Source organism: Urocitellus parryii, chromosome 4 (assembly GCF_045843805.1).
Source record: "Urocitellus parryii isolate mUroPar1 chromosome 4, mUroPar1.hap1, whole genome shotgun sequence".
NCBI classification, from domain to species: Eukaryota; Metazoa; Chordata; class Mammalia; order Rodentia; family Sciuridae; genus Urocitellus; species Urocitellus parryii.
Genome location: NC_135534.1, coordinates 55282952 through 55427130, shown reverse-complemented (window position 1 = coordinate 55427130; position 144179 = coordinate 55282952). Strand labels below are relative to the sequence as shown.

Genomic DNA, 144179 nt, shown 5'->3' with positions numbered 1-144179 from the left:
AAGGAAGAGGAATTCTCATTGTTCCCTCCCATCTCTCACAGATGATTCATGAACTGAATCTTTAGACAGAGCCAACAAGAAAGAAGAGGGATGTGCATAGATCTTATAGAATTCTTCGGGTCTTCTCAGCTTACTTGGGTAGGTGATAAATACAAATCATCAAGGCTGTGGAAGGAGAGACTGCACCCTGCTCTCAAGCTGGCCAGTTGGTCCCCTCCACTATGGAACTAGAGGGCCTTGCCAGGGGGCTAATGCCTATGATGCCCAAACTTTTTCAAAGGGTCTGGAGGGCTTGTGATAAGTATAAATGGTTTTACCAGGAAAGTAGTTTGGGGTAACAGCTTTATAGGTGAGATTAAACCCAGTGGCATAATCTGTGGCATCAGAAATGAACTTCAGCTTTATAGAATTGGAACCAACAAGAACAGATGAAGGGAGGATTTCTCCACAGAGTTTTCCTGCAAGATGAGAAAGAAGATTCTTGGCTTAGAATCTAGAAAACATCACCCTTTAAATGACTTAAAGAGAACTGAATTTTCCATGATATTTCAGGATTGTCTAAAACAGGGTGTCTCAATCTCAGCACTATTGGGTGTCTTATGTCTTTTTTTTTTTTTTTTTGGTGTCTTATGTAGCACCCTGGCTTCCACCAGTAAAACACCCTCCAGTTGTGACAACCTAACATCTTTCTAGTAATACTCTCTACAGTTGTAACATCCAAAAAAGTCTCTAAGACATAGCCAAATATTTCCTGAGGGGCTAAATCGTGTCCAGTTCAGAACCACAGAGACACCACTCCATTCCTGTTTCTTATGTAACTGTTGTCTCCTTTTCATTGTTTTCTGTCATCATCTGTCTTCTTAGTTTGATGATGCAGGTAAAGATCCTTTTCATGCCTGGGAAAGCAGCTTTCTGCTTGGGAGACCCTGCAATATGCCTAGATTTTACTCCCACTTTAATAAGAGCAAGTGGAAATGATGCAGAAGTGAAATGCCCTGTGACCCTGCAGTCTCAGGTTCAGTTCCTCTGTACTCCTCCTGATCTGAGTCTCAAACTGGGAGACCAGAAGTGTGGCACTTACAGATGACTCCATGCCAAACTTATTGTAACCAGGCCTCTTTAAGCCACTTATTACTGATTTCCACTGGTCAGCGTGAAAATCCACTCACCAAAGAGTCTGTCTTCCAAAGAATACATTGCCAGGTGATTGTGGTGACAAGCCTCTGCATCCATGCGAGAAAAACTGAGCAACACATGCATTCCCTCTGGTGCCAACAGGGTCCATACACACTGTCTGCAGACAGACACATGGAGAGGATGTTATTTCTAGATAGAAAGTGACAATTGCTGTCCAGTTAATGGGTGTAGCCAGACTGGAGGTGGGAGTCTGGGGAAGGGTGACAGAAGGGGCTACTCACTGCTCACTGTCATAATACACGTGGAGACTTTCTGGGAAGTGCAGTTCCCCATCAGACCCGCTGACTAGACCATCCTTTTCACTGCATGATGCTGGGAGGGAAAGTCACGGAATCAGGGTCAATGATGTTGGCTGGCCATAATAGCCCCTCCTTCCAGAAGCGGAGAACACTGGAGCCTCCTGGTTATTCTTTATGTACTCTTTCACTCATTATGAAATATTTTCCTGTCCTGCCTTCTGAGATGCCATATTCATTTTTGTTCCTTTTCGATCCTGCTTAGCCTTGGGATTCTGGATTTGTTTTTCTCCTTAATTCTTTCCTCTGACCCCATTCTGTGGATACAGATATTTCCCAGGTTCTATCCCAGCATTCATCTTCTCTCTATATTTCAGACCTCTGACCAGTCTCAGTCATACCCTCAGTTTTGATGATTAGCTCTGCTTTTCTGAACTTCAGACAGATTTCGCAATGGTCTCCTAGCTATCACCCTGAAACTCAACGTGCTGCTGATGGAATCTCTCTGGGTCAGCAAATCTGCATCCACTTCTGACTTTATGACTTTCTGTATCCTTAGTCTCTTATGCTCAAAACTATCAAAGAATCAAGTTTGTTTCTTTCCTCTTCCTTGCTACTGCTCAACAAAATGACTATAAAGTCCATTCTTTTATCAGGAAAGTCTAGTTCTAATCTATTTATCTAATTAATCAAATTCTTATTGCTCAATAAAGTCCCAAATTTTTGGCTGATGTTTTAAGTTTTCATAACTCGCTATCAAGTTATCTTTCTATTCTTTTCTCTCATGAAACCCCATTACACATCCTTCATTTCAACTGTTTTGGATGACTTACTGGTCTCTTAACATCCTGCATTCTCTTACCTCCATCTCTCAATATCCATCCTTGGATAAGAATGATTCCTTCAACTAGATTTTCAGCTAGAAGCAGCCTCTGAGCTCTGAGGATGCTATTTTCCATATGGCATTTTGTAGGTAGTTTTAGGGGCTCAAAGAACAATTGAAGATCTGAGCTAAGGAGGCCTTAAAGACCATCTAGTCCAACCTCTATTCTTTATAGATGAAGTAACTGAGGTCCAGAGATAGGAAAGAGCTTTCCCCAAATCACAAGGTGAATTAATTGCAGAGCTACAATGTGATACAGGGATGAGTCCCCTATATAAGGAAGGACACTTTCAGGGAGGTGTGTGGAGCTTATTTACCACATCTGTACCACCTCTTTTCTTTCCCAAGTCTCTGATTCAAAACTAGAGTTTGTCAAATGTTTGCTGAATTAGATGGAGCACTGAATAGACAAGAAAAGAAACAGGAGGGAATCCGGGGCTCCTGTGGGCATGTGATTGTACAAACTGGCAGGGCTGAAGGTGTGCTTGGTAGTTTTATACCTAGCAAACATGAAAACTCTTGCTGAGGGGCTGGGGTTGTGGCTCAAGCGGTATCGCGCTCGCCTGGCATGCGTGCGGCCGGGTTCGATCCTCAGCACCACATACAAACAAAGATGTTGTGTCTGCCGAAAACTAAAGAATAAATATTAAAATTCTCTCTCTCTCTCTCTCTCTCTCTCTCTCTCTCTCTCTCTCTCTATCGCTTTAAAAAAAAAAGAAAACTCTTGCTGAGGGTAACTTTTGATTATAGAGGAAACTGATATTCAGAAATGCTAAATGTTAATTCATGCTCCTAGTGGAGCAGGCTACAGGAATACCCACCTCTGGAGCTCTTTCTTTGATGTCCTGGGAAAGAAAAAGAAAAATACAACTCAAAGCTTAGGTATCACAAACAATATTTTAAAAAGTTGGCTCAAAAGTGCAGAGAATTTTTAGTCAATATACTACTATGAAAATCTACTCTTGTGGAAAGAACAGAAAGGATAAATGACAAAGTATGAAAGGGGTCTTGATATAAAAAAAGGAGATGATTTTACTTGGTTTATTGAGTAGCCTAATTAAGAAACAGACAGTAATTAACCAGTGATTAACATGACATTTACACAGAACACAAAGAGGTGATTGTACATAAAAATGGAGGCTAGAGATGGAAATAACTTTCCTACAAGCACAAAAAAGTTTCTAGAATATCTACAACTTGAATTCAATGCTCAGGTACCTGATGCTCTGCCATATGCTCCACAGCAAGTCGTTTTCTACTGAACTAATTTGAATGAACTGTTTCAGGAAAGGATGGAAGGCCCTTTAAGGCTGTTAGAAACCAGGTAAAAAAAAAAAGACTAAGTTGAGTTTGGAGATATAAATGAGGCTACAATTCAGCCCTTGGGGTATGCATTCGCTGGCCTTTTCTGACTTACTGAACTTGGTTCTGTGCCAGGGCTTCTCAACCTTTGCACTACTAACATCTGGGATGAGATTATTCTTTGTGGGACGCCATACTGTGCACTGATAGTATACTTAACAGCATCCATGGCCCCTACCCAGTAGGTGCCACTGCCTCCTCTCTAGTTGTAACAACACAAATAACCCCCTAAATAGTTTCATGGGTGGCAAAATTACTACTGTTTTATGCTATAGCTAGCTGAATCTTGCTGGAACAACTGAGAAATAAGTGGAGAAAACATATCTTCAAGTTGAAACTGTTTCAATTAAAGGCAATCTTGACAAAATAAAAAATGTATGAATTCATATATCATTGAACATTTTCTACTGTATCACATACCATATTCAGCTCTTGTTTTTCACAACAAATTTCATAATCTTTATGCACCAATTGAGAACAGAAGTAGACCTCTTTACTCTGGTCCTGACGTGGCTAGACAGCTGATGATCTGCCCTAGCAGAAAACACCAACTTCTTAACCTCGCATAATGGCTTTATTACCAGTTTGGATGTGTTCACGGATCCAGGGAAGCACTTTACTAATATCTGTGAAGATCCCAGGGGACCCTTGCTCATCTTTCTGCCCATTGTTTCTCCAGCTTCGACCACAGCCCAAACCCCAGGAAGTCACGCCAGCCAGAGTCCAGGCTCCTTTCTTATTTCGGCACATGAGTGAGCCACCTGAATCTCCCTGAAGAAGAAAGAAGCTTCTTTTACCATCATTGTCAGTGTTGATGCCCTACAGCGCTCACTCTTCATCCACAGGATACTTAATAATTGACCTCAGCTCTTGATCAATGGGAGAACAGAAGACCAGTAAAATTCCAAACATCTACAAACTCCAAATAAGAAAGCTCCATCCATCCTGCAGGGATGAATCCTGAGCTTATTCTTGGCACTATTTCTATTATTTCGTCTTTTTGGAAAAATCAGATAACCTCCTCTGAACACCCCTGCTCAAAACAGATTGTTTAAACTTTCCCTTTATTTTGACTTTATCTTTCCTTTTTACTTCTGGCTCTTCTTTCCAGATTCCAGGTTTAGCTGGAACCAGCCTTCCTGAAGCCCCTCACCTGCTAAAAAAGCTGAGGAGAGACCTGCCTGGGCGGAGCCTGTCAGCCCGCCACTGCCACTCACCTTACATGCATCCCTCCCTCCATCGGGGGAGCCTGTGCAGAGAAAGGTCTTCCCATTAAATGGCTTCTTTAGGGTTAACAGAGCTGCCACACACTCCTTCTTGGATAAAATAGGCAGGTTCACCTCCTGCAGGACTTGTGAGAGGATGCCATCTGTAACACAGGACAGGAGCCTCAGCAAGGCACACTGACCCTTTCTGAGTTGAAGATGCCCTATTCACCTCATCAACTGGATTCAGGTTTGTGTCCTTTGGAAAAACCTAAATTTCTAAGTACAATGTTACATTTTTTTATCTTTCAAAATGTTGACATAACTGTTTTAAAAAAGTAGATTAAAATTCTATTTTCTGATTGCCCACCAGAAAGTTCTAACCTCTGATTAAGAAGAGTGGCACAGGTATTCTTACCTTCAGTCAAGCGGCCCCATCCTGCAGTTGTACAAATAAATCCAGCCTCAAATCTCTCCCCTGGTTCTGGAAGACACACAGGTCCCACCAACTGGCCTAAAAAAACATCAAAGCAGTGCTCATCTCATTCACAGAGGACAGGATACCATTAGCCATTCACCAATTTGCATCTAGGTGCAAAGACCTTGGTGAGAGTTGTAATATCTGCCTGGAACCTACTGGGGTTACTTATCAGATAGAGATCCTCTCCTCTCTTGACTCCACATAATTCTATATCCAGAACTACAAGCAGAGAGAGTTTCAGGTAGAGAACCTTCCAGCCTAAATCTCTATCTCAAAACACATGATTTAGAACAGCTGGGTACATGCTATATAATGTGAACTGCAGGGAATTATGAATCAAAGGTCATTGGAACAGGGGGCATGCAAATCAGGGTGAACCTCAAATGTTTACCAAATTGGAAGGTCCCAGCCATCCTCAAAATGGCAATATCATAGTCCATTGGTTTCTTGATGGTGAATCGTGGGTGTACAATGATGGTTTCAATGGTGAGGGTTTGCTCTCTTGGCTCTTCCTGGCTCAAGTCATGTTCTCCAGCAGTAACGTTCAAAGTTGATGCAAAGTTTCTATGAAGAGGGAGCAGTAAAATGGTAGATTTCAATGAAACTCACAGTACAGCTGCTGACAAATTTGTCTCTTTAAAATTATATAGATAATGTGGGTGGTGGGGTTGCTGAGAAAATGAGAATGATTCCAATGCTATTAGAAAGAACATGCAGAGATCCCCAGTTTCAGTGCAGAATTAGTAAAGAGTGGCTTCATATGGAGCAATGATATGATAAACTTAACATTTATTATCTCTAGATAATCAGTTCTGATTATCTAGAGATGCATATACATTGTAATTCAGGCTTCTGAAGTCTAGAGGACGATAGTCAGCTATCCTGGGATATTTTTCCAAACTTAATACCAATGAAATACTTTGAGAATGATTTGGGATTCCCACTAAGTATGCTGCTTCAACGTCAAAGATCTCATGCAGAGTGTATATTATGAAGAATAGCATAATAACTCTAATGTCACAGAGAGCACACACACTCAAGGATTTAGAACTAATTACAACAAGGGAAAATTGGGATCTTCTCCTTACCTTCCTTATATCTGTGATTTAAAGACTTTATACGACATGGAAAAGACCCCATCTTCCTGGATAATCAGAAAGGAGTTTGGTAGGATTGTTGAGATGGATGAAGAGCTTTGGCTTACCATTTTTTGGAATCCTTTATCTCTAAGATTGATACTTCTATACAAAATTAGAAAGGGCATCATTTTCTCTTGGTATATGCCTCTGAATTTTGACTATATTACGTACCTAATCTAACATACCACATCTCACTAGCCTACTGTCTGCCACATTGTGGAGAAATTATCAGTTGACTATTCTTTCAGTCTATTAGCTCTCTGGTGGTAGGGATTGTGTCTCAATTTTTGCATGTTGGCACTCCCTGGTGTCTAGCTGGGCATCCAAATAAATTTTGCAGACTTAAATGAAAGAGGACAAAAATGGAGACAGGATCTTGATTACAATTTAGTGAAGTATTTTACCTCTGTGAAGAATGTGTATTTTCAACCTAGTTGAGTAGCATCTGACAATGTCACCAAGCCCCATTTATGTTATAGCATTAGAGTTTCCCCCATATTTTAAGAGTCATCACTGAAGATTCCAAGGGAGAGGAGCGAGGTGATCTGATTTTCTTCCTTGAGTGAGTCCATCCCTACCTGTTTGCTACACAGTGAGCAGCTGTGATCACCCACTGTGGAGAGATGATGGTTCCTCCACAGATATGCTTCTGCCTTTGTTTCAGAGACACCTGAATAGTAAAGACCTTAAATGGGTACAAGTTCATGCTCAAGGATTCCCCAAATCTGACATAAATCTGACAACTGAGCATATTCTAAAATATAGACCCAGACACTCATAATTTCTTTTTTTTTAAGAGAGAGAGAGAGAGAGAGAGAGAGAGAGAGTGTGTGTGAGAGAGAGAGAGAGAGAGAGAGAATTTTTTAATATTTATTTTTTAGTTCTTGGCGGACACAACATCTTTGTTTGTATGTGGTGCTGAGGATCGAACCCGGGCTGCTCGCATGCCAGACGAGCGCACTATCGCTTGAGCCACATCCCCAGCCCTCACTCATAATTTCTTAATGGGTAAAATGCATACACTACAGCTCAGAAAGAAGGGTAGTGCTGGAACCAGAACATCCCCAGCCTTGGTCTAGATAAGATGTGGTTAATTTGAAATGATTGGCTGTAAGAGTTTTAGTAGAGATGGTAGTTAGAAATATTAGTATTTATTTCTTTATTTGGATAACACTGTTGACCCAGATCTGTGGCTCTGACAGTATGAACATTACCTATGAATGAAGAAAAAGAAGTAGAAAATATAGCTGAGTACAGCTGTTTTGGGAAAAAGGCAAGTTGTAGACTTGGGAGCCTTTCAACACATGCTCCAATTATCCAAGCCTCTTAGAGAAATAGTTTGGACCTATAATTTTCTCATACTTTTAATAAACTCTTTGACCCTTTTATCTTTTTCAAAGTCATTCTGATTCTACCTCTCGAGCATACTTTTTAATCTTTGGTTTATCCTATTCATAATATTTTATTTGATTCTAAAATGACTTTAATGTACAATTAAATACTTTTAATGACAATATTTACATTTTTGGAATTAGAACATAGCAATTTATTAGAATTGTCCACTTTTGACCAAAAATTATTTAATGAGAAATCAAAGGAAAAGTAATGCAGAGGGAGCAATGGTAGAGCTCAGGCATGCTTAGTATTTGTGAGGCCTTGGGTTTGATCCTCAGCATGAGAGAGAGGGAAAGAGGAAGAGGAAGAGGGAGAGAAGGAGGGAAGGAGGGAGGGAGAGAGAGGGACAGAGGAAAAGGGGGGAGAAAGAGAAAGAGAGAAACAGAGTGAAGAGGCCAAGAATAGAACAAAGAGCAAGTAAGTAAAAGTCAATGAATTACTGTTAATAGGAACTGAACATGGACTTCTAAACTGTCTAGAAAAATACCTGATCAAGTAACTAACTGATCAGTCTAACTATTCTATCAAGTATTTAACCAGCTAATCAAATGACAATTACTCAGCTAATCAGTCAACCTCCCGAACACAAACTTAGTCAACCAACCATTAACATTTGTTCATTGACTTAAAAGTTATGACTTATCCATGAGAAATAAAAATAAAGAAGGATTGCTTTAATGGAAATTTAAGAAGCAAGAAGATAATGTTCCCTCAAGGGTAAGGAAAATCTCAAGAGTTTCAAAGACAATAGATGCAAACCCTGGGGCTGGTGCAGAAGCACAAATCCATTTTCATGTCATAGAAGGATCAGGAAATTAAACTGAGGTAGAATTCCTAGGACATTAGATACTAAGGAGGCAGTATTCTTGACTACTCTGTGAGAGGTCCTATTATATACCTGAGAACCTTACACCCCAAACACAAAGTGGATTCTCTGGTCTTTAACTATAACAAGTCAAATATATTTTAAAATATACTCGTTCAATCAAGAATTGTTTTTTAAATAGTAAATTCATTTTTTTAGCTTCTTGAAGTGGTATTTTTGTCTTAAGGGTTGAAAGTTATGGATTGCATTACTGTTAATAGTTTGTGACTCAAGTCAACAGCGCATATAATTGTTCTGAACAAACTTTTTCTGGAACTCAATTGTACTTCATGAGGAACTTGGATTTTTGTATGCACTCATAAGATTGTTAGTGAAGGACTAGACAGGATGGAGCACTGAAGACTCAATTATTGAGGAGATCCAGCCCTGAGACATCTCACAACTCACATACCAGAGAATATTTCTTGAGACTCACCTGCCAGGGGTAAGAACCCTTTTTCACTTGGCTTCCCCCAACAATGCGACTGAAAATGTTAAAATAATTCTGAGGCCCTATCTTAGCCAGATTCTTCCCACATTCAGTACCTGGGGAAAAAAATAAGACAAACATTGAGTGACTAAATAGTTTCTAATACTGAGCAACATAGGAAAGCCTTCTGAGCATGAAAAATCAGCAAGACAGGGAGTAGAAAGATTACAAAGTGATTCTAAGTTAGTTGTTGGGATTTGCTTTAATTTTCAGTAAACTGCTCAGTTTGTGTCAATGTAGGATAAGTATATCATAAAGGGATATACTTTCCTGAAGTATGGGTTAAGGCCTCAGGAGGAGGTCTCCAGTGGGTTATTAGGAATGCAGACCTCTTTTGATTCTGAGCTCTCTAGCCCCTGAGAGCTTTCTCACAGCACTCTGTATTCTCTTCTATGATATCTATCATGCACCATTATGGCTATTTCTGTGTCTTTCAACACAAGTGTATGGTGGGATCCTCAAATATAGGAACATAAGTCTTAGAAATACTGACATCCACAACATCTACCACAATTCCTGAAGAATAGAGTTGCTCAACTAATTGTCAGTGATAACATCCTCTGCTTTCATTGAAGTTGTGTGCATATTTCTCTGTTCCACTCATGAGACTGAGTCTGAGACTGCAGTCTGTGGTGCCAGTCACACAGTCATATATTAACAAATGCTACTGGATTGATTTCTCTGCTGGGATGGAAAGGACTGTGGAGTGAAGACAGTGTCCTGATTCACATACCAGAGTTTAGATTAGAAGGTTGCCAGGTAATAAGACAAATCTTTCCTCTTTGTGGAAAAGACTTTATCCCTTAAAAATTTGCATTCATTTTCACTCCGTGGGCTTTTTTGACTTCTCAAATAAAAAATAGGTTAGATTAAAGATACTGATCTCTACCAGGTAATTTAGAGATGGCATGTATGCACATGTTCTTCCTGTAGGTCTTTCCACATGATTTTAGGAGGGTTTATAAAACCCTGTCTCATAATCTACCCACTCCTTTGCCTAAATAAATCCTCTCATTTACTTCTGAGCTTGGAAATCATCTCAAGTGAGGAGTCGTCCTTGATTTCTTAAAACTGGGTTAAGGGTCTCTCCCCTGGGTTGTTGTAGCAATCCTTCTCCCCCAGCCCATCACTTACTTAATCGCTTTTACCATGCTATACTTGTATAGTTCGCTCCATCATCAGACCATGAACTATTTGAGGAAAAGAACTACATCTTATTCATCTCTGTATTTCTTAGGTTTAGCACAATTCCCAGCATTATTTTCCCTGGAAATTAAGTGAGTCATCAAAATGTTTTTTTCTTTAGAACATATCTCTAATAACACAGATATTTAGACAAATATGCTAAAATATAAAAACCTCTTTCATAGAACTCCCTGTTTAATCTTCATTCCATGCCTAAGGATCAAGCATTGTTATCTACGCATTTCAGATGAAAAAAATAAAAGAATCAAAGAGATGCTCACCTAAATGATAGCAGTGCATGAATATAATGCTCAATTTTTTTTTTATTCTGAAGCCAGTGGGAGTACAATGTTGGATCAACAGCTTATTTTCTAACTGCTTCAGCTGAATGAGTCATAAATAATTTAGATACAAAATTTATTGTTTCCCTGAACTCGCTGAAGCAAAGACAGAAATTTATTATTTCCTGAACTCACTGAGGCAAAGACAGAAAACATGGTGGTTCTTTGGGCTGGCACAACTCTGACCACAAAGAAGCCTGCCAAGAACTATTTTCAGATTATGATAATCACAAGGAAAAGACTATTTCCAATTATCACAGTGAACATGCTTCATATTTCCTAGCAATATAATTTTCCAAAAGATTACAAATACTTCTAGACCTATGCTTATGTGCAGAGTTTGCTCCGTGAAAGATGGTACTATGAAACATGTCCAAATAAATAAATAAATAACCCCAGTTCACTTAGTACACCTAAGTGAAACAAACTTAGTTGCATTCCTTAAGCATTTCGCCCTATTTCACATGCCGATTGTAGGAGCAAAATCAAAAATTTATTGAAGAAATAATCAGAACTCTAAAACATATTTGCTTGTTCAATTTTTCCAAAATAATATGGAGTGCAGTTGTGATGCCCATTGTCAGTAAAGGTGGTTCCTTGAGACAAAGGTAGTTATAGAGCTTATTTGGAACTTACCTTTGGGAAGAGGAAGATTTGCAGATGTGCCTTGTTCCAAACAGACCATTCCTAGTAGCAAAATCATCTTGTTCCAGCTTACAGGCATTTTGAAACTCAAATGCCCCTGAAATTTTAAAGACACTAAGGAGAACAAAAGTAGAAATTCTTGGGAGACCAGAAATAAGCCAATTTAAAACAGGTTCATTCATTAACTAAGGCTTGAGGCATTCAACCATGCCCATATGATGTTTCTCAATGTGGTTTCTTGCAAAATGTAGAGAATCAACCACAAAAGCAGAGTCTTCATCTAGACTTATGTGTTCATTACACCTACATCAGTTAGTTGCTTCCCCTAGAAATGTTTCTGACTAACAAAGTGTCTGGCGTCTAAGGTCTTCATTTGCAAACAATACTTACTCCTTTGTATAGGTTACTGTTTTCCAAAAGAGGATTGAATACCAAAATTGTCCTTGTTTGCAAGAGTAGACTTCCGTACCTGTTTGCAAACAAGCATCAGAATTTACTAAAACATTTTATTTAAATTTTGTTTCCCAAATGTGGCTATGATTGCCATGTGTTAGAGAAGGAGAGGAGAGAAAAGAGACTTGGGTAGTATACTCAGGAATTCATGCTACTAGACAGTTGTTTTGGATACTGTCCATAAGGATATTTGTGAATCTATATTCTCCCACCATGTTTTTTGTATTTCTAGAAGATAAACACTAAATATTCACATTTACTACTAGTAGGTGTGTAGGCACAGGAAAGTAGCTATGATTACTTATAAGTCTTCCTCTTTCCTGGCTAAGACTTTGACACATCATTATTGTGTAAGAAACGAATAAGAATTGATCAATGCCAACAATAACCACATAAGGATATGAGATTTTTATGTCAACTTTTTAGAAATTGCCTTCTCAAAGTAGCAATTGTCAGACTAAAAGTCCATAACTTTCTTGTAGCAACATTTCCAACTTGAAAAAAACAAATCTAAATAAAGAAAATAATGTAAGTGCAAAATAAACATTTTAAACCCAAAATTTATGAGTGCTGCATATTTAGGAAAAACAGAAAGAAGGAAACCAAATCCCTCGTTGTGGCATCATCCTTAACTTATGCTTCTTAATTCTGAAATCAAAAATTTGCGACTGTTAATTTGGGGGTTATATCAATCCTAAGAGGTATGTAATCAATCAATGCCTAAGCCATAATCAAAATTCAATCTTTCTTTGACAAATGCTTTTAAAGATTCTATTAGATTTCATCAATCACTTTTCAGAGTAACTTCAAAAGGAATATGGCTCTTTGGACTCCAAAATTCACTATATCTTGTCTAAACTTTTTGTACTATGTCTCTCATTTCCAAATAATTTCTGCCCTTTTAGAATCTATTTTTTTTATCAGCAACCTCATTATTTTTGATTATCCATAAGGCACTTTCTTATTGCCCTTAATTATTTTATAATTCAATTTGTAATTTTTATCTTTCATTTGCCTTCAGTTTCAAGTGTATCATCTTTTGTTGCAGCAAGGAATAAACCAGGTGGACTCAGCAACTCCACTTAGGGATTGGATTAAATGACCTCTTGAGAACTATGATCTCCGGTTCCTGCTCCAGGTCTATGATAAGAAAGATGTGTTAAGTAAATGAACTCATAGCAATGCTGGAAAATCAGAAAGTGGAGGGAAAATTTTAGTATTCCCAAATTATGAATTATTTTAGAAAGATAAAAAACAGATGGAGTCCAATAGAAGGAAGAACCACAGGCTTACATGTCTGTTAAGAAAAAAATGCTGACAAAGTTTCAGAGTAATAGAACTTCAGAGGTAGCAGCAAAAGGAGCAGGAAAAAGGTTCAGAATATTACCCAGGTCAATGTTTGGGTGGCCCAGTAGATTTTAGACATATGAATTCTTCCCACTCCAACTCACTCCAAATAAGAATCACAGTGTTTTCCCTGGGAAGGATGTGTGAGGGAGTATGTGGACCTAAGAGGCAAGGCACATCTCCAGGTGGATGGCCACATCAAGAAAGAACGAGGACAGGTTCAGAAATCCAGCTCCTGAACTCCAGGATAATACATCCTGTCCCTTTCTCAGGAGCACTGGAAATGGCTGTGGCAAACGTTTATGGCATTCACATCAAAGCTTAAATAGATAATCAGAAGAAAATGGTTGAACAACGATCAAGAAACAACTAAAAAAGAAAGAAAAAAAGAAACATTTGATTGTTGAGAGTAAACAATATGATGGAGGAGATACACCAAATGTAATCATTAGAATATCCAATATCCATGGAAACAGAGTTTACCAAAAGCAATTAGAATAAAATCTTTAAAAAAGTATAGTTAATTTACTGAAAGGGATATGAGAAAATATTGCAAGCAAAAAAAATCCATTTCAGGTGAGAAGATGTTGCTCCTGGTGACTCCACTCTGGCACACCTCCATCCAGCATGCCACTTCAGGGGTGAGCTGGTGCTTGCTGAGGAAGCAGCAAGGCTGGTTGTGCTTTGTCTTGACCACTAGGGGCGCACAAGTTCCCTGAACACCAGCAGCTGGGACTGTGGCTGTGTTCCGGGTGTTAGGCTCATCTAACTGCTTATTTTAGGCACTAAAAAATAAAAATTTTATTGCTGAATTTCTTCTAAAAAAGCAAAACCCTCAACTGATGGGTTGAACATCAAAATGTATGCAGGGAATTCTCTATCATTGAGCCTGGAAGCAGCACTGAAAGTGCCTAACACAGTACAAAAGGTCAAAGAGAAGGAGAAAAAAATTTTTACTTTATATATTTTTTTATTTGTTCTAATTAGTTATATATGACAGTAGAATGCATTTAGACACTTTGACATATCATACATAAATGGGATATGATTTCTCATTTTTCTGATTTTACCTGTTGTAGAATCACACTGGTAATGCAGTCATATATGTATACAAAGTAATAATGTATGTTTCATTCTACTATACTTCCTATCCTCATACCTGCTCTCCCCCATTCACTCCCCTCTACCGAATCTAAAATAACTCTATTCTTCCTAAGCACTCCCACCCCCACTGCCTTAGTGAATTAGCATCCACATATCAGAGAAAATATTTGCCCTTTGGGTTTTGGGGATTGGCTTATTTCACTTAGCATGATATTCTCCAACTCCATCCATTTACCTGCAAATGTCATAATTTCATTCTTCTTTAAAGCTGAGTAATATTCCATTGACTATATATAACACATTTTCTTTATTCATTCATCTGTTGAAGGGCACCTAGGTTGGTTCCATAGTTCAGCTATTGTGAATTGTGCTGCTATATACATTAATGTGGCTGTGTCACTGTAGTGTGCTGATTTTAAGTCATTTGGGTATAAACGGAGGAGTGGGATAACTGGGTCAAATGGTGGTTCCATTCCAAGTTTTCTGAGGAATCTCCATACTGCTTTCCATAGTGTTTGTACCAATTTGCAGTCCCATCAGCAATATATGAATGTGCCTTTTTTTAAGAAGGGGAAAAAAATTAAAGGTGAGAGATGAGAATCATTGATTGAGAAGTCCAACATGTATGTAGTAAAAATCCCAAACAAAGGGACCAGTAAAGTGGGAGTGGAATTAACTTGCTAATAATATAATTAGAAAAAAACTTTAGTGCTGAAGAGAGTCAAGCATTCTCAGAAAGAAACGTCTCTTTAAATATCAAGCATGAAGAATGACAAGAAACAACTACTTCCAAAGTCATGTAATGAAATTTTAAAAACAAGGAATATAGAGACTATCCTAAATTTTCACAAATAACAACAATTATCTATAGAGGAAGCAAATACTAACACCAGACTTTTCATTAGCCACACTAGATACTAAAAGATAAAAAAGCAACTCTTCAAAAAGTTGTGTGGTGGGAAATAATCATGCATATGGAATGCTATATCCAAATAATATATGATTCAAGCAGGAGAAAAAAATCCATTTTCATATCATGGAAAGACTCAGAAATTTTAATACTCACCTTTCTGGATGAGGAGAGAGTAGATGGGCACATGTGAAACCTGAGGAACAGGAGTGAGTAAAGGAACAAATAAAAGTCATTTATTAGTTTAGATAATTGTTGGTCAAACACTTCATAGCTAAATTTCTCGATGATTTAACACGTGAGATGGGGAGTAGTAAAAGCTGGAAGAGAGAGAGGGACAGACAGGTCAGATTCTCGTCAAGTTCCAAGTTAGGGTTTAAGAGCAAGTTAATTCCAGACATTGACAGAATAAGTAAACAATGTATTAAACCATTAGGAGTTTGTAGGGTCAAGAATGTAGCTCATTGGTAGAAAGTTTACCCAAAGTGCAATACAGTCATAACTATAGGAAAAGTAGAAATGAGGTACATAAATTCTGTGTTATTAGGTTGAAAGCAATACAAAGAAAAATGAATTTCAGTCTAACTGATATAAATAATGATAGGAAAACAACAACCAAAGCAACAATAACAGAGGAAAAATAATAACAAGAAAACTCAAAATTAGATACCGTCACAATAATGGTGGTATTCATTGCAAAACTGAACAAGTTTGATCAATAAGGAAATATGTGCTCTCGAATATTGCAGATGGGAATGAGATTGACAAAAAAACAATTTTAAATGTTTTATAAAAATAAAAAGTGAAATTCACAGGAACTTATAGCAGTCACGATCATTTATATATCTAACAATGCAGTGTTGAAATATTTAAAACAAAACTAATAGGAATACGGTGAAATGGGGGGGAAAGTCCATAATTATAATGCACGACTTTGAGGAACTGGTAGGTCAAATAAATAACAAAAAGTGTGATCTGATAGCTTATTAACAAAACATCATTCCTTAAACAGTGCTAGTTGTCTTTAAGGGGCAGTTGGAAGTATCTACTAGAATTTAAATTGTGCAAATCTTTTGATCCACTATCTCCCTTCTTCGTGTACATCATAGAGAAATAGTGTTGCCATGAAACATGAGAAGGGCTATAATTAAATGAATAATAAATACATTGAAATCATATGAATCATTACAAAGAATGAAAAAGATTAATACATACATGGAATTGTCTAAAATATTTTTGAAAAAAATTATGACATTAGCATCCCTTATTAAAAACAACATGGAAATTTTAAAAAGGAAAAGATTTTTGGCTTACTACTGAAAGTATTGGGATAGAGATGATTATGGAGTAGGGAAAGGAATTACCTTCAATAACTAGATCACTATCTTCAGAGCCCAGGATTTTGAAGATATTACATATATATATATATATATATATATATATATATAACATATATATTATATATATAATATATAATATATATATTATATATAATATATAAAATACATGTATATAAAAATACATATATATATATATATGTATATATATGTCAAACCAATTGTAATGTGGGTCACTTTCACACAGAGGAAAGCATCACAGCTCTTCCTGTAGCTCCATAAGGTGAAACTAAATATAAACCTCATGAAAACGCTTGACAGCAGACACTTGGTTATGGCTGCTTCTCGGAAATGGCACTGATGATCACAGCATAGCTCATGCTAATTATGTTTATCCAAGTCAAGTTTCAAAACTAATTAGATCTTTGCACTTGTATTACCTGTATGCTAATAATAAAGAGAATAAATGAAGCCCCTGAGATCTTAATGAATATCTTAGCCAGCATAATGGTGTATGAATACATAAACACACCTAATTTTCTTAGTCTCATTGGATTTTCTCCCACTGGATTTTCAATAGAATATTTTAAAAAAACTGTGCATGTCTAATGCTAAGGTACTGATGATCTAGCGTTCCAAATAGTCCAAAGTCTTACATAAATAAGCCCTGCTATATAGAAATGACTCCAAGAATCTGTCCTCATCATAATATTTGACCAGCAGGTAACATCCACTTTGTTATTAATATATAAATGTCCTTTGCATTTACAGTGAAAGCTAATAATTGCATATTTAAAAGAGGTTTTGAATTACTAATTCATTGCTGCTAATTGCTAGGTGTTTTAGCACACATTATCTCCTTTAACACAAACATAGAAGACTAATGGTATTATTTTAAAAAGAAAGTTGAGGCTCAAAAGGGTTATATAATTTTTCCAAAATTACCTAGATGGTAAGCAGTAGACCTGGAATTTAGCCCCAGAAATTTGGGTTCTGAAATCTTATTTTAATTACAGCGTTGCATGTTATGCCTCTCACTTCATACTAACACTCATCACATTTCAAATTCCTTTGGGTGTTTCATGTATTTATTTTTCTAATAAAAATAGTATTTATTCCAGATTGTGTTTTTTAACCTGTGACACAATCCCGGAGCTATAGTTAGTGAAGCCAGAGATGTAGCATTCATATGTTATTATATTAAGCTTTGTTCATATGAAAAATGGATTAAGTCACATTAATTAATTCTTTCTGCATTGAGATAGGTAAGATTAGTAAGGTTGACTAAGAAGGGCACTGATAGCAATTTCTTCCCCACTCATCTTTTGATGCTGGGGTGGGAGAGGAGCTCCATTTTTCTACATTTGCCTGTGGAGTAGAATCAGTTATTAACAGTAGAACTGTCTTGCTAGGCTGCCCCCTTCCAGTATTTTGTCTAGAAAGAGCTGGATTTTGTTGGGCATCTTTCTTGGTCTTTTTGGGTTTGAATTTCAGGTTTCTCCAGATTTGGATAAACACAGTTTATTCATCCACTCAGTCAACTGAAAGACTTCTTGATTCCTTCCAAGTTTTGACAGGAATAAGCTTCTATAAACCTCTGGGTGTACATTTTTGTGTAGCATAAGCTTTCAGTTCATTTGGGTAAATACCAATGAGTACAATTAATGGGTTTCATGATAAGGGTATTTTTAATTTTATGAGGAACTGTCAAACCATCTTCTGAAGTGGCTGCACCAATTTGTGCCTTTTTCTGTGAGAAGAAGAGTTCCTGTTGTCAGTGACTTTAGTTCAGGCCTTTCTTTGGTGATCCACCTTTCAGATCTTTGTTCATTTCTTATTGTTAAGTGTTAAAAATTCCTTAATAAAAACTCCTTAATAAAAATAACTACACAAAACAGCACATCATTGAAAGAATCCCTAAATCAATAAAGGTAGAAGGAAAATGAACCAGAAAGAAGGTCTTCACACATAGGATGGAATAGTATACAAATATATATATGCAAGTGTGTGAATAAATATAAATAAACAAAATGCATAAATCAATGAAATCTGAAACAATGTTATAATTACTGAAGTTTTTTCTTTGTACTTTTTCTCTTTACACGACCTATAGCTATTGAATTCCAGATTGGAAAATGTTTCTAGGTTACTGTAGTTCTGCTTCAGCTTATCTTGCTGGTTATAATTAGGTCATAATGTTCTCTCAAGTCTTTGAACTTATTCAGTGTTTTCTGGTTCCTGTTATTACTGGTGGAGAGTCTTCTGTTAATTTAATTTCCATGACTTCATAAGAAATTTTCTAATATTTCTGGCTAACTTAAGAATTTTTCCTTATGTTTATTATTTTTCAGTTTTACTGTAAGAAGATTCTTATTTGTGCTTGCTATATGTAAATATTTATATTTTTCATCAATCTCAATATTTCTCAGCCATTGACTATATAAAAAATTATTTCTCTCTTATTCTTTCTAATATTTGCTTCTGGAACTTACTTTGAGTGTGAAAAATAGGCACTCTAATTTCATCTTCTACCTTAATGTCTCTTTCATTTATTCAATTATCTTGCCCCTCTGTTTTCTGATTTTTAAATTTTTTTAGTTGTATGTTGACAATACACTTATTTTATCTATTTATTCTTTAATGTAGTGCTGAGGATCAAACCCAGTGCCTCACACATGCTAGGAAAGAGCTACAACTCCAGCCCCAACAGTGTTTTCTTAAAAAAAACTTTATTCCAAGGTTACAGTTCTTTCAGATTAGTTGTGCCTAATGTTCTGTGTAAAGGAGCACCTGTGGAGGGATACCTGTAAGGAGGTGCACAAAGAACAGACAGACACGAAAGTACAAGCAGACATAAGGATGGAGTGGAGAGAGTGAAGTGAAGTGGTGAAGAAGAAATGAAGAAGTGAACTGACCACTCCTCCCTGCCTGGGAGTTTATTAACTCAAAGAACACATATCCCCATTACTATGACCGTATTCTGATTAGTATTTCTTTAACCTGAGTGCTAGCTAACTGAGGTTGACACAAAAACAGAGCCCCTTCTATCTAAGGAGATTTCTAAGGAAACCAGATAGTGCCTGCAGAGTTGTTACCTCAGAGGGAGGAGGCTGGGCATTCCAATCGTGAGAATAAGGGTGACAGTTGCTCCCCAGGAGTTTGCTCACTGGGGGGATACTCACCTGTCTATTTCCACAGTCAGAATACCTACGGTTCTGCTTAAACTATTTCTTGAATTTTAATCAAATGTCAATATTTTTCATTTCTAGTCATTTCTAGTAATTGTCATTGTCATTCTTTATAATATTTGCTTTTTAAAAATATAGTATCTTGATCCTTTCTCTGATTTTTAATATCATGTTTTATTACTTTAAATGTAAGTATTTTGTATCCTGTTTTAGATAATTCTACCACAGGGAATCTTAGATTGTAATTATTACTTTCTTATTTGTGCTCACTCATGATAGCCCATGTCTTCTTGTGGGACTGTGCACAAGAGATCCTTTGGGATTTGTGGTGATGGTATGTCATTCCAGATAGACTTGGCGTTTTCTCTTTTAGGAGATACTTACTTATCAATTACTGATAAACTATAACAAACCATGGTTTAAAAGAGCCATTTTATTTTCTTCTTCATAATTTTATGGATCAGGAAGTTGGGGAGGGCTCCTCTATATGGTTTGGCTATGATTTCATGTGGCATGCTGGCACTACTGTGGCTACAGGATCCACTACCCAAGTGGGTTCTTCACGAATGTGCCTGGCCTGGACTGCTTGTAGTTGATGCCATGGGCTGGGAGCTCAGCTGTAGCTGTCAACTGGTACAACTATACATTGTCTCTTCATGTGGCTAACACTTGGAGCTTAAGTGTGGCAGCTAGGTTCCCAGAGAGATGGTCAAAAGGATGAACATTCCAAGAGCTGTGACTACTTATGAACTAGTCTCAAAAATATCAGAACATCACCTCTGCATCTCAGGCAAGTCACGAAGTTTCCCTTAAACCCAAGTTCATAGGGAATTAGACTCTTCTCTCAATGGCAAAAGTAGAACAAAATTTGCAGTCACCTTTAATCATCCAAAATACATCTTTAGTATATCACATTTGTGATATATCATAGTAATCTAGCATATTATTGTCAGGGCATGACTACTTATTATAATTTCAAAACTTGGGATTTATGACTAAATGAGTATAAATTCAAACCCCAGGACTCCATTAGGATAGACCAATATAATAGATTCTTAGGAGATCCTTAGTTTTTTTTTTTTTTTCCCCTCTCTCCTAGGGACTCGGATGAAACAGAAAAATTTCCTTCTCATCTCTCTTAACTAGTATGAGGATGTTTTAAAAAACTGTCTGCTAAGGTTGAAAGTGTGGATTCTTGCATTTAGAGAAAATATGTCAGGAGAGAATGTAGGAGTCTCACTTTAAACTCTTCTCTTTGCACTGTCCCAAGCCCTTATCTTCCATGCCTTTGCAACTATTAGAGCACAAATCCTTAGTTACAGAGTTTAGCATATGTCTTTGGACAGTGGCAGTTCTGTTTCAGTGCAGGTTGCTCTTGTATTATTTTTGGTCAGTGAGGGTTTCTTTTATTACATGCAAGTTCACTTCTGCTTCTGAACTTTTAAAAATAATTCATTGATTGACAAATAATAATTGTATATATTCATGGGTACAACATGATGTTTTAAAGAGTGTATACATTATAAAATATTAAATCTACTTAATGTATTCATCATCTTGTTTATAATTTTTAATAAGAACATTTAAAATCCATTTTTGGGCAATTTTGAAATATATAATGCATTATTATTAATTATGGTCATCATGTACATTATATAGTACAATATAACTAAAATATATTTCTTCTGTCTAAAATTTGTGTCTTTTTAACCAACATTTCACCTTTTTCTATCTTCCTGTCTGTCCCCAGCCTCTGGTAAACACCATTCAACTCTGTTTCTATGAGATGGTCTTTTTTTTTAATGATCCATCTATAGCTGGGATACAGTGTATGTCTTTATGTGTCAGACTTATTTCACTTAGCATAAAATACTCTAGGTTTGTCCATGTTATTACAAATGGCAATCTGTACCTACTTCTTAAGGCAGCATAATATCTCATTCTGTATATATATCACACTTTCTTTATCCATTCATCCATTGATGGACGCTTAGGTTTCTTTCATATCTTGGCTATTGTGCATAATGCTTAAATGAACGTGGAAGTACAGTAATCATTCTGGCATACCAATTCAGTTCCTTTGGATATATATGCAGAAGTGCAATTACTAAATCTTATGGTAAGTCTACTTTTAGATTTTCAAGAAACCTCCATACTATTTAAATAGCTGAACTAATTGAACTTCCAACCAAGTGTACCAGGATTCTGTTTTCTCCACATTCTTGCCAGCATTTGTAATCTCTCATCTTTTGATAATAGTCATTCCAATAGGTGTGAGGGAATATTTCACTCTAGTTTTAATTTGCATTTCCCTAATGATTTAGAGATGTTGAGAATTTTTAATATTTTTAGTACCTAAGTAAGCAGTTTGTATAAGTATTTTGTTGAAATGTTTTTTAGATAGTTTATGTTAGCAATATTGCTTAACTAAAACTAGATTTATTCATTTTTTGCTTTCTCCTAGTTAAAACTATTCACTAGTTTTTTGTTAAATTAGTTCTTTCTATCCCTTTTGTTTATGTATTACCCTGTTTGCACTCACATGCACAATGTTTTGTTAACCTATTCTGCTGCATACCTTATTTATATAACATTATAAAATATATTTTTTTATTAGTTTGATACAATTCCTAAAGTACAATTATCCAAAGTGGGCTTTTTCTTATGTTTCTCTCAGGATCAAACTCTATGTGTAGCTTCTATTCACAACTAATCTGTAATTTTATTAAACAGATTAGAGGATGTTGTGCTGTTTTAAACTCGATTCATGCAGATAGATCTATTTTGTACTTCCAGTATAATTTCAGTATGTTTTTTGTCCATTGGATTTACTCAAAGCTCAGGCTGGTGGAAAGTACCACTATACTGTAGCTGTATTAGGTAAAATATGTCACTGTGGAAAAAGAAGAGAAATTACCTACCAATAACTTAATTTGATCCTGAACACACACACACTTCCTCTTGCAGCCCTTTGGTATGTACAGTTCACTCCCACTTAACTGCAAGATGACTGGGAAGAGTGGTCTCCAGTATGACTGAGAAATAGAAGCAAGCTGGATATTGCCAAACACTGACATTAAGGTCAATCACTTTAACCATTCAGGTTTTCAAACCATCATTCAACATTCAACACTTCAAAGCATTCATTCAACAGCCTGAATTGATTAAATGTTGTAGCAGTGAGTGTGAACTGTGTTCTGACCCCCCAAATCATTGGTCCCTTTGTATCTGTGGCCTTAAGATAAATAAAGATTAATATTTTCATCTCATATATAATGTAACATGTTTGAAACCATTTTGTGAAGTGTAAGCATTAGACAAAAGTGAGTCTACATTTTTATATTTTAATCTGCTAAATATTGAAGTAAATATATCAATTTTGAGATTATTTAAGTTATTCTCATATCCACTGGTTTTTATTTTAGAAGATACCATTCCAAAAAGGATGGAGACTGGAAATTATACAATGGTGACAGAGTTTATAATTTTGGGGTTAACAGAAGATCCTACACTTTGTTCCATCTTCTTTGTGGTCTTCCTAGGGATCTATGTTATTACTATATTGGGCAATACAAGCATAATCGTGTTAATTCAAAGAAGCCCTCAGCTTCACACCCCAATGTACCTCTTCCTCAGCCATTTGGCCTTTGTGGACATTGGGTACTCCACGTCAGTCACACCTGTCATGATTGTCAGTTTCCTGAGGGAGAGAACTACCATTCCTGTTGCTGGCTGCATAGCCCAGCTTGGCTCTGATGTCATTTTTGGGACAGCTGAGTGCTTCCTGTTGGCTGCCATGGCCTACGACCGCTATGTGGCCATCTGCTCACCCCTGCTCTACTCCACCCACATGTCTCCCACTGTCTGCATCATTTTACTGGTGGCTTCCTATCTGGGTGGAATCATGAATGCTTCATCATTTACCAGCTGTTTATTGAGCCTGACTTTCTGTGGGCCAAATACAATCAACCATTTCTTCTGTGACCTCCCACCACTAGTAAAGCTTTCTTGCACCCATATTTACATTGCTGAAATATCTCCCGCCATCTCAGCTGGGTCAATCATTGTAATCACACTGTTCACCATCAGTGTTTCATACCTGTATATTCTCCACTCCATCCTGAGGATGCACTCTACTGAGGGAAGGCACAAGGCCTTCTCTACGTGCACCTCTCATCTCACTGCAGTCACTTTGTTTTATGGGACAGTCACATTTGTTTATGTTATACCCAAGTCAAGTCATTCACCCGACCATATTAAAGTAGTGTCTGTGTTCTATACAGTTGTGATCCCCATGTTGAACCCCCTGATCTACAGTCTGAGGTTAAATAAGGAGGTAAAAGAGGCCATGAAGAAATTGATGGTAAAAACACATCCCTAATTTTGAAAGGAATTCAATGTGAATTGAGAAGCTGTAAAGTAATCATTTTGAGAACATCTGCAATTGGAATTTATGTTGCCAATTGGCCTTGTTTTATGTGAAGAAATATCTTAAAGTACCAGTATGTTGATTAATTCCAACTTTAATATATAAATTTCTAGAGTAACAAAATAAAGCATATCATTTTCACAGACATCTGCTGGGCTCATATTTAATGTGTATATTTTGGGGTTAGGATATCTGGAAAACATAGTTTCAATTTTTCTCTCCTCTGCCTATTATTTAGGGAAAATTTGACTAAAGAGTTTTCCCCAACCTTTTGCTTAAGTAATATGTATGTTTTAAATGGGATCATAAAAATTAACATCTTGGAGAGCATCAGGTGCTCAATGTCAAAGCAATTGATGGTAGTGTTGATAGCCCAGTCACTTATAAGGAAGATTTGGCCTCTCTTACACAGGAATATCATAATCTTTGAAAATAGTGAAGCTGTGTGTTATATATATATTTAAATAGGATCAATTTAAACTATAATTTTTCACAAATCTTCTATATCTTAGCTGAATTTTTAATTATTTTGACCAACCTCAGTGCTCTTCTACTAGGGGATATATCAATATTGCTGGAAGAGCTTTGTCAAAAAATCCATATCCACTCAGCACTCACCACAGTTGTTGAGAAGTCTCTCCCAGGAGAAATCTCAAAGATAGCAGGGTATCTTTTTTGCATAATCTTTATCAGTAATTTTGGAGGAGAACCTTTGATTTTTTTATGATACTTTTCTTGTCATATATGTTGATGGTATTTTCTGCTTTGCTCATGCTATTCAAAAGCAGCAGTGATAGGCAGTTTGTCAGTATGACTCTACTTCCATTCACCCCAATGACCCTAGCAGCCGCCAGAGAACAAGAAGGCTATAACATTGGGTCAATCCTTCTATTTGTTTCCCCCACCCCATACAATTTTCTTGGTTTTTGTCTCTGCCAATAATAAGGAACTGGCAATATTCTTCATTTCCAGCTTATCTGTGCTGTGCCCACAGTTTTTTCAGTGCCTTCTACCAAGTTATAAATACTCATAAGCACTTGATTATCAGAAGACAGACTAATGTTTATCATAAGGAGGAGGAAAAAAAATCCCTTTATTTCTACCTTGTAAAGAAGGAGGATCACTTTCCAGTCATTTAAGATCATGAGGTAACTATGCTGTAGGAAGATTTAGTCTCACACCTTAGAGGTTGCTTTCTGTGGCTCTTCCTTTGATTTCATATATTTTATACTAAATTTTAAGGTATTTCCCTTTTGAAGTTCGGTGATAAATCCTCTCTGAAATTTGAGAATCTTATAAAGGTAGTGTCTTCTTTATTTGTTAAGGTCTAATTTTGGACTGTGAAGATTTTAATGAGTGTCCTGCACTGGAGATGATTCTCTTGAGACTCCATTAGGAATTAGAAGTCTTGTGTCTGTGGATCTATCATCCCATGTCATGTCCATTAAAGTTCATGATAGGGACATTTTTTTTTTAAGAGAGAGAGAGAGAGAGAGAGAGAGAGAGAGAGAGAGAGAGAAAGAAAGAATTTTTTAATATTTATATTTTTTAGTTTTTGGCGGACACAACATCTTTATTTGTATGTGGTGCTGAGGATCGAACCCAGCGCCTCGAGTGTGCCTGGCGAGGGTGCTACCACTTAAGCTACATCCCCAGCCCCGTGATAGGGAATTTTTGATATGTTTGTTCTTATTTTTCTGAATGAAAGTGGAAATGATTGCCAATCAATTTGTTAAAAATAGATATTGGAACTGGATGTATGGTGCACACCTGTGAGTAGAGAGACTGAGGCAGAAGGATTACAAGTTCAAAGCCAGTCTCAGTAACTTAGTGAGGTCCTCAACAACTTAGGGAAAGCTTGTCTTAAAAAATAATAAAAATAAAATAAAATAAAATAGCTCAGTGGTAAAGTACCCCTAGTTTCAATCCCCAGTAACTATAAACAAACAAACAAACAAAATATTGGAATGCTAGTGATTTCATCAGGCATATTCACTTCTTATTATAATACCATTTATTATATAATTCTGAAAATTTGCTAAGTTTTTCAGATTTCTACCACTCTATTCACAGGTCAAAAGGAATGAGGTGTCAGGAGTCTATTCCCTAGGGAAGAAAAGAAGGTGGGTAGGAAGAATGAACACACAGTATAATCCTTGTTATTGCTCTCTCAGAGGGCAGCTCTGTTATAGAAGACATTGCTTAAAATGAATATACACCTTTATCCAAATCCCCAGTTATTTCGGTGACACCTGCAAATGGCTCCTAATTGCCTCTCTCATCATCTTGTCCCTCAAATTCTTTACCATCTGTTCTTTCACCCAATAGACTGCCAAGTATTATCGCCAATATTTGTTCTCATAAGCTCAGATCTTGAGGCAAACTAGTCAACACACTATCTTTTTAAAAAAATGTTTAAATTAAATTTATTTTTAAACTAACATATAAAACAGTATACATACTAATGAGGTATCATGTGATTTTTTTGATACATGTATTGTTATGGTTTGGATGTGAGGTATCCCCGAAAAGCTCATGTGTGAGACAATGCAAGAAGGCTTAGAGGTGAAATGATTGGGTTATTAGAGCCTTAACCCAATCAATCCTGATGGGGTTAAACTGAAGGCAACTGAAGGCAGGTAGAGTGTGGGGGACTGCCTGTGGGCATGTATTTTGTATCCAGTCGGTGGAGTCTCTACCTCTGCTTCCTGATGACATCCTGAGCTGCTCTCCACTGCCACACTTTTTCACTATTACATTCTGCCTTACCTTGAGCCCTGAGAAATTGACCTGGCTGTCTTAGGACTAAGACCTCTGAAGCCATAAGCCCCCAAATAAACTTTTCCTCCTCTAAGATTGTTCTTGTCAGGTCTTTTAGTCATAGCAGTGAAAAAGCTGTCCAAAACATATACACATTATATGCTGTTTAAATCACTTTAAACATATGCATCTTCTCAAACATTCATCATTTTATATGGGGAAAACACTCAAATCCTTTTTTCTAGCTTTTTGAAATATTCAGTACGTTATTATTATCTATAGCCCCATACTATGTAGTAGAATACCCAAATTACTTCCCTATTTGACTATAACTTAATAAACATTGACCAGCTACTCCCATCCTTTCCTCTCCCCTACTCTTTCCAGTCTCTGGTGACCACCACTCCGGTCTCAACTTTTATGGGATGACATTTTGATATTTTATAATTGAGCAAGATCACACAGTATTAATCTTTCTGTGATTGGCTTATTTCAGTTAATGATCTCCAGTCCCATGCATGTTATTGTTATTGAAAGCATTTCATCTTTTTGAGAGCAATTAATATTCCAGTGAACACACTATCTCTTGATTAAATTCTTCAATTCCTTGTTCTGTCTTATATTCCTTCTGTCTGCAAAGCTCTATTTTGGGCTTAACCCATCGAAAACCTTGCCCATTCTTCAAGGCTCAGCACAACTGCCATATCACCCAAGAAGCCCCTTACTTGCACAGTATTTAACAGCAGAAGTAAAAAGCACATTCATTAAGAAGGAAGTCTATGAGGAGGGGAACTTTTGTTGGCCTCCACTAGGTTCCAAAGCCTCAATGCTAATAGATGCAGTATAGCAGACTAGGTTGCTATACATAATGAATTAGAACTTTTAAGAGCCAGATTGATCTGTTTTTACCTCTCTTGGACCCTTCATACAAATGCAGAGAGCACATCCTCAATTTTCTTTGATAGCCAACTGCTACCATTCAGAGCCATACCCTTGAGAACTGCTCTTGATAGAAAGGAACTTAATAGACAAAATCTGGGAGAACATGCTGGTATACCCAGTGTGACCCATGGCCAATAACTAAATGATACACATATTTAAAACAATAATAACAAACTGCCCTTTTGCTGCAAAGTTGGACCAGTCTGAGGTGCCACTCATGATTCACTGTTACCTGTGGGCTAGGACTGAAGGTGCACTTCAGCCGACCCTGCATCTTCATCTAGAGTCTTCTCATGCTGCTAAGAGCCACAGCCAAGTAATGTGATGCATGGCATTTCTGGTTGAAAGGTGACGCCAGCAAGCCATTGAGATGATATGATTATGTTAAGATCTGCATTCATATGGATATTGGACTCCTGCTGTACACCTGGGCCTGCTGTGGGACTCCTGGAGAGTTCTCATTGGTTGGGGAAGTGCGGTAGGAGGGAATTCCGGAGGAGGGACTTCCTGTTGGGGTCCGGGAGAATGCCGTGTGGGTCGGTCAGCAATCTGCCTGGGAGTGTAGGGGGCATTGGCGGCAGTTTCAAAAATAAAGTTTGTTCCTGCTTGAGTGGCTCGTGATTTTGTGCCTAGCCAGACTTCGGCATCATGCCTTATTCTGCTTCTCTCTCATCCTTACAGGTTTCCCCTGAGACAGCCCCTTTACTAAATCACTTGTGTGACCATTACTAATGCTCTGGTTTGGAGAACTTGTCAAAGACAGAATGCCAATGAACACTGGAATAAGAACTTTATGTACTCAATTATGCACACTCAAAATTTTAAAAACAATGGAGTATAAACATCAAATTCAAATTACTGGACCTTATTCATTCTCTCTGAGCAAACAGCTGTAACAGCCATCACGGCCAGTCATATAGTCATACAGACTGAATTTCTGTCTGTGGATAAATGTGTTTGTTTCTTGTGGTGCTGGGGTTCTGCTTCTTGCTAACTGGCTCTCATTACTAAGTACTGGAATCCACCTCTATGTGGAGGACATTTCATAAAGTCTGAGCTCACACCCTTGATTTTCTTTAGTCTGTGAAATAATGTGCCAAAGACAGATAAGGGCTGCATGTTTCTGCAGTTCTGTGCCTACCCTGAATAGTCAGTCTATCTGTTTGCTCTATCTTCCTCCTCTACTCATCCAAATGCAATATCAGCCAGCTCCAGGAAGAGCAATAGCAATAGCAATAGCAGTATCATTTCCTGCTAGAAAGTGGAGCTAAGAACACTATCAACCCTCTTCTCAATTATATCAAAAAATGAGTAGGTTACATTTTAAAATTAAAATAACCCTTTTAACCATATTCCTGGAGATAATAATCTAAAACATTAATTGTCTAATCCATTATCTCATTCATAGATTTACACTGAGTGCATCAGTTGGAAATATGAGGGTCAAATAGCCTGAGGTGTATGCTGTGGTGGAATTTATCTTCTAGCATCTCCAAAACAGAAAAAGAGGGAACTATGTTTTGGCCTAAATTAAATATGCCAAAAATTAAGAAGAAAAAATAATTTAATTACCCTCTTAAGAAGATTAATCAACAGTAACTTCAAATAATTTAAATATTTTGACTAGCTTCTAACAAGGAACAGAGAAGATTTTTGAAAGGAGTTCTTGAATAGAAAAAGTGGAGGGAAGAAAGTGAGAGTCAAAAGTGGGAGTAAAAATTGTTTGGTTTTAAGGCCCTTCTTAAGTACAAAAGTAATTCAGTGTAATTGATGAAGCTGTTCTAGAAAGAAAAATAAAATCTTCTCTGACAGTAATACTCCTTGTCATTCATTTCAATAACTTTTAAAAGAATTTCCATTACCTTCTGAATATTCCTCATGTCTATTTGCAGTCTTTGCTTCCCTCTGCCCTGGCTCCAGGTACCTGCAGATATTCTTCTACACAACATAGGTTAATTTGCCTTTCCTACAGTTTTATAACTTAAAATCACATGCTTCATTGCATCTGACTCCTTTTACTAGCATAATTATTTTGAGATTCATTCATGTCATGTGCATCATTAATCTGATTCTTTTTTATTGCTCAGTAGGGTCTCATTAAATAGATATATCATGTTTTTAACATTTACCTGTTGCTGGCTTGTTTCCGGTTTGGGGCCTTTGTTACTAAATCTGGTACTATGAACTTTCAAATAGTGTGTGCATATCTTCCCTTGTCATAGGTAAATACAAAGGAGAAAGCATGCTGGCTCTTCAGGTGGTATATGTTTACATTTTTTAAGAAATTGCAGAGGCTAACTCATAGTGGGATAGGGAGGGGGAGCATGGGAGGAATAGATGAATTCTAGATAGGACAGAGGGATGGGAGGAGAAAAGGAGGGGTGGGGGATTAGCAAGGATGGTGGAATGTGATAGACATCATTATCAAAGTACATGTATAAAGACACGAATTTGTGTCAACATACTTTATATACAAAGATATGAAAATTTGTTCTATATGTGCAATAAGAATTGTAATGCATTCCGCTGTCATTTATTTTTTTAAAAAATCAATTAAAAAATTAAGAAACAGCAGAACAGTTTTCCAAAGTCGCTGCATAATTTTATATTTCTATGTGTCATGTTAAAGATTCAGTTGCTAAAAATCTCACTTTTGGTATTAATTTTAATCATTGATATATAGATACCTCTATAGATGTCTGTTTGTCACATCAATTTACATTAATCTGAGGACTTGTAATTTTAAGCAACTTCTCCTGTGTCATCGGTCTTGTGTGTATCTCCTTGTGAAGTTTCTGTTCACATATATCCTTAGAAAGTACCTATTTCCCCAATTTAAAAAAATTAGACTCTGTGTCATCTTAACACTCAGTTCTAGCTGTTCTTTACACATTCTATATACAAGCTAATTGTCATGTATTGAAAACATTTTTTATTTTTATTTTCCTGGTCTTTGTTTCTAAAAAGCAAACCTTTAAAGAAGATTACATGTCAATTTTATTTCTTTCCTTCCAAAAACATTTGCATGCTCCAAAGTTACAAATATTTTCTCATGTATTTACTTTTAGAAATTTTGTAATTTTGTCTCTCATACTCATGTCTGTTAAATATTTGGGGTTAAATTTTCTGTTTGGTATAAATTCAGAGTTGTTCATTTTTTTTTCCATATGGATATTAAGTTGTTCAAGTAATAGGCTGAAAACTTTTTTTTTTCCTATTCAATTGCCTTAGTGTTTGTCCAAAATCAATGGTTCAATATGTATATGTGGAATGGGTGTGTGGAAAATTTTTGGGCTACCTTTTCCTTTGATCTATATGTCTATAATTTTGTTATGGTTTGGATATAAGGTGTCCCCCAAAAGATTCTGTGTTGATGCAAGAATGTTCAGAGGTAAAATGTGGGTGGGGTGTGGCTGGAGGTATGGGGTCACTGGGAGCATGCTCTCAAAGGGTTCATCTCCCCTTCAGCCTCTTCTCCTTTCCCTTTCTGCTTTCTAACTGCCATGAGTGAGTGGAGCAGCGCTTCTCTACCATACCTTTCCACCATGACATCATGACTCATCTTAGGCCCAGAGCAATGGAGTCAGCAGATCATGGGCAAAGATCTCTGATATCATAAACCAAAATAAAATTTTCTTCATCTAAGTTTTCTTGTCAGGTATTTTTGTCACAATGATGAAAAGTTGACTAACAAAGTAATTTGTATGGAGAAGTAGGGTCATTGCCAAGACATTTGACCATGTGGTTTATTAGCCTTTGTAACTGGCTTGTGGAAGGAGTTTGGAGTTGCAGGATGGAGAAGGCTGAAAATGTTTTAAGAAGTGCATAATAGGCAATTCTGATGGATATTCAGAAGACCTGAATGCTAATAGAAATGCATATAGTAAAGACTGCTCATGAGGTTTCAGAGTGGAATGTGTATTTGATGGGGAATTGGACTGTAAGCCATTGGATTACATTCTGGCAAAAAAAAAAAAAAAAAATCTTGTCTACATTTTGCCCATTGCATGATACTTTGTATGAGGCTGAATTTAAAGATGATGGACTAAGTAATCTGCCAGAGAAAATTTCAAAACATTTAGGCTATGGCATGAAATTTGCTAGAATCCTTTAGCCAAGTTAACTGTGAGGTTTGGGAACAGAAAGCAGAGAAACAGGATTTTTAAAACTTGAAGTTTAGCCAGAAAAGTGGGACCAAAGAAGATGTGGTTGTTGAAGAGATTATTGCCACTAAAGAAAATTTAAGTACTTTGCACACAGACAATAGGAAAAATGTCTTAAAAGTCTTCTCATAAATTAACAAGAGCACACCCATGGCAAGCTCAAGAGTTTAAAACTTTCAAAACCTGTTTAAGAGAACTTGGGGGCACTGTTCTTGCATGAGTGCCTAGAAAGTTATTTCTCCAGGATTTATTTCACATTGGTTAGCCCATCCAAGCACTCAGAGGCTGCTGCAACCATGGTTACAGGGGGCCCAGCTAGTGCCCAAGCTGGCAGCAGACCTTGGCATTATCCATGTGGTGCTGGTTCAGCAGGAATACAGGATACTGGAATTAGGGGATCACAGAGGCTTCCACTGAGATTTCAAGGGAATACCTGTGAGTCCAGGCAGAGCATAGCAGAGTTGGAATTCCTGTGGGCAGTCCCTGAAAGATGATTCTTGAAGCTGTGAGAAGAAGTTGAAGTTGCAGTTGAGATTCCCGAGATTAGGAGATGCCAATAACATGAAACATCTGCTAGGGAATGTTGCTGACTGCAGAGAGAGCCTGGCCAAAAGGGAGGCAATGTGGGCTGCAACCTACAAAGTCACAGGGACAGGGCAGCCTGTAGCCCTTTGGATATCATATCTCATGTTCCCTGGATGCTATGCTTAAATTTACAGTACCAAATATTTGTCCAGCTGGATTTCAGTTTGTCCAATCCATTTTTGCCCCTATTCTTCCCTTTAGGAATTGGGAATGTTTAGTCTATGCCTGTATATATTACATATCTGTAATTTGCTTTTGCTTTTTACTGGGACTCACAGTCAAGAGTTTGCCTTGAGTTTCAGAGGAGACTTTTGACTTGGACTTTTGGGCAATGATGAAACTGTTAAGACTATGGAGACTCTTGCAGATGGACTAAATGAAATTTGCATTGTGGTATAGACATCAGCTTTTGGGGGTCTAGAGGTAGAATGTTTGGATATGAGGTATTCCCCCAAAAGCTCCTGTGTTAATGCAGAAATGTTCATAGGTAAATATGGTGGGGGAGGGCATGGATGGAGGAGGTGGTTTATAGGGGACAGGCCCTGGAAAGGTTCATCTTCCTTGCAGCCACTCTCTCTCTCTCTCTGCTTTTTGGCCACCATGAACAGACCAGTGGATCTTCTGCCATACCTTGGAACCATGATGATTTGCCTCACTTGGGCCCAGAACAATGAAATCAGCTCACCATGGACTGAACCTCTGAAACCATGAGCCAAAATAAACTTTTTCTTTTCTAAGTTGTTCTTGTCAGGTATTTTTGTCACAACAACAACAAAAAATCAAAAAAACTGACTAATACACATTTTATACTGTATTGATTATTATTGTTTGTGGTGTGTCTTGAAGTCATGCAATGCAAATTCCTTAAATGTATTCTTTGTCTTCATTGTAGAGGTCTTTCACCTCTTTTTTTGATTGAGTCCCAAGGCTTTTTGGAAGCTATTGTGAGTGAGGTGGTTTTCCTAATTTCTCTTCCAGTGAATTCATTGATTATGTATAGAAATGCATTTGGTTTATAGGTATTGATTTTATATCCTGCTACTTTGCTGAATTCATTTATTAGTTCTAGAAGTTTTCTGGTGGAATTTTTTGGATCTTCTAAATATGGAATCATGGCATTGGCAAACAGTGATAATTTGAATTCTTCTTGTCCTATTCATATTCCTTTAATTTCTTTCATCTCTCTGATTGCTCTAGCTAGAGTTTCAAGGGCTCTATTGAATAGAAGTGGTGAAAAAGGCATCCCTGTCTTTTTCTAGTTTTTAGAGGGAACACTTTCAATTTTTCTCCATTTAGAATGATGTTGGCCTTGGGCTTTGCACAAATAGCTTTTACAGTGTTGAGGTATATTCCTACTATCCCTAGTTTTTCTAGTGTTTTGAACGTGAAGTGGTGCTCTCTTATGTCAAATGCTTTCTCTGCAGCTATTGAGATAATTATATAATTCTTGTCTTTAAGTCTGTTGATGTGACATATTACATTTATTGATTTCTGTATGTTGAACCAATTTTGCATCCCTGGGATGAACCCATCTTGATTGTGGTGCACTATCTTTTTGATAAATTTTTGTATGTGATTTGCTAGAAATTTATTGAGAATTTTTGCAACTGTTCATCAGGGATATCGGTCTGAAGTTTCCTTGATGTGTTTTTGTCTGGTTTTGGTATCAGGGTGATACTAGCCTCATAGAATGAGTTTGGAAGTGTTCCCCCCTTTTGTCCTTCATGAAACAATTTGAGGAGTATTGGTATTAGTTCTTCTTTGAAGGTGTTGTAGAACTAGGCTGATAATTTGTCTGGTCCTAGGGTTTTTCTTGGGTTGGTAGAATTTTGATAGCATCTTCTGTTTCTTTGTTTGAAATTGATCTGTTTAAATTATTTATGTCCTCCTTATTTGGTTTGGGTAGAACTTATGTCTCTAGAAAGTTGTTGATGTCTTTGAAATTTTTCTATTTTATTGGAGTATAAATTTTCAAAATAGTTTCTAATTATCTTCTGTATTTCAATAGTGTCTCTTGTAATATTTTCTTTTTCATCATGAATTTTATTATTTGAGTTTTCTCTCTCCTTCTCTTCATTTAAAAGCACATAGTAGTATACTCTGGTTTCTCTTCAGATCGTATAAATCTTTCGCCTTTTACTAAAAGCACATAGTAAAAGTGACCTGGGAGGCTGGGACAGGACAATCACAAACTCAAGTCAAGCCTAAGCAACTTAATGAGAGCCTATGTCCTAAAAATGAAGAGAACTGAATATGTAACTCAATGGCAAAGCACCTTTGGGTTCAATCCCCAGTACAAAAAATATTTGCTTTTATTATACTGGTTAATGGTTTTGGCATAGTTTAAATATTATTATTTTTTTGTTTTAAAAGTGACTAAAATATAAAAATAAAATTGCTTGTGTATATATTATGAGGTTTTCTTACTATCTTACTGAATTCTAGGGTTCTTGAAATTTCCTGCATGAATGAATGGTTACATAGAAATGGGGAGTTTTACTTCTACCTGTTTTATATTTTAGCATTTGTTTGTTTGTTTGTTTGTTTGTTTTGCTTTGTATTTGGTGCTGGGATTGAATCCAGGATTATTCTCCCACAGATGTACATTCACAGGCCCTCCTTTCTTTTTTTGAAACTTGGTCTTGCTATGTTGCTGAAGCTGGCTGGTCTTGAGCTTGCAGTCTTCCTGCCTCATCCTCCTGAATAGCTGGGATTACAGATCTGTGCCACTGTGCCCAATTCTATCTTTATGGTTTTTGTTTGTTTGTTTGTTTCGTATTGGGAATTGAACTCAGGGGCACTCAACCACTGAGCACATTCCCAGCCCTATTTTGTATTTTATTTAGAGACAGGGTCTCACTGAATTGCTTAGTGCCTCACTTTTGCTGAAGTTGGCTTTAAACTCATGGTACTCCTGCCTCAGCCTCATGAGCAACTGGGATTATGGTAAAGCACCTTTGGGTTCTTTACCACTGTACCAGGTTCTTTACAGTTTTTTTTAATTGGTTCTTTTTGGTTATACATGATAGCAGAATTCATTTTAATATAATTATATGACCATGGAATAGCTCTTATTCTAATTGGAACCCCATTCTTGTGGATGTACATGATGATAGATCAATTCTGGAGCAACTGCAACTTGATTCTACTGGGACAAGTGAGAATTCCAAAGATGGATCTCCAGAATTGCCTATCTTAAAGTTAAGGGAATGATATGAACTGCATTTCAGCCTCCATTATTTGGAATTATACTCAGGGTCTTTAACTGCTTCTGCAACTAGAAAGTCTTGCATGTTGAGAAAGCAAACTGTTAGTGGCCTCCCTGAAAGTCTTAGGTTGCAGAGAACGAGTGAAACATTAAAGTGAACCCCTTATTATCCATAGAATTGGAAGTAGGAAATTGAGTGTAGTTGGAGTCTCTCAGCAAAATTTGTTTGAGTTTCTTAGACTTTGTTCTTTCATTTGAAAAATGAAGATGATAAAAGCTCCTACCTCATTAAGTTGATGTGAGGATTAAATATGTGTAAAATTTTCAGCATAGTTACTGACAAAATGTGAGCCCTAAGTGAATATTAGTTCTAATTATCTTAATGGTGGTAAACCTACTCCCTCAAATGAAGATTTTTGAGGTTTTAAATTGGAGATTCTCAACTTAGGATTAACAAGAGAACCAGGGTAAGAAATAGCCTTCTGGTTGAATATTCCTTTGTTCCAACATGAACCACCTACACCATAAGGCACTGTTCAAGAGGTAACACTATGGGACTGTCATCTGGAATTTATCCAAACTTCTTTTTTAATTTCTAATTCTTTATACTAATTTCAAGGCATTTGTTTTCTTACTTTTGCTTTAATAATTAACATACAAGTCTGAAATTTTGTTCTTTAAAATTCAGTGGAATGAATCTGACCTAACTTTCCCATATACATATATAAATATATACCACAGTGAATCTCAACATCACATACATCCACAAGACTGGGATTCTAATTGGAATAAGATTTTTTCCACGTTTGTATAAATATATCAAAGTAGCTTCTACTGTCATGTATAACTAAAAAGAACAAATTTTAAAAATTTACAGTGTAAAGTTTTACTCATATTCCTCCAAAGTTCTTACTTAATATTATATGTCTTATATTCATGTAGCATAAATATAAAATATTTATCAATAAAACACACATTAAATATTTAAAGCTGTGGTTAGCATTTTATAACTGAAGTTTAAAACTATTTCTTAATCAGAAATACCAAAATAAACATGGAATCAATATTTGTCTATAAGAAACTTTGCTATAACAAAGGTTATAGAACTATGCATGAACACCTAGATAGAAACAAAAGAATAAATTGACCACTTGAGAATTGAAAGAATCTTTAAAGACAGTTGTTTTTGTGTGTGAATTGAGCTTCTCAATATCCACTATAGAAAATAATGATGCTCCATGATGCTTTTGAATTCACACTTGAATCTGTACTGTCTTCAGAGATTTATCCTCCAAAGAGAATAAAAATAAAAAAAATAGTAATATAAACACTGTGACTTTGATTTGTTAATGAAAGATGAATGAATTCTCATTTCAGAAGGTAAGTCTTTGGCTTCTGTTAATGAATCTGACTTATTGGTTTTCATTTCCAGCAATCAGCTAGTAGGCAATATTGGCTGATTTGCTGCTTTCACCATTAGTTTCACATGAGTAAACATTCATAATCCCAGCTACCAGGATTCCTTGTTATCCACCCATTCATATGGTCTTTCAGTGCTATCCAAACTTGGTATTCTACCAAAATGCTGGCTTTAAGATGCCTTGGGCATTTATTGCTATTTAGAGACTTAAATTGAAGATTTTAAAATGTAAAGATTAAAAAAAAAGCTTTGTGGTAAAACTTACTTTATTAGGCATCTGAGTGCTTTAGATTAAAGGCAGGTTTTAAAAACCTTTGTATATACACTCAGAAAATTTGGAGATGATCAACCTGGTCCATAGCACAGTGATTCTTCTTCTTTAATCTATACATTTTTAGTTCTTCTTTAGTTTATAGTTATTAATCTATACATTATTCAGCTATATAATATTTTGAAAATAATATTATTTCATGCTACAAAATACCAATTAGAAATAATTATTGTAGTAAGAAGTGATTTGATTTATTCAAGTGGGTCTACTTTAATTATTTACTGAGTATCAATTATGTTTTGTCATAGTAATTACATTGATATTTCATTGATTTTTCTTGTTAAAAATAACATGTGAACATAAGTAATAAATTTATAGTAAATAACCTTACTCATCACACTAATTTAGAATTCCTGTTTATACTATGAAGAAAAATTTTGTTTCTTCTTGTATAAAAAAAGATAATATTTAACTGATAGATATTGTGAAGTACATAAAAACCTAGGTGACTTTTTTACAGATCTGCTGTCAGAACTTTTAAAGTTCTGATTCATTCATTGCTAGGTTCATTAGATTTCATGGGAGATATTATTTAACTTCATTATTACAGAACTACTAAATGAATGGGCAGTCAGACTTCCAAGGTTTTAGAGTATTTATACTAATGTTGTAAATTCCAGTTGTTATGTACAAGTTACAATCTGTTTTCAGATTTCGTTAATGCATCTGCAATAGTGAAAGTGATTAATGTTATTCTATGTAAAATATAATAAATTATACATCCTTGTGTTTACATATGTAATCCTTAGCTGTATTCTTATCATTTAGAAAGTATGTGGTAAATGTTAACTATTATTCCATTCCTTCTTGCAAAACCCTATGCATATCCTTTCTTTCTCATTATACTCTGTTTCATTTATCATTCACATATCTTACAATTTTATTATTTGGCTTTAGATCCACTTTAGATAGACACTGGGGAACAATATATTATATACAAAGTAAAAACATTAAATGGAAGAATTTTCCTGGAGTTTCTTTATTTAAATTTTTAAGTTGTACATAACACCTTTATTTTTATTTTTTTGCTTATGTGGTGCTGAGGATAGAACCCAGTGCCTCACACATTTAAGTCAAGCTCTCTACTGCTCAGCCACAACCCCAGTCCCTTTCTGGAGTTTCTGCTAAAAACAATTTTAACATTACAGACAGACTCATCATTGCATATAAAGAAATAATGGTACTTCAATATTCTTATTTATAATGACATTCTATCTGCCTTAATGAAAATGGAACCATGATATTTAAAAATGCTTTCATATCATGTTTCCCCCCAGGCCATTTTTCAGCAGCCACTGTCCCATGGATTCCCTGGTCACTGGGAACCACACTGCAGTGACAGAGTTTATTCTATTGGGCTTAACTGAGGATCCAGTCCTCCAAGTCTTCCTCTTTGTGATCATCCTGTGCATCTACCAGGTGACCATCTGTGGCAATCTCAGCACGATCATTCTCATCAGAGTCTCTTCTCAGCTCCATCATCCCATGTACTTTTTTCTGAGCCACTTAGCTTTTGCTGACATAGGCTTTTCATCTTCTGTCACACCCAATATGCTTGTAAACTTCCTGGTGGACAGAAATGCCATCTCCTACCTTGGGTGTGGCATCCAGCTTGGTTCAATTGTTTTCTTTGGGACAGTGGAGTGCTTCCTTCTGGCTGTCATGGCCTATGATCGCTTTGTGGCAATCTGCAACCCCCTGCTTTACTCCACCAAAATGCCCACACAAGTCTGTCTCCAGTTACTTGTAGTGGCTTATACAGGGGGTTTCCTCAATGCTTCCATCTTTTCCCTTTCCTTCTTTTCTTTACTCTTCTGTGGGCCAAATGGTGTCAATCATTTCTTCTGTGATTTTGCTCCTTTAATTGAGCTCTCCTGTTCTGATGTCAGCGTCATTGCATTTGTTTCCTCATTTTCTGCTGGCTCCATCATCATGGTCACAGCATTTTTCATTGCCGTCTCCTACATCTACATCCTCATCACCATCCTGAGGATGAGCTCCACTGAGGGGCGCCACAAGGCCTTCTCCACCTGCACCTCCCACCTCACTGCAGTCACTCTTTACTATGGAACAATTACCTTCATTTATGTGATGCCCAAGTCCAGCTACTCCACGGATCAGAACAAGGTGGTGTCTGTGTTCTACACGGTGGTGATCCCCATGCTGAATCCCCTCATCTATAGTCTCAGGAACCAGGAGATAAAGGGGACTCTAAAGAGAGTGCTTGGCAGGAAAATATTTTCTTGGTGACATCTGCTATTTTGTCAGACTTGATATAATAATAATATCCCATACATATAATAATAAGAGGAAGAAGAATGCCTGTGATTGAAATGTATCTGTCCATATGTCAAAAGTTAGTGCATGATCTAGTCTCTGTGTTTTCCTCTTCTTGATCATCCTATGCATCTACCTGGTGACCATCTCTGGCAATCTCAGCACAATCATTCTTTTTTTTTTATTGGTTGTTCACAACATTACAAAGCTCTTGACATATCATATTTCATACATTAGATTGAAATGGGTTATGAACTCCCAATTTTTACCCCAAATGCAGATTGCAGAATCACGTCGGTTACACATCCACAATTTTACATAATGCCCTATTAGTAATTGTTGTATTCTATCATTCTTATCAGAGTCTCTTTGCAGCTCTATACAGTAAACATAGGAGTTCAATTTTCAGATGACATAGTAAGTCTGAGGCTCATACTGAGTTAACTGAATAAAACTAAATCAAATCCATGATTAAGAACACAAGTTGGTTCACATAAAATAAAATCTGTTGAAAATCCCTTTAAAGGTGTATTTACATTTTTCCAAAAGTTGTTCTCTTTCATAAGTTAAGGTCATTATACTTTGACATTGTTTAAATATTAAGTGTCCCCTAAAGGTCCTTGTGGTAAAGTATTAGTCCCTATTAGTGTTCTTCTATATTTTTTCTCTTTACACATTGATTATCTGAGCTATTATTTATAATAATAGAAACCTAATTTGCCTCAATCCTTTTGGCTGTGTCCATTTAAAAAATCAGTTTATTCTGGATAGGGATGATAACTATATTGTGACTGAGAACACTGTAAGAGAAATGACAAAGTGCAGCCACACAGTAAAATCGCTGGAATTGATTTTGGAGAAAGGCTATCTGTGGGGGATGGACTTTGTGAGCCCATAAAAATCTGGTCTGTGTCCCTGGCCTTTCTCACCTAATTATGAAGTCCCCAGTTAAAAACAGGATGAGCGACCTCTGATTAATTTGTGAATTTCTCTGACATGTTCAAGCAGGTAAGTTCCTCTGCTGGAGTGAGATATGTTCTAAGCTCCTAAGGACTAAGTAAAACAAAAACAAACAATAAATTTCCAAGAAGAAAATTCAGCTTCTATGATGTCAATGATGCTATGAAGAGCAAACTTTTAGAGTGGAGTCATGGTCAGACCCACACTCTCCTCAAGATGCTCAAGCAGTCTTGGTTGTCCTTTCCTTGGAACTATGAGTATCATCTGAAGAGATCTCATTAATCTTCATATGCTAAGAACTGCCACATTTCTTTCCCTTTCTTCTCTCCAGTGTTCCCAACGGAAAGTTCATCTTTCTTTTTAATAGAAGCAAGGACATTAATCTTTTCATTGTTTTACTTATTCTTTTATACATTCAAAAATCATATTGAGTGATTATCAGGTACTGTCCTTGTCCATTGAGGATATGAGACAAACTTTGGAAGAAGTCGGCTTCCAGGGATTTATCCTCTAGTATAGGATTCAGACAGTGAAACTACAAAGTAAGTGATATAGATTATGAGAAGGGGATGAGACTATGCAGAAAGAAAAAAGCCAACCAGGGCAGGCTGATGCATCAGGAGTAATCAGTGCAGGTCCCACTGGGAACATAGCACCTGAGAAACAATCACAGATAAGGACAACTTATGGTGGATATAGTACCACCTACTCCCAGTTGTGAGAGCCAGATATCCCACTCACACAAGCAATCTACCTTAAGACTTCTATTCCAGCGGTAGCAGGGTCGGTCATTTTAGACAATAGTAGTGAACACAAATAAAACAAATGATGCAATGTTTAAATATCTCTTAAACAATTTTTTTTTCATAATGAGAGATTTTGACAAGTCAGAAGAAAATGTAACTAACTAGAACATTAGAGTACGTGTTTTTTTGGAATGAGAGTGGCATAAGTGAAGAGATTGATATGTCCCTCTGAGAAATCTGACTGGTACACTTACATAAATCTCCAGGATACAGGGAAACTTTATAATTAAAGTAATTAAACTTCATAATTAAAGTAATTAAACCTTGCATACATTTGCAGCCCACAAAGGTCTAAGGAATCTCAAACTTTGGATATAAGATGATCAGGAACAGGTAGTGTCTCAGATAAACTAAATAGCAAATAACATTCAAACAGAGAAAATTGATGGCCAGCACAAAAGGAAACAAGTTGCCAAATTGGAGCCAGTGAAACAACAGACAAAACAAACAAAGTCACTAAGATTTAAGATATGGGATGAATCAACATAGACCATAATATTACTTTGGTTACAAAGGTAAAGGCTACTTGAAATACATAAAATCACAGGAAACCAAAATTAATGACTAAATAGTATGCAGAATAATCATATAGAACTTCATAACTGAAATCTTCACCATGCCAGCAATTTATACCAGGTGTTTCCCTCTGGCAAACGGGTGTTTAGATAAGCACAGGCACAGAAGCAGTCTAGCTTAGAAGAAGCGCCATAATCCAACTGGAACCAATCTATTTTATAAAAATGTCAGATATATATATATTTTATAAAAATGTAGTTTTAGGATCTCTGCAAGGATTGTTTATAGTTATAAAAACCATCACACTCAGAGATGGCATAAAAAAGAACATATTTCATGTATTGTCCTCCCAAATCAGTATTGTTATGAGTAATGTTGTCTGCAACCAGCTGGTATTTCAGCTTCTTAGGATTTAGGGGAAATAGGAAATTCAGCCAAGGTCAAATTTGGTCTCAGATAAATCAAAATATTTTGTTAACCCTTTACCCTAAAGAGTACAGTGCATGTCATCAGGCATCCTAAATGCAGTACAATTTTGATGTACAATTCTTAACCAATGCATTGGTTAAGTTTCCATTATAGGTCACAGGAGTAACATAAGACCCTGAATGTTATCACTTGAGAAATGCCCCACCAGCTCTGTGGGCCAAGTACACAATTCTCAGAGAAATTATGAAACATCTTCAGATTTTATAAAAGGTACTACTTTAATCTTCATGGTTCTATAGTTTTTCTTTGGCAGAGTTTTAGAGTTTTCAAATCCTTTGCCAAAGCTATACACTTATTAATTAATGAGGCTATTCATAAAACATTGGTTTGCAAAATTATGGGGTTTTTTTGATTTTACAATAATTTTTCTCCTAACTACATCAATGTTATTGGCACATGTTAATCCTCTTGGTAGGAAAAAAATTAATAGTTAAAACAAAAACTAAAACTCACCTCTTAGGAAAATCAAATGAAAAAGGTCATGACCTGATTTTTCAGGACACCAATTTTTAAGTAGCATTAAGATGAAAAACATAAACCACAATAGACAACATTAGACATACGTAGAATATATTTAGAGCACAACAACCCACAGCAAAGCATAAATTAAAGCATATTTTTGAAAATTGACCTAGAATTGAGAAAGAGCATGCCTAAACTTGTTTTCATAGTTGCCAATTGCAAAATATCCTTTTAAATGTAGTACAGTAAAGTTAGATATCAACAAAATACAATGAGAAAACACATTTGCTGATAAACAGGTTAATATATATTAATTAGTTCATGGGTCAAAGAAGAAAATCACATGATATTAGGAATCAATTGTATAAGAAAAATTCTACATATAAAATAATTTGGTTGAGATATACAGTTTTTTAAGAGAATTCATAAACTTAAATTCACTTACTAGAAAAATTCTAAATATTAATGACTTCCATTTATTTCAGTAAGGTAGAGAAGATTATAAAGACCATGGTGTCAAAGGCAAATAATTCTAAAATTAACAGCTAAAATTAATCTAATTGAAAATCAATTTACCATGGAGAAAAACAGCAAAGCCAAATATATTTCTTTTCTTATATTGATTTTTGTCAGCCTTATCATATAAAAATAAAAGGGAAAGTAGAAATAATCAATATAAAAAAGTAAAAGAATATCATAAAGGATTTTGCAGATATTAGTAGTAATAAAAATTAATTATAAACAATTCTATGGTAATTTTTATAAATAATTTCAAGATCGGTAAGTCTAGCCCAAACTAACTCAAACCCAGGAATCATTTAACCATTAAATAAATGTAATTAGTATATAAAAGTCTGCCCACAAAGAAAAAGCATAGGCAGATATACCTTACTAATTATTTTACTAAGTAATAAAGACATTCAACAAGTAATAATTCCAATGCACTATATAAAGTCATTATTAGCACAAAAGAGTGCCCACTTCAGCTTAGGATGTGTTTACACTAAAACTCAACAAAGACCATAGTAAGAGCAATTATAGTCCATTCTTTTTTTTCTGAAACTAGATGAAAATAAATTCCAGAATATTAGCAAACTTGATTAGCAAATTATGAGAATAATATATCAATTTGTGGTTGGATTTATTCTAGGAAGGAAATGTACATTTAACCTTAGAAATTTAATAAAGAGATTGAGTAATTAAAAAGAAACAGAAACCTTTCAACTGAAAAGTACAGAAGGCAAAATGAACAAGGTGATAAAAGTCATCAATAGCAGAATAGATCAAAGTGAAGGAAGAAGCAATGAGATCAAAGATAGAACATAGAAGGTTGGAGAAGAAAAAAGAAAAAAGAATGAAAAGTAATGAAGAAAGGTCACAGGAACTTTAGATTAGCATCAAAACAGAGAATATTTGATCCATTGAGGTTCAAGAGGGAGAATGTCCAAAGGGGTCAAAAGCTTATTCAAAACAATAATAAAAGAAAACTTCCCAAACCTAGAGAAAGATACAAAAATCCACGTAAAAGAATGTCAAAGATAATCAGTCAGATTCAACTCAACCGGGTCTACTCATAGACATAAGCAAGCTCTCAAGTGTTGAAGACCAAGGGAGAGTTATCAAAGCAGCAAGACAAAGTCGTGATGAGTTTAAGGGTCAGAGCACGGAACTTGAGAATAAAGGAGCTGCAGGAAACTTGGTGGGTACCTAAATGCAAGGGAGCTGCAAGTAGAATGACCCCCCCCAGATAAACTGAGAATAAGAGTGTTCCAATTAACTCATGTGGAATCTAAAAAGCTTATCCTCCTTGAAGTAGTTGAGAATAGTGCTAATCAGAAGTCAGGGAGAGTGGGGGAGGTGGGAAAGTTGGGGGAAGTTTGATCAATGAGTGCTAGGTTACAGTTATAGACCAAGAATTTCTCCTTCTCCTGTGCTATTGCATGGTAGGGTAACTATAGATAGCAGTAAGCTATAGGCATACAATATATACATGCATCAAAACATCGCATGGTATCCCAATAATATGTATAATTTTTATAAAGAGCCTTGAAATCTACAGTTAGCAGAGGATGGAAATCAGTCTTGGTAATTTGTTTGAAAATTTAGAGAGGACATTTTAGAAAGAGGGGAAATATGCAGAAGGATGAAAACATTAGTATAAACTCTATCCAAATCCTAGGTTTGACATAAAATTATAGAATGCAATTGAGAGAGGCTGGAAATGATTTGTAGGGCCTCTTTAAGATTTCACAGTGAGACTTATGTCAGTGAGTCAGCCTGCTAAAGAAAAAAAAAATATTTTTTTTTTGATGGCTTTAGGTTGAAGGACATAATGCCTTGTGGAATCAGACATACCAGAAGGAACATGAGGTAAACATGTAGGGTAATAAGCAAAGGAGTTTGTCCCTGAGCAGACTATGAGGGTAGACAATAATGGTTATATACAACAAAATAAATCATTTTAAGATGCCCTGCTTCCTGGAACTTGTCACAACAGCTGCAAAAATAATAAGGCCCAATGTTAACTCTAATACATGTAAAGGAAGGTGGGGTATTCAGGTGAGTTGAGTCAAGTATTTAGTGCTTTTGGCTTATTCCCTGTTGCCTGAACGGAATATGGGCACTTAGGTGCCTCTTATAAGAGTTTCTTAAATTGTTTTATTGAGTGGAAAGAGAATTCCAAGACACTTGAATAAGGGACATTCCTATGTATACAGAAGTCTAGAATTATCCTAATTTTCTCAACATTAGAATGGTCACTAAATCAGTAATAATTTCCTTCTTTACTATGTTAGTCCTTCAACTCCAATGCTCCTTCAGTTTGATTCAAAGGTTATTTTAATTGGAAAGTATTGCAACATCATCATACTAACCCCAATTAAGCAGATAAATTATTTCTTCTGAATTCTGGATATGCTTTCCTTCACTTTCATTAAAAAAGGGAAAAAGAATTCTGAAGGACACCATGGATGAAGGTGTCCCTTTGTGGAGGGCCAGCCAAGCCTTAATGAGTCACCTGGTTCCATAAGTAATTTCTGTACAACAAACTCTAGGACTTTCCTCTCAAAGGGGCAAGCAAAAATAAGCCCTAGAGTATTTGTCATGTTTTACTGAAGCCTTCTTTTCTCTCCCAACATGCATACAAATATGTACCTCCTCTTCATTGAATGTGTCTATTTCCCTTTCGGAGTGGGTGCATTCAGTGGTTCATATGGAATATTCAGTTCCCATTTACCTAAAGCAAATAAAAAACATCTACTTTATCAAGTCATTTTTGGAATTCAGGATCCATAATTCTGCTTCTAAAAGGCAAGTGCAAGACTCACTGATTTTGTTAAACTGAATTTTCATTTGTTCAACAAGAAATTGAAAACAAAAGAACTATTTTCATCAATTTTAGTTTTTGACCTCTGTGGAAACCATTCCCTCAAGCAAGACAAGCATTGTGCAACAGTCATTCTGGTTCCACCTAGCCACCCCCTGGAGACTGCAGGGTCTGTGACAGCCAAAATCATTGCTGAGCTTGAATAGTCGGGAATATGAAAAGGTAAATCAGAAGAAATATCCTGACACTTAGGGAAAAAGCTCACAATCCTATGCTTTCTGTTCATTATTACAGATGTCCAATGCTATGAGGAAAAATATATTACAGTGGTCAGAGTCCTTGATCCAGGTGAACAATTATGATTGTTAAGTATTCTGTGGAGAGGAAGGGAGGGAAAAAAAATCAGTGGGCACATTTTGCATATGAATGACATAGTCCAGAACTAAGAAGGCGTCATTTACTGTACTTCCTGTCTTATTTTAGATTTGTGGTGAAAACCCCTTGATGTGTGGGGAAAAATTTATAGTTCTCATCAAAAAAGTTGCCCAACTGGAAATCTACCAGTATTTCATTTTTATATCCTTAAAAGAAGTTATTGAACCCTGATGCATGACCAAAAATATACCTTGGGTACTTACAGATATATATATTTTTTAATCTCACAGCACAGCTGCACTGTAAGGACAATTATTCCCCTTTTACAAGTGCAAAAACTGAGGGTTAAAGAGATTAAGTATCATATGCAAGTCAATACAGCTGACCAGTGGGTGGCCCAGGATCTGAGTTGTCTGACTCCAGTCTCCATGACTCTGTGATCAGCATAATCAACTCACAGAGTGTCACAATGTGAGTGTGTTGCCCCCTGAGCTGTGCTTGAGTCAGAAGGCAAAGGGCAGGAACGCTGCTGGAAGCTAAGCCTCATTCCTCAAACCATAGTGTGTTCACAGAGTCTGAATTTCAAGGGACTAAGAAGCATGTCACAAATTGAATGGTCAAAGAAACTAAGGATGCTTAACTTTAGAAAAGGGAAGGCCATGGAGGCATGATAGCTATACTCAAATACGTCAACATATTGATATAGAAAGTAGAGGGTTTATATCATTAAACTCATGGTGAGCCAACTGATAAAATAAAAACAATTTTAATAATAGAGTTAACATCAAAGGCAAGCAAAGCATCCTGGTGTGAGTAATTTAAACATGTAATGAAGATTAATCAAAGAAGAGAAAGAACACATTTTTTAATGTGTCAAATATTTGTTCCTGGTACTTCACCATTCACCAAAGGACTCAGTTCCACCATTGGGGAAACTAAATACTTATTCTAAAATCAGAAATTTTAAAACTTTTGAGAAATGAAGACATTTTAAGGACCCTTAATATTGATATTTACTATTTCTGGTAAATGCTTAAAGTTTAAGAACTGCAATAATGTTGTTGGCAGAAAATTTTGTTTCTATGACATTATAATTAGTAATCTTGAGTAGAAAACCACAGCATCATGTTAACGTGATTCTTGAAAAGTTCTATACTGAAGAAGAAGCATATGTAGTAGGGGGATACACTGAGAAAAGTCATTGAAGCTGCCTTATGAAGCTCACCAAGCACTGAGCTAAAAAATTTGACATCTGTTTATTATAGTATTTCAACTATGGAAGATCACTCATGAACATGGAAAATATATCATTGATAATATTATGTGAAAATTTACATTGCAATATGGAATATACAATATTAATATATCCCCAGATTAAAATAAATAAAAATGTATAGTAAGGTATTATTAAGGTTAAGAATTTATAGGTGAGACCTTTCTTTAGTTGGTAAAATATATTCAGGACAATAAAAGAAAACACATGCAAAGGGATTTGTAAATTGCTGGACATTGTCTAAAGGAATTGCTATTTAGCTGAAGTTGATGGCAAGATAAGATATGCATAAGTGCAATTTTCAGACATTGAAATAATTCCTAAATAAAATAATTTTTATTTTATACTATTTGAAAGAAATACTTTAAAATTATTAGTATTCTTTAATTTCTTATATTGATAAATGCACTTTGCTCTTCTAATTTTCACTGAATCTTTAGCATGGCTGCTGTAACTTTTTGTGTCTTTCCTAATTAATGATAATTATTACTTATCATTAATTTTGTTTCTTAGGACTGTTTCAAAACAGAGGAAATTGTCTTGTCCCAAGAAATTGGCAGAATATGGAGAAGGCACTAAACTCTTTTTTAAAAAATTTATTCTAATCTGTTATATATGACAGCAGAATGCAACTCAATTCATATTACACAAGTAGAGCACAGTTTTTCACGTTTCTGGTTGTACACAAAGTAGAGTCACACCATTCATGTTTTCATACATGTACTTAGGGTAAAGATGTCTGTCTCATTCCACCGTCTTTCCTCTCCTCATGTCCCCTCCCTTCCCTTCACTGGGTACTAAATTCTTTAACCAAAGTGTAGCCAATAACTCAACAAATCAATGAGTGATAGGGAGAAACACATGCAAGGGATTTGTAAATTGCTGGACATTGTCTAAAGGAATTGCTATTTAGCTGAAGTTGATGGCAACTTCAGCTAATTTGGGTTAATATTTTCCTTATGGCGAATCATAGGGATAAACTCCCTTGGAGCACAGAACACATTTCCTTTGAAGTGTTGTTTTAAGAAAAATAAATGAGAATGGGCAATGAAGAAGGAGGAGGAGGAGGAGGAGGAAGAGGAGGAGGGGGAGGAGGAGGAGGAGGAGGAGGAGGAGGAGGAGGAGGAGGGGAACTAAGAAAGGTATTACAATTCAAATGTATCATATTTTGTTATGGTAACCTCCTAATGCTTGATTCAATTTATGAGATTCCTAGTTCACATAGTAAAAAGTTTTGAACAGCTGAATGTCCAAAAGGGATGGGTGCTCAATTAAGTAAAGATCTATCACTCAGTGTGTTATCATGCAGATCTCAAAAATTATGTTTGTGAGAGATTATAAGGTAATACAATTTTCATATCAAAAGGAAAAGCTAAAATATATCTACAATGTGCTAAAAGTTATATTAAAGTATATCTAGAGAGGAAAATTCCTGGAAACAAATGTACCAAATTTCTAATGGCTGACGTGTGATAGTAGATATGTTTCATTGTAATGTTTCTTTTGAATTTTCAAGTGTTTTTTCCCCAACATCATTATTTAGTTTTTATTTAGAAACAAACCAAGATATCGCTTATATTACTATTATAGCACATTACATGAACTTAAAAAGTCTCCCCTGCCTTTTGTCTCTATGAATGCTGGTTCTGGTTGCCCAGCCTGTTCACAACACTAATCATGCATACATTCACCAACTCTTTCTTCATCACTGTTTTTGCACAAGCACTAGGTATTTGTAATGCAAAAATAAATCAATTATTGCTGAGAATATGTAGTCATTGAAGAGAATGAAAGGTAAACAATAAGCAAACAATCATAAATCAGTATAAATAATAGCAATTTGGAGATCTGCAAAACATAATGTCTATAACCAGATTCACCCTTAGGAGTCAGAGAAGGCTTTGGAGGGATATGAATCTGGGAGGATAAGGACAAGTTGCCCAGCATAATGGAGGCAGGAGCTTCCAACAAGAAGAAAAGTAGAGCAAAGGAGAGAAAATAGAGCACATGGAAGGGACTTAACATAGTTCAGGAAAGTTGGTCAGTGTGAGTGGTGGATGGAAACATTCTGAGAGACAAGTCAAGTCTCATGCAGGGATGTACCAGGAAGAATATCCTTATGCAGTGCTAATGCGATTACATTTTATCATTAAGACCTGAGAAAGCACTAAAAGATTTAAATGAATAGCTTTGGCATCCTTTTTTTGGTCTTTTTTTTTTTAACCAGCAATAGTTATATTTCTGTGGATTATAAGAGAAAAATAATAAAAGGAAGGAGAAAATAAAGTACATAAAACATAGAAGAAATTTGACTAGGGACTAGGGAACTCTGGAAATGAAAAGGAGGAGATGAAGAGATTAAAATGGGTATTCAATTGTAAATAGAATCAATAGGATTTTATTAGAGATGATACAACAAGAGGAAGAGGCCTAGGAAGACTCCCAAGTCACAGACATAAGAGACTTCGGTGGATGGTGATGTTCTTCCCCAGATATAAAATGCAGGAGGAGTGGTTGAAGAAAAGATATGAGGAAGGTTGGATTTAAGGTACTTGTAGGATTCAGAATAAATCACTGAGGATGATGAGAAGAACAATTGAAACTATGGGTCTGGACCTTGGAATAGAGATCTGTTTAGGAGTCATGGTTTGAGAGACACGTTTATATAAATAACACATGAAGAAAAGAATATAACTAGACTGCAAAGAAGGAGCTCAATTATGCTCCTTTACTGAGGGGACAAAAAACGAAATCCAGCAGATCATTGGTACTGTGTGCAGAGGAAGAGGATAATATGAAGGAGTCTAATGAATAACCCAAGAAAACCAGGAATGTGTGGAATGAAAACATTAAACAAGCATTCTCATTTCCCTTAACAGGAACAAGTTACACAAGAGATGAAGGTTGGAAACCACACCACGGTGACAGAGTTCATCATCTTGGGGTTGACAGAGGATCCTACACTTTGTACCATCTTCTTGGTGATATTTCTAGGAATATATGTTGTCACTTTAGTGGGCAACACCAGCATCATAGCTCTAATAAGAAGCTGTTCTCAGCTTCACACCCCCATGTACCTGTTCCTCAGCCACCTGGCTTTTGTGGACATTGGGTGTTCCACAGCAGTCACACCTATAATGCTTATAGGATTCTTAGGACATGGAACTATCTTCCCTGTGGCTGGCTGTGAAGCCCAGCTGTGTTTTGTGGTAACATGTGGGGGCTTCCTACCTGGGTGGCTGTGTGAATGCTTGGACATTTATTAGTTGTTTATTGAGTCTATCTTTCTGTGGACCAAATCAAATTGATCACTTTTTCTGTGACTTCTCCCCTTTGTTGAAACTTGCCTGCTCAGATGTCTCCTTAATTGAAATTATCCCTTCCATCTCCTCTGGCTCCATCATCGTGGTCACAGTGTTTGTCATTGCCCTGTCTTACATCTACATCCTCACCACAGTCCTGAAGATGCACTCCTCTGAAGGGCGCCACAAGACCTTCTCCACCTGCACCTCCCACCTCACTGCGGTCACTCTCTACTATGGGACCATCACTTTCATCTATGTGATGCCCAAGTCCAGCTATTCCACCAGCCAGAATCGAGTGGTGTCTGTGTTCTACACCATGGTGATCCCCATGTTGAACCCCCTCATCTACAGCCTGAGGAACAGAGATGTAAAGGAGGTCCTGAGGAAGGCAACTGTCAGAATATATTCTTAGGATCTAATTTTTGAATTGAAGACAACTTATCTAGTGTTCATTTACCCATATCACACTTATTACCTACCATATTGTTATTTAGCAAACAATAACTTACATTTGCTATGTGCCAGGTCTCAGTCTAAACATATTACATTCATTTATTCACCTCTTTCTTTAACAACCCGGTGAAGTGTTCCTATTATTCCTAATTTACAAGTACATAATTTGAAACAAAGAGTGAGTAAGTAGTGATGCAGCTAACAACATATGGGTCCAGTACATAAATTACAGAAGTTCTGGTTCAAAAACATCTTGCTTTTCCATTTAATTTTCACAAAAGTACTGTGATTCAGGTAATTAAAAATCCCCCTCAATTTGCAATGAAAAAAAAAAAAAAACAAGTCTTGGAGAGTTCCAATAGTTTGTACAGGTAGATGTGGGTTCAAGTGCTCTGTTTCCAGGTCCTGTGCAGTCTAGGCCATACCTCAGTGGCTATAAAGACTTCAGCACTGCTACTGAGATAGAGCATTTGGGTTGAGTGATCAAGCCTTATCTAGTACCTTCTGTCAACCATTTAAACAAACTCTACCCCTAAAAAGACCCATGTGGTAGAGACTTAGGAACTAGAATAAGAATAGAAAACTGGATTGATTCTCATCTTTAGGGAATTGGGTCTTGAACCATGATCCCATGATTTCACTGGCAGTCTATCCATATTTAAATACATGTCAAAACCAAATAGTCCCTTGGGCTGGGGATGTGGCTCAAGCGGTAGTGTGCTCGCCTAGCATGTGTGCACCCGGGTTTGATCCTCACAAAGATATTGTGTCTGCTGAAAAACTAAAAAATAAATATTAAAAAAATTCTCTCTCTCTCTCTCTCTCTCTCTCTCTTAAAAAAAAAAAAACAAATAGTCCCATTGCCATAATGTAATCTTCTTTTATTTGTAGAAATTTAACATGATATCTTTTATTTCAAAGCATTACAATAAATATGTTGACAATAATCATCATTGCATAGGTCTAAATCTACAAAGAAATCTGTGGAAAAAAACCTAGAGATATTGTCCACAGATACAGATGACAGTAAAGGAATTTGCGGAAGTGTGATCTATTCTTCTTCACATTATTTCCGTAATAATGGAAAAAGTAAGGAGAGATTTTCGGCTATTCCTGCTTGCAACCTCATTTTTGTTTATCATGAATAAGCTTTCTCAAAGCAAATTCTTTGATGATGTTTAAACCTACATGATAAATATGCAGAGCCTGCTTTGATGTCAATCAAGCGTTATCAGGGCTGGCTTTCCCACCAGGTCCAGCTCTCTCTAAATATTTGTGTATTTGTTTGTTTGTTTTTTTCCAATCTCATCATCAGCCTGACTTTGGGAAAAACTGCATAAAGGCCATGCAGGTCATGGCAATTAATCTTCAATATAGAAGGAACTCACACAACTCAGTAGCAAGAAAGCAAATAACTTGATTAAAAAATAGACAAAGGACCTGTTTTCATCAACTTTTTTTGCTGCTGTGACTAAAAGACTCAACAAAAACAATTTTAGAGGAGGGATAGTTTATTTGGGGGCTCATAGTTTCAGAGGCCTCAGTCCATAGACAGCTGGCTCCATTCCTTGGGGTTTGAGGTGATGCTGAACATCAGAACAGAAGAGGGTGGCAGAGGAGAGCAGCTCAAATGATGATCAAGAAGCACAGAGAGGGAGATTAAGCTCAGCTCACCAAATGTATACCACAATAGCCCACCTCCTCCAGCCACACCCTATCAGCTCTCAGTCACCACTCAGTTAATCCCATCAGGGGAATTAATTCACAGACTTGATTAAGGTTCTCACAACCCAACCATTTCTCCTCTACATGTTCTTGGGTTGTCTCACAGATAAGCTTTTGGGGACATCTCACATTCAAATCAGAAGAGGTTTCTTCCCTATTTTAGGCCTAGTTGTCTGTCCTTGAGCACACACACACACTACAGGAAAAAAAAATGTCACTGGAAGATCTAGAAAGTGACCATCTCACAAATTATCAAGTGAATTTCAACACACCATCCAGGTACACCTCGGACCCCAGTCAGGGCACATCTGGAATATAGTCTTTGAATTCTCTTTTAAAAAAACCCCTGTTTTCCTCAATGGGCAGAATCACAGGGACAGGAGTCCCCTGTGCTTCTCCTTTGCTAGCAAAGAAATAACTTTCTTCTTTCTTTTTCTCAAATCCATGTCCTCCTTATTAGATCGTCATCAGGCACAAGGATGGAGCTTTCAGTAACAAGGCCATCATGAAAACTGTATGGAGGTTCCTCAAAAAGTAAATGTTAGAACTACTGTAGGAGCCAGCAGTTATTCTTCTGGGTACATGTGCTGTGGAATTCTTACACAGAAACACAAGATACCAGGGCATCAGCAGGAAGCAGTGTTTATTAGGGCCAGCACTGGCTCAGCTTTTCTCATCCAAAGACTGAGCACTGGATGCAGGAGATGTTGCCCTATATACCCCTGGCTAGTTCCTCTTTCATTTGCCAGCTCTTTATCTCCTATATAAATTAATACACATTCTGATTGGGCATTCTATTCCTATACTGTAGAGTTGGAACAATGATACAATTGAGTTGTGAAAGGTTCACACTGACACTGATGGCGCCACACAAGCTTTTTATTTGTTTTGAGAAGGTCCCTACCACACAGCCCAAAAGAAATAAAATCAATATCTCATGGAGAGAGCTGAGCTGCTGAAAAGACCCCCCGTTTCCCTGTCCAAGGAGAATCACACGAAACACTGGCTGCAAAAAGCACGAGGGATTTATTGGGGGACACAGGCGCCTGCGGGTGCCCAGCAGAACCTCAGCCGGAGCTTTGGTGAGCTGGCACACCGGGCTTGGGGATACAGAGATTTTTATAGGGTAAAGGGGCTGTTTTCGCGCGGGGGAAACAATAGGTTTCTTATTGGTTAATTTTAAACCCAGCATATAGATTACCTAAAGGGCAAAGTTGTTTTTCACTGTATGTTACTAAAAAAGAACCACATAAAAGCTACATATTTGCACTCCGGTCTTCCTGCTCCTGCTCATTCAGGCATGCCTAGGGACCTGGTCCTTTGTCCTTTCCCAACCGGTTACACCTAACTAATTATCTGAAAAATACCTCTGGTGCCTGCATAGGTTTGTGACATGCCTCGGTGGTTTTGCAACTAGGCCTGAGGTTGTTGGGCTGGGGTCTTTCACTGCCATGTTCCCCTCAATTTATCAGGATAGCCAAGATATAATAACGACCTAAGTGCCCTTTAGTGGATGAATGGATAAAGAAATTGTCCATACACAATGGACTATTATTCAACCTTAAAAAGAAGGTTCCCTGCCATCTACAACAACTTGAATAGAATTTGAGGATTTTATGCTAAGAGAAATAAGTCAGATAAAATATTACATGATTTCAATTATATGCAAAAATCTTTTAAAAGGCAAATGCAGAGAAACAGCATATTGGTAGTCAGCAGGAGATGGGAGAATGGAAGATAAAGGTCAGAAAGTACAACGTTGCAGTTATGTAAAATGAATGTCTAGAAATCCAGTGTATGGCAGGACTATAGTTAATACTATCCTAAGAAAGTAAATTTTAGATGCTCCTACTGATACTGCCAGTTACTGGTGATGGATTCTGCTCCCTCACATGATGAGGTATAACATTTGAGAAGCACAATGAGGCAAGCATATTCATTTTAAAAGAGGTAATATAGACTTCTCCCGCGAGGGAGAAGGAGGGCATAGCTGATATCCGCCTATCCCCAGGAGTAAAGGCATTCTGCTTTTTTATATGTCCTAGGCTTCCTTTGTTCTCCTGCACCCTTCCCCCTTATCTCTCTCCTTCCTGTGTGCATGACTAGGTCCAGGAAATGCAAGGAGGGATGGCCAAAAGGTGGGAAACAGGTGAGCTGGAGGGGCCAGAGAGGAGTGATCCCAGTAGGAAGGGGCCCAGGGTAAATTAATAGCAACTTTACAAGTCCCTTAGGGAAGGACATTTCCTGGGACAGGTCACCTTAACAACAGGTTGGAGCAGGGGCAGGTTTTTGGTAAGGGTGGAGGAAGGGCTCTGAAGGAATTAACATTTCAATTCTTCCATTCTCTGGATCTGACTCTTGCCTTTCTGCCTGTCTAATTCTGGCTTCACTACCACCAAACGAAAAGATGTGGCATGAGGGATAAGTTAACTTTCTTAACTGTAGTAACCATATCACTATCAAAATACCATGTTTTATACCTTAAACATGTACAATTCCTAAAAATGAAAAAATGTGCCACTTCCTTTTGGTTTCATGGTTTCAGATGAGAAACATCTTTCAGATTGGTTTTCAAGGAGTCCTTTCTTTCTGGCTACTTTCAGTATTTTTCTATCTTTCATTTTTAAAAGTGTAATTTGGAATTTGGATGTGCCATGGCATGAATTTCCTTGCTTTTAAAAAAACTATTATTGTGCATTTTCCCAGATTCCTGGTTCTGTGACTCCATATCTGTTTCATCAATTTTGGGACATTTTCACCCATCATTTGTATGAATACTGATTCAATTTCCCATTTACTCTCTTCTTCTGGAGACCTACCATATACATTAGCTGTTTTTATTGTTTCACAGGTATATATAGCTCTGTTTTTTCTCTTTTCCAATCTATTTTCTTTACTGTTTAGATAGGTAAATTCTGTTTATCTTTATTTAAGTCCTATGTATCTCCATTCTGTTATTCTGAACTCTACTATAAAGTCCATCCAAGAAGTTTGTTTAATTTTAATGATTTTATTTTTCAGATTATGATTTTTTTATATTATATTATTATTTATTTTCCTCTTGTTGACTGGGGGGTCGATTTACTTTTACTGTTGATTGACACATAATAATAATAATACATATTTATGGGATACAACATGATATTTCTATTCATAATATATTTTGTAATTATCAAATCAAGGTAGTTACCATATCCAACACCTGAAATATTTCTCATTTCCTTGTGGTGAGAGCATTCAAAATCCTCTCTACAAGCTATTTTGAACATATAAAACATTTTTGTTAACTAGCCACCCTACTGTCCAACAGAGAGACAGAGTACCAGAACCTTTCCTCCGATTTAATATAACATTGTTAATAGGTACAATGTTACAGTTTTATAATTCAGTTTGGTTTATTATTTCAACTTCAATTTCTTTGCTGAATTTTTTTTCATTTCTTTCAAGAAAATTAGTGTTTGTTTGGTGAAGCATTTTTTTAAACATATTTTCTTTTCTTTTTTAATACCTTTATTTCACTTATTTATTTTTATGTGGTGCTGAGGATTGAACCCAGGGCCTCGCGCGTGTGAGGTGAGTGCTCTAGTGCTGAGCCACAATCTCAGCCCGGTGAAGCATTTTTTTGATGGCTGTTTTAAAACACAATTAGATCATTTTGACGTCTTTGTTGGTGTCTTTGTCTTTTCCTATTCAATTTGTGAACATTTTAATTCTTGATAAGACTAGTTATTATTGTATTATGGACATTGGGGATATCATCATAAGATATATACGTGTGTGTGTGTGTGTGTGTGTGTGTGTGTGTGAGAGAGAGAGAGAGAGAGAGAGAGAGAGAGAGAGAGAGAGAAGCAGTTTTCCTGTTTGAGGTTAAACTAGAATTTCTAGGAAAGAGTAGATGTTTGGACTTCTGCTGGGCCCCACTGGAGAGGTTCTGACCATGGAAATGTACAAGGCAGTGTTCCTCTGGTGAGCAAACTCGAGGGGTGGGGGGTGTTATAGGTGCCCTTTTCCCCAAGGTTGGAATATTTTGCAGTCTTCCCCAGGCACTCTTGAGATAACCAATGTATGCTTGGCAGGAGCACTTGTCTAATCATAACCCAAACATCTCACATTGTGACCAAATGTAACCTATTGATATAAATAAAGCCAGCAGCTCAGAGGAGCAGCCATTTGGCCACTTAGCCATTGCTGCCTCTGCATCTTGCTGCTGTCTCCTTTTGCTTTCTTTACACCCCACTGATACCAGAGTACCAAAAATGGAGTGTGACTCACACTGCCTCCTTCCAGTTGAGTGAGGTGGAAGTCTAGCACCCCCTCTGCCCTGTTGATTCCTTTCAGATGGAAGCAGAGGAAATGGGGTCCTGATGTGCATGCCTCCTCCCTCTGAGTAAGCTCTGCTCACCACTGGGCAGTGCTGCCTCTAGGAAGGAGGAGGAGGAGAGCAGGTGGCACTGCTTTGTTGTTGCAGGTGGGGAATCTCAGTTCCCACTGGCTGCACACAGGGGAGGGGACAGAATACCCAGAGTCTCACCTCACATCATCTCATTAAGTCTGTGGCTGCCTGGTAACACAAGAGGCTCATTTCCCCAGTAGAACCATCAACACCAGCCAGGCAGGGGGCTGGAAGGAAGGGAGGGAGGAGGATCAACCCCCTGGTTGGCCCCACTGAAACCTGAAGGAGCAGGACGATTCTACCTTTTCATTAGTGTTGTCTGAAGAAGGGCGAGAATTGCTAACAGGTGTTCTTTTAAGGCTACTTTTCCCCAGGTTTTTGACTAAGGACAGGTTTTTGTTAAAATTTTTTTGGTCTGTGTCTGTTGGTGGTCCTGGGTTGGAGGCTCTGTTTGCTCCTTCACGGTAGATGGAAGCAATAAGGAAAGCCAAGAGACTCTCTGCTATTTTCTTCCTCCAGTCTTGAGATCACTTAGAATCTGCCTTCTGAAGTCTTCCTATATTCATTTGTTGTGTTATATCTAGAGTTTCTTTTTAGTAATAAGAGGGAAGTCCTGGGAGGAATGAGGATAATTCATCTTCAGTTAACCAGAAATCTCTGCCTTCAAACATCAAAAAATACTTATCCAGATTCTTATTTTTGTTTGTTGTTTCAGAGAATCTCATACAAATTATCCTGCCACTGTCAATTTATATTCAGATTTGGACATCTCTGTATTTTGAACAGAAAGACTTTGCCAGAAGTAAATGTGTCAGAAATAGTGTCCCCTAGAGCCAAATGTTCTGTTTGTCAACCTTCTCAGGGTATATATCTTAAAAGAAATCAAAGAATTAAGAGGACAGCTGTGATCTTGATCCTTTGCTTATCCTCTATGTGTCTTCTGTAAAATAAGATCTCAAAGTCAGCAGAATCAATGGTTCAAGAAGGAGCAAAAGTTTCATTCAGCCATCCATTAATTTATCAATTTTTTCATTCATTCGTGTCTAATATGCATTTAAGTTCTAGGAACTATATGAAAATTAGGAACTATGTTCCAGGAACTGTGTGAAAATTAGAGTCTTGGGGAGGAGGAATTTTTTGTAGTTTCCTCTGTGAGGCTTCCAGCATTGTGAAAACACAAGCACCTGAATAAATAACTCCCAGTGCACTAAGTATTTTGAAGAAAACACCTAAGGTTCTACAAGAGGATAATGGTGTTCATAGTATGGTCTGAAGCTTTTCCAGAAGGCACCCTAGAATTGGTCAAATAACATATAGGTTGGTAGCTGTAGCATAGGTAGGTTTTGCCTAGGTAAAGGAAAACGTGTATTTTACGAAAAGTCCAGAGGCAGCAAATAATGGGGATATGTTTAAGAATTTGAAAGAAAAACAAATCATTGGTTCATAGTATCTGTATTCTCAGATACCTAGAGGAAAATTCATAAGAGATGGAAAGAAAACAAAGGTTATATTCAGGAACTTATAGGACATGTTAAGAAAGGTATCTTTATTCTAAAATCTTCAGAAATTTTAAGAAAATTATTTATATTTATGGCTATAGTTGGCAAAGAGAGAATGAATTGGACGAGACTTAGAGACAGAAGAGAAAAATCTAGATAGGGTTATATTACTTAGGTTTCCCCAGAGAGACAGGTTTACACACAGAGACATGAGTACACACATATGCACATAGACACACATCTATTTCAGAGAGGGAGAGAGAAAGAAAAAGAGACTGAAATTTTAGGGATTTTGTTCACATGGTTGTGGGGGCTGGAAAGTCAAAAATCCAAAGGTCAGGTGAGCAGATTAAAAATACGGTGAGAGTTGGTGTTTCAGTCCAGAGTCCAAAGCCACTCTGAACACAGAATTTCTTCCTCTTCAAAGGACCTGAGTCTTTTTTGCTTAAAGTCTTTATCTGAACACAGCCCATCCATACTGTGAAGGATGACCTCCTTTAGTCAATGACTGCTGATTTAAATGTCAATCACATCTAAAAAGATACCATCAAATGAGTGTCTATAGTGGTATTGTACCAAATAACTGGCCACCACAGTCTATTCAAGTTACCACTTAAAATTAACCCATCACAGTGGTGCTAACTATCATAAGCAAAACATGGAGGATCTTAATTTGAAGTATAAGTGCTAATAATGAAGATGGAGAAGAGTAGTAGATAAATGTTGGTCTCAGAATGGACAAGACATTGTGATCAAATATAGGAGTGTAGGGAAAGAAGTAAATTACCCTCACACTTCTGGATCAATAAGCTGAGTCAAAAATAGTGCCCCCTACTAAAGGGGAACGAGTTGTGAATAAAGAAAGGACAGGAAAAGATAAATACATTTTGTGGTCATCAGCATGTAGATGTAAAGATAAAACTCTCAGGGTGAAAATATGCATCCCTTAAGCTTCCTGACCATGAGTGACAATATCTAACCATGGGTGAGTCACTCCAAGCATGTTCCACTCTTTCCTCAAAGATTGCAGGAATTGTGTTCATTTATACATAGAAAGTCCCCTTTTGACCTGACAAAGAAATTCACACATTAGTCAGGGACATCTTAACATTTTCTTCTGTGGTGAGCCTTCTATATCCAAGGCTGAACTCATAGGCTAGGAACACAGACCAGAATTATAGGGGACCACAAAACCAATATCCAACAGATAATCACAGTGCAAAAACAAACTAAAAAACACATCTCTAGCAATTTTATTTTCTGTTCTACTTTGTAATTTTCTTTCATAATGCATACCCAATCATAAATGACATTATCATGCACATTGCAGGATGATTTGTGGTTGAAAATGAATACAACCTTAAAGATTGTATGCACAATCACTTCAATTTATAGTGATAATGACTTCTGAAAAAATATGAATACAAATGAAAAAGAATTTTATGCAGATTATGTTTATGGGAAATAATTTGTTATTCTTAAATATAAATTAAATTTAATAAAGCTAATTCATTACAAACTTATGATTTACTATTTGATATCTAAAAATAAACCCTTCTACATTTACTAAAATACTCCACATGGGCTAATTATGTACCAGTAGGTATATTTCAACCAAGGACACACAATTTCCTTTTATTAATATATCTATGAGATATTAGGACTCTATCTAGTCTAACCAAAAAACAGATAATTAAGAAAATATTTTCCTACCAAGCTGTCTCTTCAGAGCTCCCTTAATTTCCTGGTTCCTGAGACTGTAGATGAGGGGATTCAGCATGGGGATCACCACCGTGTAGAACACAGACACCACCTTGTTCTGGTCAGTGGAATAGTTGGACCTGGGCATCACATAAATGAAGGTAATGGTCCCATAGAACAGAGTGACTGCAGTGAGGTGGGAGGTGCAGGTGGAGAAGGCCTTGTGGCGCCCCTCAGTAGAGCTCATCCTCAGGATGGTGATGAGGATGAAGATGTAGGAGATGGCAATGACAAACACAGTGAACACAATGATGGAGCCAGCAGAAAATGTGGAAACAATTGCAGAGACACCAACATCAGAACAGGAGAACTCAACTAAAGGAGCAAAATCACAGAAAAAATGGTTGACTCGATTTGGTCCACAGAAGAGCAAAGAAAAGACAGAAAGGGTAAATGAAGCACCATTGAGGAAACCCCCTGTATAAGTCACTACAAATAACTGGAGACAGACTTGTGTGGACATTTTGGTGGAGTAAAGCAGTGGGTTGCAGACTGCCACAAAGCGATCATAGGCCATGGCAGCCAGAAGGAAGCACTCCACTGTCCCAAAGAAAGTGGCTGAACCAAGCTGGATGCCACACCCAAGGTAGGATATGATGTTTCTCTCCACCAGGAAGTTTACAAGCATATTGGGTGTGACAGAAGATGAAAAGCCTATGTCAGCAAAAGCTAAGTGGCTCAGAAAAAAGTACATGGGGTGATGGAGCTGAGAAGAGACTCTGATGAGAATGATCGTGCTGAGATTGCCACAGATGGTCACCAGGTAGATGCACAGGATGATCACAAAGAGGAAGACTTGGAGGACTGGATCCTCAGTTAAGCCCAATAGAATGAACTCTGTCACTGCAGTGTGGTTCCAAGTGACCAGGGAATCCATGGGACAGTGGCTGATGAAAAATGAACTTATGAGGAAAACATGACATTATATTAAAAAATTTATAAATATATGGTTTTATTTGAATTAATGCCTACATGGAGATTATTATAAAAATAGATCATTCAAGCAAAATTTGGTCTAATTTTTTTTTTTACTTTAGAGTCCCAGAGTTTATATATTTATGTGTAATGAGTCATTTTATAGTTTAAAAATTGTTTTTAATGGAAACATTAAAAACTTTCTACAAAGTTTGTGTGCAAACATTTAAGTAGCTTTAACACTACTTAAAATATAAAAATATGGCTTGCAAAAATAACAAAAAGGAATCATTAATTATGACAAAAGTAATTAAAATGTATGAGACCAATTAAGATTTGAGTAATAGCTGAATTTATTTTATGCTTACTAAATTATCACCCCATAGATTAAAATTTATATGTATAATTCTATTTTAATTTCCATGAAATTAAGTACTTTTATTATTTCCATTATCTAGTTGAGGAAACTCAGTTTGAAAATGTTAAATAACTTTCCTAAGGTTACACAGGAAGTAGTCGAATCAGGTATGAACCCAGGCTGGTTAAAATTTGTCTATTCTTTTAGTAACCATTGCTGTAAATGAAATGCTAATTATAACAAATTAGATGGTCATTACAATGAGTACATGTGTAAGTGGGGGATAACAGGTTAGCCTTTCAGCTTTCTGGAAGTTGTTACATAAAAGAGGCACTTCCTTAGTCACATAGTTTACAATATCTTTCAGTTAAATGAGGCCATCTTTAAGACCATTTTTTAAAATGAGAAATATATTTTTTTCTGATAGAACAAGGAAAAAATATCAAGGAATCAAAGTAATAAATTAAATTACCTATTGTAAATTTATTAAACATTTTTATTATTTCCAGTTAAACCATTGCTTTAACGAAGTACTTGAAGTGCCATTCTAATCACTATTAAAATATCATATGATTAATATTTAGAACAAATTATTAAAGTTTGTTTTCTTCAAGTACATCAAATAATTTTATAATGTAATATTTTCTCAAATGGAATATTATGGAATGAAAAATTATTATTTTCAACACAACATAGAGCTTAATCACATTTCAACCTAGAGTTAATATGTTCACTCAGGATCACCCAACAATGTGTCAGGTTCACTCTAAACTCCCAAGACTTTTGGTTTTATATCCTTTTCTTTGTCTAAAATGTCTAGTGCCTCTGATGCTAGAACATTCAATCAATAAACAAACTAAGTTTTCCTGAAAAATTTTCAGGGTGTCCCCAAAGTATGGTAAAGCTGCTATATATTTTTTTATTCTTATGAGTTCTTTTTTTTAGTAGTTCTTTTTATTTATATGTGACAATAGAATATACTGTGACATAATTATAAAAGCAAGGAATATAATTTGTTCCAATTCAGACCCAGTATTTCCCCTTTCCCTTTATTCCTCCCACCTTCTGTTGCCTTCCCTCCACTCTACTGATCTTTCTGCTATTTACTTACATATTTTTTAAAAATCATTGTCACTGTGCTATATATATATATACACACACACACACACACACACACACATAGAAAGACCGGATTCATTCCACTGACTTTCCCTATCCTATCCCTCCTCCCTTCCTTTCATTCCCCTTTGTCTACTCTTCTGGTCTTGCTTCTGTTCTTTTTTTAAACCCCTCTCCCACTTATTTTGGATAAGCTTCTGCATATCAGAGAAAACATTTGACCTTTGACCTTTTGGAACTGGCTTATTTTTCTCAGATAGTCCCTAGTTCTATCCATTTACCAGCAAATGCCATAAAGTCTTCCTTCTATATAAGCTACTGGATTTTTTAGCATTATGGTAAAGAGCTAAGTTTAGCTACTATTAGAGATCATGCAAATTTCTAATCTTATAGGTAGATAAATGAGGAATCTTGGAAAACTGAATTATTTCCTGTCTATTCACAGAAATTTGTGGAAACTTTAATTCAACTACAATTATTTGCTAGATGACTGGTTGGTTATATCTGCCTTGTTTCTCAACTACAGTTTAGGAACATAGAACAACTTAGAAGAATAAAGTGTTCTTAAGTGTAAATAAAAATCAGTAAATCAGATTTACTCACAAAAGCCAAACTCTTACCTCTTGAAATAAGCATTAGTTTATGTTGCTGTAGAAAATGCAAAGTCAGTATTAATATACCGTAGATGTTATCCATTAATATTAGTGTTGCTTTTGGGGATAAATCTCTGAAGATTCTAGAGTCAAATGTGAATTCAAAAACACTGAGGATCATTCTTACATTCTCAAGGGAATATTGAGTAGTTCCCTTCACACAACCACAACTAATCTTCAAGGATTCTGTCAATTCTCAAGTGATCTTTTTTTCTTTTTAAGTAGATATTGGTACACTTTCATTTGATAATTATTGAAAGTATAATCAATTATTTCATAGCTAAATATTGGTTCTAAGTTTACTTTGTTAATTCAGGCTTAAAAATACTAAACTGCACCCAGAGAATTGGCATAAGCCTGTAATCCCAGAGACTCAGGAGGCTGAGGCAGGAAGATTTGAGTTCAAAACCCACCTCAGCAAAAGTGAGGCACTAAGCAATTCAGTGAGACCCTGTCTCTAAATAAAATACAAAATTGGGCTGGGGATGTGGCTCACTGGTCCAGTGTCCCTGAGTTCAATCCCTGGTACCAAAACAAAATAAAACTAAGCTATAAATATAACATGGTAGCTTATCTTTTTTTCATTACCACCTGTTCATTTTAAAGTATTTTATAGTGTTAGATCTAAGACACTCCCTTAGGTAACTTGAGGAATATGGGGAAGTTGACAAAATTGAATTTTAAATATCAAAATTATTTAAGATATGCACAAATTTTTATAGCCAACATCATAAAATAAAACCCTTTAAAGTTATACAGATGAGGAACTGTGAATTAAAGAGATTCTGATGACTTCCAGTTAAGACACAGTCTTACTTGTGTCATGTCCACATGCCACAAAGGATAACTATTGGTTAGTGGCTTATGTGAGGCAAAGAAGGATGGTAGAAACAATGACTTCAACCTGAAGACTCAATCTAACTCTCTTGCTAATCCTAATTTTAAAAATCCTGCCTTGCCCTCCAGATGCCCCCTTGATGGAAAAGGCTGACCATAAATAGTACTGACCAACTTTCATTTGAAGCTTACTCTGCCAAGCACTGTGCATTAGCTTTGCACACCTCATCACATTTCAACCTCACAATGATTTGGTAAAGCAAGTATTCCCATTATCCTGGATTAATAGAGAAAGCTTACTTTAATCTACTTGTCAACACATACTCAATTGGTAAAAGTAAATCCAGGTTTAAAATTTGGGGCAGACTGGGTATTAGAATGTGTACCCTGAATTTGTGCTGTCACCAAGATTTAAGTGCCCCGTGATGACCACTGGTTCACAACTAATCTCTGATGAATTATTTTTCTCTCTCCACTCTCAACACTCCACCAAAGTTCCTCCAACTAGCAAAGCCTACAGTCTGATCCTGAGCACTAAGGGTGGTTTCCTCTCATTTCCTCTCGTGTGTTTGCCAGTGAGTCTATTGATCTTACCTCCTATGACCCTGTAAAATGTGTCCACTTCTACCCATCTCTGCACTGATTTTTCTATGTTCATGATATTCTTTTGCATAACAGCCAGAATGAGTTATTTCTTGAAAGAAATTAACTTCACTCATTTTTATTGGTATCAAATAATTGCCTGCTGTAAGTTAAAATGACTCATAAAAAAAGGCAATGGGCCAGTGCCACATCAATACAAATCTAAAGCTCCCTTCAGGTAACCATCTTTTATTCTTTTAACTATTTTGTGATTGAGATACTTCAGAGTATGAAAATCATACAGTTTGCTAGGGAAAAAATAGTATTTATGTGTTCCTGCTATTTTCCCTATTTAATTTGAACATAATGGGTACAAGGAAAAAACTAATGGTTTTCCTGGGGGTGAACAGATCTGTACAGAAGATAGTTGTTGAATTTAAGTTCCAAATAATAATATTAAATGCTTCAAATGTCAAAAAAGGAATAAACTTTAATGCAATATTTTATTTCAATGAGAGAATAAAAATCATTTCTCACAGACAAGAAAATTTTGTGATATTGAGTTTAAAAGTTGTATAAAAATAAGCAAGTATAGGGCCTGGGGGTATAGCTCAGGAATAGAGCACTTGCCTACCATACAAGATTCCCTGAGTTCCATTCCAGCACCACACACATACACACTCTAAAATACAGTTAAATGGGGCTGGGCTTGTGGCTCAGGTGTACAGCACTCACCTAACATGTGCAAGGTCCTGGGTTCAATCCTCAGCACCACATAAAAATAAAAATACAATTAAATGTGTAAGAATTTTCAAATAGACTGTATTGTATTACAATATTACAATGCCTCTTGCCATGTTGAGATTTCCAATTGTATCAAAACTGTATCAATATTTGGTATTATTAAGCTTTAAATTTAACCAAAGTAGAATTTTACACGAGTTTTATTTTACAATAAGCTACTCAACTTTATTACAGCAAAATAGAGCATAAATATAAATTTTATCTTGAAAAAAATTATGGTTTCAGTTTCTTTAATAAATAATCATGTATATTTTCCCAACATTTTATTCATATCTTATACATAACAAGATGTAACAACTACTAGCTCCGTTCACTCTCATCTTAACAATGTAAGAGTAATTTGAAAATGCTTAATCACATTTGTTTTCAGGAAATTGCAAATTAGAACATAATAGATACTACTACACAGTTTAAAGCTTAATAATACCAAATACTGATACAGTTTTGTTACAGCTGGAAATTTCAACATGGCAAGAAGCATTGTAATACAATACAATCTATTTGAAAAATGGTTTGAAAATTCTTTTACATTTAAACACTGTTATTTATGTGCAGTGGTGCACGCCTGTAGATCCAGTAGCTCTGGAGGCTGAGGCAGGAGGATTGTGAGTTTGAGACCAGTCCTCAGCAGCTTATTAAGACGGTATCTCAAAAATAAAACATAAAAAATGACCAGGGCTGTAGGTCAGTGGTGGGGTGTCCCTGAGTTCAATTTCCAGCACTAACAACAAGTTAAGTAAATAAATTTAAAAAAACCCACCCATAGACAAATGGAAAATTATATCCACACAGATGACTCCAATGTTCACAGAAGCTCTATCCACAATAGCACAAATCTGGAAACAATGCTGAAGGCCACCAACTGGTGAGTGAATAAAAAAGCTGGCATTATCTGTGTAATGAAAAATGACTCAGCAATAAAAAGAAACACACTGTTGATGCACCCATTATCTGTGAATCTCAAAATAGCAATGCTGAGAGAAGTTAGATGTGATAGTCTATATTTTACATGATTTTCATTCTATAAAATTACAGAAAGAGAATCTAATCTATTTTGTTCAAAAAGCAAACCTGGAGTTGCCTTGGGCCAGCAGAGGGGGAAAAAAATGGATTTCAAAGGGGCAGAAATAATCAATTGAGAGGTGATTGAAATGTATTTTTATTTGATTGTGTGTGGTTTTGCTTACATGGGTGTAAAATACATTTTAAATAAATGTGTTCATTTTAATTCTGAAAATCTGTAAAAAGTCCTCAAACCTGTGGTTTGAAAACACACAATCTTTCCTTGATGGTATTTTTCTTAGTTTTGATGTATGTATTGCAGGGTGCTATATGTGCTATACCTTGTGCTACATGGATATATACATTTGTCTAAAATTCTCAAACTATATGCCTAACATTTATGCATTATATGAAACTATATTTCAATAAATAATGTAAAATAAAAATTTAAAAATCCCCTTTCTGGGAGCTTAGTGGGATTTTGAAAGGAAGTAAAATTAGATGCACATAACTAATTTACCATGTTTATGCAGAAGTCCTTCCATATTAATTATAAAATTAATTTGTAATTTCTTTTAAAAAATCCAACTGGAATTTTATTTGAAATTAACCACACAAGTATGTTAGGATTAATATCATGGGATTGACATCTTTATTATGTTGAATTTCCCAATCCAGAAGATGATATATACTTGCTTTCATTTCATGAGTTCAGGTTGCTTTTGATTTCATGGATGTAAACAATAGAAAAACCTGTCAACAAAAATTAACATATTTATCACTTCCAGTGTATTTAATTAGTTCATATACATCTAATTACAGTCTGAAACTATTTTCCTACAGTTTGAAATTTTTCCTCTATATTTTTATTGATGTTTCAGTCCACATACAAAAAATTATTGCCTGTTTTATTTGAAAACATTTATTTTCCTTAATTTTTGAAAGATATCTGCATAGGCTTAAAATTGTTTTTTGACAGGTTTTTCCTTTTACATCTAGAAATTTTTCATTCCAGTATTTTCCAGCTTTCAGCAGTAATTAATCACATCATTGCTCTCTCTGTGTATAATGTGTGTGTGTGTTTTTTAAAAGAGAGAGAGAGAGAGAGAGAGAGAGAGAGAGAATTTTTTAATATTTATTTTTTAGTTTTCGGTGGACACAACGTCTTTATTTTATTTGTATGTGGTGCTGAGGATGGAACCCAGTGCCCCGCACATGCCAGGCGAGCGCACTACCACTTGAGCCACATCCCCGGCCGTGTGTGTTTTTAATGGTATTAAATTTTAATTTTTTTTTAACTGGCAATGCAGCCACAGTGCAAAAGCAACGAAATTTACATTTTCTTACCATTGCAAAAATAAGTAGCAATAATACAAATGCTGTTCAGTTGTTTATGTTGTTTTTAAAACAGTTGTTTATGTTGCTGAGGCAGCACACCAATAGTAGGTTGCATTTGTGGCTGTCTTATTCATGATGTGTCTACATTCAGGGACAAACACCTAATTGTTTTATTTTCTATTTAAATTCAAATATATTTGTACCCTAATAATGAAATATTGAGTTATATGTTATTTTATATTTAATTATTCTTTTTTCTTCTCCCTACATAAATAATTAAGAAATTGTATTGAAATGTGTTCTTATACTATGGCACCTTTGAAGATTTCTTCACTTTTAGCTTTTGGCATGGTAGTATTGTGCTCATAACTTGTGTGTATGTGTGTGTGTGTGTGTGTGTGTGTGAGAGAGAGAGAGAGAGAGAGAGAGAGAGAGAGAGAGAGAGAGTGTGTATCTTGCTTATTATTCACTGAGATTCCCCCCCCCCTTAGGTTAACAGTTTTTACTAGATTTGGAACATTTTTAATAATTTATTCTTCAACTATTTTTATGACCTTTCATTCTCTCTGCTTCTCTGAGCCTCCCATAATATATATGTTGGACTATTTGATATTGTTCCACAGGTCTACTGTCTTTGCTGATTTTTTAAAAATTCTGTTTTCTCTCAGTTCATTATATTGTATTTTTTTACTTCTCTTTTTCTTTATTTTTAATTGACATAATTGCATGTATTTATTTATAACATGACATGATGTTCTGAAGTGTATATGCATTATGGAATGGTTAAATCTAGATAATCAACATATGCATTACCTCACATAGTTATCATTATTGTGGTTAAAGTATGACTGTCTGGCCACTGAGGCCTCCTGGGTTGTGGCTCAGTGGTAGAGCACTTGCCTAGGACATGTGAGGTATGGGAATCTATCCTTAGCAACACATTAAAATAAATAAATAAAATAAAGATATTGTGTCCATATGCAATTGAAAACTTTTTTTAAAAAAGGATTTATCTAAACCCAAGTTTGCTGTAATCAGTCAGCAGCTATGCACATTAGAGATCAAGCCCATATCATGGAGTAATGGGTTCCCACGGTGGCACAAGAGCAGATTTTGAGGCTCAGTCTGCAGGTACCAGCCTAGAATCAGGAGTGGTAGAGGTTTATTCAATGTTGGATTTTACTGAGGTCTGTCCAGTGCTAGTTCATACTGTGTTGAAGACTAAGGCAGAACCCTATGTTTATTTCTCTCTTTTTTCCCAAGCTCATGATGTCTGCCTGTGCTGGGGGAGGGGGGGAGGAGGTGCAGGTTATGCAAAGCTGTCGATCCTGCCCACTTCAGCACATTATTTCTTATTATTGTGCTCTAACCAAGTACTGTGATCTATCACCTGATTTCTGTAGCTTTTATGAAGGTATTTTCATGCCTGGATAGATGTTCAAATTGATTGTTCTGTGGGGTAATAATCATTAGAGTTCTATACTGCAGTTTTCTCTGCCTTAATGAAATTAATCTAACTAAAGATGGGAGGGATTTCTAAGAGGTCCAAGCAGGTGAAAGAAAAAGTGAATAAATGTGATGATATAGAGGTGACTTAATATAATGCTTCCTCAGAAGATTGGCAGGAATAGTATTCATATACACCCCCAAACAAAGGGTACCTTCTTCTGAGATTCATCAGCTCCTCTGTTTTGTGTGATGGGATTATAGCTACCTCTGGTCCATTTGGGTTTCCATTTATTAAAAAAGAAACATCTCTGATCTATTCTGGTTGCCATTTATAAAAAGAAAAATTTTTAAAAAGAACCATCTTTTTCCATCTCTTCACTTTCAGTCGATACATATCCTTAAAGCTTAAGGGAGTTTCTTCGATGAGTATATACTTGGGCATCTTTTATAAAGCTTTTTATTTTTATTTTTTATTTTTGGTACCAGAGATTGAACCCAGGGACACTTAACCACTTAGTTACACCCCACCTCCTTTTTTTTATGTATATGTATTTTTTGAGACAGGATCTCACTAAGTTGCTTAGGACCTTGCTAAGTTGCTGAGGCTGGCTTTGAATTCAAGATCCTCCTGCCTCAGCCTCCCAAGTCACGGGGATTACAAGCATGAGCCACCACACTCAATTTAAAAAGCCTTTTCAAACCAGTCCTGGTGGTTCACACCTGTAATCCCACAAATTCCAGGCCAGCCTCAGCAATTTAGCAAAACCATTTCTTAAACAAACAAACAAATAAATAAGAATATAGCTCAGTGTCAGAACATCACTAGGTTCGATCCCCAGTTCACTGCCCCCCACCCCACAAATCTTTTCACCATCTTTATGTCTTTGACATACTTAGTCCATTTGTAATTAAAGTAATTATTGATAGGTAAGTATTTATTACTGACATTCAGGTAATTGTTTTGTGGTTGTTTTACATATCACTTGTCCTTTCTTCTTCTCTTGCGGTTGTCCTTTGGATTGATAATCTTCTGTAGTGAAATACTTTGATTCCTTTCTCTTTATCCTTTGTGTATTTCTTATAAATATTTACTTTGCAGTTTTTATCTTTCTTGCTAAGCTCCTCTCTAAGAACCAGTTGAAGAATTTTTAAAAATTTGAATTTAATTGGTAACTACTCTGCTAAACAATGTTATTGAATTATTCCTTTCTAATTTCTGGCATATTAAGCTAATGCTATACCATAGTCCCTTCTTTTTCAATTTTGGAGATGATAAAAGTTACATTCCATGAGGACAGACATCTCTGGCTGTATTTCACTCATATTTCTGATAGCCTAGGCAAGTGCCTGGAATTGTATTCTGAATAAACACTCATAGTATTCTGAATAAATAATGAGCTAATGAATGAAATGATTCACGCTTTAGGTTACTGTTATCAGGAATATGGTTAAAAACATTATTTTGATGTGTAACCTGCACATATTTCTTTATAATATGGATGGACAGTGTTCTTAGCTCCATTTTTCTAGCAAGAAATGATATTGATATGGTTTGTTAATCTTCCTGGAGCTAGCTGACATTGCATTTGGAAGAGCAGAGGATGAACACAAAGCAGATAGACCAATGGTTTAGAAGTAGAGAGACACAGAGCTGTAGCATCATCCAGCCCCATATGTCTTTGGCACATTGTATCATTACCACAAAAAAAGCAAAGATGTGAACTCAAACTTCATGAAATGTCCAATAAATTAATGTGTAAGAAAAATACCAATATCTAATAACACGGACCAATTAGCAAGAAGCAGAAATCCTAGCACCACGAGGAACAAGTACAGTATGGCCTGTAGACATAGATTCAGATGTATGACTACATGACTGGCAATGATGGCTAAGGATTATAACTGTTTTTCAGGAATCTGGGCCAGTAGTCAGAACATGGTGCTTATGCTTCATTGTTTTTTAAATTTTTGAGTGTGCATAGTTAAGCACATGCAGTCCTTATTCCTGTGTTCATTGGCACTCTGTCTTCTCACAAGTTTTCCAAAAGAAGATACTTAGCAATACTCAGGCTAGTATTTTAGTAAAAGAATGATCTCAGGGAGGGAGATAAACAGAAGGAGGCATTGGAAGGCTGTAGATGAGGATGCAGTACCAGCTGAAGTGCAGTTTCAGCCCCAGCCCACAGGTAACAGAAGCATGAATGGTACCTCAGATTGGTCCAAACTTGCAGCAACAGGACATTTTTGCTATTATTGTTTTGAAATCACTGTGTCATTCAGCAGGTGGCTATGTGCACTTTCAGATGTTTCTATTCTAATTGTCTTGGCTGATCCCCTGTAAAACAAAGGCTCTAAAACACTACCTAACTTCACTACCTAACTTCAAAAAGTTCTTTAATTTATTATGTACTGCTTTCTAGACTCCTACACGGCATAACATAGCAAATTCTGGAACCCAGTGGAGATCATTCAAAGAAAGTACCTCTCCTGGTAGGCTTCCTTCTTAATAGCTGTGCTTTCTCTGTTTTCATGCATGATGCAAACAGGACTTCATGGATGAGGTGTCATTTTTTCTGAGCCTTAAAGGACAAAATTTTGTGTAGGTAGAATCAGGAAAAGGACTTTTCAGACTGAAGGAACAGAAAAAATAATAAGGAAAAGGCAGGATTTAACTAGAAAACAATGTGTTGCTTGAGTTGTTTGAAGCATTGAGTTTATGAAAACGGATACTGACTTGTTAGAACATTAGGTAGAAGATAGTACAGATGGTTAGTGATTTGAGGGCAAGATGATGATACAGGGAATTAGGAGCCACTTGTGCTTATTACAATGATGGTGCTTAACTGGGGATGGATGAAAATGACTTTCCTTTTCATCAAGGTCTTCTGCAGAGTTGAACCCATGAGAAAGCAATCCCAGGAAACATACTTTATGCTCATTTTCTTCCTACCCTCCTCCTGTTTCCCCAGGTACTAAGTTCTCTTGACACCCCATTCCCTGTCCTATGAATGGGGTAGAAGAGACCAGAGAGACTTGGCAGATTTTCAGAATTATAAAATAAATGATATTGGGCAGAATGTAAAATATTACTGTGGGAATCATCTACATTCTAAGATATATTTTTCACAAGTTGAATTCAAATCATTTCTATGTTACACACATCATTGAAAGCTCCCCATGGTGTGTGAAGATTAAAAATCATTTTTTTTTGTGGCCACAGATTGGGCAATACAGAGGCAAGACTCCTTGTATCTAAAGTAGGAGTCTCAAGATAATGGTTCCCAATGACCCCAGGACTCTCATTAAAATTTTTCATTTTCCCGAAATGAGGATGGCACTACCTTTCATGTTACGGAGATTCTAAATTCATAAGGGACTCATTATGAGCATTCAAAATCACCTTAAATATTATCCCAGCACTAAGAGATATGTAAAATAAGAGTAAGAAGTATATAGTGGAGATATGAGACTAAATTATTTCTCCAGATTAATTACCTTATGATTTTAAAGAGACTGGAAAGTGAGTGGAGGGAGTTTTAGATTGTTCTTACTCTTTACAATGAACATCATTCTATAACTTTCAATAATCAAATACTTGTGGGTGTCCATAGCCTTATACAAGGTTTCAAAGAAACTATGGACACAGATAAGCTGGAAATTAAGAAAGTTGCCAATTCCTTATTTTAGATATAGAGCAAACTCAGAAAACTGTATGGGGAAAGTTTGAAGATCTGAAAACGGAGAGTGAATGTCAAACTCCAGAAGCCTGGTGTAAAAGAGGGTAAGTTTTGAGAAAAATAAACAGAAGAGTTTATCCAACATTGTAAGTATCTTGTTCTCCAGCAGTTGCCAGGATTGTTGTGGAGAATGGAAATAATGTCATGCCGACCTTATCTTATATTGTGGCTGTACTTAAATAGCATGAAGAAATCATAATTTACCTTTGACACACAAGAAAACTATCACAGAATCGAAAGATTCTCAATCAAAATCACAGAGAAATATTGTCAAACAATACATACCCTGATATCAGGGAGACAGTTGCCAAAAACTTGTGGAGGGTGTTAGTATGTAGAGGTGAATTATTCTGATAAAACTTTCCTAGTAATTCTAATACACCTCTGGGCAGCAGTCTACTTATAGGTTGAGTGTGAATTGATTCTATAGTAAATAGGTATAGTCACGATTGTGCAGAAATGAGAGTTGCTTTCTCCTAGGCTCTATGCCACCACTGTTACAATTTTAAGAAGTTTTTTGTTTGCTTCTGTTGTTATTTGACATTCATAAATTAAATTAAGAAAGCATTTAGAATACACATATTCTTCCATTCATATTGCTAGGTGCCACAGTTCTTAAAATCTGTTTATAGAGCAATCAACTAACTTTAGCACATATAAAAAAAGGCAAAGGAAAACAATGTATTGGAAAGGAATTATAAGCTGAAGTCCAGCTTATAAAAAACATTTTATCACAATACAATGACACGTTAGTTCAGAAGAAATGATGAAAAACCAAGGAGGAGCCTTCCAAGGAGGAATGATATTTGCATTGTCTTTTCAAGAAAGCTGTGTTTTTAGTAGGCAGAGAAAAGCAGGCTAGAGAAAATAACATGCAAAGTGGACAAACCAAGAAATGACATGCTGTATTTGAGAAGCTGAGGGATGTTTCTCCAATATGGTTGATGGACAGGTAACACCTTGAACCCATACTAGAGCACTTGCACTTGGGGAAGCTTAGAATAAACTAGCCATGCAAGTGGTTCTCCAGACATTCAATGCCCTGCAGTAAGTATGCTCCAAAGTATGTAAGTATGAACCTACCAACTGTATCATTTTGGCAAATCAAATATTTCAGTTTAATAATATTTATATCTTACAGTAGCTATAAGGATATTTGAAACATGCAAAAAGGTAGAAGTTATGAGTATATCTAGTTTGTAAGAAAAGGGGATCTAAAAGATGTTTATAGTGAAGAGACAGCACATTTATAGATAGGAAATTAAAAAGCTGGTAGAGGTGAGACTAGGTCTAGGAGAAGGAAGCACATATAATATTCACCCCATAGGATAGATGTAGGGCAATAGCAGAGGGGATAAAAATAACCAAGGTGTCGATAAACAGAATACTGTAATTATGGAAGTGACTTATTGGGGTAAAAAATGTGGAAAGAGTGAAAATGTGTTGGATAGTAGCACTCTGATGTCTATAAATCAGGAAACAGGAAAAACCTCTGATATGCGAGGGATATGGTTACTTGTGTTCTGAAAATTTTGCGTCCAGTACTTGGAGAACATTCTGAAACTGGAGATGTGCCAAAGGAAATTTAAGTCTTTTCTTATAGAGACCGGAATTGGGGAGTGGTACAAAATGAGTGGTAGCAGAAGCAATAAGAATGGAAATTTTGCTTTAGGAGTGAATCGACTGAGAAATTTTCAGAGGAAAGAGCCTTTGTGGAGTGGTCTCAAAGAGAAGCCTCATGAATCTTGATTGAAGATTGCTTGAGTAGATTTATGGCCCACCTCAGGATATCTGTAGTTGTTGTGGGCCAGCCATGGGCTGTGGGGTGTGAACTATGAGCGTGAGTATACAAGGGGACTGGACTGACGTTGCCTCTCTGTGTGGACTGGAGACATATGTGTCCTTTTTGCTGGCTCTGCCCATGATCCACACACAGCACATGAGATGGGCGTGGCTTTCCAAGATGACCATAAGACATCATGAAGCTAGACTCAACCCCCTGAAACCTGACCCCCCTCATTGGGGTGGAACTTTCTCAGTGTCTTCCCCTCAATAAAAAAGGGCTTCAGAATGTCCTCCTCCTCTTTTTTGTCTGCCTCTCTTGTGGGGGCTGGAGTAGAAGGGCCTTTGCTGAAGAATCCCAAGAAAAAGATATTGTTTCTGTCTTGATGTGATTATTCCATGCCAACCCAATTCACCTGCGGTGATCCTGAATGACTTAGTCGCTTGTCACGGCATGCAGTAGCTAAGCCCTGTGCCTGCGATGTTCTTTCCTCTGATTTTCACGTGTTCTCTGCATGTTGTCATTCTATACTCCATTTACGTATGTCACCTCCTCAGAGAGGGCTTCCCTGACTGCACAAACAACAGTAGTCATGAACTCTCACCTCACAGACGTCCTATATCTCTGGTTCCACATTGTGTTTCCCATTCCTAAATCATTGATATTTCATTAATATCTATTGAATTTATGATCTCCAATAGTCATGCAAACACTCCACACCTCGTGTTTTATAAAATCAGAGTGACAAATCCTCATATAAACTTGTGAGGACTACAGGAGCCAGCTCTGTCTAGCCCTTGTATATTGTCTGGCACATTGTAGGTATTGAGTAGGTGTTGGCCACCTGCCTTGGCTTCTCTTGTATTCTTTGACCATAGTGGCAATGCAAATACAAGACAGTAACTCTTTGGCTAATAACAGAATTATTTTCTCTTTTGTCTTAATTCCTCTTTCACCTTTGTAAATCCTTCAGAATAATTACCAACCATTACCTCTCTTTTTACACACCTGCTTCCTCGTCACTTTTTTCCCTTCATCTTTAAGAGAAGCCAAGGTTAAAACAAAAATTTTATGGGAAGTCCTCATAACATTTTTCTGCCCTCATCGCCTTTGTGGATTGTATGTTTAAAGAACAATCAAACTAGAAGTTTGCTTGCCAAATTGATCTGAGGAAATTGAGTCTTTCAGATATGTACAACAAAGCAAACCAGTCAAGTACACTAGCTACAAAGTGTCCTGGAGGTTCTGCTAACAACTCAAAAGTTGATCAGAATATAACCAAATTTCCCATTCTGGAATGAGACAGTATCTTCAAAAAAGATCCACGTTAGCCCATCATATTATCTTGGGATACGCACATGGGAAAAAACTTCATTGACAAGTTCTTAAGAACTGAAACTTTACCGATATGTTTTAAGAACTATTATATTAAGAACAATTAATCTTATACATCTCAAGATTCAGTTATTATCAAATATAGAAGCCCAGAGATTGCAACAAGTTAAATTAATTTATTTGATTTAATCATTGTCAAAAATATCATCCTTGGAGCCATCATATGTGGAAAGCAAAGATGAAAGAAATTTGGAAGTTCTTTTCAAAAATTTTACTGATCTCTCCAGAATTTTTAAACATTATATTAATATTAAATTATTTAAGTTATTGAATTATCTTATTCTATCAATATTTTACTAGGGACTCCTGAGTGCCAGGGTATCATTATATTTTTAAACAGATTTGAAAAATGTGTCAAAATCAGTTGGTAAGACTTTTATTAGTATTTTGTCTCTTCCTTGCAGATCCAGAATGCAGAAAAGAGAGGGAAAGAGTACTTTTCTGAGTAGAATCCAAGAAGATACTTGGACGCCCTCTGTGGCATTTATACACATTCTCATGCTAGAATCATTCCCCTCATCATTCAGACTCCTGATCCTGACTTTTGTCAAGTACATTTAAGTCTCTTTACTAAAATTCTATAAGAGTTGCCTTATAGAATTTGTCCAGGGGCTCAAAATTAAAGTCCAGGCAGCATTAGTATCTAAGGAGATTTTTCCAATTATCTCCGAGTCTTGACCAAGACCATCTGTGTTATTGGTACCAAGTGTCTATGCCTAACAGGAAAATGGGCAATCACTCAGCAGTAAACACATTCCTTCTGTGGGGATTTTCCAGTTTCCCAGACCTGCAGAATCTCCTCTTTGTAGTGATTTTCTCCTCCCATGTGACCATCCTGCTTGCAAATGTGTCCATAATGGTGGCCATCAAGCTCAGTCACAACCTCCACACCCCCATGTACTTTTTCCTCTTTGGCCTGTCCTTTTCAGAAACCTGTACCACGATAGTAATCATCCCCCGCATGCTAGTGGACTTGCTCTCAAAGAGCAAGATGATTTCTCTTCCTGAGTGTGCCACACAGATGTTTTTCTTCTTTGGTCTGGCAGCCAACAACTGTTTCATCATGGCTGCCATGTCCTATGACCGCTACACTGCCATCCACAACCCACTTCATTATCCCGTCCTGATGACGATAAAGATCTGCTTTCAGCTCATGATGGCCTCCTGGGTGGTTGGGTTCCTGATTTCTCTCTGCATCACCATCATTATATTCGACTTATCTTTTTGTGACTCCAACAATATCCAGCACTTCTTCTGTGACATTTCACCTGTGGTTCATCTTGCTTGTGATTACACTTCCCATGAAGCAATGGCTATTTTTGTGCTCTCTGCCTTTGTGTTGGTGGGAAGCTTTATTTTAATTATGATTTCCTATGTCTTCATTGTGTCCTTAGTTGTGAAGATGCCCTCTGCAAAGGGGAGGTATAAGGCCTTCTCGACTTGTTCCTCCCACCTCACGGTCGTGTCTATACACTATGGATTTGCTTGCTTTGTCTACCTGAGGCCCAAGAACAGTGATTCCTTCCATGAAGACATGCTGATGGCTGTCACATATACAGTGCTGACACCTCTGCTGAACCCCATAGTTTATAGTCTAAGGAACAAAGAAATGCAGATAGCCCTAAGGAAAGTAGTAGGGAGTGTAATTAAATTTTTTTCTTATTTGACAAATAAAAAAAATCTTAATGATTTTAAAAAAACTACTGCACACTAATGTTTAAAACTGAAAAAGTGGTTTATTTACAGTAAAAATCATCATTATGTATATGAAATAATTAAAGTGCTAATTGATATATTCTAGCCTCACCATTTTCCTACTGAAAATATTGCAGTTTTAAGATGTTTTTAAATGTCACACTATGTACGTGTGTGTGTGCGCGCTCACACATGTAGTAAACATGTTAAAATGCTATGAAATGCTATATTTTTGTGATATTATTTGCTTTGGGGGGAAAAGAAGATTTTGTATTAAAGAGAGATGGTAAGGAAGAAAGAAAAAGGAAGCAGGTAAGAAAAGAGGAGGGGAAGAAAGAAGGAAGTGAAGAAAGGAAGGGACGATGGGAGGGAGAGAAGGAGAAAGAATGAGAAAAAGAGATAACTCTTGTAATTAATTTTAACACAGTACAAACACATATAATTTGAATTAAATGTGACGATAGGAGCATCATCCAGAGAAAATTAAAGTCAACTTAAGAGAATAATTTGTTCAAGTCTATTCAAACACATTTTTGGAATTAGAATGGAATGGATGAATTTTGGGGGATTGAGGGACAGCCAAAAGAGCAATAGACTTTTTAACATACCAATTTCTGTGGACAATATTGAGAAATCTGTAAAGAGCTATTCTTCCTAATTCCTTAGAGCATAAATTAGGCCAGATGGTTTAACAATTATTTGGTTCAAATTCTCAAGGAACAGATAATTTTAAAGTGCTTAGACCATGGAGATAATATTATTTCAACTGTCTTAGATCAAGAAGGTAAATAACTTCTAATTTTTGGACCTCATAGTGCTAGAAAGTGCTGTGCATTGCTGCCTTCTGATTGTGTCTGTGATAGTGAGGTTCTGAAATGAATCGTGGGAAACCAGATGATGAAAGTCCACATGGTGATAGTGAGTGTGCAGTAGTGTATTATTGTGGGTTTGAATTGCATTTGCCGGATGATTAATGTCCAGCAACTTTTCATCAATTTATTGACCATTTATTTATCTAATTTGGAGAAATACATTTCCAAGTCCTTCCCCCACCATTTTTAATTAGATTATTTGTTTGAATTTTAAGCATTTTTATAATGATAAATACACATTCCTAATCAGATATAGGATATGAAAATATTTTCTTTCATTCTGAAAATTGTTTTTCTACTTTCTTTATTTTTCTGCTTTCTTTATAGTTTCCTTTGGAATGAAGGAAATTCAATTTTAATGAGGTTCAACTTATATGTTTTTCTCTTTTTGTTCATACTCTTAATGTCATAACCAGGAGTTAAGTTGGACTCATATCATACAAAAAAAATTAACTCAAAATAGATCAAAGCCCTAAATGGAAGATATTAAACTACAAAACCCTCATAACATGGGGGAAAAGTCTTCCTGATCTTATATTACATTGGTTCCTGGCTAGGAAGGGATCTGGGTAGGCCCCTTGGCTGATGTTAATGTTCTGCATGATAAGAGCTGCTCATGTTACACAGGCAAATGCATTTATCAGTAGACAGTGATTATACACTGAAGACACGCACGTTTCACTTCATGTAAATTTACATTAAATTTCATAAGACTTAGAAAACTGAAAGCCAAAGAGAGAACTGCAAACTCCAGACCAACCTGAAGTAGGTAGGGATCACTTGGACCAACCAAGCAGAACCTGCTACAGTGTTACAGATATGCTTATGAGCAGGCAAATACTAATATGCACTTATCAGGAAAAGTTGTTTAAAAGCCATGTGATGTTTTAGCAAATAGGAATGGAACTAGCAAGTATTAACCATTTATTTTCTGATGGGACTATATTTATAGCATTTTAACCCTGTCTCCCCCAAATAATACTTAGGAGGAAATAGTTATAAGGGAGAATAAATTATTTGCACTTAAGTATACAGTAGATAGAGCTTGGATATAAATGCAGGCCTAACTCTGCCCTGTTTTCTATCCAATTGAAAAATAGACACCACTATAACTCCAGATCTAATTTCTGGTATAGTTAGGTGATTTCATTGTATTAAAAGAACCAAGCAGGAAAGAATAATATATATAATATAATTATGTGTGATATATAATTATATAGTACATTTATATAACATATATAATACACTTGTGTATTATATAGTACATTTATACAATAATAGGTTATATATATAGGTTATACAATTTATATATGTAAACAATTTACATAGTTTCATCCATAATTTAATGGTTAATTTACTATAAATTATCATCAATTAGATTTTTTGTTTCCCCCCATTTTTCCTTTAACCACTAAGTGTACACACATTTGATTTTGTAATTATGTAATTGTCACCTGTAAAATCAACAAGCATTCCTTTGATGAAAAAAAATTAAGGAAATAAGATTTCATGTGTATGTAGGAAATCTGGAAAGCCATTTACAACCAGAAAAAAAATGAACCTCATGAATGTCTAATTTATGAAAATTTTATTACATTTCCTATCACCTGTAACTCAATAAAACATACTCTTTTGTTTTTCAGACAATTAAAATATCAATTACTTTTTCAAACACTGTAGAGAAGCTAAATCAAAGTTTACTTTTTTATTTTGATTGATTTGAAAAAAATAGAGTTTTCCTAAGATTTGGTAGTAAATAGCTACCATTTTTCCATGATTGAACTTTGCTTTATGAACAGGAATTAAGTGAAACTTCCAGAAATATTCTCTAGTTCAGCCTGGTGAAGAATGCAGTCCCAAAATGATCATTATTTTGATCACTTCTTGGGACTTGATTGAGTAACAATGTCCTGACTTTTCTTATGGCCAAGGGACAAGAAAGTCTGTGAAGTGACCTAAATTGAAGAGGCAGCCACAAATTGCTGTAGGTCTCATTGCCATCTCAAAGAAATATGCTCAACTCAGCCCACTACATCATTCTGCAAGGGTAGAGACTGACAAAACTAGGAAATAGGGTTCCTGTCAGTCTACAGAATTAATATGTATAGCCCAAGGTTGAATGTATCACAGAATACTAGACAGAAAACAACTCCTTCAATTTCTCCTGTTTCTCAGGATCTGACTGGAAGTAATGGGAATAATGACATATGACATTTTCCCAATCACTAGTTACTTTGAATATATGAAAAAATAAAATCTATCATCAATACAAATGGGAAAAGGATGTCACCCAATCACATTGAGAGTTTCAAAACCTAGATATGACAATTACTCTCAAATTTTGATTTTCTCTTCTTGGAAAGATTTGCCAAAACTTGAAATGGGAATGAGCAAGCGTATATAACTCTTTTTTTAATAATTAGTACATGATAATTATACATAATAGCAAGGTTCATTTTGACATAATTGTACATGCACGAATATAATTTGCTCCATATTAATCCCCAGTACTTCCATTCTCCTTCCCTTCCTCCCTTCCTCTCTTCTTGGTCCTCACCTCTACAGATCTTTCCTCTACTTGTTTATAGTTTTTTAAATTAGTGCTTTATAGACATACATAAAAATGGAATTCACTGTGGTGTGTTCATGGATATACATAGCATAATTTGGTCAATTTTATTCCACAGTTTCTCCTTTTTCCATTCCCTTCTGTCTCCCCCTCAATCTTCTTCCTCTACCCCATTGATAGACTTTGATTTTCATGCCCTCCTCTTTTTCTTGTTTTCTAATTTTGCTCTAGATTTCACATATGAAAGAAAACTTTAGATCCTTGACTTTCTTAGTCTTGTTTATCTCATTTAGCATAATGCTATGCAGTTCCATCCATTTACCAGCAAATGACATAATTTTATTCTTTTTTTAGGACTGAGTAAAACTCCATTGTGTATATATACCATGTTTTCTTTATCCATTCATCTGTTGACAAGCATCTGGGCTGGTTCCATATGTTGGCTATTTTGAGTTATTCCACTATTAAAATTTCATAATAGTATGCTGACTTTAATTCTTTTGAATAAATACTAATAAGTGGCATAGCTGGGTCATATGGTAGTTCCATATGATTGATTCCTAGTTTAGGGAGGATTCTCCATACTGCTTTCCAGGGCTAATTTACAATCCTATCATCAAAAGTATGAGTGTAACTTTTCCCCCACATGGTTTCCAGCATTTATTACTTGTATTCTTGATGATGGTCATTCTAATTGAAGTGAGATGGATTCTCAATGTAGTTTCTATTTGCATTTTCTGATTGCTAGGAATATTGAACATTTTTTAAAAGGATTTTATAGTCACTTATATTTCTTCTTTTGAGAAATATCTGTTTAGTTATTTTGTTCATTTACTGATTGGATTATTTGGGGTTTTATTGGAGGTTTAGGTTAAGTTTTTTTAGTTCTTTATGTATTCTAGATATGAACCCCCTGACAGAGGAGTAACTGGCAAAAATTTTCTCCTTTCATAGGCTCTTTCTTCATGCTCTTATTTTCTTTGCTATGTAGAAGTTTCTTAATTTGATGCTCTCTCTCTTATTGATTCTTGGTTTTATTTCTTGAGTTTTAGGAGTGTTAAGGAAGTTAATGCCTACAACAATTAGTTGAAATGTTGACCTTGTTTTGTTCTAGCATTTGCAAAGTTTCTGATCTGATTCCTAGGTTTTTTATCCTTTTTGTGTAGACTTGTGGGCAGGGTGAAAGATATGAGCCTTTTATTTTTATATATTTTTTATTCTTCTACATGTTGATATATAGTTTTCCCAGCACTATTTGTTAAAAAGGCTATATTATCTCCAACATGTTTTTGGCTCCTTCGTCTAGTATTAGATGACTGTATCTATGTGGGTTTGTCTTTGTGTCTTCTATTCTATGCCATTGGTCTATTTTGATGTCAATACCATGATATTTTTGTCACTATACCTCTCTATATAGTTTGATATCAGTTATTGTGAGTTCTCAAGTATCACTCTTCTTGTTCAGTATTGCTATGGCTATTCTGGATCTTTATTAATCCATATTTCCTTAATAAAATATTAGTAAACTACATTTAAAAACACATTAAGAAAATAGCATACCATAATCAAGTGGGTTTCATCCCAGGGATACAAAATTGTCTCAGCTGGTTTTTGTTTCCAGTTAACAATGGTCTCATTCCCAGTTTAGAATGAGTTGAGAAGTGTTCTAGTCCTAGTCGTAGAAAAATTGTAGTGATTCTTTAATGTTTGTTAGAATTCAGCAGTGAAGATATCTGGACCTGAGTTTTTCAAATGGGAGTTTCTTTTTATTATTAATTCAGTCTCTATATTTTATGGGCTTATTATTTCTTCTTGAATTAGTTTGGTAGTTCTTTTCTCATGCTTTCTAAGTATTTATCCACTTAAGTTAGTTTTCTAATTTATTTTCAGGAACTCATTCTCTTTCTTTCTTTTTCAAGTGTTTGGTTCTCAAACCTAGAGCCTAGAGTACATGTGTTCATGGTCGGCAAACTCCCTACCATTGAACTAGGCAAGTTCCCAGCCCCTCTCTTTTATTCTGATCCTAACAATTTGAGTTTTTTCTTCCTTGATCTTTCCTTTTATCCAATTCCACTGACAAAATCTTGATCCAAATAAAATTCATCTCTCTGCCTTCATTACATCTACATAAACAGATAAATTTGTGTAAAAAACAAAACATAATTATCTTGAATGGACTTTCCCAATTTTAATATTCTGAGAATATAGGGGCTGTTGGGAATGTCCAAGACAGTGATAGATGATGAGAAAAACTGAAGTCAAGATCTCACATGAATCACAATGAAATTCACTATTACATATAATATAATGCACAAGAAAATTTTAAAGAATTTTTCATATGAGTCAAATACTTAATATATACAGCTCACTACCTGTCATCACCTTGAACTGTATCACAGGTAGCTACCCTATGAGTCATCTTGGGTTATTGTATTTTGGTTAAAGAAGATATGAGTTTAAAATTGCATATTAAGTAAAAAATCAATCCAATGTTGACTTCTGGAAGGCTACATGTGGAATCCTCTTCTGTATAATTTTATACACTGTGTAAGAAAAATAAATATTTACATTTTTTTCCTTCATGCTGTTTAATCCCTAAACTCTAGTGGAAATACAAATTCATCTTATGAATTCATATAATTCATCAGGATATTGAACTAGCCTCCAAGGGGAAGAAGTGACCTCTTCTTTCTTAATACAGGTAAGGTGTGCACATGATAATTTTGTGCCATTTGGGAATAAGGTGATTGACCTAAATGAGTCCTCTAGTATATATCAGTCAGGGTTAGTTCAGGAGAGTCACAATTCCTAGTTATTTTGAGCAGGAAATAATTTAATTCAGATAATATCATATTTAAATATTATTGGAAGGACCCACAGAAGGAAATTTTAGGAGACTTCAATCAAACTTTCAATTTCAAAACTACCATTATGGCCAAACTACAAAGGTCCAGAAATGTGCATGCTATTTCTTCCAACACTTAAGAAAATTGGGCTTCATGTTGAAGACATCCAATGTCGATGATTAAACAGAAAAATCACATAACATGTGTTAAGATTAATCTGTTGTCTCTATTTTTATTAAAGCACAATCAAGTTCCTAAAAATGCTACTTTTTGTTTAAAAAATGTGCTCACATAGAAAAAACAATTGATGAGTAAATGCAGAGGTTTATAACTCAAATAATTTTAAGTTAAAAAATGAAAATTAGTCTCATTAAGAGACAGCATTTTTAGAACTATTACAACATTTTCAGTGAGATTTTATCTAAGGAATCAAGAATTTTTAATTTCAGAGGTAATAAAAATAGAAAAAACAAATTGTTCAAAAGATACTACTTAGAAGTGTGCAGCATACAATTCCAAGACTGAAAAAAAAAAAAAAAACCTAAGAATAAAGATGTGACTATTTCCACAGGAGTCAGTTCATCCCAGTCAGTGCCCAGTAGGCAGACCTTCAGGGACTCAAGGTATTTGGTGAAATGGATTCCAAAAAGGGAGCAGCTAGTAACTAAGGGAGAACCTCAGATATCTTCTTGGGGTGGCTGCATCAGGCTTGCACAGAGGAATCCTGTCAGACTCAATCAAAGGATAATAGATTTTCAACCACATGCTCTACTCATTCCAACCCTTAGAATGTTGTAGAAAATGGAAACCATCTCTTTCACACCAAGGTCTCAGAATACTACTTTTTATTTTACATTCAAGAAGTTCCAGATGCTTCCACAGCTTTAATTCTAAAGCCTACACTCAAAGAACACAGAACTTGTGTGCAAATATTTTTACTTATAGGTACAAGAAATGGTAGGTAAAGGGGAATAAAAGGAAAAGAGGAGGTTTGAGAATAGGAAGACAGTAGAATGGATCAGACATAACCTTCTTGCATGCATATATGAATACACCACCAGTGAAACTCCACATTATGTGCAACTGCAAGAATAAGATCCTAATTAGAATAACTTATACTCCATGCATGTTTAATATGTCAAAATACACTCTGCTGTCATGTATATCTAAAAATAACAAAAATTTTTAAAAAGAAATGGTAGAAAGAGAAAGGATAAAGCAAGCTTATTTGACTAGATGTTCCCATATTATTAAATTCACATTTTTTTACACAGAAAATTATCTTAAGAATGGGACAATGAAATTTATGGGTCTAGAATTATTTAAACATACACATAATTTTCTTAGTATATTGTTCTTTCACCTGCAAGAGGGGGTCCTCATTATATTGTATTTATTATTCAAGTCAAATTTTTCAGGACCACCAATGAGTTCTAGTCATCAATTTTCTCATAGCCTCTTTAACCTCCTTGTTTCTGAGACTGTAGATGAGGGGATTCAGCATGGGGATCACCACTGTGTAGAACACAGACACCACCTTGTTCTGGTCAGTGGAGTAGCTGGACTTGGGCATCACATAAATGAAGGTAATGGTCCCATAGAACAGAGTGACCACAGTGAGGTGGGAGGTGCAGGTGGAGAAGGCCTTGTGGCGCCCCTCGGTGGAGCGCATCCTCAGGATTGAGAAAAGGATGTAGACATAAGAGACAGCAATAACAAACACAGTGACCACAATGATGGAGCCTGAAGACATGGCTGGAATTATTTCTGAAGTAAAATCATGAGAACAAGAAAGCTTTAAAAGTGGTGAATAGTCACAGAAAAAATGATTGACTTTATTGGGTCCACAGAAAGACAGACTTAGTAAACAGCCAGTAAATGTCCAAGCATTCACACATCCACCTAGGTAGGAAGCCCCCACTAAGAGCATGCAGACTCCAGGGGACATGTGGGTGGAGTAGAGCAGGGGCGAGCAGATGGCCACGTAGCGATCGTAGGCCATGGCAGCCAGCAGGAAGCACTCAGCTGTCCCAAAAGTCACCACAGAACAGAGTTGAGCTACACAACCAGCCACAGGAATAAAAGTTCCCTTCCTAAGGAAGCCTGTGAGCATGACAGGTGTGACTGATGAGGAGTACCCAATGTCTACAAAGGCCAAATGGCAGAGGAAAAGGTACATTGGGGTATGTAGTTGAGAGCTGCTTCTGATTAACATGATTATGGTGACATTGCCCACTAAGGTGACAACATAAATTCCTACAAACACAACAAACAAAATGGTACAAATTATAGCATTCTCTGTCAACCCCAAAATAATGAACTCTGTCACCATTGTGCAGTTTCCAGTCCCCATTTATATTGGGAATGGTCCCCACTGAAAGAAAAACAAGTAGCTGTTAGAGTGGAATAAAATAGTATCCTTTGCATACTTACTTTTACAATCATTGTATAATGTAAATTCCCAAAACATAAACACTCATTTGCAAATTTGGGGAAAAATATTTTCATATAATACCTCATGCAAAAACTTGATAAAATAAATGCTCATCAATTCATGGCCAGGAATATGCACAACCCTCCCCCCCAACCCCACCCGCCTTTTTAAAACACACTCAAATCATGTGTGGGTCATATTGTTAGTTCAGGTGTTCTGGGAAGAATAAAGGTGAACCAGAATAGAACAACTATTTTTCTTTTCTTTCCAGAAATCAGTTGATTTCAAGAAATCACTGGCCTCGATACCTATGTGCTCAGCCAGCCACATTATTACCTTTCGATTATTAACAAAGGTACTTAAATCCTGTATATGTAACATAACTGATAAATAACTATTATTATGAACACCATACACTTATGTGTCTGAACTTCAAAGTGCTACTGTCCTTATCTTTGTATGGGAGATAAGAAGGAATTTTGCCAAAGCTGAACAAAGTTTAACCTTTTAAGGAAAATACCAGTAGCTTATTTTGGTGTCATTATGGCACAGAAGCAACATGTCAGGCAGAAATGCCATGAGCTTTGGAGCCTTACAGACTTGGGATCCGGCTCCTGCTTTGTCACTGACAATCTATGGAATCTTAGACAATTTGTATAAACTATTCAATACCCATTATTACTTTGTTTTTTTAAAAAAACATACCTCACAGGATTCTTATTTTTAATAAGACAATATATGTAATAATAACAAGCACTGATAATAGAAATATGGGTATGAGCAAAAAATAGTACCTTAAAATTACCAATTCTTAACTTCTAATATATAAATGAGAAACAAACCTTTCTGTATCAATAGAAAGGGAACACTATTACCTGTAGATGTATGTACCTCAACAATAAGAACAACTAATAAAGAATTTTCAGTGTAAAGCAAGGCTATATTTATGAGAAGTTAGATCTTTTGGGATATAACCTCTTGAGTACAATTACTAGTGTGTGAAAATTCATTAGGATGATGAAAATTGCAGATGCACATTCCAATATAAAAGGATTGTCTAATATTAATGGATTTTTTGTGTGCATTAGACTTTTTTATATGAAAAATTCTGATGGATTACTAAAACCATTCTAATTATACTTACAAGGGTAAGCAAAGGTACAGTGTCCTAGACACAATTTCAATTAAATATAGAAATCTTTCTAGAAGAATTAAGTGCTTATGAGATTTTTGTATTTCTAGATGGTTTTACCTTTGCTTTTTAATTGAACTCTTTATTTTAAAATAATTGGAGAGTCACATACAATTGTAAGAAATAATAACAATTCAGAAATCCTATATTCCTTTTACCCAATAATAACATATTGTAAAATTATCATGCAATATTCCAACTAGTATATTGACAGTGATACCATCAAGATGTAGAATATTTACATCACCATAAAGATCACCCATGCTACCTTTTATAACCCAATGATTTTCCTTCCATTCTCATCCTCTCCTTAACTTCTGGCAACAGCTAATATGTTCTCATTTCTATCATTTTATTATTTCAAGACTTTTTAATTATATAATACCCTGTTAGTTAGGCATCTAGTTCATTTTTCTTTTAACAATTTTTTCCTTAAAACTTTTGCACTATACTTATACTACTATACCTTTTCTTTACTGATGTAATTTTCCCAGTGATAACTCTTGGCAACCAACATGACTTCAACCTTCAACCTTCTTCTCCCAACTCCAACCTGACTTCAAGTGGTCCTTTCTCCCATTTTTTTCCTTATAGGTTGTTGAGAAGATACATAACCTATTCCTACTATACTAAGATTATATTTGATAAAATACTCTGGGCAAAATTATAAATGTATACAGTATCTGTCTCACATGAATTCTTCTTTCTGATAAGAATGGAAGATAAGGGAAGTGATACCAGGAAGATGGTGCTGGCGATTGAACCTGGGGGTACTCTATCACTGAATGCATCTTCAACCCTTTTTATTTTTTATTTTGAGACAGAGTCTCATTAAGTTACCCAGGCTGGCCTCATACTTATTTTCCTCCTGCTTCATCCTCCAGAATCACTGGGATTACAGGCATAAGCCCTCATACCTGGCAAGTATAGAGTTTTCTGTGTAATTAAGATTATCAGCCTAAAATAGTTATAACTATAAGATATTTTATAAACCTCATGATAATTGCAAAGAAAACACCTATGAAGACAAAAAAGAGAAAGGAATCAAAGAATGTTACTATAAAAAAATCAACAAATCATGAAGGAAGACAGTAGAACAGGAAAAGATGAACCATGAAAGAGAAAATAATTAGCAAAATGGCACTAGTAAGTCCTTACTTATAAATAATTACTTTAAACATAAATGGACAAAAATCAGTAGTCAAAAGATAAATATTCATCCAAAAAGCTGTCAGAATTAATAAAGGAATTCAATAAAGTTGTAAGATAAAAAACAAAAATATCAGCTGCTTTTCTATACATTAACAATGGACTATTTGAAAAGAAATTAAGAAATAATCCTATTCTAAAATAGTCCAAAAGAGTAAAATACATAGGAATAAACTAAGGAAAGAAAAGATCTGTACCCTGACACCTGCAAAACATTGATGAATGTAATGGTAGAAAATATAACCAAATGAAAAGGCATCTGTGTTCATAGATTGGAAGACCTAATATTGTTAAAATGTTCACATTACTCAAAGCAATTTATAGAATCAAGACAATCCTTATCAAATCCCAATTATATTCTTGCCATAAGTGAAAAAATTAATCCTAAAACTCATATGGAACCACAAGGACTCCAAATAGCCAAAATAATCTTGAGAAAAAAGAACAAAGCTGAAGCATCATACTTTCAAAATACCTTTACAATAATTGAAACAGTATGATACTGGTATAAAGATAGACATATGATCAGAATAATAGATAGGAATTTCATATATAAACCTTACAGGCATGCTCAAATGATACTTAAGTGCCATGACTACATAATGGAGAATGGAAAATCTCCTCAACAAATGGTATTGGGAAATTAAATAAGTGAATATAAATGGATCAAATTAGACCTCTATCTTATACCATTTGCAAAACTAAACTCAAAATGGGTAAAGACTTAATGTAAGATTGGAAACTAAAAAATTTCTTAAACAAAACATAGGGGGCAGCTTCACGACATTGCTCTGGGCAATGATTTTTTTTTTTTTAAATTGACCCAAAGCACAGGCAATGAAAGCAAAGATAGACAAAAGGACTGTGTCAAACTAAAAAGCTCCTGCTCAGCAAAGAAAACTATCATCAGAGTGAAAAGGCATTCTATGGAATGAGAAAATATTTGCATGTACCTGATAAAGATTTAATTTCCAAAACATATAAGGAACACTTTTAACTCAATAACTAAAAAAACCCTCTAATAACCCAATTAAAAATGAACTAAGAAGACATATAAATAGCTACATAAAATTATATCTCTTCCAAAGAAGACAAAAATAGCCACTGGATAATTAAAAGATGATCAATGTCACTTGTCATTACTTGAATGTAAATCAAAACCAAAATTAGATATTGTCTCATGCTTGCATAAATGGCTATTGTTTTTTTAAAAAAGACAAGAAGTGTGTTCATGGATATGGGGAATTTAGAGTCTGTACACCATTGGTGGGAATGAAAAATGGTACAGTCCCCTGCCGCAATCTGGCTGGGCACAAATCAGGAGCCACTCAAGCAGGGACAAACTTTATTTCCGAACTCCCTCGAACGCCACACACACGGCCTTCTCCCAGGACACACCACACACCAACCGGAAATCCCTCCTCCGGACCTTCCCCAAGCAACGCCCCCTTGCCTGACAGTAAAGGTCAAATATACAATACAATCAATCCAGCATCACAGCAATTATATATAGCTTAACTCAAGTCATCATCTCAATGGTTTGCTGGCATCACCTTTCAAACATTCCCTCTGGCAAATGCCAGGCGTCATTCTGACCCGCTGTGGCTCTCAACAGTCCCCCCCAAGGAATACAATATAAGGGTTCATTTAAAAATTAAGAATAAAAAACACTGTATGATCCAGAAACATGTCTTCTGAGTATTTGTCCAAAATAATTGAAATCAGTATTTTCTGGATTCAATTAATCCATGTTCATTGCAGCACTGTTCAAAATAGCTAAGATGTAAAGACTGACTAAATCGCCTTTGACAGGTGAATGGATAAAGAAAATGTGGCATATACATACAGTGGAATTTTATTCAGCTTAAAAGAAAAGGAAATTCTGTGATATGCAACTTCAATGTCCTTTAAGATATTATGCAAAATGAAATAAACCAGTCACAGAAGGACTGGTGTTACATGATTCCACTTAAATAAAGTATCTAAAATAGTCAAGTTCTCTGACTGAAAGAATAGAATTGTGGGTCCAACACCTGAGGGTAGGGGACATGGGGAGTTACTCATCCATAGGCACAAACTTTGAGTTAAACAAGATGAATAATTTTAGTCACATACTCTACCACAGAGCTACACTCTTGACTCTTGAGTAAAGATAGAGATGTCAGAGTTACTATTTTAATTGGCCATAGCATAGATTAAAAAAAATGATTTAACATCAATTCAACAAATGTCTATTTTATGCCTCCTGTATTTCTAGTACTGGACCATTAAATATGGATACAAAAACAGTCATAGAGACTGTATCTTCACACCAGGGAAAGAGGAAGATTTTTAAAGGATTTTTAAAAGAAAAGTAGTAGTAGTAGTCAAGAGTTGTGAACAAAATGTTAGTGGAAAGACAGGAATGAAAGGAATTTAATTCTCCCAGATGTGATCTGGGATGTTTTTATGGACTCATTGACTACCTATTTGTGTCACTCATCAGTCACAGTCACGTTAGGTAGGAGATAGGGCATGGGAAGGAACAGAAAAAGCAGAAGGGAGGTTGCCACCCCCCTGACACTCCACCTGAAGCCCAGCCTCTGAGACAAAACTGGGTCTTTGTGAGGTTAAAGGGAAGAAGTTAGATGACCACAAGGAGAAATTCAAGCCCCTGAAGGGAAAGCCCTTTATATGAAATAGCCCGAGGGACTGACCTAAATTTAACTCTTTGCTTGTCAACATATTTTTAGCATTTCAATTTGTTCCTCTTTTATGCATTTTCCAGGGGAAGGGGGCAGGCAGAAACTTACTATTTTACAGTATAAAAGAAATTGTGTCAGGTTCAGCTGTCAATCAAGGTGCCAATCAACCCCAAATCCACACAGGAGAGAAGTGGAGAGCTAGCACATACCAAAAAAAGCAATCTCCACTGCGTTGATGGGAACTTGAGCTACTTCACAGCTCGGCCCACTCCCAGTACACTCCCAGATTATACTTTTGCTTTCAATAAACCCTTCCTCGCTAACTTCTGCTGTCTGGCTCAATTCTTTGGTGGAAAGGCCAAGAACCTGGACAGTCATGTTTTTTTAAAACCTAAATGAACTGTCTTTCTAGGACACATGGAACCTGACAACATGTCCATTTCCTAATTTGTTGAAGTCGAGATGTTTGAGCTGCTAGATCCTCCAAATGTAGATCATCAGGCTTAGCCTTTTTCCAAAAAAGAATTTCCTATGGACTCTCCAATTCAGGATAAAAGGAACCTGACTTTTAACATAGTGAATATTGTGTTATGTAGCCATAGTTAAAAAACACCACAAGCTAATGGTGGTGATGACAAGTGAACAGGCAATGCAGAAACTATATATGTCAGAGTCTTAAAAAATGTTAGTGTAACCTTTATTGTTCTATTTGAAAACACACACAATAGTGGACCAGAGTAGATAACAGACAGAGAAAGAGAGAGTTATTATGTCTACCAGTAATCAGTGTAACGCATATCATGTCTAGGACAAATCTATAAAATATGGGAAATAACTGGTTGTGGTGGCACAGGCCTGTAATCCCAGTGACTCAGGAGATAGACAGGAGAATTGCAAGTTCAAGACCAGCAATTTATCCAGGCCCTCAGCAACTTAGTGAGACCCTGTCTCAAAATGAAAAATAAAAAGGACTTAGGATGTAGCTCAATGGTAAAGCATCCCTGGGTTAAATCCCTACTACAAAAAAAATGTAGAAATATATTATTTTTAAAGTTTATGTCACTTCTATGAAAATAATATTGCAATTCTATTGGATGCATCTTTGTAAACCAAACCCAAATTATCTCTAAGTGTTGGTGGCATGCATACCTGGGCCACTGAATATGGCCACATTTCAGCAGTGCCACAAACTGCTGCAAGCATATTAGTCATTTTAATCTAAAAATCAACTTAAATTATAGCAAAATGTTGTGATTTATTTTTTCACATCATTTAATTAAAAATAAATGAAACCCCTGAGTATTTAGAAAATATTTCGCTCAGACTTTTACATAATCATGTACACATTTTAGTTCTCTGTCCCAGTAGGTGAGTACATTTAATTCTCTCTCTAGTGAATTGTCTGTGTAATTTTACAAAACAAGTGCAGTAATTAATTCGTAACTTCAAGTGAAGTAAGTAATTTGGGGCAATATCCCAAATGACCAAAATGACACTTAAATATGGCTTTGCTATACAGCAACAATTCCTTGGAGCCTCTCCCCACTGTTTCAGTAGATATTTAACTAGTTTATACTTCTTATTTTTTTAACAACATAGAAATATTTCATTCTCCTGTACATTCCAGAAATAACAAATTACTATTTCAAAGAAACTGTTAGAAATTGAGAACCTATTTGTTATTCCTCTACTTTGAAAACAGGGCTTGGTGTTTTATCTACATCATACAAATTAACACAAGAATCACATGAGGTATGTATCTCCTTTTTTACAGATAAGAAAACAGAAAATCAAGAAATTCTTATAATATTCTCATGATTCCATATACTATAAGAAGTAGAGTTAGAAACTAATGCCAGGTTTTCATGGCCCCAAAGTCCATGATATTTCTACACATCACTAAACTAAGAGCTGGCCTTCCCATGAACATTTAAGTTATTTATAGATTATGTTATTACAATCAGTGTTGTAAATATCCATTTATATATTTCTTGTGCACATAGGGATTAGACTTGCTCTATGGTACACAAGCAGGAATCTAGTATCTGGCACCATAATCCAACTTTAGAAATATGTGTGTCTTTTATATGCCTATTTTCTTTAAAAATATATTTCTGGTTTGAGTCTTTGTCTAGATAAAAAAGAATCTGAGAATTCTGACACTTACTCCTATGTGATGTTGATAGTATACAATTTGACAGAATCTTTGGCTCAGAGCATGGTTGCTGATAGTTACATATGCATTTTAAAAAATATTCTTTAGGGGCTGAGGCTGGGGCTCAGCAGTAGAGCACTCGCCTAGCATGTGCAAGACCCTGGGTTTGATCCTCAGCACCACATAAAAATAAATAAAATACAGGTATTGTGTCCAACTACAACTAAAAAAAACATTTAAAAAAATTATTCTTCAAATAGGGGTTTTTGAAGGAAAATCAAATTATTCTAAAGAATATGCTGGTCTTTAGATTAGAGTCTTGGAAAAGGATGAACGTGACTAGCATTCTCCCCTGTCTTTGCTCATGTGCTATATTTCAGAACCATTATTCTGAAATGCTAATTATAATCTTTCTTTCAATGTAATTTTCTCGCTTTCCTAGCTAGCTACAACACCCTGACCTCCCTAATCCTCCTGCTTGTGTCAAGTGCCCTTACTACTTATTTCCATACCATTGCTTATTGGAACTGGCAAAACTAAAAATAACCTAATGCAAGTCACCAAGTATTTCTATTTACTTATAATGCTAGTCCATAATGTCACCTAGACTGTTATTGCTTCACACAATCCCATAAGCATAAAAAGGTATGATAAAGAAATAATCTAGGACACATTATGAAATATCTCATAACAGTACTAAAAATTCTGTTTGGCCTTTCCATCTTGAATATAGACATGAGCCAGCTCTTGGTATTGATTATAATAATTAACAGTATGATTATTATTCCAGGAAAGTGAGAAAGTCAGAAAGAAAGAGTTATCCAAGTCAATTCTATCTTTATTGGCCCAGTAAGCTGCATAAATAGAGAGAGCATTTACTAAATAGAGAACATAGGGCAGAGGTACATTGGGATGGGAATAGAAAAACTAAGAGCTGGCCTTCCCATGAACATTTAAGTTATTTATAGTTATGTTATTACCATCAATGTTGTAAACATCCATTTATATATTTCTTGTGCACATAGGGATTAGACTTGCTCTATGGTGCACAATTAGAAATCTAATATCTGGGTTCTAAGATAATTGAGTTTTCAATTTTAATATTTTATAGAATTTGAAAAGAAAACTTGTGTACCCAAAGTATTCTATAAGTGAAACAAAATTTGCCATTTTTAAAAACTTAACTGCAAGCTTATATTTAGGTGCACACATTAATCATGGGGTCATTTCAGCCAGTTAAACTGCCTCTGGTTCTGGTTTTGGTAGGCACCATTAAATGGAGAGATGGAGACTGAAAACAATACGGCAATGACAGAGTTCATCATTTTGGGATTAACAGACAATCGCACACTATGTGCCATCCTCTTTGTGGTTTTCCTAGCAGTGTATGCAGTGACCATAGTGGGGAATATCAGCATAATCCTGTTAATCCGAAGCAGCCAGCAGCTTCACACCCCAATGTACCTCTTCCTCAGCCACTTGGCCTTTGTGGACATAGGATATTCCACGTCAGTTACACCAATAATGCTCATCAGTTTCTTAAGAGAAAAAACTACTATCCCTCTCACAGGCTGCATAGCCCAGCTCGGCTCAGATGTCGCTTTTGGGACAACAGAGTGCTTTCTCCTGGCCACCATGGCCTATGACCGATATGTAGCCATCTGTTCTCCCCTGCTGTACTCCACCCAGATGTCCCCACTGGTCTGCTTCCTTCTGTTGGGGGCATCCTACCTGGGTGGTTGCATGAATGCATCATCATTTACAGGCTGTTTGATGAACCTGTCCTTCTGTGGCCCAAATAAAATCAACCACTTTTTCTGTGACCTCTTCCCACTCCTGAAGCTTTCTTGTGGCCATGTTTACATCGCTGAGATTTCTCCTGCCATCTCTTCTGCCTCTGTTCTGATAAGCACATTGTTTACCATAATTGTGTCCTACATATACATCCTCCACTCCATCGTGAAGATGCGCTCCACCGAGGGAAGGAACAAGGCTTTCTCTACCTGCACTTCTCACCTCACCGCAGTCACTCTGTTTTATGGGACAGTTTTGTTTGTGTATGTAATGCCCAAGTCAAGCTACTCAGCTGATCAGGTCAAAGTGGCCTCTGTGATCTACACAGTGGTGATCCCCATGTTGAACCCTCTCATCTATAGTCTGAGGAACAAGGAAGTGAAAGAGGCCATGAGAAAATTGATGGCTAGAAGACATTGGTTTTCTTGAATTAAATCAGATATAAATCCACAAATAACAAAATCAATGATTTGGGGGACATTGGTGCTTGATATTTTAATGATATTTCTCATTAACTTAATTACTTCATGTCAGCGGACTGCTCCTTGTCAATATGGAAAGCCAATGTTTATTTCCATTTTTTGAAGTTAAATGTGTCATTTACACGATCAGCTGCTGGATTCAAAAGAAATATGGATTTTACAAGGTAAGAATACTTCAGAATATAGTTGCTACCTTGAAATCTTTCCTATTTATCAATTACAGAGTCCTATTTAAATAGAGACATTTCAAAGATCAAATTTATTGAAAGTTTTATCTTGTAAAATAACATTTGGGAAAGAAATGCCCAGTAGATGTGTAATAATCAGCAACATTGACAAGTCAGGTAGTTCAGGTCACTTCCTTTAAGGTCCTTCCTAGCCATGAGCAATGGATATTGACATTTTTGGAAACAGTGATGTTGATGTCTCAGAAAAAAACAAAAAAAAACCTACTTATTTTCCTTTTAATTAAACCAAAGCAAAAATGAATGATTCTGCTCTTGGTCCTTATGAGAATCAACTCAGATAGCACAGAAGAAACTAAAGTGAATTTCAGCTGAGGTTTATTATTAAGTCTTCATAGATCAGTTCTAGAATAGAACTTTGGAAGCAGACATTTCATTGGACTTCCCTGAGTAATAGCTGATATACAGAAAATTATGGTTCAAGCCAAAAAAATATATTTGCCATGCACTTCTGTATCTCTCAAGGGGTATCCAGTGTCACTGCTTCTCCTACTGCGCTTTGCAAAACTGCTCAAGATGTAGTCTGGTTATGGCAATTGCCTCTAAATTGATTCCCTACCTCCTGTGTTAACTTCTTCTGCAATAATTTCTGATTCGCATTTAAGCTGATGAATTTTTTATTAGTAGTATAGCAAGACTGTTGGACAAATCCTGAGACAGTGTGAAGGGACCATTTCACAAGCTGACCTCCTATTCCTGGGTTCTTCTCTGACCAGATCAAGGGATAGTGCCTCTTCTTCAGCCTAAAAGCCATTGGTCCTATGTCCCCATTTATGCTTGTTTACCTGCATCTTTATGGACCCATAATCCTCCTCAGTGCAAAGCTTCTGGAGCTAAAGACACCACAGACATGGCCCTAGGCAAACAGAGACCTCTCAAGGCATGCTTTCAGCCTGGTTTCCGACGGGCCGTCTTAGTGTTGTGGTGGGAACCTGCACTCGGCTGGTTGACGTTTTTCACAGGCTGCTTCCAGCTGTCCTCTTCACCTTGCCCTCCACACCTGGCCCTTCAACACCACCTCCCAATGGTGCCTTGAGTGACCCTATCTTCTCCCATGAGGTCAATGGCCATCTGAGTGGTCTTTCTTGAAAAACACATGAACTTCTTCACTGGCCTTTTCCCCAGATTCTCATTCTCAGTGTGCTCTGACCAAATTTATCATATTTCTTCCAAAGCTGCTCTGTCTCCTCCATTTCCTTTCTCAGTAAATGTCACTTCTTGGTGAGACTGGTATTCCAAAAAACGTGGGGTAGTCCTCACTGCACACCTTTATACATGGCTGGCCTCATTCCTTCTCTTTCCTTCTCTTAAAAGGAAAATATTTATGTATTGACCTCATTTATCTAAGCCCCTTTGGTTTAGAGGTTAAAATGTTTCTCAATTAATTATGATAACTCTATGCCTGGATTGGCCCTGTGTGTTTCAACTCTAAACGATTCAAGTAATTAAAATCATCCAGACTTAAGAGATGTGGATGCATTTGTCTTGTTAAGTCCTTATTGTTCAGGTTATAGATCTATGTTAGTTTTACTCTCAGAAGTTTTGAATCAATTGAAGCATGAAAATGAAATGAAGATATATGGAAGAGCAAAATAGTACCTGTAGAAACGAAAGAGATGACATTAGGGAACGTGCTTTTTATTTGTGGACACATGTTTTCATATTCTGTTGTTCTTCTCTTTTGGTTATTTGCACTGCTGGGGATCAAACCCAAACCCTTGTGCATGCTAGACAAGGGTTCTACCATGGAGCTAAACCCCAAGCCCTGTTTTCATGCTCTGAATCCTAGAATTTGATACTCTCTCCTTCTCTGTCACTGAACAGACATTCAGGTCTTTCCATTGAAACTATTTTTACCCATCAGCTTACAACATGGCCCAAAACAGTCATAAGCACTGAGGGCAGGCCTGGTCCCAAGAGAAAGGGGGAAAAAGAAGGGCTGGGATGTTGTTTGGGGGGTAAATCATGTCTTCTCAAAATTCATATATTGAACTTTTAACCCTTAATACTTCAGAATGTAACTGCATTTGGAAATAGGTTCATTACAAATTTAATTTGTTAAGATGAGAGTTTACTGGAATAGGGTGGATTCCTAATACAGTATGACTGATGTCCTTGAAAAAAGGGGGATTTTGGAGATAGACATCATGCAGGGAGAATGCCATGCAGAGATAAAGATGGAAATCTGGATGATGCTTCTATGTGCCAAGGAATGCCAAAGACTACCTTCAAATTTCAGAAGCTAGGAGAGAGACATGGAACATATTCTCTTTCACTGCCCTTAGAGGGAACCAATCCTGCCAACACCTTGATCTTTGACTTCTAGCCTCCAGAACTGTGAGATAATTATCACTTTGTTATATAGCCCTAGTCAAATAATACAGTTGCATAACTAACTTTTCCCCTTAAAATTCACCGTCAATTCATCTAATCCTGGAAGAGGAGGGCATGAAGGCTTGGAAAGATGCCAGGTGTGAGTCAGTAAGTGAAGATCAATATTCCTGTTACGAAAAATCAAAAACTCATTTCAAACAATTTTATTAAAAGTTTTCAATTACTACAGATCATAGGCAGGGAGAGGAATTTTAAAAGATTCTGATCTGTTGTGTTAAAAATTTCTTAATCTATATAAATTTCTGAGAAATATTCCCCTTCTGAAATGGATTGGGACTTAGGGGCTTATAAACATTTCTCAAGAATTTATAAAATATTTACTGTAGCAGGGTATTGGAGAAGATTAAAAACAAAGGGACAAGAGGGGGCCATGAAATCATTGTATATTATTTTTGAGATGGTGGTAATATAGATGCATACATTTGTCAAAAGTCCTGTATGTGTATTACACTGCAATAAAGTTGTTTTTAAGAAGATTCTACAAGAGAATTCTTTCTTTCCCATTTTTAACTAAGGCTACAGGTATCACCTACCTGCCCATGTGATTAATGCTGTTTCTTCACTATTTCTCAAAACTGTTGCTTCCTCTCCTGTTATACCTCCCCTGGTTTTCTATAGGTTTATGCTCTTCGGTATTCTTAATTCCTTTATTTTATGCTATCCTATACCTGCATAATTTTTTCCTCCTTAAAAAATATTGTTTTTCATTTTCATGCAAGTCTACTGGTGATGTTTTTTGCTGTTGTTGTTTGAGGGTTTTGTTTTTACCAGTTAAAAATCTTAGAGCACTTATAAAATTTTATTGTTTTCTAGTTTCAATCATTTTCCTTGAAAATCAACCATCAATCTTTTTTTCTTTTGTCTTTGTTTTTGTTTAAGGGAATATAACTTTTATCTTCTCCTGGAAACTTATAGTTTCTCTCATTCTCTGTTTTTTTAAAATATTTTGTTTTAGTTGTAGTTGGACGCAATACTTTTATTTTATTTTTATGTGGTGCTGAAGATCGAAGCCAGCACCCCACACGTGCTAGGTGAGTACCATAAAATTCAGGTGTTTTTTTTTTTAATTTAATGATGGGCAATGAGGATAAAAAATTGTAGAGTCTGTACATGAGAGTGTCTTACTCCAAAATCTATTTGATTTTCTTCTGGCAGGTAACAAAGGCACTGGATTGATCCCTTTGAGGAAATGGAAATCTTGTACTCAAAGAGATCATTCACATACAGAAACAACTGATATTTCAGTATGCAATATACTCCTAAACTTGCATTGTATTAGAACAGAAATAGCATTTCCAGAGCTGCTTGGACATTATTCTTTGTTGGTGATGATGTATTACTAGCTTAGTCTTACTTCAAGGTAAGGTATAACCCTTTAGGAGTCTCAAAAGCTTAGAATGTTACAGTCTCCTCCATCTTAAATGGCCTAACTCTATCAAATTAGCACTACAAAAGGCTAAAATCTCTGCTCAGATCTTCAGCCTCCCACAGGATGCTTTTGCCTGGTGTTTTGATGTCCTGCCAGCCCCTGTGTGGCTTAGGAGAAGTCAAATTTCTTGAGACAAAACTGCACATAGAATTTCAGGTTTGTTTCTATACAGTGGTTTCAGGATCTTGACCTGGTAAATCTTAGCTGCCTTGGCATCTTCGACCTCCAAAGTATGTACTTACCCTGTCACCCTACCAAAAGGCCCAGGACCTACCTTTTTGCTGAATCTCTATTTCATAAGGACCAAGGAAAGCTTGGTCCTTATGCCATTCCTGGTCTGCTGCAATTTCTAGATACTTGGGCCTCTTCTGGAGGCACACTCAGTTGCCAGAACTCCTGGGAAGTATGTTGTTCAGGCCTAAAATCAGTGGTGCTCATTTGCCTGAAGGAGTCTTTGACCAACTGCTTCATGTTCTTGGCTTCAGCTATCTTATAGTTATTTAAATATTGGAGCTAAAATATTTAATTCATACATGACTTTAGCTATTATAAAATGTTGTGGATGATATACATTATGGCATTTATTTATAAATCATAAAATGAATCAATTTATAAATTTAATTTATAATTTATTAATTTATTTATTCACACAAATGAGTCACTTTATTAACATACTTTCTGACAGAAGTTAATAGACAATTTTCTTTAGTCTCAGCATGAAAATTATATGCAGAGGAAATGGAAGCATATTATAATCAAGTTTGTCCTTTGATTTCTTCACTTTTTTCTATATAATATATAAAATATTTTAATGTATAAACATTTATAGGCTTTTTTTAGTTTTACCTTACTTTGTATACTTTTCTACTTTATTAGAAGAAATTTTCTGCTAAAATATGAAGAAAATGATAGGAATGACACAAAGTATTTTCAAATAATTCAAGCGTGAAATGGAACCCTCTTAGTAAAACAGCTAAGGGTGACTGAAGCACACTCTCTATTTATCCAGCCTCACCCCAATGTGACTATAACAGTCTTCTAGCATTATGACCCCGTTTTCCCACACTTAGCCTCATGAGCAATTTCTACCTGTGTGATTTGTGCATGTGGATGAATAACAGCCAGTTTTCTCTTCTGGTGACCAATTTTGAGTAAATATTTTGAAGTGTGTGGTAAGAAAAAGTCATATAGTAGGTGCTCAGGTTAAAAGGGTTATCTGTGTTGGACACTGAGTGAGAGACTTCTTCCAGTAAACTGGAATCAAATTATGATTGTATACTTCCATCCTTGGGTGATTTTTGTCCAGAGAAATACCTGCAGCTCATTTTTGTCCTATCTTTCCAGTTCTATACTTCCTTTCCACTGGCATAGTCACTCTTGCACTGTCTAAATTTGGTTGTGTATAATCCCTTTGGCAGAAATATTCTTCTTGGGTTGGGGTTGTAGCTCAATGATAGAGCGCTTGCTTAACACAAGTGAGGCAATAGGTTCAAACCTCAGCACCATGTAAAAATAAAATAAAGGTATTGTGTCCATCTACTATAAAAAATATTTTTTAAAAATATTCTTCTTGCTTCTAGCTTTAGCTTTAGTTTTAGAACTTAAAAATATTTTCAGTTCTACAAAAGTGGTTCACATATTATATAAATTTTAAAAATATGTACACACACCATAAAATAAAAATAGAAAAATTAATTTCAACCCAATAGTGGTAGACGTCTCCTGTTCCTCTTTCCAGATTTTTTTTTCTGCCTATTTTTACTCTAAACTAAAGAGGTTGACCAATATGAACCCCATCTACAGACCCTCTTGCCTGTGGCTCCTGGGAAACCCTGGCAGAGGAGACTGAAGTCTGAGTGCTCCCCTGGTTCTTTCCCTTTTAGGTCACCTGGGTTGGCTGTGGCCTTCCACCAAATGCCACATCTCTTGACAGGTGTCCTCTCAGCATAACTCTCCAGGTTCCTGTAATCATCTATACCTCTTGCCCTTCCAGATCTTGAACTGGTCACTAGCCCTGGGAAACACTATTACTCCTGAAATCTTTAGTTTTTCCTAAATTCTTCCCATGACCTGGTAAATTACTCCTTTACTGAATTCCCTTCAATTATCAAGACTGAACAAGCCATCTGTTTCTTTCAGATAACCTGAATAACACATCATTTTCCACAAGTTATTTGTTTTTAAAACTTCAATGTTTATTCTTTAAAACATTTAATTTTTTGAAAAAAATCACACTTTTCTTTTTACAAAAGAGCATATTTATCATACTATAAACAAATAGATGGTATATAGAGTAATAGACTATTTTATCATCCATAAATTATACACATCAGACAGAACTTAATGAATTCAAGTATAAATTTCTTAAGCTGACTTTTATAGAATTCCCCAATGTGATATAATATTTTTCCAGCATTATGACCCTCTATTGTCCCACAATGACCCTGCAAAACTGAGTTAGTTACTCACTGTTCCTTAAATATGCTCCCCACTTTTCTGCTTCATGGCCTTTCCTTTTGTTGAAATTACTTTCCACCTATCAGTTACATATGAAGAACATTCCCAACTGGCTTCAATCTCACCCCTGTGAAACTGCTTTTATTAAATCACCTAAGTCACCAAATTTGAAAAACATCAAAGTACCCATCATCTCTCTTTTTGAATCACTTTTCTTTTGTTATTCTGTAATTTCACATTCCTTATTGGGGCTTCTCCCTGTCTCTCTTGTCTACGTAAATTCCTCATTGATGAAGATGTACAACCTTTACCAGAACTTAAAATGTTGGACTATCCTTGGTTTCTTCCTCATGATCTTATATGTACAGCCAATTATTAGTCACATTTAGACATTACTTTGAACTTCCTTGACCAAGAGTGAACTTCCTCGACCAAGTGCTTTTATAAAGTTATCCAATCACAATTTTGTGCTGCTATAAAAGAATCTCACAAACTAGGTAACTTACAAAGAAAAAAATTTAATTTCTCAGAACTCTGGAGGCTGAAAGTCCAAGATTATGGCATCAGTATTTGGTGTCTGGTGAGAATGACATCCTCTAAAGGGAAAAAACACTGTATGTTCACATGATAGGAGGCAGAAGGGCAGAAGAGAGTGAACTTCCTCCACCAAGTGCTTTTATGAAGTTATCCAATCACAATGCAGGATCTCTTCTGGCCCAATAGCCTCTGAAAGGACTCCTCTCTAAATATCACCACGTTGGCAAAACCTGAATTGTGACAATACTTTTAAACCATAGTGCCACTTGAATAATATTGACTCCCAGATTTATATATCCAACATTGAGCTCTCTGTGAGCTAACTGATTTTTGCATAGGCAGTGAGGATTTGAAGAATATGGTAATTTTTGAAGAGTGTACCAGGGATTGAACTGAAGGGCCCTGGACCACTGAGCCATATCTTCAGCCCTATTTTCTATTTTATTTAAAGACAGGGCCTCACTGAGTTGCTTAGTACCTTGTTTTTGCTGAGACTGGCTTTGAACTTGTGATTCTCCTGTCTCAGTCTCCTGAGACATTAGGATTACAGGTGTGTGCCACTACACTCAGCTAGAATATGGTATTTTTAAAGAGCTGATGGAAAGCTTTACAATACCATCACATGTAATAAAATGAAAAAATAGAAAGTGTATCTAATTGTAAACTGAAACTACATTTAAGAGCCTGCAGACTATTTGATCTTTTCTGACTGAAATATCATGATTGTGGAGAGATGGAATGTTGCATATAAAGACCCAAATTTAACTTAGGATATCTTTAGTCCCTTTTAATAGACATTCATTATCAACCTCTGGGAATGATCTAGCATTCTCATGACTACTAGACAAAACTTCCAGAATGTATACAAAGCTTAGATGACCTTAGGTGTCTACCAACTCTACAGCTAAGAATGTGATTACATCTGAATCCTGTAAAAGATTTTCTTACCTTGTTAAAGATAACATCTGAATTAAAGTCATTATGCTATATGATATATGCATATCCATGTTTACAGCACCACAATTCACAATAAAAAAAAACTATGAAACCAGCCTAGATGTCTATTAATGGATGAATGGATAAAGGAAATGTGGTATATATACACAATGGAGTTTTATCCATCCTTAAAGAAAAATGAAATTATGTCATTTCTAGGAAAATGAATGGAACTTGAGACCATTATGGTAAGCAAAACAAGTCAAACTCAGAGTGCCAAGGGTCCTATTTTTTCTTTCATATGTGTAAGATAGGTAAAAGGGAAAGAAGGAGGAACAGATCTCATGAAAATAAAAGGGAGATGTAGTAGAGGAAAGGGAACAAGGGATGAGAGGTAAGGAGGGAGGGGGAAGTGCTGGGGAGTGATATTGGTCAAATTATATTGTCTACAGTGTTCATGTATGAATATGTAACAACAAATCCCATCAACATGAACACCTAAAATGCACCAATTTAAAAAGTATCTATAGAGTGTTACCCTGAGGATTAATGGTATTTATGCATGGAAGTGATGTGTACTTTTAAAAAATAAATCTAGAAAAAAAGAGATAACATGTAAATAAATCCTATAGAAGAGATTTCCCTATCTCTCTGTAGCCTGCCAACTTAATTACCCCCACCTACTTTCTTTTGTGGCTTTAAAAGCTCATGTATCTTTTTCCACAGAAGAACCATGTTGTTCCAGGTAACTTGTGTTCCTGGGCCATGGTCGTGAAGATTTGGCTCAGAACAAACCATTTTCTTATTTTCCCAAAGCAGAGTTGTTATTTTACATCAACATAACATATTCCTTGGATTTGGCTTGGAAGTTTTCCAGAAAGATTTGTGAATTGTACAGTATGTAAATGAATTTCAAGAGAGTTGTCAAAAATAACTTGGTGAGTCCTGTGTACCAAATTATACTCTATTGAGTTAGACAAAATTCACACTTCTAAATTTTCCAGATAATTCTTTCTCTGAAGGCTTATGGGACTGCTGTGAGAAAATTCCTGTAAAATTTATAAAAAGCTTTATTTTTTAAAGAAGGGCCTTCAGAACATGATTTAGAAGGTCTTAGTCCAACTGGAAGGTTTAATAAGGAATAGATATTTGGAGGTCTTAACAGAGGACCTTACAGTCTCAATCTGGATTTAATCTTTGATCTGAAGCCATTTCCAACTTTGAGAATATTTTTATGGAAGTTACTAGAAATGAGAAATATTCTTATTTTCAAAGCCAGCAATATCTAACTGCCTTATTTTTCTATTTTTTTCTCAAAAATAAAACAAATCTTTGTTTAGTTAAGAGCTTTCTTCTTGTATTTTATCATAGGCATCTATGTAGTACTTGAAGCACTTTCTATATTCTACTTCCAATCTTCCTGCCTCAGCTTCCCAAACTTCTGGGATTATAGGTGTGTGCCATTGCTTCCAGCTTCAAACTTTTTTAGTATCTCCCAAACTCATCTCTCTCATCTCATTACACTGAGGAAGGACAATCAGATTCTCAGATTTGCTTTAAGATACCATAAACAGTTGTGTCAGTATTTTCTTTGAAGTTTCTAAATTGCAGCAAATCTCTCCACATGCATCCTTTCTAGTCTCATGATGATGATAATGTAAATAAAAGCAGATCTTTTTTTAGAAAAACAATTATGTAGAGTGATCTGTGACAAAATTTCTCAATTTTTGCCAGTTCTAATTTCTTTATAAATCTAGTCCTATGGAATGATGCTTGTTGTAAAAATACTAATTGTAGTGTTTAGATTTTAGAATGCCTTTATAAAGCTCTATAAATAATGAAGGACACATTATGTCAGTAGTCTATTTTTTTAATGTGTATTTAAATATGATTAGAATTCCAGCCAAATCAAGTGATGATGGTGCCAAGACCTGATTTCCCAAAAGATAGGAATCAATTCAGTTTTCATGGCCTTACAGTTGTGCCAGTGTCTGGACAAAATAGACCACCTTGCATAAAGTTTGTCCAAAAAGTTTATGCAGTATACCAACTTAGGTTTGATAACCTTAAACAAATCCCCTACATCCATTAACAGTGCTGACATCAGTAGACTGACTGTGGTGGAATAGTGTAGATCAAGTGAATTGAGCATTAGAAACAGAGAAATTGAATCCATATAAATCTGAATAAATTATTGAACTCCCTAAGACTTTATTTTCTCATTTGTAAGCAAAATTTATAATGTCAGCATCAGATTTTTTGGAAAAATTAAATGTAGAAGCATCAGGGTTTTGGAGTCTTGATTTGAATGTTGACTTCACATCTATTTACCTGTATGACTATTGGTACTCTACTGACTATCTCTTTGTCCAGACAGTTTATTTGTAAAATAAAAATGATGGCACCTCTTAATTGGGTTGTTGTGCAAAATAAATGATTTCACAGCTATAATACATTTAGAATGGGGCCTGACACATAGTACAAATTATTGTTTGTTAAATGAATTAAATAAAGGAAGAGGGCTTGGCATTTGCAGGAGTTCAATAATAGCACTAACTATTACTATCATTTTTACTGATTTTGAGGTATCTCCCAACTGATATAGGTGTATAAAGGTGAGAGTTAGAACAAAGAAATATTATTTAATTTAAACAATCAGTTAAGAAGCATGTGGTAGGTACTATGTGTGATATGAGTACATGAACACTAGATAAGTAGTCTTAAACTCAAAGAATAAATCCTAAGAATATATTCTGACAGTTGCCTTCCTCAGGGCCTCCTTTACATCTCTGTTCCTCAGGCTGTAGATGAGGGGGTTCAACATGGGGATCACCACTGTGTAGAACACAGACACCACTCGATTCTGGCTGGTGGAATAGCTGGACTTGGGCATCACATAGATGAAAGTGATGGTCCCATAGTAGAGAGTGACCGCAGTGAGGTGGGAGGTGCAGGTGGAGAAGGCCTTGTGGCGCCCTTCAGAGGAGCGCATCTTCAGGACTGTGGTGAGGATGTAGATGTAGGAGACGGCAATGACAAACACTGTGACCACGATGATGGAGCCAGAGGAGATGGAAGGGATAATTTCAATTAAGGAGACATCTGAGCAGGCAAGTTTCAACAAAGGGGAGAAGTCACAGAAAAAGTGATGGATTTGATTTGGTCCACAGAAAGACAGACTCAATAAACAACTAGTAAATGTCCAAGCATTCACACAGCCCCCCAGGTAGGAAGCCCCCACTAAGAGAAGGCAGACTCTGGGGGACATGTGGGTGGAGTACAGCAGAGGAGAGCAGATGGCCACATAGCGATCATAGGCCATGGCGGCCAGTAGGAAGCACTCAGTGGTTCCACATGTCACCACAAAACACAGCTGGGCTTCACAGCCAGCCACAGGGAAGACAGTTCCATGTCCTAAGAATCCTATAAGCATTATAGGTGTGACTGCTATTGAACACCCAATGTCCACAAAAGCCAGGTGGCTGAGGAACAGGTACATGGGGGTGTGAAGCTGAGAACAGCTTCTTATTAGAGCTATGATGCTGGTGTTGCCCACTAAAGTGACAACATATATTCCTAGAAATATCACAAAGAAGATGGTACAAAGTATAGAATCCTCTGTCAACCCCAAGATGATGAACTCTGTCACAGTGGTGTGGTTTCCAACCTCCATCTCTTGTGTGACTTGTTCCTGTTAAGGGAAATGAGAATTTTTTTTAATGTTTTTATTCCACACATTCCTGTTTCTTCAATTATTTCATAGACTCATTCATAGTAGCTTCTCTGTCTGCCCAACCTATAAATATCAGTGCTCCAATGGATTGTGTTGTTGTTATTGTTTTCTCTTTGCAAAAAAAGAAGCATGAGCTTCAGTCTCTACAGTCTGAGAAATTGATTTATTCATGTAATGTTTACATAAAAGTGTCTCTCAAACCTTGACTCTTAGGCAGGTCTCTATCCCAAGGTCCAGTTTCATAAGTTTTAATGAGATATTGGGAATGGGACTTCCAATAAACTGAGAATAATGAGACTCCAAATAACTCATTAACAGTATGTATTTTTAGAACCATAGACCCTCTGCCTAATAGAAGAAAAAGTAGGCCCAAATCTTCATCATATTGGCTTAGGACCTGTTAGTTAGTCTTCATTAACAAGACTCCTATAGTGCAAGAAATAAAATAAAAAATCAATAAATGGGATGGATTCAAACTAAAAAGCTTCTTCTCAGCAAAAAAAAAAAAAAAAATCAATGATGCAAAGAAAGAGCCTATAAAATGGGAGAAAATCTTCACCACACACACATCCGACAGAGTACTAATCTTCAGGATATATATAAAGAATTCAAAAAACTTAACACCATAAAACAAATAAACCAATCAATAAATGGGCTACTGAGCAGACACTTCACAGAAGAAGGTATATGATTGAGGAACAAATATATGAAAAAGTGTTCAACTCTCTAGCGATAAGAGAAATGCAAATCAAAACTACTCTAATATTTCATCTCACTCCTTTAGAATGGCAATTATCATGAATACAACAAGTGTTGTTGAGGATGTTGGGGGAAAGGTATACTCATACAGTGCTGGTGGGATGGCAAATTGGTGCAACCACTCTGGAAAGCATTATGGAGATTCCTTAGAAAACTTGGAATGGAACCACCATTTGATCCACTCCTTTGTCTATATCCAAAGGACTTAAAATCAGCATACTACAGTGACACAGCCACATCAGTGTTTATAGTAGCTCAATTCACAATAGCTAAATTGTGAAACCAACCTAGATGCCCTTGAATAAATGAATGAATAAAGAAACTGTGGTATGTATACACAATGGGATATTACTCAGCCTTAAAGAAGGATGAAATTATGGCATTTGCAGGTAAATGGATGAAGTTTGTAGAATATCATGCTAAGCAAAATAAGCCAATCCTAAAAAACTAAAAGCCAAATGTTTTCTCTAACATGTGGGTGCAGATCCTTAAGGCAGAGGTGTGGGGATGGAGGAACATTGGATTGGGCAGAGGGGAGTGAGAAGAGGGGAGTGGGTATAGGGAAGGGGAAGATGGTGGGATAAAATAGATATTATTATCCTATGTACCTGTATGATTGCACAAATGGTGTGACTTTACATCGTGTATAACCAGACAAATAGAAAGTGTGCTCTATTTGTGTACAATGAGTCAAAATGCATTCTGCTGTCATGTATAACTAATGGGAACAAATTTTTTTTAAAAAAAAAAAAACTTTGTTTGGATACCACCATCCACCAAACTCTCATGTCTGCAACTTGGGAGTCTTCCTAGGTCTCTTCCTCTTGTTGTATGACATTTAATAAAATCCTATTAATGCAGTTTACATTTTACTTTCCATTTTTATCTTTTCATCTTCCATTTTTCATTCCCAATTTCCCCAAGGATGGATAAATTTTACTCCTTACTTTCTTATTTTCTTCCTTCCTTTAACAATTTTCTTCTTATAACCCACAATAATGTGTCTTAGTGATTTCTAGCAAGTAAAAAGCAGATGATGCCAAAGTGAATCATTTAATTCTTCTAATACTTTCACATTAGCACAGAATATGAGCTCCTTTCTGATATATTTATTTTAATTTCAATGTAAGAATTTACATTGAAATTAATGTAATGAGCCGTCCGGGGTTGTGGCTCAGCGGTAGAGGCTTGCCTAGCACTTGCGAGTCCCTTAGTTCTTTCCTCAGCACCACATAAAAATAAATAAATAAAATAAAAGTATTGTATCCAACTACAACTAAAAAATAAATATTTAAAAAAATAATTCTTCACCAGCATAATTTTTGAGATCTGCATGATAATACACTGAATGAATAGACTTTAATGTAATTGAGCAACTTTCCTTTTGGGCGTTTGTCTTTTCAAACTCCTTTACTATCTATCAGACAAGGGATCCTACAAATTGAGTCAAACATCAGGAAGACAACATGACAAAATATGATAAATTTAAATTGTATTCCCATTCCTAGTTATATTTCTAAAGACAATAGTTCAAAGGAAGTGTGCTCTGTGCTCCATGATAGTTTATCCCTATACTTTGCAACAATGAAAATGCTACATCATATTGCTCCTTATTGCTCACTGATTTGTTGAGTTCTTGGCTGCACTTTGATTAGAGAGTCTATTGCCTTCTCCATGTTCTGCCATTTTCGTGGGACAAAGGCCAAATTCTGTGGTTTGAAGGAGTCGTTAGAAAGCAGAATTAATGATAAATAAATAATTATGACTAATTAGGAAAGACACAAAAACTTATAGCAGTTATACTGAAGATTCAATGAAAGTTAGAAAAGTAAGTTATATTTATCAATAGAAAAAAACAAAGAATGCAAGTAATTCTGAGGGGTTCTTTCAAATATTACAAAATGAAAATTATTTTAATTAGGGATTCTTTGTGTTTCTGAAAATTTTATTTATGTACATCTTTTTTATTTCTATTAACTGCAGCTAAATAACAATCCCTTCAGGTAAGGTCTACAGATGTATGAATACTTTTTGCATATATTTAATTTTTTTAAAAAATTGTATTGGTTCATTATAATTATACATAATAGTTGGTTTTGTTGTTACATACCCATAGATGTATATACATTGCTTGGTCAATTTATTCCCAAGGACCTCCCCTTTCTCTCTACATTATTGTCTTGCATATTATTCAGCAGCTAAAGAAAGTCTCTCCTATACATCTTTAACTTTAATAACACCTCACAATACATTTTAGTTTATTTAATTTGGGAACATATACAGTAGTATATGTATATATCCATAATAATATTATGCATTACATTTTGTAATTTATATTTTTACTTAGTATTGTCAATAAAATATTTCCCATGTTCATGAGTAATCCTCTTAAGTGAAATCCTATATTGAATATGTATCAAATGTGTTAGCATTATGCTCAAAGGTTTTCATAATACATCTTCAATTATTTTTCTAAGTATATCTTCCTAGAGCAGGGAATGTAACTCAGTGGTAGGGAACTTGGATTTGATTCCCAGCAAAACACACACACACACACACACACACACACACACACACACACAATATCCGCCATTACATTTGCTTCTTTGCATCCTTTGTTTTCAAGTATCATGTTAATATGATGCTGTGATTTTCTACTCAAGGTTACTAGTTACAATATTCATAGAAACACATTTTTCTGCCAATAACATACGACAGTCCTTAAACTTTTAAACTTTTACAAGATACATTAAATATCAATTTTAAATGTCTTCTTCTTAACATTTTTAAAATTTCTGACTTAAGAATAAGTAAACATTTAATTTCCCCAATGGTGGAACTGAGTTCTTTGGTGAATGATGAAGTATAATGAACCAACAATTGAGAACCTGCAGTTTATGTGTTCTTTCTCTTATTTGATTGATCTTCATTAAGTGAGTTTAAATTATTCAAACCAGGTAGCTTACTGCCTTTGATGTTAGCTCTGTCATTAAACACTGTTTTTATCTTATCAGTTGTCTCACCATGAGTTAATGGTACAAATAGTCTACTTTCTGTATCAAAACATTGAAATACTTGAACACAGCTATCATGCATTCCCTATTCTAAAATTAAGCATCCATAGTTCCTTTGTGCTATGCTTGTGCTATGCTTCTTAGTCCCTTGAACTCCTCTTTGTCAGACTCTGAACACACTCTGATCTGAGGAATGAGGTTTATAACCCAGCAGCACTCCTGCCCTTTACCTTCTGACTCAAGCACAGCTCAGGGGGTAACCCCCTCACATTGTAACACCCTTGAATCAATCTATGCTGACCACAGAGTCATGGAGACTGGAGTCAGACAACTCAGATCCTGGGCCTCCTACTGGCCAGCTATACTGACTTGCACATGACACAATATCTTCGACACTTGGGGTTTGCCTTTGTAAAAAAGGAATAATTGTTCCTATAGTGCGTCTTTGCTCTCAGATTAAAAGAAATATCTGTAAACTACCCAGAAGTAATCATGCATCAGGGTTAAGTAACTTCTTTTAATGAAATACTAGTAGATTTCCAATTGTGCAACTTTTTGGAGGAGAACTGATTTTTTTTCCTACATCATCAAGAGGTTTTCACCACAAATCCAAAATAAAACAGGAAGTACAGTAAATAATGCCTTCTTACTTCTGGACTATGCTGTCCATATGCATAATGTGTCTAGTGGGTTTTGCCGTTTCCTTCCTCTCCACTGGCCACCTCAGGTCTAGAGCCTTCCACTATTGTTCACACTGGTTCACCTGGGTCGAGGACTCTTGACAAAATATCTTTTCCATCAAAGCATTGGTCACTGGTAAGATGAATGAATAGAGAGCACAGGACTATGACCTTTATATATTCTAACTGTCAGGCTTTTCTTCTAATTTACTTTTCATATTCCTCGATGCTCAAGCTCAGCAATGGTTCTGGCTTCCACAGACCATGCAAACTGACCTGCAGTCTCCTACCCAGAATAACTGTTGCACAATGCCAGAGTTGCTGAGGGTGTGGTCTCCACATGGAAAGAGACCCTCATTGTTATAAAAAACTACATAAAAGAGGTTGTGAGGGGAATTGGAAGAAAAAACAAGGAGAGAAATGAATTACAGTAGATGGGATAGAGAGAGAAGATGGGAGGGGAGGGGAGGGGGATAGTAGAGGATAGGAAAGGTAGCAGAATACAACAGTTACTAATAGGGCATTATGTAAAAAGGTGAATGTGTAACTGATGTGATTCTGCAATCTGTATTTGGGGTAAAAATGGGAGTTCATAACTCACTTGAAACTAATGTCTGAAATATGATATGTCAAGAGCCTTGTAAGGTTTTGAACAACCAATAAAAAATAAAAAATAAATAAAAAAGAACTAAAATTGATGAAAATAGGTCTTTTGTTTTCAATTTCTTGTTGACCAAATGAAAATTCATTTTAACAAAATCTATGAATTTTGCACTTACCTTTTAGAAGCAGAATTATTGATCCTGAATTCCCAAGAGGACTTAATAGTAGAATGTTTCCATTTATTTTAATAGGTAGTTCAGGACTGAACACTCAATTGATATGAGCCATTGGAACACAGGCACCAATCAAGGAAAATAGTTTTGTAGAGGCAGCAAGGATGAGGTGGTGTCTTTCTGTGTGTGGTAGGAGAAAAGAAGGCTCCAACAGAACATGAGAGATCCTCTAGGGTTTATTGCTGCTTTCTCCTTTGAGAGGAAAGTCCTTGGGTATATTGTACAAAAATGGCATATAGAACCAGGTGATTCATTACAGCCTGGCTGACCCTCCCCAAAGGGATATCTAAATGCCCTGGTGTCTTTTGGAATTCTTTTTTCCTAGTTTAATGCAAATGTAGGGAGAGAGTTCTTTGTTTCCCAAGGCATATTTAGAACAAATAGTTTATCTGCTTAATTGGGGTTAGGATGATGATAATAATTACAATTAAGATAACCTTTGAATCAAATTGGAACTGAAGGACAGAATAATAAGGGAAGAAATATTATTTTTACTTAGTAATCATTTTAATGCAGAAAAAATCAGATCATCTTGAAGTTCTTGTACCCATTGGGATGTCCCTTATTTAAGTGTCTTGGAACACTGTCTTCTCACCCCTCAATAGAAGAATTTAAGATGCTCTTGTGACTAAGCAGAACATGCAATGAAACACACATATTCTATTAAGGGAGCAGGTAATAAATCAAGTATATTAAATACTGGATTAAATTCACCTTTATACCCCACCTGCCTTCATATGGATTAAGGGCTAACACAGAAACCCATCATTCCTACAGTTCTTTGGACAAATTACAATAAGTGGAGTATCTCAAAGTGATTCATTTTGCTAGGCAAAACCATTATTGTCTATTCTCAAATTTTGTAAATGTCCATGTATTCAACTCATGCCCCTTCTAGAGTGTTTGACTCTAAAAGTCAGTATGTCCTTAAATCTAAAGGCATCAAAATATATTATTTCTTTCCCTTGTAGTCTGGCCCACTGAAACAGACCCTATTGTGGACCTTGAAATGACCCTATAAATCAGTTCCAGCCTCTCTCACTTGCCTTCTAAGAACAGGCAAAAAAGCATGTTGGAGGTACACATATCTGTGACCTTAAAGACAAGCTTAAAGAACTAAGTCTCAACTGTGGACACTGAAACAGCCCTGTGACTCAATTCCACCATCTCTCAACCATACACTGTGACTGTACTACCTCTCCAAGGACTTACCCAGTGATCCAGTAGAAGCTGTCCCAGGGACCCAGAGAAGCCATGCTTGTCTATTCACATAATTAAAGGCCTTCTATCTGTAGACTTGAAGTGGACCTGCATCCCAGCACCAGACCACGTTACTGGAGATAATCCATTCATTCAGAGACAAGAAAGAAACCACACTCACTAGAGCTTCTGGTAGTGGGCTTGCCAGCATGGACTCCACTGTGGCCCCAGCAATTATTACTGGAACGACTGCATATCTACACAGGAACAAAACACAACTCTTTTTTTTTTATTGGTCGTTCATAACATTACATAGTTCTTAATACATCATATTACACGGTTTGATTCAAGTGGATTATGAACTCCCGCTTTTACCCCGTATACAAATTGCTGTATCACATCAGTTACCCTTCCATTGATTGACATATTGCCTTTCTAGTGTCTGATGTATTCTGCTGTCTGTCCTATTGTCTACTATCCCCCCTCCCCTCCCCTCCCCTCCCCTCCCCTTTTCTCTCTCTACCCCTTCTACTGTAAATCATTTCTTCCATTTGTATTCTCTTGTCTTACCCCTCCTTTCCTCTTATATGACATTTTGTATAACCCTGAGGATCGCCTTCCATTTCCATGCAATTTCCCTTCTCACTCCCTTTCCCTCCCACCTCTCATCCCTGTTTACTGTAAATATTCTTCTCAAGCTCTTCGTCCCTACCCTGTCCTTGTTTACACCCCTTATATCAAAGGAGTCATTTGGTATTTGTTTTTTAAAGATTGACTAGCTTCACTTAGCATAATCTGCTCTAATGCCATCCATTTCCCTCCAAATTCTATGATTTTGTCATTTTTTAATGCAGAGTAATACTCCATAGTGTATAAATGCCACATTTTTTTTATCCATTCATCTATTGAAGGGCATCTAGGCTGGTTCCACAGTCTTGCTATCGTGAATTGAGCTGCTATGAACATCGATGTAGCAGTGTCCCTGTAGCATGCTCTTGTTAGGGCTTTAGGGAATAGACCGAGAAGGGGAATAGCTGGGTCAAATGGTGGTTCCATTCCCAGCTTTCCGAGAAATCTCCATACTGCTTTCCAAATTGGCTGCACCAATTTGCAGTCCCACCAGCAATGAACAAGAGTGCCCTTTTCCCCGCATCCTCTCCAGCACTTATTGTTGTTTGACTTCCTAATGGCTGCCAGTCTTACTGGAGTGAGATGGTATCTTAGGGTAGTTTTGATTTGCATTTCTCTGACTGCTAGCGATGGTGAGCATTGTTTCATGTACTTGTTGATTGATTGTATGTCCTCCTCTGAGAAGTGTCTGTTCAGGTCCTTGGCCCATTTATTGATTGGGTTATTTGTTATCTTATTGTCTAATTTTTTGAGTTCTTTGTATATTCTGGTTATTAGGGCTCTATCTGAAGTGTGTGGAGTAAAGATTTGTTCCCAGGATGTAGGCTCCCTGTTTATCTCTCTTATTGTTTCTTTTGCTGAGAAAAAACTTTTTAGTTTGAGTAAGTCCCATTTGTTGATTCTATTTGTTAACTCTAGAGCTATGGGTGTCCTATTGAGGAATTTGGAGCCCGATCCCACAGCGTGTAGATCATAACCAACTTTTTCTTCTATCAGATGCCGTGTCTCTGATTTAATATCAAGCTCCTTGATCCATTTTGAGTTAACTTTTGTGCACGGCGAGAGATAGGGATTCAGATTCATTTTGGTGCAAATGGATTTCCAGTTTTCCCAGCACCATTTGTTGAAGATGCTATCCTTCCTCCATTGCATGCTTTTAGCCCCTTTATCAAATATAAGATAGTTGTAGTTTTGTGGATTGGTTACTGTGTCCTCTATTCTGTACCATTGGTCCACCCGCCTGTTTTGGTACCAGTACCATGCTGTTTTTGTTACTATTGCTCTGTAGTATAGTTTGAAGTCTGGTATCGCTATACCGCCTGATTCACACTTCCTGCTTAGTATTGTTTTTGCTATTCTGGGTCTTTTATTATTCCATATGAATTTCATGATTCTTTTATCTATTTCTACAAGATATGCTGTTGGGATTTTGATTGGCATTGCATTGAACTTATAGAGAACTTTTGGTAATATCGCCATTTTGATGATGTTAGTTCTGCCTATCCATGAGCAGGGTATGTTTTTCCATCTTCTAAGGTCTTCTTCTATGTCTTTCTTTAGGGTTCTGTAATTTTCATTGTATAAATCTTTCACCTCTTTTGTTAGGTTGATTCCCAAGTATTTTATTTTTTGGGGGGATATTGTGAATGGTGTAGTTGTCCTCATTTCCGTTTCAGAGGATTTGTCGCTGATATACAGGAATGCCTTTGATTTATGCGTGTTGATCTTATATCCTGCCACTTTGCTGAATTCATTTATTAGCTCTAATAGCTTCTTTGTAGACCCTTTTGGGTCTGCTAGGTATAGAATCATATCATCTGCAAATAGTGATAATTTAAGTTCTTCTTTTCCTATTTTTATGCCTTTAATTTCTTTTGACTGTCTAATTGCTCTGGCCAGTGTTTCGAGGACTATGTTGAACAGAAGTGGTGAGAGAGGGCATCCCTGTCTTGTACCAGATCTTAGAGGGAATGCCTTCAATTTTTCTCCATTCAGAATGATGCTGGCCTGTGGCTTATCATAGATTGCTTTTACAATGAGGTATGATCCTGTTATCCCTAATTTTTCTAGCGTTTTGAACATAAAGGGATGCTGTACTTTGTCGAATGCTTTTTCTGCATCTATTGAGATGATCATATGGTTCTTATTTTTAAGTCTATTGATGTGGTGAATAACATTTATTGATTTCCGTATATTAAACCAGCCTTGCATCCCAGGGATGAATCCTACTTGATCATGATGTATAATTTTTTTGATATGTATTTGAATCCGATTCGCCAGAATTTTATTGAGGATTTTTGCATCAAGGTTCATTAGAGATATTGGTCTGTAGTTTTCCTTCTTTGATGAAAACACAACTCTTATATCACACCATTTAAGAAAATTAACTCAAAATGTATCATAGATACATGTGAAAAATATAAAACAATAGAATACCTATAGATAAATTAAAGAGTAAATATTTTCACTGGGGTACTGGCAAAAACTTGTAGGTATAACAAAAGAACCACAAACCATAAGAGTTATGAAATATAAAACACTCTGGTAACTGTTGTTATCTGATAAGTTTGGAAATTATGTATTGCAAATAATCAAATTTGTTCTTCTTTGTAAAACTATTTTCCTTTTTCCAGCAGGTATTCATATCCATATAAATTTTAGACTTAATTTATCAATCTCTTACAAATGATCCTACCACAATTTTTATAATTTCAGCGAATATGAAGTTCAACTTTTTGAGAAGTTGCATCTTAATAATATTGCTTTTTCCGACCCCATGAATGTGGTATACTTGTCTTCATTTCTTTAGATCTTTATTTTCTCTCTTCAGGGCTCTGTAGTAATTCTTAGTATAAAAGTCTTGCATAACTTTTTTCATCAACTTATCCCTAAGTATTTTGGGATTTTTAAAAATGTATTGTAAGTTAGTTTTCATCTTTTTATTTTCAATCACTTGATCCACATATTTAAAATACTGTTTATGTTTTATGCATTAATTATAATATCACCAATGATCTTACTAAAATAATTCTAATGTTATGTTCTTTAGAGATCTTTTGTAATTTTCTGTGTAAACAGACATGCTGTTTGCTAATAAGGTGCTTACTTTTCCTTCTTCTTTGTCTGATCTTTCTCAATTTTATTAATTTTATTTGTCTTATTGCATGCCTGGGACCTCCAGTAATACATTGACTACAAATGATGAGAATGGGCCTTCATGTTTCCCACACTGAGGAGGGAAACTTATTAAGAGTGACCACCTTATTTCACCTAGTGTAATGTCCCCCAATTTCATCTATGTTGTTGCAGTAATAGAATCTCCTTTTTCAAACAAAATAGTGGTGTGTGTGTGTGTGTGTGTGTGTGTGTGTGTGTGTGTGTGTTTTAAGTTCTTTCAATACTAGCTGGTGCTTTTAAACATGACTCTTAGGGAGACTCCCCTATGATTGAATTTTTTGAATTTAGACAGTTTATTCTTGTTTGCAGCTCCCTTACATGTAGGTATACACTAAATTTCCTCAGGCTCATCTGTTCCCAAGCTCTGTTCTCTGATCCTTCAATTCATCACTGTTTCATCTTCCTGCACCTTGATGTCTGCGTTTAATAATTCCCTCAGTGAAAGTAGCAGCATCAAAAATCTTGCTGTACACAATCCAACCATCTGTGCATACATCTCCTTCTTTAGCATAGCCCATGCTTAAATAATTTTGTGGCAAGCCTGAGATCTAGGCAGATTTAATGCTCAGATGTTAGGCTTCCATCTGTCTACATATCTCATATCTTTCTCAAAGGTCCTTTCCAAATTTCCAAAACACTAGCAAAACCAGTCTCTGTCATTTATTGACGGTAGTATACAAGGCTGTTTATAAAAATTGTGCACATTAATGGGATACCTTATAATGTTTTGATACATGTAGACATTGTGCAATGCTCAAATAAGACTAAATAAATCAATTTTCTCATTTGTCATTTTATGATAAAGCCTTTAAAATTCTTTCTTTAGCTTTTGACATGCACAGTACATTATTATATCTAGTCACCCCACTGTGCACTAGCATAGGAGACTTTCTTGCTCCTAACTGTAACTTAGCACTAATTAATAAAACTTTCCCCAACTTTCCCACCTCCCTCATAATTCCCAACCTCTGGTAACCACTATTCTATTCTAAACTTCTGCTGCTGGATGCAGTGGTTTATGCCTTTAATTCCAGCAGCTTGAGAGATTGAGGCAGGAGGATCAGCAACTTAGTGAGGTCCTAAGCAACTCATTAAGATTCTATATTTAAATAAAATATAATAAAAGAGCTGGATATGTGGCTCAGTGCCCCTAGGCTCAACCCCAGGTAGCAAAATAAGTAAATTTCCATATGATAGTTTTTTTAGATTTCACATATAAGTCTGCTGTCCAGTGAAATGGATAAACTTATGTATTGTTTCTTATCTCTTGCTGCTATGATAACTCTCTATCTTCAACATTTGAGAGCTTGTTTATGTTCCTGAATAAACTTGAATAAACTTCCTAAATAAACTGAATAAACTTCCTAAATAAATTAAATTGAATATAACTGATAAACTTTGACCTTCCTATTCCTGGATTTTTGTATCCTTCTGGTTTGGGGGATTTCTGATTTTTATTTCTTTGAGTAAGGTTTTGACACATTTGTCATCCTTCCTCTGGAACCCTGGAACACAAATATTTGCTCTTTGAATGCTGTCACAAAATTCCTATAAGCTTTCTTCATTATTCTTTATTCTTTTTTTCTTTATCCACCTCCAAACTTGCACTTTAAAATAGCCTGCCTTTGATCTCACTGCTTCTTCCTTCTGTTTGGTCAATTCTCCTATTGATGCTTGCTGTCACATTTTTCAGTTTGCTTACTATGGTTTTCAGCTAATGGATTTCTGTTTGAATCTGATATTTAATTACTTCAATCTATGTTGAGCTTCTATTGTTAAATCTGCATTTCCTTCCTAGAAAAAATTAAACCTTATATTGATATACTTTTATTTTCATAAATTGCTGATTGAGTTTGCTAATATTCCAGAAAATTTTTTCATTAAGTTTCAGAAAGAAAAAGTTGGGCTATGATTCCCATTGCTTTCATCATCGTTGTGTTTCAGTATCAACACATCTGAAGTGTTATTAATGAGGTGAACGGCGCACTCATTTGTCAATGAGTTTGTATAATATTGGAATTATTACTTACTTGAACATCTTTAATATTTAGTAACTCTTATATGAGATATTTCTGTTTGTACTTTTTATTTATGGGAATATTTTTATACATTGATTAAATTTCTTTAGTAGTTGAATGATTAATAGAGTTTTCTTATGGTGTTTGAGTTAGTTTTGGTTGGTTTTATTACTTTTAGAACTTTTAATTTTATCTAAGTTATAAGAAAATTTTACATAGAATTGTTTATATTCAATCTTATTAATAATATTTGAAAAATCTATAGTCCTATTATATTTTACTCTTCTTATTTTTTTGTACTTTCCTTTTTATTTTTGTATAAACATACCAATAAAAATCATTGTAAGAAAATAAATATTTGACAATGTTTTTCTGCTCCACTATGTAATCTTCTATTTGATTAATTTCTCCTATTAATTACAATTTTTTTCTTTCTACACTCTGTGTTTGCATTCTTCCCTATTCTTTGTTATTCTATACCTTATTGAAATGAAGACAAATCATTAATTTTTAGCATTTTCCTAGTGAATGAATTTAAGTATATAATTTTTTATAAAATTGTATACTTCAAATCACAAGTTTATATATATGCATATATATATAATTTTCTGATTATTCATTTGTGTCCTAATATCTATTTTGAATTTCTTCTTTGACGTGGAATATTTAATGGTATATTAATTTATTTGCCAATAAAAGGAGGTTTTCTAGTTATCTTTTTGTTGATTTCTGGATTTATTGTACTATAGAATTGAAAAATGAAAACTTTTAAAACAAGTTGTGACTTATGCTCATTTCCAATTATAGATCAATTTTTAAAAATATATTTTGTTTATTCCTTGCTATAGGTTGTTGTGCTTCAATATATTCTACATATTTTTGGTAAACTATTTTTATTGGTTCTTTTTAGTTATACATGACAATAAGAGTCATTTTGAAATAATGATGAAAGCATGGAATATAATTTGTTCTAATTCAATGCAGTCGTCAGTACTTCCCCTTCCCCTCCCATCATTCTCTTTGATCTACTCTGTTGATCTTTCTGCTATTTATTCAGAGGTTTTTTTAAATTTAATTTAATTTAAAAAGGACTTGCTGATGTACATGATAGTGAGATTCACTGTGGTATATTCATATATGTACATTATAAATTAGGTCAGATTCATTCCACTGTCCTTCTCTGTCCTATCTCTTCTTCATTCCCTTTATTCCCCTTTGTCTACTCTACTGACCTTTCTTCTATTCTTTTTCAGCCCCTCCCCATTATTTTGGATTAGCTTCTGCATATTAGAGAAAACATTCAACATTTAACTATTGGGGACCATCTTATTTCCCCTAGTGTGATAGTCTTCAGTTTCATCCATTTACTAGAAAATGCCATCAATTTATTCTTTTTATGGATGAATAATACTCCACTGTGTATATATGCCACATTTTCTTTATCTATTCATATGTTGAAGTGCACCTATGTTGGTTCTCTAGCTTGGCTATTGTGAATTGTGCTCTTAGTAATGTTGTCTATTGTAGTTCAGATATTTTACACTGTGCTACTTAAAAATTGGTGTAAAATTCCTTTCTGAAAGATATATCAAGCAGATACGGTAGCTCACACCTGTAATCCCAACAGCTTGGGAGGCTGAGGCAAAAGGACTGCAAATTCAAAGTCAGCCTCAGCAATTCAGCAAGGCCCTAAGCAACTCAGAGACCCTGTCTCAAAACAATTATATCAGATTATTACCTTATATATTTCATTTACCTGAGAGGGGAGTTTTAGTTTTTCCTTTTAGTTTTTTTTTATTATGTTTTTCCTGCCAAGAAGGTTAATATGTGCCAATAACACTGATGTAGTTATAGAAAAATTACTGTAAAATGCATCAACAGCCAAAAACTTATACTTTTGTTTAACCATTATTTTCTGCATAACTTCATTATTAATAGCTATATTATTTTGGAAAAAGACTTGAGACTGTTCCACAAAAAAATTACAGAAATGTGAGGACTATAGTGCCTCTTTTATAAAACCTGAAGTTGTTTTATAATTTCTCTGAGAACCATGTATTTGCACACAAAAAGGTGACCCATTTCTTAGAAAACAGCATTCAAGGTCTTATATTCTGCCTGTGAACCATAATGGATTCTTATACAGTATATTTGTTCAGAATTATAAGTCAAAACTGTATAACATTTATGATGCCTGATAATGTGCATTGTACCCTTTAAGAAAAACAATTAACAAAATATTTTGCCTTCTCTAAATTTCCATCAATTGCTACTTCAAAAGCATTTTCAGCAGATTTTGTTTTCTGTGAGTCAATTTGACCTTGACTGAATTTCCCATAAATCCTAAGAAACTAAAATATCAAATGGTCATGGGCAGCATTGTTTATAACAACAATGACTTATTAATTGTAAACTGCATCTGGACTGAGAGGACAATACACAAAACACATTCTGTTTTATGCCATATTCTTTCCAGTGTGTGCTGATTTTAACTATAAGCAACCCTTGCAAGGACTCCAGAACTACCACTAACATTATAAGATAAACTGGTTCTAGTTAAGGTCATAAGGTTTCTAAGCAAGGATGCTCTTCTGCCTGTACTATCACATGAAATCCTATGTAAAAATCCTCAGCATTATGATACCAGAGGAGCAAACCTGGTGTAAGTCTGTGGGTATGGTGAAGTTTTCAGTTACGAAGTTCTGTATGATTGTTCTGCATGCTTTTTAATTCTGTTTGTTCTCTGTGATAATATACATTTTAAGTGATCTTTTAGCATTTTACTCTAAGTAATATTATAGCCTATGTTAATTAATTCTTACATTTTAAATCTTTGTGATTTTGTTTATATTGTCCATTATTTCCATTGATTCCTACTTCAAAAGAATGTTCAGCAGATTTTGTTTTCTGTGAGTCTATTTGAATTTTTAATTTTAAAATTTGATTTAGTTTTATTAATGGCAACACACTATGAATCCCTGAATACTATAACATCTGAAAATTGAACTCTTATATTTACTGAGAAGCTCTACACTGAATATGATATGTTGAAAAATATATTTCAAACACAAGCACTCAGGTTATATTCATTATATCTATGGGATACTTTTACTATATCAAGCCTGAAAAAATAGAAGATATCACTAAAAAAATATTTTCTTACTAAGCTGTCTCTTCAGAGCCCCTTTAATCTCCTGGTTCCTGAGACTGTAGATGAGGGGATTCAGCATGGGGATCACCACCATGTAGAACACAGACACCACCTTGTTCTGGTCAGTGGAATAGTTGGATCTGGGCATAACATAAATGAAGGTAATGGTCCCATAGAACAGAGTGACTGCAGTGAGGTGGGAGGTGCAGGTGGAGAAGGCCTTGTGGCGCCCCTCAGTGGAGCTCATCCTCAGGATGGTGATGAGGATGAAGATGTAGGAGATGGCAATGACAAAAACTGTTACCACAATGATGGAGCCAACAGAAAATGTGGAAACAATTGCAGAGACTCCAACATCGGAACAGGAGAGCTCAATTAAAGGAGCAAAATCACAGAAAAAATGATTGACTAGATTTGGTCCACAGAAGAGCAAAGAAAAGAAAGAAATGACATAAGAGGAAGCATTAAGGAAACCCCCTGTATAAGCCACTACAAATAACTGGAGACAGACTTGTGTGGACATTTTGGTGGAGTAAAGCAGTGGGTTGCAGATTGCCACAAAGGGATCATAGGCCATGGCAGCCAGAAGGAAGCACTCCACTGTCCCAAAGAACACTGCTGAACCAAGCTGGATGCCACACCCAAGGTAGGAGATGGCATTTCTCTCCACCAGGAAGTTTACAAGCATATTAGGTGTGACAGAAGACGAATAGCCTATGTCAGCAGAAGCTAAATGGCTCAGAAAAAAAGTACATGGGGTGATGGAGCTGAGAAGAGACTCTGATGAGAATGATCGTGCTGAGATTGCCACAGATGGTCACCTGGTAGATGCACAGGATGATCACAAAGAGGAAGACTCGGAGGACTGGATCCTCAGTTAAGCCCAATAGAATGAACTCTGTCACTGCAATGTGGTTCCCATTGATCAGAGAATCCATGGGACAGTGGCTGCTGAAAAATGACCTGTGGGGAAACATGACATGAAAGAATTTATAAACATGATGGTTTCATTTTCATTAATGTATATGGGAAGTAAATAAACATGATCCATGGCCACTACTTATTTATGTGCAATGGTGACTTTATCAGTGTTTTATGTTAGTTTTAGTATAAACACCAGAAAAATTCTTTCATATAGTATCTTTTCTTCTTCATATATTATATGGTTTAAAAAAATCAAGTTATAAGGCAGATGAATATAACAAAAATGAATGATGAATATATTAGGAAAAAAGAATATTCATTTTTTTCTTTCTTATTCATTGATTTTTCCAAATGACTTAAATAAGGCTAAACTTTATAAGCTTTTTTAGCTTTCCAGCATATAAGAAATATATATATATATATATATATATATATATATATATGAATTATATGTATTGATTATTATACTTTAAGTGTATTATAAATTTGCTGGGTAATTTGTATGTATTTGAAGTTAAAAATATTGTTGCATTAAATGTTTTAAAATATCAATACAATCCCTATGAAAAAAACTGATAAATTCATTTAATAAATCAAATTATTTCCTACTGCAATAATGATTTCTAATTTGGATTTTGTGGTATGAAATAATATTGTTGTCAACATAATATACAGCTGAATAAAACATAGAATTGAAAGAAGAATCACAAAACTTCTGACCAGGTCAACTTCCTCTCCAAGTTTACTGAGTATATTCACCAAGCTTTTCCAATATTACCTCCTAACTAACAGTCAGATGCAAAAACACAAGAAGATATTCTGGAAAGATTTTTTTCTCCTTACATTTTAAAATATTCATTGTAAATACTAAGGAATTCCCAAAACATCTCAACATTGGTAGAGTGGCAACCTTGCATAGTGTTGAAAGATCATAAGTTTCTGTCTTATGGGTAGAGAACAAGGATTTCTGATAACTTGGCTGTGACTATTTCTTCCTTCACCTGAAACCAATGGTGAAAACAGAGAAAATCAGCCAATATTGCCCACTAGCTCATTGCTTGATTATACCTGTTCTCTTTCCACACTACCCTTTCTGAGCACAGATAATTTTAGAGAATAAAGTTTTCTCAAATTGTACATGAAGTTTAATACATCAGATTCATAAACAAAAGTCAAAATCTTACCTCATGAAATGAGAACTGATTCATATTTCAGTAATAGACCAAAAACATTGTGGTTATATAGCTCTTTTCATTTTGTTCTCAGCTGGGGATAAATCTCTGAAGACATTAGAGATTCATATGTGAATTCAAAGGCATCACAGAGTATCATTATTTTATGTAGTAGATATTGAGAAGTTCAATTCAAACATGAAAACAACCAATCCTTCAAGATTCTGTCAATTCTCAAGTGGTCAATTTGTTCTTTTGTTTTTTCTATCTGCATAGTTCTGTAACCTTTGTTTAATAATTACTAAAGAGCACAATATGACAAATTATCTTACACATAAATACTAGTTCCAAGCGAACTCTGATATTTCTGATTAAGAAATATTCATTGCTGTACTTCAGATATAAAATGCTAACCTTACTATTGATCAATCAATATGTGTTTATTGATAAGTATTGTGTATTGATATCTGTAACACTTGCCATTAAGTACCTTGGGGAATACGAGGTAAAACTGCAAGTAAAGTTGAATTTTAAGTAATAAGTATTTTAAGGCATGTACGTTAATTGTTAAGTCATGTACATTAATTGCAGAGCAGAAGTAAGAAAATAACTGTCTTGAGAGTTGTATAAAGAAGTACAGATTTTTAAAAGATGTTTGGATGACTTCCAGATGAAAAAGTATCTCAAAGCATTGCTTCTTGAGTACTTGCTTGTGGTGTAGATAGATCATGGTGGAATGCAGGAATCTTCAACCTGAAGACTTAGTCTTACCCATATGCTCTTACTACTTCTAATTTGAGAATCTCCTATCTCAACCTTCTCTGAAACCTCTCATTTGAGGAGTGATTCTGCCTCCACTAATATAATAATAACCAATATTCACATGGAACTCACTTTATACAATCACTATGCTAAACATTTTACGTATATTTAATTCTCACAACAGTTTTATCAAGTAGGAACTTCTATTATACTTATTTTTTCTGGTAGTACTGGGGAATAAACCCACATGCACTCTACCACAGAGTTGTGTCCCTAACCCTCTTTTATATTTTTATTTTTAGGTTGTGTTTCACTAAGATCCTGAGACTGGCCTCAAACTTGCAATCCTTCTGCCTCAGCCTCATGAGTTACTTGGATTAAAGGTATGCATCATTGTGAACAGCTTATTATCCTCATTTTTCAAATGAGAGAATGGAGACTGAAGAATCCAAACAACCTATTCTACAAGATTCTACCTCACCTTGTTAGATTCCTTCTCCTGGTACCATCCAGCAAAGTGTCTCCTTCCATGCTCCACTCTTTGTCTGAAGCTTACAACCTTCTGGGAGACCATCAGCCACCTACACAGTCCCTATGCAAGACTTTCTAGATGTGGAAGCAGCTAATATCCTGAGCACAACCCCAAATAATGTAAGTGGAATGCAGTGCAGACACATAACCTGAGCTTTCAGATGGACAATTCTGGAAGTCCATCTCTGAGTTTCCACCTTGTTACAGTTGAATCATGTTATAGTTGTTTCAGTTATGTTGTTGATTAAACAACTAGGAAGATGGACATCAGGGGACAATGAATCTCTCACTTGCAGGAATGGATAAAGAGAATCTAAAATGGTGAATGGTGAATACTTTGTTTGATATAAAAATCAATTGTATAAACTTTAATTTCTTTAAGGTACATAAAAGTCTGCATATTATTTGCATGTATATTATTTGCATGTATAATGTTATATGATATTGAATAATTTTGATATATTTATGTAGATACATGCAAGAGATCTCAGTGTCTTTATATCTGAGCTGAATTACTATAATAGTAACCCTAGGTAAAATGTGAAAATTTAGGAACATGTATTGTAATTTTGAGAGTATTAATATAAAAAACAAGAAAAATACATGCCGAAAATGCCAATGGAGGCGTTGAACAGAATTCAAAAATTTCAAACAACCTAAAAGAAAGTAGAAAATAGGAAGTAAATAATAAGAAGTCTGGCAAGGAGCATCTATGTATTGTTTTCCACCACTATCATTCTTAATGGTAAAAGAGGAAATTATTTCCTTTTATGTTTGTGGAAAACATAATGGAACCCACCCTCACCATACTTTCAATCAATATTATACTGTAGGCCCTAGGTATTGAAGAAAGGTAATACAGAGTAATGTAAAAAGTAAAGACATAAAAATTAAACAAAAAATAAAAGTCTCCATTTGTATTTGTATGCAGTTTTTCATGCAGAAATTTTTAAATATATAAACATGTATTAGAGCTAATTTAGTAAATTGGAAGAATAAAAGTATAATATGGGATTTTATTTTTACATGCTACTATTAAAAATAAACATATATATTTATAGTATGACAAAAGCATAAATATTTAGAAGTAGATTGACAAACATTAATAATTTTAAGTAGAAATTTTAAAAGACCTAATCAAATAGAATGAGATATACCATATACCAGGAATGGGAAACCTAGTATCATTAAGATGCCAATCCTAAAAAAAAATTAATGTGGAGATTCAATGCAGTCTGAATCATGTTTTATAAGGACTTTTTCTGTAAATTAGGAAGATTATTTGTGTAGATATGCAAACCAATCAGAATAGTGAGAGCTATTTAAGGTACCAAGAACAAGTTTTGGGGATTTGTACTGCATGCCTTCAGATATTACAGTTGACGAAAAGCCAGATAAATAATTTAAAAGTTGATATATAAAATGACTAAGAACCTAAAAATAGATATATGAAATGAACTAAGAAAGAAAATACAGGAAATGGAAGATCATTTCAATAAATAGATAGTTATTGTTATCAAGAATCAATCAGATATCATTGAAATAAAATAATTTACCAAATTAAAATTTAATGAAAAGTATCACTAATAGTTTAGATGATGCAGAAGACAGATTTTTCAGATATCAAATACAGAATGTAAAATCTTTAAAAACTTGGCACTAAAAAATGATAATAGACCATGACCAAGATATTCAGGAAATATGGAACAATATGAAGAGACTAGATCTAAGGATCATTGGCATCAAGGAATAAAGTGAGATACAAACTAAGAACATGTATAAACCTTTTCAGTGAAATAATAATAGAAAAAATTTCAAACCTGGAAAATGAGATGGATATTCAAATATATGTGGTATTCAGAACATCAAATAGATGAGTTCATGAAAGATCCTCTTAAGGCACATTATAATTATAATATTTAATATACAGAACAAGGATTGAATTTTAAAAGATGAAAGACAAAAACAGAAGTTCAGATTTAGATGGAAATGAATATGAATCACCACTGATTTTTCAGCCCAGATTTTTAAAGCTAGGAAGGGTTTGGAATAATATATACCAAATTCTGAAAGATTATGATTGCCAACCAAGATTGCTTTATTCAGCAAAGATATCCTTCAGAATGTAAGGTGAAATAAAAACCTTCCATGATAAGCAGAAACTAAAAGAAATTTATGACTACTAAACAGACATTACAACAAATGCTTAAAGAAATATTTCATGCAGAGGAAATGCAAGCCAAATTTCAAAGAGAGCAAATGAAGGAATCCCACCAGAAGAGTAGCTTAGTGAAGGAAACCCAAGTGCAAATAAAACATTACAAATAAATCAAAATGACAGGAAATAATAATCATCTCTCTATGATGACACTGTAATTGTCTCAATTCTACAATTAAAAGATGTAGATGGCTGAGTGGGTTAAAAAAAAAAAACAGGACCCAACCTTTTGTTGTTCATTAGAGATTCACTTTAAAGGAAAGACACATAGGCTGAATATGAAAGTTTTGGGGAAAAAATATACCATGCAAATGGAGTAGCTTCTCTCATATTTAACACAGAAGACTTCAAGCTAAAATTAATCATAAGAAATAAGGAAGATCACCTCATATTGGTAAAGGAGTCTATCCAACAAGAAAATATAACGATTGTAGATATTTATGCCTAAATGTTAGTGCACCTATTTACATAAAATAAACACTACTAGACATAAGGTCCCAGATAAAATCTAGTACAGTAATACTGTATTATGGTACACCTCTCTCACCAATAGGTCATTCAGACACAAACTAAGTACAGACTCTTCAGATCTAAAAATATTATTCATCAAGTGAACATTAAGGACATCTACAGAATAGTTTGTCTATCAACAACTGATTTCACTATCTTCTCAGCTATACATGAAAACTTCTCCAAAATTAACCATATTTTAGTATACAGAGCAAGTCTTAGTCAACCCCAAAAAACTCAAAATAATAGTTCCATGTATTTTATCAGATCATAATAGAATGAAACTAGAAGCCAGTAGCAAAATAAAAATCACAATCATGTTAACACATGGCAATTGAAACACTTTTGAATGAGGAATGACTCAGAGAAGAAATCAGGTGAGAAATTTTTTAAATTTTAGAAATGAACAAATCAGAGATACAAGATATCAAAATCCTTGAAACACTATGAAGGCAGTTCTGAGGGGAATGTTTAGAGCATTGAGTGCATACATTTTTAAAAAAAAGAATGGTCTCAAATAAATTACCTAATGTTACATCTCAAGGCTCTAGAAAAGCAAAAACAAATAAATTCCAAAGCTAATAGAAGACAGAAAATAATTAAGATTAGAGCCAAAATTAATGAAATTGAGAATTAAAAAAATACAATGGATCAATTCAACAAAGTATTGGATTCTCTGAATAGATAAATAAGATTGATAAACCTTTAGCTAAAGTAACAAGAAATAGAAAAAAGACTCAAATCAACAAATTAAAGATGAAGAAGGAAATATCACCAAAGACATTTGCTGAAATTCTAAGGATTGTAAGGAATTATTTTGAAAACTTCTACTGCAATAAAATGAAAAATCTAGATAATATTGGCAATTTCTAAACATATATGAATTACCAAATTGAAACAAGTGGATATAGAAAGCCTAAATAGACAAATAAGATTGAAGCAGCAATAAAAACCTCCCAAGAAAGAAAAGCCCAGGACCAGATGAATTGTCAACTAAGATCTTTAAAGATGAACTGATGCCAATCTTCATCAAATTATTCCATAAAATAGAAAGGGAGGGAACACTCCCAAATTTATTCTATAAAGCCAGTAACATCCTTATCATCAAAATCAGATAAAGACACATCAGGAAAGAAAACTGCAGATCAATATACTGATGAACATGGACATAAAAATTATTAATAAAATATTAGCAATCTGATCACAAGTTCAAAGTCAGCCTTAGCAATTTAGTGAGGTCCTAAGCAATTTAGCAAGACCCTAACGAAAAATAAAAAATAAAAAGGGCTAAGAATGTGAATCAGTGGTTAAGCATCTATGGGTTTAATCCCTGGTGCCAAAAATTTCCATGCATTGGCAATCTGCATTCAAAAACACATTAATCAGGGCATAGTGACATACTCCTGTAATCCCAGCAACTCAGGAGGCTGAGACAGGAGGATCACAAATTCAAAGCCAGCCTTAGCAATGGTGAGGTTCTAAGCAATTCAGTGAGACCTTGTCTCTAAATAAAATACAAAATAGGGGCGGAGATGTGGCTCAGTGGTTGAGTGCCCCTCAGTTAAGACCGTGGTACATCCCCCCCTCCCAAAAAAAAAAAACACATTAAGAATATTGTACACAATGATCAAGTTTATTTCACTTGAGGATTGCAAGGTTGGGTCAACATATGCAAATCAAGAAGTTTAATTCATCACATAAATAGAATCAAGATCCAAAATCCCATGATCATCTCTATAAATATAGAAAAAGCCTTCAACAAACTCTATCCACAATTCATGTCAAAAACACTGGGAAAACTAGGAGTTGAAGGAATATACCTCAAAACTAAAGGCTCTATATAGCAAACTTGAAGCCAACATCATACTCAATGGAGAAAAACTGAAAGTCTATTCTCTAAAATTAGGAAGAAAACAAGTATGTCCACTCTAACCACTTCTATTCAATACAATTCTTGAAATTCTAGCCAGAGCAATCAGACAAGAAAAGGAAATGAAAGGTCTACAAATAGGAAATGAAGAAGTCAAATTATCTTTTTTCTGATAATCTGATTCTATATTTCAAAGACCCAAAATACTCTACCAAGAGACTTCTAGAGTAAATAGACAAATTCAAAAAAGTAGCAGGATACAAGATCAATACACAAAAATCAATCACTATATTTTAATAATAGATCTGCTAAGAAAGTAATCAGGAAAACAATTATATACACAATACCCTCAAACAACAAACAAACAAACCTTTGAAATAAATCTAACCAATGGAAGGGATAAGAGTACTTTACAGTGAAAATTATAGAACACTAAAAAAAAAATTGAAGAAAACACATGAAGATACAAAGACCTCTCATGATCTTAGTTAGACAGAATTAACATTGTCAAGGTAACCATACTACCAAAGATGTTACAGAGATTCAAGGCAATCGTCATCAGAATACCAATGTTCTTCATAAACTAGAGAAACAGTAGAAAAATGCATTTGGAAGAAGAAGAGAGACAGAATATGCAAAGCCATCCTGAGAAAGAAGAGCAATTCTTCATCACCACAGTAAAAACCATCAAATTATACTATAGATCTACAGTTAAAAAAAAAAAAAACAGCACAACACTGGCATCAAAACAGATGTGAAGACCAATGAAATAGAAGAGAAGACTCAAAGGCAAATATACAGTCATCTGATGCTTCACAAAGTTGCCAAAAACATACAATAGAAAACAGCATTTTTAACGAATGGTTCTAGGAAAACTGGATATCCACATGTAGAATAAATGAAACTAGATCCCTGTCACCCTGCATAAAAATAAACTCCAAGTAGATCAAAGATCAGAAATATTGCAGCTGCTAGAAGAAAACATAGTCTACTCCTATCATATTGGCACAGGTCTGATCTCCTTAGTAAGATCCCTGAAATTTAAGGAATAAAACCAAGAATCAATAAGTGGGATGGCTTCAATTAAAAAGCCTCTGTACAGCAAAGGAAATAACTAAGAGTGTGGAAAGACAGCCTGAAGGATACAAGGTATTTGCTAGCTACTCTTCTTACAGGAGATTAATAACCAGAATATATTTAAAACTCCAAAAACTTTAAAAACCCACTAAATAACCCAGACAATAAATGAGAAAATGAACTAGATAGCCATTTCTCAAGAAGAAATGCCAATGGCCAATAAATAGATGGTAAAATGTTCAACATTCTTAGGAACCAGAATAATTCAAATCAAAACTACATTGAGATTTTACCTCACTCCATTTGGAATGGAAATCATAAAAAATAATAATAATAAATGCTGGCAAGGATGTTCAGAAAAAGCACACTTTTGGTGGAACTGCAAGTTAGTATAACCACTATGGAAAGCACTACGGAGATTCTTCAAAAGACCAGGATGAAACCACTATGTATGACCCAGCTTATTCTATACCTTGGTATTTATCCAAAAGAACTAAAATCAGCATACTGTAAGGATACTTGCGTATCAATGTTTATAGTAGCATAATTCATAATCACAAAGTTATGGAACCAACCTAGGTGTCCCTCAATAGAAAAATATAAAAAAATGTTATTTTACTAACCCATAAATAAGATGAAATTATGTCATTTGCTGGTAAATGGACAAATCTGGAGAACATCATGCTGAGTAAATAAAGCAAGATGCAGAAAGTCAAGGATGGAATGTTTTATGCATTAATTATAATATCACTAATGATCTTACTAAATTAATTCTAGTGTTATGCTTTAAAGATCTTTTGTAATTTTCTGTGTAAACAGACATGCTGTTTGCTAATAAAGGTACTTTTCCTTCTTCTTTGTCTGATCTTTCTTAATTTGATTAATTTTATTTGTCTTATTGCATGCCTGGGACCGCCAGTAACACATTGACTATAAATGATGAGAATGGGCCTTCATGTTTCCCACACTGAGGAGGGAACCTTATTATTCAGAGTGACCACCTTATTTCACCTAGTGTAATGTCCCCCAGTTTTATCTATGTTGTTGCAGTAATAGAATCTCCTTTTTCAAAGCTAAATAGTGGTGTGTGTGTGTGTGTGTGTGTGTGTGTGTGTGTGTGTGTGTTAAGTTCTTTCAACTTCTAGTTGGTGCTTTTATACATGACTCTTAGGGAGACTCCTCTATGATTGAATTTTGTACTCAACTGTAATTTGGACAGTTTATTCTTGTTTGCAGCTCCCTTACATGTAGGTATCCACGAAATTTCCTCAGGCTCATCTGTTCCCAAGCTCTGTTCTCTGATCCTTCAATTAATCACTGTTTCATCTTCCTGCACCTTGATGTCTATGTTTAATAATTCCTTCAGTGAAAGTAGCAGCAAACTCAAAAATCTTGCTGTATACAATCCAACCATCTGTGCATACATCTCCTTCTTTAGCATAGCCCATGCTTAAATAATTTTGTGGCAAGCCTGGGATTAAGGCAGATTTAATACTCAGACATTAGGCTTCCATCTGTCTACATATCTCATATCTTTCTAAAAGGTCCTCTCTAAATTTCCAAACAAGCTAGCAAAACCAGTCTCTGTCGTTTATTGACGGTTGTATACAAGACTGTTTATAAAAATTGTGCATATTAAGGGGGTACCTTATAATGTTTTGATACATATATACATTGTGTAATGCTCAAATAAGGTTAAATAAATCAATTTTCTTTAACTTTTATCATTTTATGAAGAAACCTTTAAAATTCTTTCTTTAGCTTTTGACATACACAGTATATTATTATACCTAGTCACCTTACTGTGCACTAGCATAGGAGAACTTCTTGCTCCTAACCGTAACTTAGCACTCATTAATTAAACTTTCCCCAACTTTCCCACCTCCCTCATAATTCCAAACCTCTATAAACCACTATTCTACTCTAAACTTCTGCTGCTGGATGCAGTGGTGCATAACTGTAATTCTAGCAGCTTGGGAGGTTGAGGCAGGAGGATCAGCAATTTAGTGAGGTCCTAAGCAACTCAGTGAGACTCCATCTTTAAATAAAATATAATAAAAGACCTGGATAGGTGGTTCAGTGCCCCTGGGCTCAACCCCTGGTACCAAAATTAGTAAATTTCCATATGATAGCTTTTTTACATTCCACATATAAGTCTGCTCTCCAGTGAAATGGACAACCTTATATATTGTTTCTTATCTCTTGCTGCTATGATAACTTGCTGTCTTCAACATTTGAGAGCTTGCTTATGTTCCTGAATAAACTTGAATAAACTTCCTAAATAAACTGAATAAACTTCCTAAATAAATTAAATTGAATTTAACTAGTAAACTTTGACCTTCCTATTCCTGGATTTTTGTATCCTTCTCTAGGTTTGAGGGATTTTCTGTTATTATTTCTTTGAGTAAGGTTTTGACACATTTGTCATTCTTCCTCTGGAACCCTGGAACCCAAATATTTGCTCTTTGAATACTGTCACAAAATTCCTATAAGCTTTCTTCATTATTCTTCATTCTCTTTTCTTTTTCCACCTCCAAACTTGCACTTTAAAATAGCCTTTGATCTCAGTGCTTCTTCCATTTGGTCAATTCTCATATTGATCCTCCTGTCACATTTTTCAGTTTGCTTACTATGGTTTTCAGCTAATGGATTTCTGTTTGAATCTGATATTCAATTACTTCAATCTATGTTGAGCTTCTATTGTTAAATCTGCATTTCTTTCCTAGAATAAACTAAACCTTATATTGATATACTTTTATTTTCATAAATTGCTGATTGAGTTTGCTAATATTCCAGAAAATTTTTTTATTGAGTTTCAGAAAGAAAAAGTTGGGCTATGATTCCCATTGCTTTCATCATCGTTGTGTTTCAGTATCAACACATCTGAAGTATTATTACTGAGGTGAACGGCGCACTCATTTGTCAATGAGTTTGTATAATATTGGAATTATTACTTACTTGAACATATTTAATATTTAGTAACTCTTATTGTGAGACATTTCTATTTGTACTTTTTATTTATGGAAATATTTTTATACATTGATTAAATTTCTTTAATGGTTGAATGATTACTAGAGTTTTCTTATGGTGTTTGTGTTAGTTTTGGTTAGTTTTATTATTTTTAGAACTTTTAATTTTATCTAAGTTATAAGAAAATTTTACATAGAATTGTTTATATTCAATCTTATTAATAATATTTGAAAAATCTATAGTCCTATTCTTTATTAATTTTCTAATTTTTGTTTTTTGAATTTTCCTTTTTATTTTTGTATAAACATACTAACAAAAATCATTGTAAGAAAATAAATATTTGACTGTTTTTCTGCTCCACCATGAAATCTTCTATTTGATTAATTTCTCCTATTAATTTTACAATACATTTCCTTCTATACTCTGTTTGCATCCTTCCCTATTCTTTGTTATTCTATACCTATTGAAATGAAGACAAATCATTAATTTTTAGCATTTTCCTAGTGCATGAATTTAAGTTTATAATTTTTTAAATAAAATTGTATACCTCAATCATAAGTTTAAATATATGCATATATATATATATATATATATAATTTTCTGATTATTCATTTGTGTCCTAAAATCTATTTTGAATTTCTTCTTTGACATGTGGAATATTTAATGGTATATTAATTTACTTGCCAATAAAAGGAGGTTTTCTAGTTATCTTTTTGTTGATTTCTGGCTTTATTGGACTATAGAATTGAAAATTGAAAAATTTTAAAACAAGTTGTGACTTATGCCCATTACCAATTCTAGGTCAATTTTTAAAAATATGTTTTGTTTATTCTTTGCTATAGGTTGTTGTGCTTCAATATATTCTACATATTTTTGGTAAACTATTTTTATTGGTTCTTTTCAGTTATACATGACAATAGGAGTCATTTTGACATAATGATGAAAGCATGGAATATAATTTGTTCTAATTCAATGCAGTCATCAGTATTTCCCCTTGCTCTCCCCCCGTTCTCTTTGCTCTACTCTGTTGATCTTTCTGCTATTTATTCAGAGGTTTTTTTTTAAATTAGGGCCTTGCTGATGTACATGATAGTGAGATTCATTGTGGGATATTCATATACGTACATTCTAAATTAGATCAGATTCATTCCACTGTCCTTTCCCTGTCCTACCTCTTCTTCCTTCCCTTTATTCCCCTTTGTCTACTCTACTGACCTTTCTTCTATTCTTTTTCAGCCCCTCCCCCTTATTTTGGATTAGCTTCTGCATATTAGAGAAAACTTCAACCTTTGACTTTTGGGGACCGTCTTATTTCCCCTAGTCTTCAGTTTCATCCATTTACTAGAAAATGCCATAATTTCATTCTTTTTATGGATGAGTAATACTCCACTGTGTATATATGCCACATTTTCTTTATCTATTCATATGTTGAAATGCACCTATGTTGGTTCTCTAGCTTGGCTATTGTGAATTGTGCTCTTATTAATGTTGTCTATTGTAGTTCAGATTTTTTACACTGTGCTACTTAAAAATTGCTGTAAAATTCTTTCCTGAAAAATATATCAAGCAGATATGGTGGCTCACACCTGTAATCCCAACAGCTTGGGAGGGTGAGGTAAAAGGACTGCAAATTAAAAGTCAGCCTCAGCAATTCAGCAAGGCCCTAAGCAACTCAGTGAGACCCTGTCTCAAAAAAAACTATATCGGATTATTACCTTTTATATTTCATTAACCTGAGAGGGGAGTTTTAGTTTTTCCTTAGCTATTACATTTTATCTGCCAGGAAGGTTAATATGTGGCAATAACACTGATGTAGTTATAGAAAAATTACTGTAAAATGCATCAACAGCCAAAAACTTACAGTTTTTTAACCATTATTTTCTGCATAACTTCATTATTAATAGCTATATTGTTATGGAAAAAAAATTTGAGACTGTTCCACAAAAAAATTACAGAAGTGTGAAGACTACAGTGCCTCTTTTATAAAACCTGAAGTTGTTTTATAATTTCTCTGAGAACCATGTATTTGCACACAGAAAGGTGACCTATTTCTCAGATAACAGCACTCAAGGTCTTATATTCTGCCTATGAACCATAATGGATTCTTATACAGTATATTTGTTCAGAATTATAAATCAAAACTGTATAACATTTATGATGCCTGATAATCTGCATTGTACCCTTTAAGAAAAATGGTTAACAAAATATTTTGTCTTCTCTCAATTTCCATCAATTCCTACTTCAAAAGCATTTTCAGCCGATTTTGTTTTCTGTGAGTCAATTTGACTTTGACTGAATTTCCCATAAATCCTAAGAAACTAAAATATCAAATGGTCAGTATTTTTGCTCATTGTTTATAACAAAACATTCTAGAATGTCATTGTCAGAGTAATTTTTATTAAGCAGAGACAATACCTGTGTAAAAAAAATGTTTATTAATTGTAAATTGCATCTGGACTGAGAGGACAATACACAAAAACATTCTGTTTTTTGCCATATTCTTTCCAGTGTGTGCTGATTTTAACTATAAGCAACCCTTGCAAGGACTCCAGAACTACTTCTAACATTATAAGATAAACTGGTTCTAGTTAAGGTCATAAGGTTTCTAAGCAAGGATGCTCTTCTGCCTGTACTATCACATGAAATCCTATGTAAAAATCCTCAGCATTATGATACCAGAGGAGCAAACCTGGTGTAAGTCTGTGAAGTATTGTCAGTTATGAAGTTCTTTATGAATGTTCTGCATGCTTTTTAGTTTGGTTTGTTCTCTGTGATAATATACATTTCAAGTGATCTTTTAGCATTTTACTCTAAGTAATATTATAGTCTATGTTAATTAATTCCCACATTTTAAATCTTTGTGATTTTGTTTATACTGTCCATTATTTCCATTGATTGCTACTTCAAAAGCATTTCCAGCAGATTTTGTTTTCTGTGAGTCAATTTGAATTCTTAATTTTAAAATTTGATTTAGTTTTATTAATGGCAACTCACTATGAATCCTTGAATACTATAACATCTGAAAATTGAACTCTTTTATTTACTGAGAAGTTCTACTGTAGAGAATCAGATGTGAGTGTGTTACTCTTACTGTCCTTGATGGAGTCTGCCTGAAAACGGGATATTCTGTCAAGGTATAGATAGGTAACAGTGGACATGCTTGAAAATGAGGTGTCCACTGTCCTTGGGAGGACTTGCCTGAAAACAGGATGTTCTCCCAAGTGGGCTAAGAGGGCGCTAAGAAAAATTTTTTATCTGTTCTTAACAAAGAGCAGAACTCAGCATGCTCCAGGCCAAAAGCAGATTAGCCATGAGAAGCTGGTCACTTCTCATTAAAAAGTAAAACTTCTGTAGGCTATGTTTAATTAGCTGAAAGACCTGATTTATTGCTGTTGGAAGGCGGCGTTCTTTGTTCACAGTACTATAAAAAGATTGCTATATACAATAAAGGATTTTTTTTTCTTCTGCCGCTTTGCTTGCTCTGCTTCTTAATTCTTTCTCATGCTGACCTGCAAGTGAATTACTGCAACACTCTACACTGAATATGATATGTCGAAAAATGTATTTCACACACAAGCATTCAGTTTCTATTCATTATATCTATGGGACACTTTGACTATATCAAGCCTGAGAAAATAAAAGATGTCACTAAGAAAATATTTTCTTACTAAGCTGTCTCTTCAGAGCTCCCTTAATCTCCTGGTTCCTAAGACTATAGATGAGAGGGTTCAGCATGGGGATCACCACCATGTAGAACACAGACACCACCTTGTTCTGGTCAGTGGAGTAGTTGGACCTGGGCATCACATAAATGAAGGTAATGGTCCCATAGAACAGAGTGACTGCAGTGAGGTGGGAGGTGCAGGTGGAGAAGGCCTTGTGGCGCCCTTCAGTAGAGCTCATCCTCAGGATGGTCATGAGGATGAAGATGTAGGAGATGGCAATGACAAACACAGTGACCACAATGATGGAGCCAGCAGAAAATGTGGAAACAATTGCAGAGACACCAACATCAGAACAGGAGAGCTCAACTAATGGAGCAAAATCACAGAAAAAATGGTTGACTTGATTTGGTCCACAGAAGAGCAAAGAAAAGAAAGAAATGACAAAGGAGGAAGCATTGAGGAAACCCCCTGTATAAGCCACTACAAATAGCTGGAGACAGACTTGTGTGGACATTTTGGTGGAGTAAAGCAGTGGGTTGCAGATTGCCACAAAGGGATCATAGGCCATGGCAGCCAGAAGGAAGCACTCCACTGTCCCAAAGAACACTGCTGAACCAAGCTGGATGCCACACCCAAGGTAGGAGATGGCATTTCTCTCCACCAGGAAGTTTACAAGCATATTGGGTGTGACAGAAGACGAATAGCCTATGTCAGCAGAAGCTAAATGGCTCAGAAAAAAGTACATGGGATGATGGAGCTGAGAAGAGACTCTGATGAGAATGATCGTGCTGAGATTGCCACAGATGGTCACCTGGTAGATGCACAGGATGATCACAAAGAGGAAGACTCGGAGGACTGGATCCTCAGTTAAGCCCAATAGAATGAACTCTGTCACTGCAGTGTGGTTCCCATTGACCAGGGAATCCATGGGACAGTGGCTGCTGAAAAATGACCTGTGGGGAAACATGACATGAAAGTATTTATAAACATGATGGTTTCATTTTCATTAATGTATATGGGAAGTAAATAAAGATGATCAAGGGCCAGTACTTATTTATGTGCAATGGTGAATTAATCAGTGATTTTAAGTTAGTTTTAGTAGAAACACCAGAAAAATTCTTTCATATAATGTCTTTTCTTCTTCCTGTATTATATGGTATCAAAAAAATCATACTATAAGGCAGATGAATATAACAAAAATGAATGCTGAATATATTAGGAAAAAAGAACATTCATTTTTTTCTTTCTTTTCATAGATTTTTCCAAGGATGCAAGGATGACTTCAATAATAGCTAAACTTTATTACTTTATTACCTTTCTGGCATATAAGAAATATGTGTGTGTGTGTGTGTGTATATATATATATTGATTATTATATTTTAAGTATATTATAAATTTGCTGGGTAATTTGCAGAAGACATGATGCAGATCAAGACAGATTTTTTCAGATATCAAAGACAAGATGTAAAATCTTTAAAAACTTGGCACTAGAAGTGATAATAGACCATGACCAAGATATTCAGGAATAATGGAACAATATGAAGAGACTAGATCTAAGGATCATTGGTATCAGGAATAAAGTGAGGTACAAACTAAAACCATGTATAAACCTTTTCAGTGAAATAATAATAGAAAAATTTTCAAACCTGGAAAGTGAGATGGATATTCAAATATATGAGGTATTCAGAACTCCAAATAGATGAAATCATGAAAGATCCTCTTAAGGCACATTATAATTATAATAGCTAATAAACAGAACAAGAATTGACTTTTAAAAACTGACAGACAAAAACAGAAGGTCAGATTTAGATGTAAATGAATATGAATCACCACTTATTTTTCAGCCAGACTTTTAAAGCTAAGAAGGCTTTGAATAATATATACCAAATTTTGAAAGAGTATGATTGCCAACCAAGATTGCTTTATTCAACAAAAATATCTTTCAGAATGGAAGGTGAAATAAAAGCCTTCCATGATAAGCAGAAACTAAAAGAAATTTATGACTACTAAACAGACATTACAACAAATGCTTAAAGAAATATTTCATGCAGAGGAAATGCAAACCAAACTTCAAAGAGAGCAAATGAGGGAATCCCACCAGAAGAGTAGCTTAGTGAAGGAAACCCAAGTGTAAATAAAACATTACAAATAAATCAAAATGACAGGAAATAATAATCATCTCTCTATGATGACACTGTGATCGTCTCAATTCTACAATTAAAACATGTAGATGGCTGAGTGGGTAAAAAAAACAGGACCCAACCTTTTTTAATTTTTTTTATTAGTTGCTCAAAACATTACAATGATCTTGACATATCATACAAGGACCCAACCTTTTGTTGTTTATTAGAGACTCACTTTATAAGCAAAGACACATAGGCTGAATATGAAAGGTTGGGAAAAAATATATACCATGCAAATGGAGTAGCTAGTCTCATATTTAACATAGCAGATTTCAAGCTAAAATTGATCAGAAGAAACAAGGAAGATCACTTCATACTGGTAAAGGAGTCTCTCCAACAAGAAAATATAATGATTGTAGGTATTTATGCCTAAATGTTAGTGCACCTATTTACATAAAACACTATTAGACATAAAGTCCCAGATAGAATCTAGTACATTCCATTTGGAATGGAAATCATTAATAATAATAATAATAATAATAATAATAATAATTGCTGGCAAGAATGTGCAGGAAAAGCACACTTTTGGTGAAACTGCAAGTTAGTATATCGACTATGGAAAGCACTATGGAGATTCTTCAAAAGAAGGGATGAAATCACTATGTATGACCCAGCTTATTCTATACCTTGGTATTTATCCAAAAGAACTAACATCAGCATACTGTAAGGATACCTGCATATCAATGTTTATAGTAGCATAATTCATAATGGTGGGGGAGATCCTATTAAAATAGAAGGCAGATAAGAGGAATGAAGGAAGGGGAATGAGGGAGAGAGATAATGGATGGAAAATGGAAGGAACAGCAGAATGAAATTAACCAAACTGTCATAAGCATGTATGAACACATCACAGTGAATTCCACTTTTATGTATAACTATAATATTCCAATTAAAAAATAAATTCATAAAGAAGACTGACTACAAATAGAAAGTGATCGACACAGTATGATACTGGTGACATGAAAACATACAGATCACAGGAACATAAAAGACAGTCCTAAAATAGATCCACCTATATATTATTATACCTCTGGATAAATGTTAATGGCAGTTCAGTGGAGAAAGAGGCGATTCAATGGCCATAGATTTTACAGCATATATCACTTGAACAATTTCATATCCACATGGAAAAAATGAACAACATCACTTAAATCATACCAAACACAAAAATTAATTCAAAATGTTTCATAGACACAAAGATGAAAGATAAAACTAATAGCCTATGTCAGCAAAAGCTAAATGGCTCAGAAAAAAGTACATGGGATGATGGAGCTGAGAAGAGACTCTGATGAGGATGATCGTGCTGAGATTGCCACAGATGGTCACCTGGTAGATGCACAGGATGATCACAAAGAGGAAGACTCGGAGGACTGGATCCTCAGTTAAGCCCAATAGAATGAACTCTGTCACTGCAGTGTGGTTCCCATTGACCAGGGAATCCATGGGACAGTAGTTGCTGAAAAATGAACCTGTAAGGAAAACATGACATGAAAATATTTATAAACATGATGGTTTCATTTTCATTAATGTATATGGGAAGTAAATAAAGATGGTCAAACACCAATAGTTATTTATGTGCAATAAGTTACTGACCCTATCAGTAATTTTAAGTTGCTTCTAGCAGAAATGCCCCAAAATTCCTTTATATAATCTTTTTTTCATATATTATATGGTTCCCAAAAATACACCTAAAGAAGATTTAAAGCCAAACAAAATACACAACAGATGAAAATGACAAAAGTGAATGCTGAATATATTAGAAAAAAACATACGTAGAGTTTGAAAGACTTTAATTCTAGCTAATATTTATTACATGCTTCCTAATTCTTAGCTGTATGCTAAGAATTATATACATACATATTTCTTTATATATAGTTATTACATTATTCATATACTATTAATCACTTTTGTTATTTCTGGATTAATTAATAAAATCTGAAGGATATTATGTAACTTGCACAAAGTTACATATCAAAT

General features: G+C 35.5%; 9 protein-coding genes and 2 pseudogenes across 10 annotated transcripts in view; 5 read left to right on the top strand and 6 right to left on the bottom strand.

Moving 5' to 3' along the window:
• Window positions 1–11503, bottom strand: part of LOC144254243 (ovochymase-2-like) — a 16483-nt gene extending 4980 nt beyond the window's left edge. The window contains exons 1-11 of the mRNA XM_077797260.1: window positions 11416–11503; window positions 9200–9309; window positions 7082–7173; window positions 5756–5928; window positions 5302–5397; window positions 4896–5047; window positions 4260–4449; window positions 3138–3161; window positions 1419–1509; window positions 1170–1294; window positions 318–458 (exon numbers count right to left, since the gene is read on the bottom strand). Coding sequence (XP_077653386.1) covers window positions 318–458; window positions 1170–1294; window positions 1419–1509; window positions 3138–3161; window positions 4260–4449; window positions 4896–5047; window positions 5302–5397; window positions 5756–5928; window positions 7082–7173; window positions 9200–9309; window positions 11416–11503 — 1282 coding nt within the window. The remainder of the gene's footprint in view (window positions 1–317; window positions 459–1169; window positions 1295–1418; window positions 1510–3137; window positions 3162–4259; window positions 4450–4895; window positions 5048–5301; window positions 5398–5755; window positions 5929–7081; window positions 7174–9199; window positions 9310–11415) is intronic.
• An 11705-nt stretch (window positions 11504–23208) lies between these two features.
• Window positions 23209–24144, top strand: LOC144254405 (olfactory receptor 5P4-like). Its single transcript, XM_077797566.1, has one exon. It carries the CDS (start codon window positions 23209–23211, stop codon window positions 24142–24144), a length of 936 nt encoding a protein of 311 aa, XP_077653692.1.
• Window positions 24145–38903: 14759 nt separating this feature from the next.
• Window positions 38904–39851, top strand: LOC144254404 (olfactory receptor 5P76-like). Its single transcript, XM_077797565.1, has one exon. It carries the CDS (start codon window positions 38904–38906, stop codon window positions 39849–39851), a length of 948 nt encoding a protein of 315 aa, XP_077653691.1.
• Window positions 39852–50969: 11118 nt separating this feature from the next.
• LOC144254577 (olfactory receptor 5P1-like) lies at window positions 50970–51801 on the top strand (annotated as a pseudogene).
• Window positions 51802–61152: 9351 nt separating this feature from the next.
• LOC144254403 (olfactory receptor 5P76-like) lies at window positions 61153–62097 on the bottom strand. The gene has a single exon (XM_077797564.1). The coding sequence runs from the start codon at window positions 62095–62097 to the stop codon at window positions 61153–61155; it is 945 nt and encodes a 314-aa protein (XP_077653690.1).
• A 15822-nt stretch (window positions 62098–77919) lies between these two features.
• LOC144254242 (olfactory receptor 10T2-like) lies at window positions 77920–78906 on the top strand. Its single transcript, XM_077797259.1, has one exon. It carries the CDS (start codon window positions 77920–77922, stop codon window positions 78904–78906), a length of 987 nt encoding a protein of 328 aa, XP_077653385.1.
• Window positions 78907–86588: 7682 nt separating this feature from the next.
• Window positions 86589–87527, bottom strand: LOC144254402 (olfactory receptor 5P80-like). The gene has a single exon (XM_077797562.1). It carries the CDS (start codon window positions 87525–87527, stop codon window positions 86589–86591), a length of 939 nt encoding a protein of 312 aa, XP_077653688.1.
• A 2410-nt stretch (window positions 87528–89937) lies between these two features.
• On the top strand, window positions 89938–97071 carry LOC144254401 (olfactory receptor 5P4-like). 2 transcript variants are annotated; one of them, XM_077797560.1, is made up of 2 exons: window positions 89938–89946; window positions 96133–97071. In XM_077797560.1, the coding sequence occupies exons 1-2, from the start codon at window positions 89938–89940 to the stop codon at window positions 97069–97071; spliced, it is 948 nt and encodes a 315-aa protein (XP_077653686.1). The 2 variants fall into 2 exon arrangements, with proteins under 2 accessions (XP_077653686.1, XP_077653687.1); XM_077797561.1 differs by lacking the exon at window positions 89938–89946 and adding an exon at window positions 90847–90873.
• Window positions 97072–107862: 10791 nt separating this feature from the next.
• On the bottom strand, window positions 107863–108798 carry LOC144254400 (olfactory receptor 5P1-like). The gene has a single exon (XM_077797559.1). The coding sequence runs from the start codon at window positions 108793–108795 to the stop codon at window positions 107863–107865; it is 933 nt and encodes a 310-aa protein (XP_077653685.1). The 5' UTR covers window positions 108796–108798.
• A 15514-nt stretch (window positions 108799–124312) lies between these two features.
• Window positions 124313–125258, bottom strand: LOC144254399 (olfactory receptor 5P76-like; annotated as a pseudogene).
• A 14744-nt stretch (window positions 125259–140002) lies between these two features.
• On the bottom strand, window positions 140003–140948 carry LOC144254398 (olfactory receptor 5P76-like). Its single transcript, XM_077797558.1, has one exon. The coding sequence runs from the start codon at window positions 140945–140947 to the stop codon at window positions 140003–140005; it is 945 nt and encodes a 314-aa protein (XP_077653684.1). The 5' UTR covers window position 140948.
• Between the last annotated feature and the right edge of the window lie 3231 nt (window positions 140949–144179).

Bases quoted from the DNA above. Each gene is read 5' to 3' on its own strand.
- LOC144254402 (XM_077797562.1), bottom strand. From the start codon at position 87,527: ATGGGGACTGGAAACTGCACAATGGTGACAGAGTTCATTATTTTGGGG.
- LOC144254401 (XM_077797561.1), top strand. From the start codon at position 90,847: ATGAAAGCAAAGATAGACAAAAGGACT. The intron at 90,874-96,132 runs GTGTCAAACTAA...TTAAATGGAGAG, and splicing joins CAAAGATAGACAAAAGGACT to ATGGAGACTGAAAACAATAC.
- LOC144254405 (XM_077797566.1), top strand. From the start codon at position 23,209: ATGGAGACTGGAAATTATACAATGGTGACAGAGTTTATAATTTTGGGG.
- LOC144254398 (XM_077797558.1), bottom strand. From the start codon at position 140,947: ATGGATTCCCTGGTCAATGGGAACCACACTGCAGTGACAGAGTTCATT.
- LOC144254400 (XM_077797559.1), bottom strand. From the start codon at position 108,795: ATGGAGGTTGGAAACCACACCACTGTGACAGAGTTCATCATCTTGGGG.
- LOC144254403 (XM_077797564.1), bottom strand. From the start codon at position 62,097: ATGGATTCCCTGGTCACTTGGAACCACACTGCAGTGACAGAGTTCATT.
- LOC144254242 (XM_077797259.1), top strand. From the start codon at position 77,920: ATGGGCAATCACTCAGCAGTAAACACATTCCTTCTGTGGGGATTTTCC.
- LOC144254404 (XM_077797565.1), top strand. From the start codon at position 38,904: ATGGATTCCCTGGTCACTGGGAACCACACTGCAGTGACAGAGTTTATT.